The sequence below is a fragment of the Punica granatum genome, chromosome 6 (genome assembly GCF_007655135.1).
Source record: "Punica granatum isolate Tunisia-2019 chromosome 6, ASM765513v2, whole genome shotgun sequence".
NCBI lineage: Eukaryota > Viridiplantae > Streptophyta > Magnoliopsida > Myrtales > Lythraceae > Punica > Punica granatum.
In genome coordinates, this window is record NC_045132.1 from 2,719,550 (window position 1) to 2,839,362 (window position 119,813).

At 35.6% G+C, this 119,813-nt stretch overlaps 6 protein-coding genes across 11 annotated transcripts; 1 reads left to right on the forward strand and 5 right to left on the reverse strand.

Annotated features, from left to right (window-relative positions):
* The first annotated feature begins 12,461 nt into the window (after window positions 1-12,461).
* On the forward strand, window positions 12,462-14,245 carry LOC116211032 (GDSL esterase/lipase 4-like). The gene is made up of 4 exons (XM_031545223.1): window positions 12,462-12,611; window positions 12,891-13,127; window positions 13,262-13,517; window positions 13,814-14,245. The coding sequence occupies exons 1-4, from the start codon at window positions 12,462-12,464 to the stop codon at window positions 14,044-14,046; spliced, it is 876 nt and encodes a 291-aa protein (XP_031401083.1). The 3' UTR covers window positions 14,047-14,245.
* A 9,708-nt stretch (window positions 14,246-23,953) lies between these two features.
* LOC116210081 (GDSL esterase/lipase 1-like) lies at window positions 23,954-39,384 on the reverse strand. 2 transcript variants are annotated; one of them, XM_031543891.1, is made up of 5 exons: window positions 39,033-39,384; window positions 38,814-38,932; window positions 38,435-38,665; window positions 38,087-38,339; window positions 23,954-24,469 (listed from the first exon to the last, which is right to left on the reverse strand). In XM_031543891.1, exons 1-5 carry the CDS (start codon window positions 39,313-39,315, stop codon window positions 24,231-24,233), a joined length of 1,125 nt encoding a protein of 374 aa, XP_031399751.1. In that variant the 5' UTR covers window positions 39,316-39,384; the 3' UTR covers window positions 23,954-24,230. The 2 variants fall into 2 exon arrangements, with proteins under 2 accessions (XP_031399751.1, XP_031399750.1); XM_031543890.1 differs by lacking the exon at window positions 23,954-24,469 and adding an exon at window positions 37,328-37,666 and having other exon boundaries at window positions 39,033-39,379.
* A 3,635-nt stretch (window positions 39,385-43,019) lies between these two features.
* On the reverse strand, window positions 43,020-49,956 carry LOC116211035 (GDSL esterase/lipase 1-like). The gene is made up of 9 exons (XM_031545226.1): window positions 49,655-49,956; window positions 49,441-49,559; window positions 48,858-49,088; window positions 47,815-47,983; window positions 44,744-45,094; window positions 44,529-44,647; window positions 44,120-44,350; window positions 43,768-44,020; window positions 43,020-43,357 (listed from the first exon to the last, which is right to left on the reverse strand). The coding sequence occupies exons 1-9, from the start codon at window positions 49,926-49,928 to the stop codon at window positions 43,110-43,112; spliced, it is 1,995 nt and encodes a 664-aa protein (XP_031401086.1). The 5' UTR covers window positions 49,929-49,956; the 3' UTR covers window positions 43,020-43,109.
* A 12,271-nt stretch (window positions 49,957-62,227) lies between these two features.
* Window positions 62,228-64,761, reverse strand: LOC116210727 (ethylene-responsive transcription factor RAP2-12-like). Of its 3 annotated transcripts, none has more exons than XR_004157552.1 (3): window positions 64,315-64,761; window positions 62,618-63,566; window positions 62,228-62,481 (listed from the first exon to the last, which is right to left on the reverse strand). XR_004157552.1 is itself a non-coding variant. In XM_031544748.1 (2 exons), exons 1-2 carry the CDS (start codon window positions 64,598-64,600, stop codon window positions 62,668-62,670), a joined length of 1,185 nt encoding a protein of 394 aa, XP_031400608.1. In that variant the 5' UTR covers window positions 64,601-64,761; the 3' UTR covers window positions 62,507-62,667. The 3 variants fall into 3 exon arrangements, 1 of the variants encoding a protein (XP_031400608.1); XR_004157551.1 differs by having other exon boundaries at window positions 62,614-63,566; XM_031544748.1 differs by lacking the exon at window positions 62,228-62,481 and having other exon boundaries at window positions 62,507-63,566.
* Window positions 64,762-93,970: 29,209 nt separating this feature from the next.
* Window positions 93,971-97,289, reverse strand: LOC116210681 (subtilisin-like protease SBT1.5). Its single transcript, XM_031544658.1, has one exon. It carries the CDS (start codon window positions 97,083-97,085, stop codon window positions 94,749-94,751), a length of 2,337 nt encoding a protein of 778 aa, XP_031400518.1. The 5' UTR covers window positions 97,086-97,289; the 3' UTR covers window positions 93,971-94,748.
* Window positions 97,290-111,956: 14,667 nt separating this feature from the next.
* On the reverse strand, window positions 111,957-117,245 carry LOC116211466 (protoheme IX farnesyltransferase, mitochondrial). 3 transcript variants are annotated; one of them, XM_031545858.1, is made up of 9 exons: window positions 117,086-117,245; window positions 116,723-116,853; window positions 115,978-116,347; window positions 115,034-115,163; window positions 114,027-114,164; window positions 113,539-113,672; window positions 113,240-113,365; window positions 112,885-112,988; window positions 111,957-112,778 (listed from the first exon to the last, which is right to left on the reverse strand). In XM_031545858.1, exons 2-9 carry the CDS (start codon window positions 116,742-116,744, stop codon window positions 112,387-112,389), a joined length of 1,416 nt encoding a protein of 471 aa, XP_031401718.1. In that variant the 5' UTR covers window positions 116,745-116,853; window positions 117,086-117,245; the 3' UTR covers window positions 111,957-112,386. The 3 variants fall into 3 exon arrangements, with proteins under 3 accessions (XP_031401718.1, XP_031401720.1, XP_031401721.1); XM_031545860.1 differs by lacking the exon at window positions 117,086-117,245 and having other exon boundaries at window positions 115,978-116,420; XM_031545861.1 differs by lacking the exon at window positions 117,086-117,245 and having other exon boundaries at window positions 115,978-116,468.
* Between the last annotated feature and the right edge of the window lie 2,568 nt (window positions 117,246-119,813).

Below are 119,813 nucleotides of genomic sequence, written 5' to 3' on the forward strand. Positions count from 1 at the left end.
TACACTAGTATTCCATTACGCAGAAACGAGTAGATTGGCGGCATCTACCGCTAGGCCTTTGAATTGTCACGCAACCCCTCCTCTTTTAGCAGATGGCTCGGGGCTCTAGACAGGACTGTGGTCGAAAGAGATCATGAACTTTCCGTCAGGCTTCTTTGCAAACTTGGGCTTCGAAGACTGGATTGACTGAGCGTTCTAGCGGAAATGCTCGTAGTCAGTAACCCAGTTCTTAGAGAGCAGCTTTACTAAGTCAGCTCTAGAGATCTGTCAGGGGACATGGACACAACTGGGTGCGTTCATGGAGTCCACCGAGATGACGAGGGCCTCCTCGAACCCTGGGAGCGAAAGATCCAAAGCATAGTTCTAAACCCGTTAGGCTATTTGGTACTGGAGAGTGGCTTCCGCGGAATCCTGAACCTGAGGGCTTCCAATGATCTGGAGCTGGACCTTGAGAGTTGTTAGCAGTTGCGGATCTGCGAGAGCCATGTTGAAGCTTGGGAAAATGGTGACAAAGACTGCCACCGCGTTAGGAGTAGTCTCTATCATCCCTATACAGGCATGCTGGTACTCCAAGAACCTGGTATCCAGCAAAGCCATGGTTGCCACAACAACAAACCCTTCCTACCATGGTAACTGAGGGCAAGTCAGATTGCACCGAAGTGTAGATAAATGTACCTTTGAAAGATCCACTTGTGTGGAAACTATGAAGGGATCTGGAGAGTCACGAACTGCTCTGCCTTCTAGGCCTGAATTGGATGCTGGTCAAACCTCGTAGATTGAACATATTCCTTGACCCCATGAGGGGATTAATGGATAAGGTGTCGAATACTCTTGATAAGAGATAAAGTAGTTGGCTTGGAGAAGGCTATATATGGGTTTATGAGAGGGAGATCGGTGGAGGAAATCTTGTCGTCCTCATTGAGGTATGTAACCTCATAGAGAGCGTCAAGTTTACTTCGGAAAGACTTTTGAAAGGGAGTCTCGATGGAAAGAGTAACGTCAATATTCTGGGGAGTAGCAGCTGAGGTTGTACTCATGGTGATGGAACTCTGGGCATCGGGGTAAGAGTTTTTCAATACTTCAACAAAACCTGGCTCTAATACCAATTCTAGGTGAGGCTAGGGAAATGCAATAGAATTAACGACCCAAGGACCTCAGGAGTCGGAACCATATGACTTAGTGATCTTCAAAGCCTTCCCTCGGCAACATGCTCAAGCCTTCGCTTCCTTCCAACCCCTAAAAACCTAGACCATTAATAATTCTATTTTCCTAGGATTACCTCGGATCGTATATTTGAGCAACATTCTTTCTGTTGTGTAGGATCATTGTACGAGGCAAGCATGGAGTATACTTGAAGTCAGCTACTGGTATTGAAGAACTACATCGAACCCTAATCTCTTAGCCCAGAAAGAGAGAACTTAGAAGAACATGGAAAGAGTTTGTTGAAAGGATTTCTTATTCAACTTTCGTTGATCATTACAGAAGGAGAGCTGCCATTTATATAAGCGAAGCTCAATACAAACAAACAAACATATATTTTCTTATTGGCCGACACATACCTAATGGCTCGGCATGATATCCGACGCTAACTACACAGAGCAATAATTACACACTTTAATAATTACACATAATACGATTTCTTGAACGGCTAGTGGGAAGGCGACATATTAGGGTCATTGTCGCTGCTATTGTCGCTCCCAATTATCCTTTTCCGCACCCTCTTTTCTTGCCATCTTTCTATCTTGTACAGGGTCCCGTTAATGTCTTCTTTAGTCAAATCGCCCCACTATGCATCATCATTGGAGGGTGTCTACAGAACAGGTTGAGGCCAGTTGTCTGGATCTCGCAAGTTGACACTTGAACTAGGACCTACCTGGTCTTGTGCTGACGGCTGAGAGCTTGAGCCTGGTTGTGCTGTTGTATGGACTTTTGGATGGACTAGAGAGTCAGCTAACAGGTTGATGTCAAGTTGCATGAGAGTCTCTAGATCAAGAGAGTAAGGGTCTTGAGAGTTTATGGGAGGAATAGGATGTTCCGCGTTGTAGTCCTCCAGCGCCCTTTCAATGATCCGCTATGTAAGTAGATAGTCTCTTGGATAATCCCATGGTACCTGGACTAGGGCTGGTGGCCAAATGACTCTTGGAACCACACTAATCTTTTCACAGATTATCCTTTGAAATTCCCTGTATTCATGTTCATCTTTGAGGATATCTGTACTGAGTGTCTTCCATACCTCTGAGGAGTAAGTCCTTTGGAATTCTGAAGGTCCTCATTGTGCTCGGGGAATCCTTCCTCTTCTAGGACCTATGTACCACATCTCTTTGTACATGACAATCATATGTCTATCTAATTGAGGTAATGGTTGTACTCGCCAGGCTTCCCCGATAAAGATAGCTTCCCATTTTGGAAGTGGCCTAAATCACTCTAGGAACTGGATGAAGTGTGTATCCAAATTTCTATATTCAGTGGGGAAGCTGATCATATCTTTGATTGCAGAGTTATGCCTGAGAAATCTGAGGATTTGTTCCAGTTCAAACTGGATCCCAATAGTATAGCTATGGCATAAATAACAAAACAACCACTTCATGTCCTCGTGATAAGACGAGGCTCAGAGTGCCTGAACGGGTACTGAGGGTGCATCCCGAAGGGTAGGAGAGTGAGTCTTCTATGATATTGGAATATCCTCCACTAGTATTCCCAAATGAGGCTGTGTGCCTTGTCTAGGAACTTCTTTTCTCTCACCAGCTCTATAACTTCAGGGGGAATGTCTCCGCTGAGTCTTCTAGGGTTTCTCCAGTGTGCGCTTGTAGCTTGATTTTGAGCCCGCAAGGGAGTGAACATGCAAAGAACAGGCAAAACCTGCAGTTTTTGCCTAATTTGCGGTTGTTCCTTCATTTATAAGAAGTTTTCTAGGGTATTGTGCTTCCCTTTGATATGCTTAACCTCAAAGTCAAACTTAAAGAACCACTCGGCCCATCTAAGTAACTGAGGATGAGGCACTTGCTTTTGTTTGAACTAGATCATCTTGGGAAAGCTGGACATGTCCGTCTCCACGCTGAACTTGTGTCTAATGAGATGGAACTCAAACTTCTTGATCCCATTCATAATCGCCAAAATCTCCTTGAAAGTGGAGTGATAATGTTGTTCTGACGGTTTGAACTTGTGTTCCGGTATCCACAGATTTGGCATTTGTCGTGGATTTCTTCAATTAGGACTGCACCCCAGTACTTATCACTTACATCAGTTTGGAGTATCATTTTTCCTACATAGGGAATCTGGAGCGGAGGCAAGGACTACAATTGAGCATTCAACTCTTTGATCGCCTAGGTATGAGTTGACCCCCATGCAGAGGCGTCTTTCTTTAACATCTTCTCCATATGGCGAGTGAGCTTGGCTATCTTCGGAAGGAAATCCCTAAAATAGTTCTCCATACCAAGAAACTGTTGAATCTGTTTCTTAGTTAGCGACTCCTCAGGCTATTTGAGTAGCTCCTAGGCCACATGGGGCTCTGGTTGGTATTGGCCATTGGCGAGCTAAATGCCAAGGAAGTAGATTTCTCTTTGGCCAATTACCATCTTCCTTTCAGAGATCACAATCCCATAGGCTTTGACGATCTCAACACAATCATTACTTTTTTATTTTCTCCATTCACTTTATTATTACAACCCAATTATATATATATATATATATATAGTTGGAATGGAGTTGAGTTAAACTCAACTATATTTCCAAACAAGCCCTAAATAGTTCTTGTTGTACTCCTAAGCTTCTGCATATTTATCCACTCAAAAAAAAAGAACAAAAAAAATAAAAATAAAGAGTACTTATGGCCACTTCTAATAGCATTTTACGATTGCACGGGGGAAATTAGACTGTAAGATGTGTAAGGAAGGGGACATGAGGATGGTTTGATGTTATTTGAGAGATTTTGAGAAGAATAACACTGTTTAATAAAAAAAAAGTTATTTACATTAGATACTATGATTAATTTTTAATTTAATATTCCCCTGCTTGTGTAAGAAGAATTAGTTTTGAATGCTTATCGCGTCAAATTAATCAATGGGGTGCATATGTGTGTGCAACACTTTGAACCTGCATTGTGATACCATGTGAGATTTTGGGAGATGACTATGATAGTTCAGTTAATTCGGTTAAAAGGTCATATAACGCTAACGTGGCAGTTGAATAAAAAAAACTTTTCGAAAATTAGGGGAAAAAAAACCTCAGATGACAAAAGTTGCAAGAAGGCGGGAAGGGTTAGACTGACGGTAGGGCCTTTGCTGGTGGCCTCCATTGCCCCGGTGAGGTTTCCAATGACATCCTAGGTCGCCAACGACCTTGATTGTGTGGCGAGGTCATCCCCTCCCCCACACAATCGATAGATCTTAGTTTTGATTTAGGACCAAAACTAATCTTTTCCTGAGTTTTTGTTGATAAAATAGTCTTAAGTTCTTAACTCTTAATTGTCCATTTGGACTAGAATAGTTAAGTGGACACTTAAATAAATAAAATAAAAAGGTAACTACAGAAAGCCTCTTGCAATCATCTTAATTATGTGAGTTTGAGACTCTTTTATAGTATGTCCTTGTCTCAAGAGCGCCACACCGAATTCAAGCTCAGTGGTTTGGTGATCAAAGATGCATGCATTAATTAATAGTCACACATAAGGGATTATTATTATAATGAAACATCATGCCATATATTGAAACATCATATAGACCATCTGCCATCAAGATATTTATGGCCCACTTTCAATCCTGCATATTCATACCGATCAAGTTTTGAATTAGACAGCCATAAGAAAATCTTCCTGGAGGATATAATCGCAAAGCATTTGTTCTTTGCCTCAAAGAGAGAGGCTTTGAAACTTTTTTGTCGGATTATCAGGGTGAAAAAAAAAAAAGAAAAGAATTGTTTGCTTTGCAGAAGGGTGTCATGACTAGCTGGAAGGAGAGAGGAAGCAACGCTAACTAATTTTAGCGAGGAATTAAATTGACTAAACCAACTAGTGCTTGATCTGATCTCGGTTAAGACGACAATAATTGGATCAATTGAAAGTGATTCTCGCTCACTAGTTAAACCATTCGTGACAATTGAATGAATTGCTGCTCAAGTAAAATATCTAACATATAGCATCTCCCTTTGGAACCTGTGAGATTATATAAGGACTAGATTAGTTTTGAAGACTAGTGACATCAAACCTACGCCTTCATGTGAGATTTTAAGATGGCCACAACCGCATAATTTAAAAAATTAATCTATTAGATGCCACAATTCAGATAATATATTACTTATTACCAAAAAGAAAAAATAGATAATATTTATTCTTTTGTGGTTTCACTTTCCCACTACCGCCTATAATCCTATTAATAGTCTTTTCCCTTCCTCACAATATAAAAATAAACACCATGGATAAATGTTCAAATCACCATCATCGCGTAACAAGCACGCATCCTACTCAACATTTTATTCATGGGAAATGAGATTTAAATATGCTGTTAGTAAACTATGATTGAGTAGCTTCTTCTTAAACACGCACAAATATATAATATAATAATTACAAATATATTTACTAGATCAGATCTGCATCGAACATGTGATTCACGTGATCATAGGATACACGTTTTGCACTTCCAGTGTTTTGAGTCACATAATTGCCTCAACCATTGTTACAGTCCGAAAATTCTGGTCACGGATGTGTCCGATCTGCAAGCAAATCATGAACCACGAACCTCCCAAACTCTACACGAACAATATAGCGGATAATATTTTGCAATTATGGAAAATTATACTTGATTAGAAGTAGTCATGCTAGTATTTGAATGCCTCAATACTTAGAGACTGCCACGAGTTAGTATAGAAAGTATTTTCAGCCCTTTCGACAACCATCAATTAAATTCTTCGTCGGATTGTCCAATTTAATTCAAAATTTAGTAAATAAAATACTAGACTACATTAGTAGTGGAAGAGAATTGGTAGATCATTATACGAAAGTCCTTCCACTGTGATATCCTTGAATCCTAAAGGCAAGGATTCGGAGCACTTTAGCTCATTAGAGCTGAACTCAAGTGTTTTTTTCTCCTAAGATCTGTCAATACCATCTAATGCAGTTGATTATTTCAAATCACCATCATCTTGTAACACATCCCCAACCAAATAAATCTTCATTTTATAAACTATGAAAATCAAATAATTTTTTCAATTATTTGTAATGTGTCACTATAATAGAGGTAGAGCATGTAGAAAATAGTGGGGGCAACGATGTTGTCATAACTTCACTTTTTTTGATAAAATGTCATAACTTTACGTAGGAAATGATCGACTTGTAGTGGCAATTTTTTTTTTATGTATCTTTTGACTTAATCTTACATGATATCTCAAATACACACGAGACATTCTCCAAATTACGGGCCCTACCGTTGCTCCTAACTCCTCTTTGAGTGTATTCCTTTTTTATTTTTTTCCTTTCAAATTTCCAATTTATTTTCTAAAAGTATATTTTTTATTTTTTAAAATTAGATGTTACTTTTCCAATGGAAAAATTAACGGAAGATAGAAGTAGGTATAGTGATAATTTTTTTATAAATAATCTAAAAACAAGTTTGGAAATACGTATTTTAATTTATAATTAACATTCTTCATTTTCGGCTACATTTAGGAAAGAGAAGAGAGTATAGTTGAGATTTTTTCTAAAATTAATTCAAAAGTTAATCTTATATATAATGAGGACCAATTATCAGGCAGGGGTATAACTCAATCATTAACCTTCCTATATAGGCCCCCAAAAAAACTATTTTTTTCCTGATAAAAGAAGGCTACAAGCTGTTTTATTGATTTTATAAAATAGACCTAATCCACTCGGAATAGAACAGTTATGTAGAACGTGAAAATGATCGATCTTGTTTACCACGACCATCCTCGTCCTCACAAGCTGGAAAGGAAAAAGTCAAAAAGAAAAAAAAGAAAAAAAAAGGGTCTTTTCAGAAGTTTTAAATAATCATTCTTCGGAGATTTGGGATGATATTTTTCTTTTAATTTAATTGAAGTGGTAAATGCAATTTGGCCCCGAACTATGAATTGAAATTGAGTTTACTTCCAGAACTTAAAATTTTGACAGAGTACTCCCAACCTAACCCCGAAGTAAGCAAAGTGAATCTTAGACCATATTCCGGCTACATTTCCGGCCAAAACTTGTCACATGCTGCTCGCATGCATGCCAATTTGGAGAGGACAAAATTGTCAAAGGAATTGAAAAACATTAGGGCACCTTTGAACCATAAGTTCACTGAGATGACCAAAACAGAAAAACGAACAGAAAGGACAATTCTCAATCAGATCGTATCTCTTCCTTAGCCTCTTCTTCGCCATTTTCAGAGTTGCACCTACATATTTGAGTACGAACTAAAACAACAAGAAGTACATGGTATCATTCTAAGGCCATAAAGCTATGCTGAAGGTCTAACGGAATTTTTACCTCATTCGATTAGATTCCAGACGACAATGGCTTTAGCAAAAATTGAATGTCCGAGAAAGTCGCGCATTCATGGAATTAAATTGCCAAGCATTCCTTTCTCACTTGCTTCCATGATGATAAGTGCCCTAATTTTTGCAAAATTTCAATTTTTATTTATTTTTATAGATTCTTCCCTTACGATAATTTTGCCTCTTCAAATTGGCATGTGAGCGGCGTGCAACATGCTTAGAACGGGGTACTATGCAAAATTTTGATGGTCGGGGACATATTCAATTTCACCCCCATAGTTGAGGCGCAAAGTGCTTTCAACTCAACTCACAGTCTTTATCCATCTATACTATAGTAGTTAAATAGAAACGTGGAATGTAAAACAAAAAGAAAATCTCCTAAAGGAATAAAATAGACCATTATTATTTTTTTTTTGAGGAAAAAAAGACCATTATTGATGGATCTTGTCTACCGCAAAACATAAGTCAGAAAGCGTTCTTCCAAGATTCCCAAAGGAAATTAAATAAATGAGGAATCGGAAAAATAAAATAACCAAATATAAGTCACAAAAACCCTCAAATCCAGAAAAACATCTAGGAGAAGAAAAGGAGATTAAGTCGAGATATCAACACTTTGCTAGTTTTTCTTAAGTAACCTTACTTATCCAGATTGGAGAATTCTTGAAGGATATATTAATCCGAACACTCTTGCGATCTATCCATTGAAACGGGTCTTCAGTACAAAACTTACTTCCCGATAAATAGATACAAGACTCTTCCAATATATAAAAGATATCCTGAGAGCATCTACAATAGGGGAGGTCCCATTTCCCAGTTTCGGAGGCCCCCCTAGGCTCCACGGCAAAGAAACTGGGACAGGCAAAAAAATACTCTCTTTTTCAATGTTGATCCCAGGTGTAATCCCGCAAAATAATTGCTTGTGGATCGCACTCGTCTTCCAGTAGAGCCAACTTTTGCCTAATATTTAATCGGCCAATAAATGATAGACATCTCATAATCTCTCCGAAATATATATATATATATATATATATATATATATATAAAACATCCGGATCCAGAATAATAGCGTTCAGTGGCACTGGCCTAGGTTGAATTAGAGCACATGTAGACTTCAAATTTGGAGTGAGGAAAAATTCACAGGCCTACTTCGGACTTGTGCCCATTCATAACTCAAAAGCTTAAGCTAATGAATTGCTAGACCATTGTCTCTTATGAATCTATGGATTTCCTCTCAACTTTTTTCATATGAGACTATTTTCAACACCTACCCTCACCATTCTCCATATAAGAGAGAAATCGTCCCAACAATTCTCCTCATTCTCGATATGTGGAGAACTTCGAGCCGGGCTTCCACTTTCGGACTCAGATACCAATTGTTAGGTCCTTCACTAGCCACGAGTTCCACGCTCGGGCCTTGGTGTGGTGTGGGTTTCCATGCATAGCGTGTGCACTTCCCTAGGATCATTATCTTGGGCTCTAATACCATTTGTTAGGAAAAATTCACAGGTCTACTTCGGACTTGGGTCCATCCGCAACTCAAAAACTTAAGCCAATGAATTGCTAGACCATTGTCTCTTATAAACCTACGGATTTTCTCTCAACTTTTTCATGTGGGACTACCTTCAACACTTACACTCACCATTCTCCATATAGGAGAGCAACCGTCCCAATAGGAAGAGCAGCTATTATATATAAATAAGACACAAGATTCAGCTGCAAAGCCATAGTGTATATCATGGCAAGCTCAAACATCCCTTGCTGTGTTCAGTTTATATTTCTAGCCATCCTCGTATCAACAACATGCTGCTTCGGGGAATACCAACGAACAAATAACGAGCTTAGGCCACGATACGATTCTGGGGATTCAGCATCCAACGAACTTGCACTGCATCTGCATCAGATTTCGAGTGATTCTCCGAGTCAACAGGCACTTCCAGTGAGATCGACACCTTCCTTTTCCTCTTTCTATTTTCACTTAAAGGGAATTCAATCTTTTAACTGCATGCATGTATGCTGCACATGTATAATATGTACAGTTCAATCAACAGAGTTCTTGCGAAACAATGTTCTTACATGCTCAGAAACGTCTTCTGCCCCAAACTAACTGTTGCTGTAATTTGTTCACCTATTGAACATACGCATTAAGGATGAACGGAAAATCGTTTTCCAAATAAAAGTCAAACAATTAATCCCAGCTTATATGAATTTCGCATTTGGCTAGGGTGATTACTCGTGTGGAGGGAGGAGATGTGCATCTAAAGACGATGGTGCCAGTCACACTCTGCAGAACAGAGTTTTGAGTACAAGGAACAAACATAAAAGGAGAGACAACAATAACTACCCTCACGTATAGAATAACTGCAGAACTGCTATTGCACACCTGTCCTACAAACCTTAAAAATAGCTACTAAAAGTAACAGTAAAAGATAATGCAACCTAATAACTTAAATGCAGATAAGCACAACTGCTTAATAAAGCAGAACGACAAAAGATAAAATTAACACAGCAGCTTCTGAGACATATCAGCATTTAAAACCAACAAACTCCTCCTTAGATCAGATGCTGCTGCAAACTTCAATCTTTTTCAATCTAATCACCCTTGCTTTCTGTCCCAAGCAAGTCATCAACATAAAGAGATATGACCACCATGTTAACATCAGCCCCTTTAACATGGAGCGTGGATTCACTCAAGCCTTTTTCAAAGCCTAAGTTCAGCAAGTGTTCATCCATCTTGTTATACCAAACTATGGGAGTCTCGTTCAGTCCATAGATCTTCTCCTCATGTCTTGGTCTACAAGAGCCTTCTGGTTGCTTAACATAAACAACACCATTTAAGAAAACAGAATGCACCACTGGTCTGGCTTTGTTTACTGAGCCAGCAAGATCTAGTTTTGTCTTGGGCTCTATAATGGCCAACTCCTCTTTCATTTCATCCATCCTTCTTAGATTGGCTTTTTCTTCACATCCTGCAGATTCTAAAACAGCAACTTTGCAACTTTGACATTTGTTTGCAAGTGACCTTGTCCCTTTAACAAATTGATCATCCTCCACCTTAGACTTCATCTTCAATGGATCCAAAGAAAAAAACTTATTATTCATTGGAATTTCAAATAATTTCTGATCCTTTGAATCAGAAATCAAACACTTTTTCTCCTCAAACATCACCTTGTATCCTTTTTCTACAAGCTGACCAACACTCAACAAACTTTGGGCAATCTTAGGAACATACAAAACCATAGATATCAATTTTGTACCAACACAACTCTCTATTTGGACAGTTCTTTTACCCTTCACTGCCAAGTACTCTCCATTCTCAATTCTTACTCTTGCTGTTATCTATCAAGCTCCCTAAAGAGCTTCTCATCACTTGTCATGTGGTTAGTACAACCACTATTGACAAGCCAACAACCATCTGAAACACGTGAGCTAAAACAAGAAGCAACAAAGAGTTGTTCTACCTCTTCTTCAACTGCAGTTTGTGCCTCACCTTGCGGTCAAGTCTCCTCCTCCTTGCAAATGATCTCAGCATGCCCCAACTTTTGACACTTCCTGCATCTCATGTCAGGCTTCCTTCAACACTTATAGTGTAAATGATTTCTCTTTCCACAATGCTGACAAGGAGGATGATTTCCCCCTTTATTGCTGTTCTATCTTTCTACTGCAACAATCTCGGAAGCATTGCCATATTCTTTCAACTTCTTTCCTTTTCCACCAAAACTTTGATGCATTTTGGCTTGCAAAACTCCTTCAACCATCCCTTGTTCAACAATTCATTTTCGTCTCATAATACTTCTCTGCTCTTGAGCCTGCAAAGCACTAAGTACTTCAGCAAGTTTGATGTCAAAAAGTTTCTTAGTGTTCTCCAATGAAACAATAGTTGCCTCGAACCTTTCTAGTACAGAAACCAAAATCTTTTGCACCAGCCTGTCATCCTTGATATCAGTTCCTAACACTCTCATGTTGTTAGCAATCTCCACAAGCCTATCAGCAAACTCCTTCATAGTCTCTCTCTCTTCCATCTGAAGCCTTTCAAATTCTCTCAACAAATTTAACACTTTCATACCTCGAATCTTCTTATCTCCTTCATATTCTTCCTTCAAATAATCCTAGATAGCTTTTGCTGACTCAAGCTTCATGATTCTGGTGAAGATAGTGGGTGACACAGCAGCATAAAGACATGATTTTGCCTTTGCCTTCTTGGTCTTCTTCTCCTTGTGCAGCTTGATCTAAGCCATGGTTGGATTGTCAGGAAGGGGAGCCACCTCGTAGTCTTCTTCCACTGCTTCCCACAAATCACAACCTTCCATAAAAGCTATCATCTTCACAGCTCATGCTTGATAATTCTCCCCATCGAACACAGGTGGTGCCATGGCAGAGAATCCACTCCAACCTGCCTCCATCTTGCCTTGAACTTCTATGGATGCAGTCAAAACACTCGATCAACCTCACAAGTTTCTCACCCATACAGGTCCCTTAAGATCAAGGGAGCTCTGATACCACTGTTATTTATTTTATTGTTTCTGCAGCAAACTCATTCACACACTCACACAAGGATGGAGAGATAGAGAGAGAGGTGAAGGAATAAAGAAAATGTATAGTCACACTCTGCAGAACAGAGTTTTTGAGTACAAGGAACTAACATAAAAGGAGAGACAGCACAGAAACTGCCCTCACGTACAGAATAACTACAAAACTACTACTGCACACCTGTCCTACAAACCTTAAAAATAGCTACTAAAAGTAACAGTAAAAGATAATGCAACCTAATAACTTAAATGCAGATAAACACAACTGCTTAATAAAGCAGAACGACAAAAGATAAAATTAACACAACAGCTTCTGAGACATATTAGCATTTAACACCAACAGAAGCTCAGCTGATTATAACTTTTGAAAACTCTTCAAGTTATGAAAATCTCATACAACCACATTATACATAGACGCACGTGCACACAAAGGAGAAGTTTGAACTCATAAATATGTCAAAACACATTTTATTCGCAGCGGAATACGCAAATCTGCCTCTGATTCCACCGTCACTGCAACCAGAGGCAGACTTCTCTTATGGAGCCAACTTCGCCTCAGGAGGAGCAGGCGTTCTCAACTGGACTAATAGTAACTTCAATATGGTAAGCATCTCAATCCTTCTTTTTACTTACCAAAAAAAAGAAAAACCCTCTTTTTATTCGGGAAAATCTTTAAATGGGAGTTTCTTTCCGGTAAAATATGGCTTCCTACCTAACCAAAATATATATATATATATATATATATATGGCTTCCTAACACTCCTAACATTCTCAAATTAATCACGCTGCATATATATATAATTATATATAGAGCTCCTTGATTTCTTGCATTTTCAGAGATTTGATTTTTATTTTCTTTTATTTTCTTGTTTGCTATGCCAGATCAATTTTATGGAGCAAGTTGGCCAATTTAAAGATATGGCAAGGAGACTGAATGCAACATTAGGTCCCACTAAAACAAGGGAGATTTTGGGCCAAGCTGTCTACTTATTCAGCATCGGTGGCAATGACTACATCTACTATTTCATTGACTTTTACTCGGAAGGCCAAAGCTCCACTCAGTCGGACCAAGAACAGTTTGTCAAAGCGATAGTTGGCAACACGACAAATGGACTCATCGTGAGATACTCATTATTATCGAGATAGTAATAGTTTTAAATGAGTTCCAATAAATCTGATAACAAATAACTAAGATTATGTACGATATATTGGGATTTGATCCTGAACCAATATCGACTACCTTGTCTGTGCAGGAACTTTATGGATTGGGGGCAAGGAAAATCGCATTCCAGAACGTGGGGCCAATGGGATGCCTTCCCCTTTTCGAAATGGACTATCCTGAATATAACGGGAGTTGCATCCCGGTGCTACTCTCAATGCCCATTTTACATAACAAGGAGCTCTATGAAACACTCACGGATTTGGCTGAACGTTTAGAGGGATTCAAGTTCTCGGTTATGGATTACTTGCCTTCCCTTTATGATAGAATGATGAATCCTTCTAAGTACGGTAAGCATATCAACAAACCGTCTGTTTATATATAAGTTCTTTGGATCAATCATGTCATCAACATCTAATATAATTAAGGATGTGTCTTATGTAACGAATGCAATTGAATTCTAGCTTTTAATGTGGAAAAGTTCATTCTGTTCTGTGAAATTGTTGAAATGACATCAGAGCACTGCCAAATATAATCTGAAAACATCAACTTGTACACAGCAACCATGGTATTTCTTTGTCTCGTAGGCTGTATATATGTTCTTCATATTTTGTGACATTTTTCCAATTCTTCAAAATTATGATAGGTTTCGAGATCGGGAGAGCCCCATGCTACGGCAAAGATTGCAAAGATTACCAGGGACCTCGGGGATATGGCTCAGGAAATTATAACCTTTGTGAGTACCCGAGTGCGTATGTTTTCTTCGATGCCGCTCACACGACTCAAAGAGCCAATGAACAGTTGGCCAAGCTCTTATGGGACGGGGATCCTTCAGTTACAAGACCTTATACTGTGAAGCAACTTTTCGAGGAAGACTAAGGCTTTACTTATTCCAATGCAATGATAGACTATCACCGTCAAGGAACGAGGGAAAGAAAAAGGGGGATGAGGTAGTGGTTGATGTGAATCATACCCTACATCGTCATCGAATTCTCAAATAAATTGATTTTTATGTGATTAAAACCTGGGTTATGGCTTCTGGTGTCAGCTCCAGTGACTGATGGGAAGCTTTTGTGATTGAATTGGATTTCTTTCGTAATAATATAGATAGGTTGGAATCCCGTGCTAATAATACCTATCGTTGAAAACCAATTTAATTATTAGGGAACGCTGGAGCTTAAAGCATTTTTTCGTAGTAAGGAAGGTCTGTTTATTATGGTGGAATGGAATGGGTTTAATTGATCAATGAAATGTAACTAGTTGAATACCCTTGTATTGCACGGGAATCATACAGAAATCTCTTAACTATTTTGGTAGAGAAAAATATTATAAATAAATGCATGAATTAAAAACTCATAGAAAATCAATGAAAATAATAGAATTGAATTAAAATATATGAACAAATATATCAATCAAAAGAAAATGAAAAATTGTCGTACAAATGCGTGAAAAGATGAATTAAATGAAAATATGCGAGCAAATATATCATCATAGAAAGTAATAATTTCTCCAAATAACATCTCATAATAAAGTATGTGAAGAAAAAGCCGGATGAATCCTTTTTGAAACGATCAAATTGACATAGATCGATCAGTATTGGTAGTATATGAGCATGCAACAACATCTATATCTATATATTATGTAATTTAATATACTCTCATGAGACTCTCTCAGAACTTTCCTTTGAATTGGCCAGAGTCTTCCGTTTGAATCAATGATGAGTGCCACATCAGCGTCTTCAACTCCTTATGAAAAGTCTCTTCATGTTCCTATATTAAACATGCACATACATTTAACTAATGAAATATACGAAAAATTTGAAAAACCGTATTTCGTGATCTCCATCATTCTTTTTTTTGGTAAAACATGATTTCCATCATCAACAGTACTTTAAATCGTCATGCTATTGAAATTCTAAAATATATCTCACAAAAAAATTAAATAAAATGTATAAATGAAATTGCTCAAGCAACGCGCGCAGGTGCAGGAAGACTAGTATATATGAAAACGAAGCGTGAGCCGAATTCTCACTCAGTCACATTATTAAAAGTAAGATACGAAGCTCTCAGCCAAATTCTTATGCCGCCACATCATCTAAAATAAGAAACATAGCTCTCTCATTTTCACATCATCACTTATGTATTAAGAAAATTTTTTATCATTAATTATAGAATATTTCTCTTTGATATTCAATGGAATATACAATCTTACATTATAGGAATATGTAATTTTAATACAATGGAATATATAATGTAATTTTATATTGACAACTACATATATAATCGAAAAATGCACAAATCCGGCTGCTCATATATGTGGCAAGTAAATTAAAAAACAATGAAAGTGTTTTCATATGTGCTACTCATACCATTTTTATACTGACAAATACATATATGTGTAGCCATTTATGTATACTACAAGAATTATATCCATATTCATTAAGAATATATGTATATATAATAATCTGCGGCAAAAAGTGATCATATAAAAGAGGCAATAAGAAGAAATTATTTGATTCACGATATCGAACGTATATTTTAAATCACATTATTAAAAAGAGATAATATATTTAACAAAAAAAACTAAAAATCATTAAAAAGGTACATCTATATAAATATATATATTCTTCATTATAAAGATAATTACATATTTCATTTACAGAATCACCTACACAATGCACGGGGTACTCACCTAGTATACGTATAAAGTTCGCAAAAATACCAACATGTCTTTGCAAACAAAAATATCACTCCTTTATTCTCTTACCTTTCCCAATTTTCTCACCTTTCTCTTTCCTATTCTTTTGTTTCTTGCACTTTTTAACTTAACAGGGCAACAGCACATGCGTTGCACGTGCATTGGCTGCATATAGACTACTATTAAGGCACCAACGACATTTTTGTTAGTGATCTACTTGCCCCTTGTTGTGGTCCAAAATGAATACAGTGTTCTTCGACAATAAAAAAAGGTTTTTACTCATCCAATTATGATTAACGTGGATTAAAATGTAAAATTAAAAATGCAACACAACAAAATAACATTGCTTTGTATTATTCCGCTAGAGTCTTTTAAGATATCATGCATTATAACCAATATTATGACACGATTGACATCTAGAAAGTTGTATATTCCTGTCTTTTTATAATCAGACTTGTATAATTAAAATTTATGCTCTAGTTAGAAAGTATTTATATACTTATCTCAAAATTTATGCTCTAGATATAGGCTATGCATTACTTCCTGTCATTTGGCAAGTCACCTTATTTACATACCTATAAAAAAAAAAAAAAAAAAGGTCACCCAATGTGCATACCTTGAAAGTTGGACTAAATCGCACGTACTGGTGAAGCAAAAAATATTTTATTACAAGACACCTATAATAAGACTCTAGGAATTTTTTTAAGGCATATTACCATCATTTATTTTACCTCACTTTGGTATGAAATAACATAGCATGACCTCCCTTGCTATAAACATGCGAGGGTGGCCTACCGTTTCAAATGCAGAATTAAACGCATATAGTCCACTGTTATTAATAAAGCTTATTAATTCATATGTAACACTGTCTAAGATGTCACAATTTATATAGTAAAATCAATTCGTTTATTATATTATCTGCATTGTGCAATGAGGTACAACAAGGAGTAAGCAAAATGTTTTGCAACAGCTTGCCTTTCACATTAATAATATTTTGGCTTAATTAAATGAAACCTAAGAACCTATGATAATGATGAATCACAAATTCTGGTTGTCCAGACAAGGTACAACATTAAATATTAATAATGCACTACAATCGATCAAATCCAATCAAATGACGAGGTTTAGCCCACTCTTTCCTTGTGTTTCAATACTCGAGCCTCCATTACACAGCCTGCATCCTCAAGCCTGATCCATTAGAAAAGGGTGTGAAATTTCGATGAGGTAATAATCCACAATGCTACTTAGTGGAGATGTTCTTTAAAGTACATATATACACTTTTTAAGAAGCTTTTAACTTACTTTCCCTTGGTAAACACAATACGTTATTTTGAAATTCATAATGCTTCTATTAGCACTCAATGACCTGCCAACAAATTTTGATGTTCCAATCTCTCTTGTTAGCCATTAGAGTAATCTATAAGGAAAGAAAGGAAACAAGAAGATTAAATTGATACAAGAACAAGATTTCTACCTTCGTTTTACGTCGGCAATGGTCTCAAGTTGTGTTTGATTGTACTGAACAAGTTCTGAAAGCAAGAATGGAAATGCACTTAAGCTGACCTCTGTCCAGATGATAAGAAAGTTGTAATCAATATTGGGAAGGACATGACATAAACCTTCTCAATTAATTAGACAAAACTTATAAAAAAAAAATCGATTATTGAGACAGTACTATTAAGCCACAAGTGCAATATCTAAAAGAAGAAAAACATGTAACCCGAAAAAAGAAGAAGAAGAAAAACATCGAGCCAATCCAATCAGCATTGATTATCATTATTTAATAATTGGGTGGTTAATTTTCTATGAAAATTCATGATTTTTTCGATCAACTAAATTGCAAGCAACTCTTTAAGATGGTATAAACCACGAAAATAAAATGAATAAACTCTTTTGTAAAATAATCCAAATACGGCACGACAATCAAGACAATTCAGCAAGCAGTTCTTTGTATTCCAAACTCATTGAACTACAGTGATCCAAACAAAAATAATACGATACAGTCGGTACATCATCAAACGTCAATTAAAATTATATCCAACGAGCGAGATCTATTTAAGAGAGCTCTGTGAACTATCTTATTTGCAATCCAAAGGTATAGGATGATTTAATTCAGAAAATGAGCTCATGTACATGTAAAGAGAGAGGGAGGGGAAACTTCTACTGAGGGGCTTATTGAGGACATTGGAGTATTTCCTTATCTTCCCAACCTCCATTATTTCCGTTGCTGGCGAGGACTCTACTTTATGGCTGATGACTTATGCTATTCTCATCTCTTTATTGGTCTAATCTATACATGCGGGAGGCGACTGCGGGGCCAAAGAGATTGGTGGAAAGTGCTCAAAGTTAAGCCTTTGGAACGGACAGCAATAAAATAAATTTGCACAGCATGATAAAGAAATTCAGACAACTTATGGACATGTGTTTATCAACCAAATTCAATTCAGTTAATGAGGCTAAATCCATGGCCATCAGGCATCAGAAGATATGGGATATAGAAAATGCGTTTGAAATATATAAACTAACCATGTTAAGTCAGCAACCACCATTTTGATCTCTTTTCGCTTTTAAGAGACTTGGCATTTCCTTGAATCATATCTCATCCTAATCATCTTTAGGATATGAAATGAAGCCATTCTTTTTCAATACATATTCACCAAAATTGTTGCACGCTGGATAGAATTGCAGCAAGGAGCGGTATTTTATTTCTTTTTCTTTGTAAAAGACGTTTTTATCAACCTGTAGGGGGCGAGAACAAAGCATTGGAGGCGAAAGCTAACCTCTCTGGTCCAAAGCCGAAGCGCAAACGTGCTGCGCTATAGAGCAGAGAGCATGTTGCGCTATCGAGAACAGCAGGACTGTAAGATGCATTTCCTCAACAGGCTACGGGCGGCACATGGAAGCAGGAAAAAATTCGAGTAGCAAATTGGGAAGCCAGAGCAGAGAAAGGGAGATTGGTGGGGTCAATGTGCGTGGAGTTTATAAGAATCGCGGTTTGGGCAGAAAGGCAGGAAGAGACGCGACCGGTAGGGCGCGAAAAGGCATGAGCGGTTGTATGGGGCACAGAACTCGGGTGGGGAGAAGGAACTTAGGCTGTGGCCGAGGGGCAGGTGGGGCGCTACCTGCAGGCCGTGGGACAAGTGAGGTTCCATGGCAGCGGCCGCGACAGAGTCGGGCGCGAGAATGGCGACGAAGGCGGCTGGATACAGAGTGTTTGCGAGGGTCTCCCAAATAGCTAATAAAGTGGCACGAATAGTCCCACTAAATATCGAACCTGCAACCACTAAGTCAACGGACGATGGCGTACACCATTACGCTATATCCTCCTTTTAAAACTATTTTTTCCTTTTCTGTGCAAATATGTCCCCAAATCGTGAACAATTTTGCCCCAATTTGAGAAGAAATTATAAATTCTGAGGTGCCAATTTTGTCCCCTCTGCCAAGTCAAATTTTCTTTGCCACGTGGCAACGACACGTCATTAAATTGACGAAAAACTTGACGGAGTTAGCTACCACTGTAGATGTGAAATTCATCAATAAATTGTATGAATTTATGACGGAAAAAAATAAAGTTATGGTGGACCTAAGAATATGCGAAATTAAATTCATGATTATTCGTGTCATTTTGTAATAATGCAAGCTGTTGGAGCCGCATTGTGAGTGTTACGATGGCAGACAAGGCGTGCAAGAAGGTAGGGGATTTCAGCTTGGAACGACTCGGCCAATGGATTCTTCGAAGGCATCTGGTTAGGTTGGCAATCAAATAACCTCTCGCTTATGGTGGCTAAGAGACACGAGCAGTCTCTACACATCTTAGGGTCTCCATTTGGGAGAACACTATATAAAAAATGTGAAGCTCACTATTGTGTTTCTCCACATTTATTTTTTCAAAATACCTTTCGAATTTTAAAAAGTATGCATCTATATCTCTTCTTGTTTCACACTATTGCATTCCTCTAAAATATAACCGCACGTATTTTTCACCTAAATTAAGCCTTTTACACTAATCGCCTCATTCTAAATGCACAATTGCATCCATAAATCCTCTCTTCAAATGCAACAATAAATAAAAATATATTTTATAAATACTAAATTATATTTTATACCGAATATTACTTTGTTTCTCGATTTTTTCCTTTTATTTTATGTAAAATTCCACAACTACCCTCATCTTATGTATGAGAAAAGGTGCATGTCCATTCTCTTATACCCTTATATTTTCGTGCCCCTCAATTTATGTCCATAAACTATTCACCCCAATTTAATAGCCGTCAATTTTCTTTGATACGTCTTCCTTTCGCCCCATTATAATTCTATCGTATATATATATATATATATATATATATATATTACCTATTACTATCTATTATTTTATTTTATTTTATTTTACAAATATAAAAGTACGATGCCATGTTTCATAATTCTAGATTTACACTTTACAGTTATTCTAGACAAAATTTTAATTGAAATCATACCATTCCATGTACGAGGCACGACTTATGGTTTTAATGGTGTCTTTTCATGAGCGTAAGAAAAGAGGTGCCTTTCCACAATACCTTTCTTTTATTATTATAGCATACATGCCCCTACAACTATATGAATCACAAAACTTGATAAATCGATAACTCATGCCTTGGTGTCTTTTCATGAGCATAAGAAAAAGGGATATGCTTCCCTATAGTACTTTTTCTTTTCTTATGCATACATGTCCCTCCAACTCTATGTATCATAACTCTAGACAAATATTTTATCTATATATTATATCATACACTCTAAATATATATCTACTGTAGAAAGTATGAAACGCTCGTTTTTGTTTTTATAATTTTTTTTTAATTTCAAGTTACCCCTCCCAGTAAGTCTCTTTCCCATGTGTACCTTTTGACCCTTTCTCTATACCTATAAGAATCCCGAAATGGTCTTTCACTAGCTTTTGGCTTCAATGTATGCTCTCTTAAATTTAGAAAAATGTCCCAGCGATACCGAAGATCAACAATACTACGATTTTGTGATACAACATATTAGCATTGGAGCTTTTACTTCACAAAATGATTCCAAGCAATACTGGAGGAGACATAAAAGGATCTCAAAGGATAAGGAAGGCTTAAGAAGCTTTCACGCTTACGGTTATATGTCTAGACATAAGGGCTTGGATTTTGATATAGTAAATTAGGCAAAAATTAGGAGAGTGTCTTTTTTTTTCCATTTAATGTAGTTTTTTGATAGGTAATAGTTGACAGGGAATTAAATTTGCTTCTAGGTCTACTGAGTTTCCCATCTTCATTGAGCATCATAATTTTGCTTTAAAGTTCCTTACTTATATATGTTTTTCATTTCTTTTATGCACGAGTCAAGTACTATACTGGCTAGACAAGCAGTTGTTGAAGCAGTCTATGTTAATGAGCATAAATTTTTTATTAACAAATTTGTTTTGAAAAGTTTATATGAGTGTGACCTGATTGAAAAAGTGAACCTTATCTGTATGGTAACATGCATGTATAGGGGGAAGCCCATTATAGAGCATATATGTCTGTGACACCATCTCTTTTAATTAAGAATATATAGCGGGATCCCATGTATGTTTACTACTAATCTGTATGCAGGTACTATCGAATAATTGAAACTCCTAGAAGCACGGGTCCTAACTTCAAAAGGGCAATAGATATCACGTGCAATGCACATGCATTTCTACTAGTATATATATATATATATATATATATATATATATATATATATCTCTCGAAAGAACGTAGTAGCGTATTAAAAAGTGTTTTTTTTGTCCCCCTTTTTCTAGATTGTGTACAGTTGCATTTAACTTAACGGTACCAATTGAATTATTTTTGAAACAATATATAAAGTTGCCAACATTATTCTTCGCTATTAAAGTTCATAATCACATTTAGATTTAAATCTCGATTATTATTATTATTATTATTTTGGTTACAAAGACATCTATGAGTGACTAAAGAAAAACGAGAATTTAAATGGTACATGTAGCTTCTACTGCGAGAATCCAAATCTGAAATTTATTAGTCGATTCCTAATTGAGTACGCTTGTCATTAAGCAACATTTCTTTCTAAAATCTGGCATGATTTTAATCAATTGGATTAAAGCAGTCCAGCATGATCAAAATTAATTAATAAAAATATTACATGTTCCACCTAGAACTTTTGGAATATCATTTACCTTGTCCTTGTCTACCACTCATTAACATGATTTTCTTTCTTCACAGGGGAAAAAAAAAAACTTTGTACGATAGCGCGGATCCATCTGGTTTTCAATGGCAACTACCATACCGTTGCAGCGACTATCTTCAGGAGAGTTTTTTTTACTAAACTTTTTATCCACAATTTCGTCTTCAAGCATAAGTTTTTGGACTTGAGATCCCGGTCGATCATGGGGCTAGGTCCGCCAACCGATACCCCCATCCCCTCCTCCCCCTTCGATTGTTCTTTAGCGGAACTTCCCCTTTCTTTTTTCTCCTTTTCTTTTTTTTTTTCCTTTTTAAGACTTCGAAAATTTTAATTTTCTTTAAAAATTATTAAATCAATATTCTATGACACATGGCTTTCTCCTATTGGCTTTAGGATCCATGTCAACATTTTTTTAATGGAAAAGATGACTGTAGGACTAAAGTGGCAAAAACATAGAAGGTTAAGGATAAGAATAGGAAAAAAAAGTTTAGGACTAGAACGAAAAAAAGCGGCAAAGGTTAAGGACCATAAATTCTTTTTCTCGGGAAAAAGAAAAAAATATGGGAAATAATAATCTTATAATTGGACATATTTTTATTGCCTATGAGTTACCTACTACACGCTAAGTATTTGTATTCATATAGCTGGAACAAACAACGAATCTTCTGAATATTTATGTCTATTCTATTATATAGTTGAGGGACTTCCTTCTTCCCCAAGATCAAACCTATTGTAAATGCATATTATATTTTGTTTTCCAAAAAATTTTGACAATATCATTAAAAAAAAAGAAGAAGAAGGAAATCTCCCGCTATTTCTGACCATAAAATGGGGTCAGAATCAATTTTTCTGAATATTTTGTGCCTATATTGATTTCCTCATATATACCCGTGCTATATATGGGTGAAAGTGTTATTTCATAGGTTAGTTATTTCTTTGTTTACGAATGTCGAAATGAAGTTGAATTTGGCAATACTATGTCAAATTTGATTTGCCCTGACGAGATCATTGTTTATTACCTAAAGAAATATTTTATAAATTCATCCTTGATATACCTGAACTTCTTTTTTTTAGACAAAGTATTCAATAAACAAGGTTTCAGGTTCGAATCTTATGAAAAGAGAAAATTTAAACTGAGAGAACTTTACACCTTAATCTGTGGACCAGGCTCGAATAGTCGTGACCCATTGAGTTTTTCAATATCAGACTCCACACAAAAAAAAACTTATCTTTTATCAAATTCGCAATGCCGAGATCCATAGTCACTCTCGCCTGATATTTAAGAATTGGAATCAGGTTTTCATGAACTCCATTGGACAAATATTGATATTCTCTTCCTGTCCTTTGCTCTCTTTTAGTTCATGTCAGAGCAGAAAATTTACTTTCTTGTCTGCATTTTGAAGACTGATCCAATGGAAAAAGATTCAACACATCCAAAATGAAAACTTTCGGATGCGAAAACCCCGAAAAAAGTAAGATGATGCAAAAACTGCACTGTTGTACATTGACGCATGTAGGACTCACATAACCATCAGTACAATAGTCTAGTAGTTAAGCATCAAGCGCTTCACTTGAACATCACGAGTTCGAACCTCAGACGTAGAGCTCGCCACTATATGGGTTTATTATGAGATGACGGTAGCCGGCCCATAATGCTTGATCCAATGGGACTTAGACTTAATTCACTAGTGTGTTGGTGAGGCTGCGGTGACCAAGTTGAGCTAAAGTCTCAGCGAGTTATGGCGAAAGAAACATTCCGTGGAAGGTAGATTTCCTTAGTTGGGGCAGCCATAGCGGGCTAATAACCCGACCTAGTCTCTTTATTCAGCGAAAAAAAATGTAGGACTCACATAGATTATATGATTAATAGGGTTGGTATACAATCATAGAAATGGTTTTAGTTGCCATATGGAGTTGAATCGTGAACGATAGTTTGGACTATCTCATTCAATCCTGAACAATGCTGATCCTTTCAAACAAAGACTACATAAGAGATGGCGAATCCATCAACTAACAGATTGATCAAGCAACATTGATGTCTTTATTATTCCTAAAATGAAAAACTTGCCTAACCTCATCAAGATATGCCTTTCGACTTATTCCACTATTTAATTCATTGTAAGTCAGAGTAGGACTCTCGACTTGCCAAAATGAATACGTACTTCTTTTGTCTATGTACGCTTAAACAGCTTCTCCAAATTGTACGGCCCAGTTACCCTGGCGCTTCCTCTCCACATCAATTCAGCATATTGCTGGTTGGCCCTCTCTGGGGGATGACCGGAGTCGAAGAAGACATACTCAGAGGGATCAGCACACAGTTCATACTCCGTCTCTCCATTCTTCCCCCCGCAGCTTGACCTCCCTCTGTAGGGACCTGACCCACAGCATGCCTGCTTGCCTTCCTTGAAACCTTCACATTGAACACTTTTTGAAGATTTACCTAGTTGTGTTGCTCCTTTTCTGCTATACTAACTTTTGAGCAAAACTAATTGAATCATGTGAAAAGATTTGTCATTTCTGTAGAAAAATTTCATTGGAGTAGCCATGTTTATCTAGGATCAAACCCTCAAAGCAGGCAATATAACAAGTTAGCATGCAGAGAGACCCGCACAATAGGCTAGATAGTACTAGTCAAGACACTTACCGAATTTGGAAGGATTGTCGATATTTTCCATGAGAACATCAAAAATGTGAAAATTTGAGTACTTGAATTCGTCTAGCTCGCTCCCTATCTTCTGGAGAGCTTTCTTAAGAGCTCCATTGTGGCGCTTCACTAGCTTGTTAAGTTCCTTCGAGCAAGACCCTGCGGTTCCTGCTAGGGCTCTCACAAGGGGAAAGCAACCAAGTGGCCCTAAGTTAACGAATCCAAATTTTCTTCCTCCTTTGCTATATATACCCTATTGATCCGAAAAACAAAAATGGAAACTTCCTTATCCAGTTATCAGACAAAAGCAGCATTTACAGAAGACTGAATCTAAATTGAAAAGTATCGTTGAGATGGACATATTTACTTTGATCACTGACGTAAGATTCCCAATCACCATTGCCACGTACTGTTCGTGAGACTGGGAATGGAACAGAGTGGAATTCGCAAGGAAAGGGGAGATGTAATCATTGCTTCCGATGCTGATCAGATAAACTGCTCTCACTAATATTTTCTCAGTCATTTCTTGCCCAAAATTCTCCTTCAACTGCTTCTCCATTTGCTCGAATTGCCTTAGCTGCAACTTCAGGTCAACCACCTATAGGAGATATAAAAATACTCGAATATTAGAACATAGTCAAGATAACAGAAGGGCCGTTTGGTTTGTTATACAAAGGGATCGAACGAAACCGCGAGTTGAACTTTTTCTTCCACATGATTATTTACGATGACAGAAAACTGGATTGTGTTGCGACTGATGTACGATAGTAGAAGACAATATGAACGAAAAAGCAAAAATGACACGCGGAATTGATTACCCAGTTCGTCAGGAATTCTGAGCACGTCTGAGGGCGCCGCCAAGCTAGGTATATCCACTATTTTGAGTTAGGGTTACAAGAGATATAAACTGTTGTTTTAAAGGGAACAAACCCTAATTACATTCCCAATGGGCCGATCTCGATCCGAATTCATAGTACTTCAGGCTCCATAACTCAACAGATTGTTCTCTCTGCAATATCGGCACTAAACTCTGTGCAGAGGCATTCGCCATGTGATTGATTCTGTTGGAACAAAAGATGTGCAAAGACTTACAAATCCAGAATGAGTTTCATTGACAGCACCCGAACCAGCAGATGCAAAGTTTGCCCCTTCCATAAACTCGTACTTTCCGGGCTTCAGGTATGGAGGAATCAATGGAAGTCCTGCATGCTTAGCTACGGACCCAGAAAGAATGAAAAATTAATTAAAGCGCTCTTGCACCAAAATACAAATTTTTACATAAAAATCAAGTGTAGACATTTACCTATAAAATCAGGTATGATAAAGCCATCAGAAAATCTTCCAGTTGGATGGTGGAAGAAGCTCTCTCCGTAAGGATAGAAATTTGACCGGAACCGTGATGTAGTGTTGATGAAATTATTGTTTCCAGAATCAAACAGAGAGTCCCCGAAGATGAACAGCGCAGCCCCGTTCTCTGGCTACCAGATTGGGGCACTGCAGCTTGCATGACCAACAAGTACAGCCACGAGCATTGCAAGGAAATGTGTAGGAATTGACATGTTCTGGTCGCTCATCTGGTCGTATCAGACTATGTTTTCTTATAATGGAAAGTATGTTATCTTCTTAGTCTCTGGTGTCGATATATATAGTGTTTTCCTATTCTCAAAGTTCAAAACGGAAAATCATATTAATTTGAAGTATTCAGTCTTAAGAATTGAATAAGAAGTACAAATTACCATAAAGAAAAGGAGGAATAAGAAGTACGAGATGTAAGAGGGTATGTCATACAATTAAACAATTATACTTAATAAGACAAAATTTTGAAAATATTAAGTCCTGCCTCCAACATTGACTTTTCTATATAATTGACTGCTAATAACTCCTTTTTGTCTTTAAAAAAAAATTAGTCACACCAACGAAAACCAAATTCAATTTTTTTTGGTTTTGGAGCGAGGATAAGTGATGCAGCGTAAACGCGAACAAACTATCACAAACCCGTTGATTCCGCAGAATACCGGAACTACGATATTCAATCCCTATTGATACTTAAAATTCCTAGGAAATTGACATACAACTCCAATCAAATCCGAGAATGGCCAAAAAGCACAGTAAATCCAAACTTTATTGAATGATCAAAAAGACAACTGTTAAACCCTAGTGTTTTACATGCTTAAATAGAAATTAAAAAGCTTAAATTACATGAAAGACATAAACTTTTCCTAAAATTACAAAAACGCCCAAATAACATAAAAATGCTCGTTTGAGGGTCATAAACGATGGAATTCGGCCTAAATCTTATATTTTCACTGCCAAAGGCCGTGAGTTGTGCTCCGGAGGCCGTTTTCCTAGAAATATGGCCGTCATAACCTTTTTTTCTCGAGGTACCGATTTGTCACACCTTCTACTGCATCATTCTCCCATGAGTGGAGAGAATTCGCCCTCGAATCATCATCGTATGAGCTATCACATTGATCTTCATGAATAGAGAGATTAATATGTTTCTTCTGCTTTCTCATTTGTTACTTGAATGCCTTCGTCTCTTTGCGAACTCTTTCTCTTAATTCTTCGTACATAAAATTCCGCACACCTCTTAGCCAATAAACACTTTCACTGAATTTTTGCTTTCTTGATCGAGTCACGTGCATTTCGACCAATTTTGGCAACTGAATAACCTCCGAAATTGACACCGTAAGCATCCATGCATCTTTCTTTGCATTGGAAATTTCTTCATCTAGAATATCTTTAATCTGAGCACAATAATGAAATGGTTTATCACCTCTAATATCCTTTAATATGGATTTGTTGACAACGAACGTTGGTTTTCCTTGATCATCAAATACAAATTCTGTAACTTCTTCTTGATCTTCATCTGGATATATATCGAAAACTGGATTGGCTTTATCATATGATATGTCTTCGACGTGATATGCTGGCATGAAATTGAAACTTCTCATTGGCAGATGTTGATTCCGTCGGTTGACTTGACGCGTAAATCAATGCGCCAGCGAATATGATTCCTAACATGTCTCTAATATTAACTGACGCAACATAAACGCAAACAACATATCACAGACCCGTTGATTCCGTGGAATACCGGAACTACGACCTTCAATCAAGGTTGTTAGAATCGTGAATCGTGATTAGAATCGTGAATCATAAGATTCTACCTGTAATTAAAAAAACAGCATATATATATATGTGTGTGTGTAGCATACTTTCCTAAAAAAAATCAATCATTGCTCATTCAAAAAAAATCACAAACCAACAAACTAACAATAAGTCATAAAAACACAAGACATCGCTAGAAATTATCAAAATTCAAGGTTCAAATCATAATTCAAATTCTCAAAATAAACGAGTAAATAAAAAATAGCATAAAATGTCAAATCTCATCCAAATCTTCATCTTTACCAACAACATCATTGTACAAAACATCAAACTCATCTGAAAAAGAAAAATAAGATCCACCTTGACCTCTCTCCGCTAGAGCTGGAGAGAAAGAAAAACATAGAAAAAGTTCATTTAAGAAAAAGAAAAACCAAAAAGACTTATGGCCTCCGTCTCTCTCTCTCTCCCCCCTTCTCTCTCTTTTTCTATGTGTCTCAGTTCTTGCCCTTCCCCCCTTCTTCCTCTCAGCTCATCTCTCACCCAAAATCCTCAGTTCTGTCTCACTCCCCTCGTCGGAATCTCAATCGGGGCTTTAGAATTTGCTGTCAAAATCCGATCTTTCTGGTGTTCTCTGCTCGACCCCAGCTCAGTGTTGGTGCCGCCGCTTCTTCTGCCATCATCATCGCCACAGTCTCTGTTTGGGTCCTCTCAGCGCTCAAGATCGGTGATTTGCGGGGAATCGGGACGAATCAGGTGGATCTTGTTCTTCTCCAATTAGGGCTGAAGATCAGAATCATCAGATGAGTTGTTCTGTGAAGTTCTCGAGCATATCAGAGAAGGGGGAGGACCGAAATCCGACCCGACATGGTGAATGGGCCGGCTAATTTTGCGGGCTTTGGGCCGAATTGTGGAATCGTCTGGGTCGGACTGATTCCACGATTCACCGACCCGAATTGCGATTCCATTTCGATTCAGCTATTTCTGATCCACCCGTTGGAATCGGAATCGTAGCCCTGCCCTGGAATTGTAGAATCATATATGATTGTACGATTCGAATCATGATTCTAACAACTATGCATTCAATACCTATTGATTCTTCGAATTCCTAAGAAATTGGCATCCAACTTGAATAAAATCCGAGAATTGGCAAAGAGCACAGTAGCTCTAAACTTTATTGAATGATCAAAAAGACAACTGTTAAACCCTAGGATTTTACAATACTTAAATAGGAATTAAAACGCCTAAATTATACGAAAGACATAAACTTTTCCTAAAATTACAAAAACTTCCCAATAACATAAAAATACCCATTTGAGGCTATAAACGATGAAATTCGGCTTAAATCTCGTCTTTTCATGGCCATAGGCCGTGAGTTGTGCTCCGGAGGCCGTTTCTCTCTAAACATGGTCGTCAAAACCTATTTTGCTCAAAGTACCGATTTGCCACGTCTTCTGCCGCATCAATAAGTTCACAACAGGCCTTGTTTGGAAATGAAGTTGAGTTTCCAACTATATATATATATATATATATATATTTAATTGGATTGTAATAATAAGGTGGAGGGAGAAAATAAAAAAGTAATTATTATATTGAATTATGAGAAAAAGTGAAAAAAAACAATGAGTAGTTGAGAGAATTTAGTGTTAAAAATTGAATTAAATAGTAGTTAAGATAAAAAATTGAAAAAAAAAAGTAATAATTTTGTTGTTGAATTGAAAATAAGTTGAGTTTAAGTGGAGTATAATAAAAAAAAAACTCCAAAATCAAACATGGTCTAAGTATTTAGTAGTTATTCTTATTTATTATTTTTGTGTCTTAAAATATTTGGGAGGTAGCATTTATTGGGAATTTGACTTGGAAGTTATCTTGTTTTACAAGTTTGTATGCTGTTTTATATAAGGGCAACATGTCCGAATTTGATATTGCTTTTAGAAAATTACTTAAGTCTTAGTTGAGTCAAATACCACTTATTCATTCTTCTTCCGGTGCAGCTGTCCATCTACCCTCTTTAATGCTTCCAATTCTGCGTCTCAGGTCGGGTGGCTTCGCGGGCTTGGGCCGCCATTCAAATTGAACCCGGACTTATTCTTTGTTTTAATTTTCATGGGTTTGAGCCAAGATAGCTTGAGCTTCTCTTGGTCAAAGCTTTGTCGAGAAGTTAAACAAGATCCGTGTCATTATTTGTTCAAAGACTTTCTTACCACAAATTCCATAAAAAAATTTAAAAGCACATTTCAAAAATTCAAATTTTCGTCACACTTCTGGTAGTACGAGATTTATATAGTATCTCATATTAGACAATTTACGTACAGACAAATAACAACATATCTTTTATGTTCGAAATTTGAGATTTTCCATCAAAATTTGATGATTTACAACGCATTTTTCCTTTGCCTTAGAATTTAAAATGGAAGTTTCTTGAAGTGGAAGAAGCAGAGCGTTAGCTTGTGTCTATGCAACATGTAATCTCGGACTACATGTTGTCGACAGCCAACATTCAGAAAATTGGTCCTTTTTTTAACAAATTTATTGCCCCAGAAAGAATTATATATTCCTTTTGTCTCATAATTTACCACCTTAATTAGTTTTCAACTAAATATAATTGCAAATATATTTCCTAGATCGATTAGATGCGCACCTCGTAAGAGATATATGCACATGATCATGCAAATGCATTGATTATGATGTGAGTAGGTGTGCTTACTTCACATTTCACCTAACAAATTTTGTGAGGGAACAGGGAACGACAGTCTGTCGACTGATCTCTACATACCGTCATGAAATCAGGAGCTGCTCAACTATATTATAGAGAAGATAACGTCTCCACCAAAAAAAAAGAAAAAAATGAGAGAGAGAGAGAGAGAGAAGATTATGTCGCAGATATGCAGAACCATAGTGCATGTGATCATGGCAACTACAATCTCCGCAGTGTGCCATGTTCATTTCTTATTATATCTTGCCTTCCTGGAAGTTACGATCTGCTGCACCGGAGAGGGCCAACAAACTAACAATGAGCTTATCCCGCGACAAGATTGTGCCTCAGTCGATGAACCTGAACTGTGCCTCATTCAAACATCCCGTGATTCTCTGAGTCCACATGCACTTCTGGTGAGATCGGGATCGACACGTCATCTTCTTTTCTTCCTTTTTTTTTTTATTTTTTACTATTGGGATTTTGACTCTTCAGCTACATATATATATATATATATGGCAGCACGACAAGACTATACGGAATAAAAGCAAAGTTTTTTAGCAAATTAATTTGTTTGCTGCATTTTGTTTTCATAAGGGAAAATCGATCGCTTTTCCAATCAAGTAATTAAGCTAACACGAATCCATCTATTGGCAGGGCAATGACTCGTTTGCAGGGAGGAAGCATGCATCTAAGAACAATGCCACCGGCGTTACTGTCATGGGCAGGGGTGAACTATTGCTAGGGTCTAAGTGGTAAGCACTCGATTTTCGATCATTGCAGTTCTTTCCTTGATATGATCAGAACCACTTTAACAAGAAGCAACGTACAATTGAATAAAAATCAGAACATCTCTCAAACCATATGAGCTAGATACTGAGTTATAAAAAAAAAAAAAAAAAAAAAGACCGAAGAACTCGTCATCAGTTGAGTTATAATCTGTAGTTATCTTATGTGTTCACTCCGTAAAAACAGTGGAGAGGCAGATGACGAGCAAGGCGGAGTGTCATTCTAAGATTGTTGTTCGTCTTTGGGATTCTCTATTCAGTGCAGGTAACAATAAGTACATTGAAACAGATGATCCCGCATGCAAGTACCCATATGGGTTCACCTTCTTCCCTAATGTCACGGGAAGAATATGCAATGGACGGGTTGTCCCTGATTTCATTGGTAATTACCGTACCTTTCTATTTGTCCTTTCATATTCAAATATTTCGCAGACCAAATATTGAGCTGATGCTTGGAATTTAATCGATAATCTTAAGTAATTTAAAATTCAGAAGCCACTTTAACTTATGAAAGATATATATATATATATATATGTACAGACAAACACACTTAGAAGAGTTGGAACTTACAATTATAACTAAATTCATGTTTGCTGATGTAACCGAAAAAAATTCATGTTTGCAGCAGAATATGCCAATCACTGCAACCTGAGGTAGACTTCTCTTATGGAGCTAACTTCGCCTCTGTCGGAGCAAGTGTTCTCGACTCAGATAGTGAAACATACTTAAAATCAGTAAGCGTATATCACAAATAAAATTACTTGAATCCTCTTCTACTGTATGTAAGAGCACATTCATTTCTCGTCTTTCAGGTTTTCTCTCTCTCTCTCTCTTTTTTTCACTCTTTTGTTAGATCAATCTTAAGGAGCAAGTGAGCCAATTTAAGGAAATGGCGGGAAGACTGAATGCAACATTAGGTCCCGCTAGAGCACGGAGAGACTTTGGGCCAAGCTGTCTACCAATTCATCATCGGAGGCAACGACTATCTCCAATTACTATGAGTTTTATGTGACGGCCAAAACGCGAGTAACCGTCACAGACCCGTTGATTCGCGCACGAATACCGGAACTACGACCTTCTATACCTGTTGATTCTACGAATACCAGGAAATAGGCATCAAACTTGAATCGATCCGAGATTGGACAAAATAAGAAAACTCTGAATTTTATTGATAATCTGAAAAGACGACTCTCTACTGTTCAACCCTAGGGTTTACATCACTTAAGTAGAATTAAAAATGCCTAAATTGCACAAAAGACATAAACTTTTCCTAAAATTATAAAAACGCCTAAATAACATAAAAATGCCCGTTTGAGGCCCTAAACGACCGAGTTCGGCCAAAATCTCGTCTTTTCACAGCTAAAGACTGTGAGTTTTGCTCTGGAGGTCGTTTCCTTCGAGATAGGATCGTCAGAACCTATTTTTCTCCAAGTACCGACTTGCCAGGTCATCTGCCGCATCATTCTCTCATGGGTGGAGAGAATTCGCCCTCGAATTCGCCCTAGGAGTCTAGAGATAAAATCAACAGCATGATTTTCCCCATGCCCATCGAAGTCAAAATCAAGAATATATTCCATCATCTCAAACTGATAAATGACATTGCTATCAAAAGCTGAACGTGGTCCAGAGCGGGTGCAGTCAAGGTTCCCACTGTCAAGATTTGGTAAACATTCACCGAGATCCCGCAATTCCTTGATGGATTTAGTTATCATCACTGCTGCCCCAATCCCAATTCCTGTCACAGTCTCCTCCTCCTGGACGAACTTGGGCTCTCCATCGCCTCCCGCTACAAAAAATGCTTCATCGGATGGATCCTCTTCGGAAAACAAAGTCGCGTCCCCTTCAGAATTGGAATCATACTCGATTTCCTCTCGATCAGGGTTAGAATTCGGATTAGGGTTTCTCCGATTCTGATTCTCCAAAAGTGCAGTCATCTATTGTGTGAACTGCTCCATTATACGATCCATCCTCTACTCCATCCTCTGATCCAGCTGATCTAGCCTCTGCTCCAGATATCGCAGATTTTCACGGTCATGAACATCTTCCACACGATCCCTCCTCCTGGGCGGCATCGTTGATCCAAGAACGAACCTGGCTCTAATACCAACTGACGCAGCGTACAACGCGAGTAACCGTCACAGATCCGTTGATTCGCGTACGAATATCGGAATTACGACCTTATATACCTGTTGATTATACGAATACCAGGAAATATGTATCAAACTCGAATCGATCCGAGATTGGACAAAGTAAGAAAACTCTGAATTTTATTGATAATCTGAAAAGATGACTCTCTACTGTTCGACCCTAGGGTTTACATCACTTAAGTAGAATTAAAAATGCCTAAATTGCACAAAAGACATAAATTTTTCCTAAAATTATAAAAACGCCTAAATAACATAAAAATGCCCGTTTGAGGCCCTAAACGACCGAGTTCGGCCAAAATCTCGTCTTTTCACAGCCAAAGTCTATGAGTATTGCTCCGGATGCCGTTTCCTTCGAGATAGGGTCGTCAAAACCTATTTTTCTCCAAGTACCGACTTGCCAGGTCGTCTGCCGCATCATTCTCTCATGGGTGGAGAGAATTCACCCTCGAATTCGCCCTAGGAGTCTAGTGATAAAATCAACAGCATGATTTTCCCCATGCCCATCGAAGTCAAAATCAAGAATATATTCCATTATCTCAAACTGATAAACGACATTGCTATCAAAAGCTGAACGTGGTCCAGAGTGGGTGCAGTCAAGGTTCCCATTGTCAAGATTTGGCAAACATTCACCGAGATCTCCCAATTCCTTGATAGATTTAGTTATCGTCACTGCTGCCCCAATCCCAATTCCTGTCACAGTCTCCTCCTCCTCGTCGAACTTGGGCTCTCCATCGTCTCCCGCTACAAAAAATGCTTCATCGGATGGATCCTCTTCGGAAAACAAAGTCGCGTCCCCTTCAGAATTGGAATCATACTCGATTTCCTCTCGATCAGGGTCAGAATTCGAATTAGGGTTTCTCCGATTCTGATTCTCCAAAAGTGCAGCCATCTGCTGTGTGAACTGCTCCATCATACGATCCATCCTCTGATCCATCCTCTAATCCAGCTGATCTAGCCTCTGCTCTAGATATCGCAGATTTTCACGGTCATGAACATCTTCCACACGATCCCTCCTCCTGGGCGGCATCGTTGATCCAAGAACGAACCTGGCTCTGATACCAACTGACGCAGCGTACAACGCGAGTAACCGTCACAGACCCGTTGATTCGCGCACGAATACCGGAACTACGACCTTCTATACCTGTTGATTCTACGAATACCAGGAAATAGGCATCAAACTCGAATCGATCCGAGATTGGACAAAGCAAGAAAGCTCTGAATTTTATTGATAATCTGAAAAGACGACTCTCTACTGTTCAACCCTAGGGTTTACATCACTTAAATAGAATTAAAAATGCCTAAATTGCACAAAAGACATAAACTTTTGCTAAAATTATAAAAACGCCTAAATAACATAAAAATGCCCGTTTGAGGCCCTAAATGACCGAATTCGGCCAACATCTCGTCTTTTCACAGCCATAGGCTGTGAGTTTTGCTCTGGAGGCCGTTTCCTTCAAGATAGGGTCGTCAGAACTTATTTTTCTCCAAGTACCGACTTGCCAGGTCGTCTGCCGCATCAACTTCTTTTTGGGCACTCATGTTCTCCATTAAGCTCCTAATGGGGTCTTACCACTTCTATTAAGCAATATTTCAGGGGCCTTCATACTTTGTCTTGTTCCTATTTAATTGCTATTTAAGGCTTTTGCCCCGTTTCCACTTGGGAAAAAAAAAAAAACTCTTTGATTTCCTTATCAGAAAGTGGGAGGAACCCATCAATTTGAAACTAATCAATACATGTCGTTTTCGAACAAAAATGAAAGTACTTCAAACTATTGGTCATTTATTAAGTAGGCAATAGAAAAGGAAACTTTACCTACTGCAACGTCAAATACTTGAATCCTCTTGTCTATGTAGGATTCAACAATCCTTCCAGTATGCTGTTGTGACTTCCCCTATTTTGGTGGGTTCTGAATTCTTATCGAGGAGAACATCCAAGAAGTCGAAAATTCGAGTACTCGAACCACTCTAAGACAGTCTTGAACTTTCATGGTGCTACAGAATGAGCTCCATTGTCGAGCTTTTACTACCTTGTGTTAATCGCTCTCAAGCTTTCCGTAGGACTCTGTACGTATGGGGAAGGCCACTAGTTCATGTGGTTAAGACCTTGGTTATGGCTACTGGTGTAAACTCCGGTAACTTACGGCTTTGATGAGTTCCAATGTCATCTCTAGCTGCTCCCATGACGGGAGAATCCATACAAGAAAACCGATTTTTTGCGCAATTTGAGCATCTAATTGCTCTAATCACGCTCTAATCGGCGTGGGAGAATGTATAAAGAGAGTGAGAGAGAGTATTTTGTGGAAGAAAAATTTTATATATCAGGGGAAGGGAGGAAGCAGATAGGACTTTATATGTCGTGTCCTCGGTGCGAACTCATGAGAGTAGAAAATATAATTTGGCTGTATTGAATTAAGGATTATAATGGATGGACTTAGCCATTTACAGGCTAAGCGGTAAGGGGAAAAAGAATATAAAATCTAAGTAATACTCCAATTGGCATGATTCTAATATAAAATCAAATCTAAATCCCTAAAATTTACTAGACAATGTATCATGATCATTCATTATCAAATATGACATCTTTTAATAAAAAAATTTATGTCCAACAGGAGCTGAATTATTAAATTGAAAATTCAAATTATAGTTAGCGGGAAGAAATGATAGCTTTTATACTACATGATGTAATAATCTGTATAATCATTTAGGAAATCTAGATCATTTATTAACAATCGAGAATTCATAAGTTTTGCACGTAAGTAGTCTTATAATTACTTTTCAGTTGTTTACACAAATTAATATGCTAAATCAAAATATTGTCGAAAAAGTTTTTTTGGCTCGCAGTATTGCGCGGTTTGCAGTCTAGTTTATATCACGAAATGGATAATTTAGAACTTTTTTTTTTTAAGTGAATGAGAATTTCGAGCTTTTATTGAGTTGACAACTTTTACACGACATGCCAATCTTCTTAACACAGAACAATCTATACTGCCGAATTAACTGCGACACCATGTTGTTCGTGTGGAAAGCAATGCACGCAAAAAGGAGCTATTATATAAAAATGGCAATATTATGGAGGCAAGTCCAATTTTTGCATGATATTCTTCTTTTTTTTCTTTTTTTTTTTTGAGATAGGTATATGCGTGACTTTGATTTCTAAGCGTCTCCATAATTAATTTGTACTTGAGGCAACAAGAAAATTGCTTTAGAATTGGAGACTATATAAAAATAGATGGGAAACCGATGGGTATGGTACAGTAGTTAAACTGCACAACACCCTCGATAAAGACTCAAATTTAAAGAAAATGCTCCCAACTAGGGGTGGTTATGGTTGAATTCGGGTGGGGGTAAATTTTTGAAGAATAATCATTTTATGAGGAAAAAACCGAATAACAAATTTTTCGATTCAATTAAGTGGTTAACCAGATTTTCAAACAATTATATCAAAACCTACATTAGAATAAATCAATTCAGTTCAGCCGGATGCAATTTTCAAGAGTCGAAAAACAAATTAAAGAAATTTTAGTGGATTCTATTGTTTTATTTTTTTCAGTTTCTTTCAATTAAAAATTTTTAATTATTTTAGTGAATTTTATTTCATTTACTTCAGTATTTTTAATTTTTGGAATATTAATTTTAATTAAAGTGATTAAGTTTGGGTGAACCATATGTGGTTAACCGAATTGAAGATAGTAAGTCGTTAATTGAACTGCTTTTTGTACTGAATTAGACTGGTTCAATGAGGTTCTATCTTTTTGGTTCAATACAATGCCGCAGGATGGTTCGATTTAACTTTTTGTTTTTCGGTTCGATTATCAGTTCAGTGGGCTTGTGAGATATTCAGGTACGATAATTAGTTAAATGAATCTCATCAGTGGGCTTGGAAAGCAAATGAACCCGAATAATCGACTTTATCTTTTTATTAGAGGACTCCATAATCAATTTTACACATTTTTCAATACCTATCTCAGGAAAGTCCAGATATAATTTTGCTTGTGCAGGTTAAACAGTGCTCGTAAGTTATAAGGACCCGTTGTAGGGGGACGTCCACTCCACATCAACTCCGCGAATTGCCGATGAGTCCTCTCGGAGGGATGAAAGGCATCAAAGGTGACATACTCGGAGGGATCCTTACACAGTTCGTAGTCTGTCTCGCCTCTCTTCCCTCCGCAGCTGTAGTTCCCTCGATACAGACCTGACCCGCAACACGCCATCTTGCCTTCCTTGAAACCTTCATAAATACAACCGGCCGATAAATCATGGAATCAAAACTTCAGTGTTTAGCATATCAAGTATGTTACTACTTCTACTACCGATAAAGAGCGAGTATGTCGTCAAGTATGATAATATTAGTACGAGGGCCGTGTTCAGGTAAGTCGGTCACTCCTAACATGCCAGAGGAACATAGCCTAGATTAGTTTCGTCGCGCCCTATTAGCTAATCCAAATTATCGACTCTTGAGTTTCTACGTTGTATCTCTATTCATTCTGCCCGCACTGGAATGTGTTTATTCATAATAAATGGTTTCGGGGCTGAAGCCGATAAGCTTAAGCAAAGTAAATAAGTGCATCCCGCATGTACTCATTGACGGGTTTAACTTTTCAGATAAATCAGTAGTTGCCATCTTGATCTGTTTTCTGGGTTGACTTACCGAATTTGGAAGGGTTGTTAATCCTCTGCATGCCAGCATTGAAATGGTCGAAGATCGAGTACTTGAATCCATCTAGTTCGTCCGCCAGCTTCTCGAGGGCTTTCGGAAGAGCTCTGTTATGGAGCTTTAGTAGCTCATTGAGTTCACCGAAGCAAGCACCTGAACTTCCTGCTAGAGCTCTCGTATGTGGAACGCAGCCGAGCGGCCCCATGTTTACAAATCCGAATTTCTGTCCTCCTCTGCTATGTATATCCTGAAACACCGCATTACGGACCTTGTGAGCTGAGTTCAACCGATTGTCCGGCTCAGATAAAAGCCAAAAAGAATGAAGGAATGGAAAGAGTTTACCTTGACTACCGTGGTGACGTTTCCGATCACCATTCCTACGTATTCTTCGTGAGAGTGGGACTGAAACACAACTGAGTTGGCCGATGTAGAAAAGAGGTAATCGTTGCCTCCACTGCTGATCAGGTAAACAGCCTCCAATACAATTTTCCTGGCTTCCTCGTCCCCGAATTCCCTCTTCAGTTGCTTCTCGAGCTTCTTGAATTGCGTCATCTGAGTCTTGAGGTTCACCACCTAATGAAAAAGCATCAACATCACTTACCGATTCGTAACTCCAGTTTGTGAATGAAAATCAAAACTCGGTTGCAACTCTCTAAACCCATATCTCGTACCATAACTTGACGCGCATGATGTCCGATCTAAAAATGAATAGAGGACTTACTAATCCTTCATAAGTTTCAACCAGAGCCCCGCCACCACCAGACGCAAAGTTGGCCCCGCCATTAAACCGAAACTCGGGATGCAGATATGGAAGAATCAATGGCAGTCCTGCAAACTCAGCTGCCAACCGCAAAAGAAAAAATGCATTTGTATTATTCATAACTAGATAATTTCACAAAGGAAATAAAAAACAAAAATGAAGCCCGTGCTTTTGTATTACCGATGAAATCCGGGATCAGACGGCCGTTGGAGAATCTCCCAGTGGGATAGCTGAGGAAGCTCTTTCCATAGGGAAAGAAATTAGCCTGGAAATCTGTTGTGGTGTTGATGAAGTCATTGGTTCCGGCATCGAAGATAGAGTCCCCGAATATAAACAGAGCATTAGCCCGACTTCCGTGCCACGAGAACTGAGCATCGGTGCCGACTGCGATGACCAACAGACTGGAACATAATAATGTGAAGAGACAAATATGGGAAGACAGAGAAATCGACATTTTCATCATCTGTTGATGATCTTAATCCTCTCTTTTTCTAGATCTCTTATGTGTGATCGCTTACTTGTGTTGCTCACTTCTCCAAAGTTCGAATGGCATGAATCATAAGTCAGGTGTCCTTTTCAGTGTAATGCAAGTTGTTGGGCAGTCTCTATTGTCTGGTTAATGCACTAGAGATTGGGTTTAATTGTTTTTTTTAATGAGATTAGGAGTGGCTTTAGCTGGACTAATATTTGTACGGGCACATATTGGCGCAGACCGCATTATAAATGTTGAGAATTTGTTGTCCCATATGGGAATATTAATTAGAAATTCATAGTCTAAGAGTTTGCCCACCACCAAATATCAGCTCAAGTTTTTGCATTGAAAATGAACCCAACCATTTATAGAACCCAAAAACAGTAAATAGGCAATTTGGTCCTTGACTTTCGACGGTTACGTCAATTTAGTCTCTGACTTATTTTTTGCATCAATTTGATCCTTGTTACATCATTTAGGTCCTCCACATAACAAAATTGCATCAATTTGGGCTTTATTATATCAGTTGAGTCTCTCGCTTAAGAAACTTGCATCAATTTGATCTTCTGATTACGCCATTTTGGTCTTTTGTCACATCATTTAGGTCCCCATGGCATTCTGTTAACTATAAGTGCTAACGCCGTTAAATGAGGGGTTATTGTTACATCACTTTGATCTAACGTTATATTAAATAAGTCTTTATTATTTTTCTTTTTCTTTTTTCCTTTTTCCACCCAAAATTTAAAAAGAAAAAAAAGAAAAGAAAGAAAGAGAAGGAGAAGAAGAAGAAGAAGAACATTGGGAGAGGAACACCCCAATAAAGGTGAGGTCGCCGGAGGGTACTGGGAGCTCGGATGTGTTCCCCGGCCAGCAAACTCCCCCCAATGTGAGGTCGCCGTAGGGTTTAGGCAAGGTCGCAACGAGGGAGCCCTCTACCGGAGCTCCCCCACTGTTGTTGTTGTTCTCCTCCTTTTTTTTCTTTTAGATGGAAAAGGAAAAAAGAAAAAGAAAATGGAAAATGAATAATATACTGATTTAAGGGAGGGACCTATCTGATATAACACATACTCAAATGCCGAACAACATTACATCATATAAGCTGACACATCAAATTGGTTCCTCAAAACTTAATGACAGTTAGACACCATTAAGCCAACGCCGCTAACCTGAACTGGAGGGACCCGCTTGATGTTACTTTGACCTATTTGATGTACAATCTTATCTTTATGGACTGGATTGATGCAAAATGGGAAAGTGAGAGACCTAACTGATGCAATTTCAAAAAGTGAAGGATCCAATTGATGTAAAAAAAATAAGTCAAAAACTAAATTAACTGTTGAAAGTCATGGACCAAATTACCTATTTACTCAACCAAAAACTTTAGATGAAGTAAAATTTATGCACGTGAAGTAGAATTTGCTAAGTACATCATATGTCTTGAAATTCGATTTTAGTTTGACTAGTCATGTGACTCAAGCTAGGCTTCTTCTCTGAACTGTCGTTCAATATATGAGGGCGTCCAATAATTATTGTTCTCAAGCAACCGCAACATAATAACCGTAATTTATGCCCTAAAGATGTTCAAAGTTCTTCCCAATTTGACAGGTAGAGGATCCCAGTTGGCTCTTTTGTGATCTATGTTTTCGTGAAGTTCGTGGTTTAATAATAGCAATCCTCCTTAATGCTTTTTTTCCCCTATAAACATTAAATTAATAATTGGAGGTGGGTATTTGAAGAAAGTGGTTGTGTATTTAACTTGACATAAAGGGACCGTCAATCATGAGTTGGGGAGTCGTCGTACATGAGTTATGTGAGATGTGCTCTTACTTTAATTAACTACTTATAACAGATTATCATCATATCTACATAGTCTTTTAGTCACGAAATTGAGTTTGATTTAATTTGATTTAGTTTGATATGAGAAGATAAAGACAAAAGTAATCGGAAAAAGTATATAAAAGAATTTGATAAAAAAGATAAAAAAAAAAAGTAATGATTGTGTTATTGAATAAAAAAGAAGTGTTGAAATTGAGAAAAAATATTGAATAATTTGAGAAAATTTCGCAATTGGTACAAAACATTTTTGAAATATAATACTTTCATACAAAAATTAAAAATTGTAACGAAACAAAACGTTTATATTATGTTTCAATCTCCAACAATTCGTCAATTTATGCTGACGTGATTTCATAGTGTTTGTTGACGTGTCCAACAATGCTAACATAGCATGCCACATCGTTAATATAGCAATAAAAATAAAAAGTGGGAAAATACAATAAAATTTCATAAAAATAAAAATATTCTGGAACACACAATAAAATCTCAGAAAAATAACAAAAACTTTTCATAAAATACTAACATTGTTTTTTTAGAAAATCTTTAAAAACTCAATAAAATTTCATGAAAACTTTTTTAAAAGCGCCAATAAATTTCGAAAGATCAATAACATTTCAAGAAAATAGAAAAAAAATTTAAAAAGAAAATTAGATTATATTTTTTCATAAAACTTTTAACAGACAGCACTAAAACTGAAAAATACAATAAAAAATATAAGAAATATAAAAAAATGTAAAAGTACAATAACATTTCAGAAAAAATAACAAACTAAATTTGGAAAAATGAAAAAAATTCAGAATAATAACAAAATGTTTCAAAAAATATAATATTTTCCAAAATTTTTGAAAACACCACTTAGTCGTTTGTGTTTCAAATAATAATATTACTCAACTCAACCCTACTATATTCTTCCTTATATTCAACAATATAATTATTTATATTTTATCTTTTTCTGCTATTTAATAATAATTTCTCACTCATATTTTTTTCTAACTATTTTCATAATCAATTTTTAATAATAAATTTCTCATCTAATTTTACATTTAGATATACAAACATATATATATATATATATTCACACACATTAATATATTTGTCAACATTTTCAATCATTGCACAAAATCAAGTTAAGTTGAATCATTTATCCAACACAAAAACCAAACACAAGTTTATTATTTTTCAAGAATTTTCTGTAATTTTCTAAAATTTATTTTATCTTTTCAATTTTTTTAGTTATTTTTCTAAAAAAATTCATTGTATTTTTAAGATTATGTGGTCTTTTTAAAAAGTTATAGAAAAGATTTCTTTTTTTTTAGTATTTTTCTTAATAATTTTGTTATTTTACTGAAATTTTATGATATTTTTCTTTTTTTTGTTATTTGAAAAAAATTATTGTATTTTATGGATATAGTGGTGATTTAAATTTTCTTTAAAAAATATTTTCATTTACTATATTTGGGATTTTTCAATACTTTTACGAAGTATGATTGAATTTTTTATTTAGCGGTGTTTTTTGAAACTTTTCTGAAAAACTAATTTTAATATTTTTTTCAAAAAAAATTATATTTTTGAGATTTTATTGTATGTTTCAAAAATTTTATCATTTTCTCTACAATTTTATTGTATTTTCCCAATTTTTCCTTTTTATTGATATATTAATCACGTGGCGTAGCACGATTGGAAGTTCAAGTATACTTCCAGCACATCTTCTTCCCGAGAGAAGTCTCGGAATCGAATCTTACAAAATGAGATCATCCACGATTGAGAGAACTTAGTGGACCAACCTCACTCAAAGCGAAATTTGCCGAAACCATTGGGCTTACAAATATTGGTGGCGCATAAAAAAAAATGCTGGGAAGTCAGTGGGCAAATTAATTCAATGTTTGAATTAGAGGAGTTGACCCAAAATTTATTACATTTTCCAATACCCATATTAGAAATTCCACAAATTATTTTTCCTGCGCAAGTTTAAACAGTGATCGTAAGTTGTAAGGACCAGCTGTAGGGGAACTTCCATTCCACATCAACCCTGCTAATTGACGATAAGTCCTCTCGGAAGGATGAATCGAATCAAAGAAGACATATTCGGAGGGATCCCGACAGAGTTCGTACTCCGCCTCCCCTCTCTTCCCTCCACAACTAAAGTTCCCTCGATACAAACCCGAACCGCAGCATGCCTTCTTCCCTTCCTTGAAACCTTGATTTATATAAACGAAAAAATCATGGAAACAGAAGTACTTCAGTGTTTAGCATAGCATGCAAATATCTTTGATGAATTATTATTACACTAGCTATTACGTTGTTAGGTACAAATCTTCGAACATTAGTGCGTGCCATTTTCAGGTAAGTCGGCCTCTGACAAATTGACATGCTAGAGAAAGAGAGATCCATTAACATGGTCATGCATGCCATATTGCTCGCTATTCCAAATTAACGACTCTTTCACTCCGCCAGCACGTAAGGAGAAGGGCTAATCCATATTTAATATATAACGGTTACCGGCGCCCGATCATATTACCTCGAGCGTAGTTGACAAATACATTGCACATCTTTATTTACAGGTTTAAACTTTTTGGTTTAATTGATATGCTTTCAGAGTCAACTTACCAAATTCGGAAGCGTTGTTAATCCTCTGAATGCCAGCATTGAAGAAGTCGAAAATCGAGTACTTGAATCCATCTAGTTCGTTTGCCAGCTTATCGAGGGCTTTCGGAAGAGCTCTATTGTGGAGCTTTGCTAGCTCATTGAGTTCACTGAGGCAAGCACCTGAAGTGCCTGCTAGAGCTCTAGTTAGCGGAAAGCAACCGAGCGGCCCAAGGTTTACGAATCCGAAATTCTGTCCTCCTTTGCTATTTATTTTCTAAAACACCAAACGATTGACCTTGTGAGGTGGGTTCGATCAGTCGTCCAGACTCCGAATTCAGATAAAAATCAGGAGTAACGAATGAAAAATGTTCACCTTGACAACTGTGGTGAGGTTTCCAATCACCATTTCTACGTATTCTTCGTGAGAATGGGACTGAAATAGAGTTGAGTTCGAGCTTATAGGAAAGTAGTAGTCGTTGCCTCCAATGCTGATCATGTAAACGGCCTTGGATACAATTTTTCCAGCTTCTTCGTCTCCGAATTTACTCTTCAGTTTTTTCTCCAGCTTCTCGAATTGCATCATCTGAGTCTTGAGGGTCACCACCTAAAAGAAAAACATCAACATCCACTAATCTAATAATCTTCAAAAAATATGCTCGGAGGATTTTGCAACTCAAGTTGGTGATTGAAAATATATCGAATCTCGGATACAACTGTCTGAACTCGAATCTCCGTAGCTTAACAGACATGATGTCTGATCTGAAAATGAATAAAGGACTTACAAATCCTTCATTAGTTTCGACAAGGGCACCTGCCCCACCAGATGCAAAATTCGCACCGCCAATAAACCGAAACTTGGGGTGAAGATATGGAGGAATCAGTGGCAGTCCCGCAGATTTAGCTGCCAACGATTTCAAAAAATTAACTAGTATCATCCATTAGCTAAATAATTTCATAAACACAATCAAAACGAAAAAAGAAGCATGTTCAGTCTTACCGATGAAGTCCGTGATCAGACGGCCATCGCAGAATCTCCCAGTGGGATACTTGAAGAAGCTCTCCCCATAGGGAAAGAAATTAGCTTGGAGCGCTGTTGTGGTGTTAATGAAGTTATTTGTTCCGGCGTCAAATAATGAGTCCCCGAATATAAACAGAGCAGCCTGCCTTTCGGGCCATGAAGGCTGAGCATCGGTGCCTAGGATCAAGAGAATGGAAAGTAATGTGAAGAGGAGAATATGGGACGAGCGAGTAATCGACATTTCGAGCAAGCGAGGATGATCATCCCCTCTTCCAGATCTTATATATATATATATATATACATACATACACATGTGAAGCCAAATGTATTCTCATCATGGTTTATATGCCATTAATTGTTCTAAATTATCTTTGAGAAAAGAACTATTCGAAGTCGTCTGCCTTCTCCACTGCCGCAAGTCAGGTGTCGTTATCAGTGTGATGCAACTTAATATATATATATATATATATATATAGATTGCTGTAAATATTCAATAATTAATCTCGAATTGACCCAAAATTCTCCTCGATGATTACAGATAATAAATAATGTTTTATATATCAATTTTCCCCAAATTTTCTTATGTTATTGTTGATTACTTGATTGAATTACTAGGCATACTTTTTAATTGGATTAAGTATTTTTCCTTAACATTATCGATGGGATATCTTTCAATCAGTGGGAACTTTTAGACTAATTATTCTCGTAGGTGGGTTAAGTAATTCTCTTTTACATATTGATATCAATTTAATACCTTTCCTATAATTATATTAATTAATAAAAAGATTATTATTCACTCGAAATCGCATGAGAAAGAAAAATAATGTAAGGCAAGTTGTTGAAGTGAAAAATACTGAAAACATAAAAGTACTAAGATTAAAGTTTAATAATGATGTATTTCATCCGTACTATTTTCTGATTTCTAATTTCGAAATATTCTCCCAACCCTAGCAATTTTACATACGATAGCAAAATATTTTATTCTATATTCTATCAGTAAATATTTTCGTCATCAACCCACTATTTGATATATATATATATATATATAATAAATATTAAAACATTCTCTATTACCATGACATCTATAATTACTATAAAATTTGTAAATACAATTTTTTTATGAGTATAAAAATTTTTTTAATAGTATATAAAGTCTGAGACAATCGCTAGAGGCTTCCACCTATGCATATATGGCAAAATAGAACCTTCTCATGTATTTGTAACCGTCCACGTTGATTGGTATTATGTATTTAATATCTATTGTGAATTACATAATTTTAATAGCATAACTATTCAATGTTATAAAGCCTGGGGCAGTCGCCGGAGGCCACCGTCTATATATGTACATTTGGCAAAATAGAGCTTCTCATGCATTTGTAATCGTCCATGTTGATTAGTATTATGCATTTTGTATCTATTATGAATAACATAATTTTAATGGATTAAATATTCAAAATTATAATTAAAAAATTATTATTAAAAAGTTATGATTTTTTAAATAATTTAAAATCATATATGTGAAAATATATTCAATTTTAACTTAGTATATTAGAGCAAAATAGTTAAGTTAAAATCTACTATAAAACAAATTGCTCAATATTATAATTAAAAATAAACTAATTATTTGAAAAACGTAAATTTTGATATAATCTAGTATATTAGAGTTAGATATAATTAGCGAATTTAAGTTAAAACTCAAAATAAGTAAAAATATTCGATATAATAATAAAAATAAATTATTATTCAAAAATAATGATTTCAAATTAATTTAACATAATATACTTTACTCCTATGTATGTAAAAATATTTTGTATTTTAACTTATTATATTAGAGTAAAATGATTTACAAATTAAGTCAAAACTCAAAATAAACATGAATATTCTATATTATAATTGAAAAACCTAATTATTCAAAAATCATAAACTTTATATTACTTTAGTACTATCTTATGTATGTAAAAATATATCAAATTTACATTAGTATCTTAGAGTGAAATAATATTAAATTCAAGTTATACTAAAAAAAAACATAAATTTTTATGTGTAATTACAAAGATACTAATTATTCAAAAGCATGAATTTTGAAATTATTTAAATTTATATACTTTACTATCTTATGTAAAAATATATTGAGTTTTAAATTAGCAAATTTAAGTGAAATAATTTACAAATTTAAGTTAAAGCTCAAAATGAAATTTTCACAACTAATTCACTTGCTCGAAAATGCAAAAATATATTTAAAAAGTTATAACATATTTAATTTTCATATAAAACCAAATAAATTTTGAAATTAAATTATGTCATTTTGAGGTTTAAATTAGTATATTAAAGTGAAGTAATTTGCAAATTTAAGTTAAAGCTCAAAATGAATTTTTCACAACTAATTCACTTGCTCGAAAATGCAAAAAGATTTTTAAAAATTTATAACATATTTAATTTTCATATAAAATCAAATAAATTTTGAAATTAAATTGTGTCATTATAAAAAAATTAAATAATATTTCTAAGTTTAAAATCATTTGAGTTCAAAATTTTAAATTTTATGATTGATATTATTATTTAGAAGAAGTGAGATTGAGAAATCAAAGTGATATTTTAAAATTTTGATGTTAAAAAATTTAAATTTTTTTTTGAAATTACAAATATAATTATTTAACTTAATTTTAATTAAAATAAACTTATTAATCATATTATATTAATTTATGTAGAAATAAATAAATATTTTATATTAACTGTTAAATTGAAAGTTATGAAGAAATAAATTATAAACGTATTAAAATTTAATCAAATTAAATGATAAACTAAAATCTATTACAAATAACAATTTCGCACAGAGCATGTGCATTGACTAGTATTTACTAAGTCGTAATGAATTTTTTGAATGTAACTTGATATCGCAATCTTTATTTTATTAGGGGACACATAAATTTATTACATTGTCCTATACCCATCTCGCCTATAGGGCCACATATTATTTTGGTTATGCAAGCTTAAACAGTGATTCTAAGTTATAAGGACCAACTGTAGGGGGACTTCCACTCCACATCAACTCTGCGTATTGCCGATAAGTCCTCTCGGAGGGATGAACTGCGTCGAAGATGACATATTCGGAGGGATCTCGACAAAGTTCGTACACTGTCTCCCCTCTCTTCCCTCCACAGCTATAGTTCCCTCGATACAGACCCGACCCGCAACATGCCTTCTTCCCTTCCTTGAAACCTTCATATATACAACCGGATAAATCATGGAAACAAAAGTTTGGTGTTTAGCATAGCATCTTATAGGGTAGATAATTAAAAGTTATGTTACTGATCATAAATAGCAATATTAACTAGCATCTTTTAGATGTCTAGCTAGGAAAGTCGGCCGCTCCTAATATATTGCCACGGCAACTCCAGGGGCCATCGACTACACTGCTATGGTTGCCAGCCCCGGGTAGCGATTGCCCATCTTCATTTCTTTTTCTTTCTAATTTCTTTTTCCTTTTTTTATTTATTTTATGTTTGAATTTTTTAAAATATTAATATTAAGGTTATTGTGGTCGTTTCAATTTCATAATCTCAATCACAATCCTTATTATGTATCAAACAGCTAATTAATAAAATTAAGTGACTGTACTTAATTAATAAAATACTACACATAGACTCGGGACGCAAGATTTATTAAAAACTTAAGTGAAATTGTAATTTTCTTTTTCTTAAATTTATAATTTGGAAAATTTTAATTAAATTTAATTAAATTCTTTAATACATTAAAACACGTCCCGTCCCCAAACACCAGGAACCCATGGGTAGGTTTTATCTTTTTTTCCTTTTTCTTTCTCATTTTTAACTTAAAAATCATTGTCTTTGCTTTTTAATTCTGCATACGACAAATGACTTAATTGATGGAGACAAGTTTGTTCATTTGATTCTTCTCTTTTTTCTTTTTTCTTTTTTTTTTTTGCCAAATGTTAAACTCATATGTGAAAGTGCAAAGTTCATAACAAATTCATCCCGCGAGTCAGATAAATATCAAATGGAATAATTGATAGACACGTCGCAGGATCGGCTATTCATAAACACAAAGGACAGAATTTTCCAAGAACGTTCACCTTGATCACTGTTGTGAGGTTTCCGATTACCATTGCTACGTATTCTTCGTGAGAATGGGACTGAAATACAGTTGAGTTCAACCTTATAGGTAAGAGGTAATCGTTGCCTCCAATGCTGACCATGTAAACAGCCTTGGATACAATATTTCCGGCTTGTTCATCCCCAAAATTCTTCTTGAGTCTCTTCTTGAGCTCCTCGAATTGCATCATCTGAGTCTTGAGGTTCACCACCTAACAAGAAAAGCATGAATATCAGATCACTTATATATTTTTAGGGGTGAACTATGGCGTTCGAAAGCTCAATTGGACCCCGACTAATCCAATTGAATCGGGTCAACCTACTGAGAAGTAAAACTCTCACAGCGTGGATTTTCTCCATTCACAAGACTCGAATTTGAGATCTTGCTTAAGGGGAGCACGCGTCGAACTGCTCGAACCAACCCACGTTCAGTATTTGTTAATTCAAGTTAGTGATTGAAAATGGAAACTTCGGTTGCAACTGTCCAATCCGGAATCTCAATATAGCTTGATACATACACGTTACATGTGATGTCCGATCTAACATGGAATAGAAAGGACTTACAAATCCTTCATAAGTTTCGACCAGAGCACTGGCCCCGCCAGATGCAAAGTTTGCCCCGCTGATAAACCGAAACTCGGGATGTAGATATGGAAGAATTAGTGGCAGTCCTGCCAATTCAGCTGCCATCCCCGACAGAAAATTGAACTGGTGTTATCTATTAGCTAAAGAATCTCAACAAAGGAAACGGGAGAGAACAGAACATGTTCAATCTCACCGATGAAGTCCGGGATGAGACGACCGTCGGAGAACCTCCCGGTGGGATACTTGAAGAAGCTCTCCCCATAAGGAAAGAAATTCGCTTGGAAATCTGCTGTGGTGTTGATGAAGTTATTGGTTCCGGCATCAAATAAAGAGTCCCCGAATATGAACAGAGTGTTAGACCGACGTTCGTGCCACGATGGCCGAGCATCGGTGCCAATCGTGGTGATCAACAGACTGGAACATAATAACGTGAAGAGACAAATATGGGAAGATAGAGAAATCGACATTTTTTTTTATATCTTATGGGGATTGATGATCTTATCCTCTCTTCAAAATCTCATATATGTGTGTGTACATATATTGCTTAGCTACATGCATTTGTCACTTCCCCAAGTTCAAATGCCATAAATGATTAAAAACCGTTTGTCTTGTCGATTGCCAAATTAAGGTGTTCCTGTCGGTGTACTGCAAGTTGTGGGGCGGTCCCTCCTTTCGGCATTGATTACTAGAAATTCGGGTTATTTCTCATTCCAGTGAAATCAATCATAAGGTATGGCCGAATATTTAGATATCGTATTCATTCTGATTGCATTATAAAGTAAAGTTCGCCACATGAATACAATTTGCTAACTGCGCACTCTTTCTTGTGATTTGATTTATCGCTGTATTTAGTAAATTATGATTGCAAGAAGGAAATTCAGTGAAATGGCACGAATCAAGGTATCATATATAATTTAACATCAGTAGAATTCTCTTATCCTTTTATATCTTTCCTCCTATCTCCTATCTCCTGAGAGATCAATAGACCTTCATTATAGTCGAAGAAATCAATTATTGGCTGGCATGTTATATTCTAATATCATATTTTACTAATTATTCTAATTCATTTTAGATTAGCATAAGTATGATTGGGTCACATAATATATTACTCTTATTTCTAAAGTCGACTTGAATTTTTTTTTCTTTCCGACTAATCTAATACCCTTTTCTTTTCCTTTCCTTTTCCTTTTCCTTTTCCTTTTCCTTTTCCTTTTTGGTTAATAAAAGAACTAGTTGATGACCCGCGTATTGCGCGGATGCAATTGCATAATTTTTTATGCAACTAATTTAAATAATTTTACACGTTATGCATAAATAAACTATAGTTAAAACTGAATTAATTATGTTAATAATATCAATAAATTACCAAAAATCATTCACATTGACTAAGCAAAAACGATATATTTACTTCAACATTAATTGGATGATACTTTGATGGGAGTGTAATTATCTTAAAATTATTAATTGCGTATAAGCTTCTTCTCAAAATACGGCCTGAAACAAATCAATCTGAGACTTTCTTATACTTACATGCATCAATAAATCATAATTTTATTATAAACATTAAATTAGTACTAATTTATTTTTTATTAACAAAATAATATACTTAGTCAAACATGCAAAGTATACCTCTTTATCAAGGATAACCATATCAAAATTGATAATTTCATTACTTCTTCCTGTCTCAATTCTTTTAGTATATGATAAACCATTGTACCATCTCAAAATCTATCAAGGTATAGATTAAAAAATAAATGATATAGAGAAATTTCCGTGCAAATATAATATTTCTAAGCAAATAATCAACGCACTAAGTAAATTAAACTCCATAAAAAAAGATAACATCTAACCGAATTACTTTTATAAAAGAATAGATGAATTTGACGATCATGGATTTCGAAAAACCTGAAGAAGCTTAGTGAAATCTTGCGAATCGACCAAATTGGTGTAAGATGTTGGTGTTAGTATATAAAATAAACATGTACAATATATATAGTGCAAGGGTCATACATATTAATAAGGAAATTTCCTATTGAATATAAAAATTTCAATATAATGAAATTTTTTATCTCAGAAAATAATAGTAGTATGTCTCAATATATGATATCTACAAATATATATATTTTTAAAATGAAGATTGTATGTATATGTTCCAATATATATATGTTATTGGGGATATATATGCACACGTTGGTATATAAGCAAATGTTGTCTATTTTATCTTATGTATAATATATTTAAGTTGAATATAAACAGCAGTAAATTATTATATAATATATATTATCTCTTTTATAGTTAACTTTATTAGTTTGTAGATAATTTATATATTGCGTACTGTATATATAGTCTATTCATATTTTGTTTCCATATATATATTTTCTTGAACTATATACATATAATCTATATATTCTACTATATAATTAATGATAAAAGAAATAATAAAAGATTCATGTATAAGATTTTTAATCAGAACTCAATTATAAACAAAATTAATAATTTTAATAATAGTACATATCTTAAAAATTTGTCTTTTTGCAATGTACAGATGTCCTTTGCATATATATGCGTACATGCATATAAATTATATATATGCATATAGTTCTACAGATGCCGTTTGTATCATATATGCATACATGTATATAGATGTACAGATCTGCCATTTGTATTATATATGCAAATTTATGTATAAACCTCCTCCACAAAATAACGGTCTGATCAAATCTATATGAGATTTTCTTATGCTTAGGGATAGTCATCTAAAAAAGCACGATATTTGCACTTTTTTCTAAATATAGCACGACTTCTGAAAAATAACACAAAAAATATGACATTTATATTTTTTCTTAAATATAGCATGACATTTAAAGAGTAATACAGAAAGGTCCGACCGCTGCACTTTATTTTTAAATATAGCACAGTCTTTAAAAATAGCACAGAAAAGCATGATCTTCATGCACGATCTTCTTTATTAACGTGCTAGAATCGCAGTTAAACCCGAGGGTCATACCTTTCTGTAATATTTTTTAAATGTTGTGTTATATTTAGGAAAAAGTGCAATGTCTTTTTGTACTACTCTCCAAAGGTCGGGTTATATTTAGGAAAAAATATAAAAGTCGTGTCTTTTTGTGCTAATTTCTAAATATTGTATTATATTTAAAAAAAAGTGCAAAAGTCGTGCTTTTTTAGGTGATTAACCCTTGCATATATTAAAGAACCATGATTTCATTAGAAATAATAATAATTAAATAAACAATCAAGTTTTATATTTCAAAATATTATAATTAGTCAAAAATACCAAAACATACCTTTTTTATCAAGAAAAATCATGTCTAGACTAATGACTTCGTTAATCCTTGTGTTCACGGCATCTCACCATCTTGTCAATTTCATTCCAATTGTCCATGTCTTTCTCATAGCCCAATTTTTTATCATATGAACTATTATAGTGCCTCAAAATCTATAATATTATTTAAAAACATAAAAAAAAAAAAGTAAAAAAATTTAAGTATGTCACACGTGAACATGATTTTAGTATGAAGAATGAGTTCTCAATTCGCAAAAGAAAATAAAAAAAATTATTAGGCGAGTGCAAGTTCAAAGAAAAGGATTTTTATCTTTGTTTCTTCCTTTACTTGCCTGTTGACTGGCGCCCTCGCTCCTTCTCCCTTTGCAATATCATAAACAAATAATATTATATGAACCCAAATAATGCAAGTTAAGGTCTTTATATGGGAAAGGCCGCTGCAGCTTCCCTCTCCCTTTGCTATAAATCGGGAAAAAAATTTAACCCAACTCAGTAACTCCTCTTCTCATTTCTGATTTATTCTCTTTTCCATCGTAATTATCATAACCGTAATTTAATTGTGGTTAATATTATGAGAATATATTTGTCCATAATGCAAATGGCAACTCTATAAATATTATAAACCCTCGTTACTATTGATTTCCAACTCTATATTTTGCTTCAATATATATGAACGGCAATTCGATTGCTACAATACAAAATATTTTCTGAATAGTAGCTAATCTATACAGTCTCACATATTTTGCTCTCTTGTATATATTTTGTTAGGTTATATGCAAATAATATATATTCTACTGCATAATTAATGACAAAAAAAAATTCCTTAATGCATAAGTGATGACGTGGCAAAGCGAGAGAGCTCCGTTTCTTATTTTTGATGATGTGGCAGCGTGAGAATTCGACTCGTGCTTTATTTTCATATATATGTGTGTGTGTGAGAGAAAAGAATCGAATTTATCACTCGAGACATTTTAACTTTCGTTTACAGAAAGTCCTAGGGAAAAAAAAAACAACAGAATAAGTTTCACTTAACAAGAATACTAAAGGAGAACCTAACGACATGCTAAACATGATAACGACTCGATAGTTTGTATATTTCTCTTGAAAAAAAAATTAGTTCGTGCTAAATCTTAAAAAAAGTATAAAGAGTTTGTGCTTTTTTATGTAATTTTCTCAACTTAAAATGTCTTAATTTTGAGCAAGGTATGTATTATAGCACCACACTAATTTTTGAAATGAGACCACCTGAAAAAATTGAACATAATTTTGAGTGAAACATAGTGCAACATCAAATGGATACATCATACAGATTTCCAACATATTATAGGAAATTCCTTTTGCTGACATCCTTGTAGTTTGTGTGCTTTAGATGATTTTGAGAAAGTTGCAGATATCGAACCAGAACCGCGTAGATCATGTCGAATCTCTGTGTCCAAATATCATTACGTAAACGCAATCCGAGATTGCTGATTGTCAAACTTCTGATTGCTGCGAATCATGAACAGCTTCAGGAGACTTCGATTATTGTCCAATAATTATTGTTCCGTGAAGAGATAGTTAACAAGGAATTATGATGTTATGAATAGTATCATATCTTGGACCAGATAAAGGTTGATCTACAAGATGTTGATCGAATATTATTCTGTCTGTGATCTCAAGAAAATGTTGACTTTTCAATGGTAGAAATTCAAAGTGATAGACCTTGAAAGCGTTCAAAAATTATTAAATGACCATTCTTCACTATAATATCGTGATGAGTAAAACTAAAGGGCTTAGTTTAAACTAGAAACGCACAATTGACATCCACCGATCCCTTAGGTAAAATCATACCGTACAACACGGTTTGACAACTATCTTAAGAAGATGCACAAATGGAATCAATTTCACCATACAACACAAAAAAAAAACCAAAAAGAAAGGGAACTGAAAACTGGCATAGTGATTTAAAATAGTTTATATTATTAGAAATGCCCAGAAAATCTCATATTCATAAAAACAATTTTGGCGGTTTTGCACAGATGGGTAACTTTGAGAACTCAAAATAAAGTTAATAAAACAAAGAATAATGAAAAAAAAACAAAAAACAAAGGGCGCTTTTTGTTTTTTTTTTGGGGGGGGAGGGGGAGGGCACTCCCTTCTCGGGAATCCTAATCCAATTTTTTTTTTTCATTTAAGTTTTATTTTATTTTATTTATTTTATGTCATTTTTGCAAAACTCTCAAAAAAAAAGCTCCAAGTCAGCTTCCCATCCATATTTTGACGAAATATAAATGGTGTGTCGTATCGTGAAAAGGTTTTATTTTTTTGTGTTCTACAAATGAATTAATAAATTGATTTGATTAGTGTTGCAGCGTGAAAAAAATAAATAAATAAATTCACTAAAAAAGAAAAAGAGGTCAATAAACTATATTGTAGGGTGTAATTATCCCTACTCCCTTGATAATATCGTGTCTCTATCTTTGTCAGTGGAATCCTATCTTTTAATGACTTTAAGCATCGGTTGGAACGTAACATCATAAATCCCCTCTTTCTTTCTTTTTTTCTCTTTTTTATGGAAATGGGTCCGACTGAATTTCCATCTAAATGTATAATATTAGACTGTATAAAAGGGGGATGTACTAATGCCTGCAAACATCATGAAATAATAACAAATTCATCTCGGTGACAAGGTCTCCCTGTGTACAATGAAGCACAATCAAAAGATTTACTAGTTTTACAACCTTTTATATCTATGTATTAATGTTTTGCGCAATATATTTTTTAAATGAATTGTTGATAGCTTGCTGTAAATTCCTTTCTTTAGTAAAGGTGACTATTTGGATATTCGAGGAATATGAATTCGTTGTAGGAAGTTTGAGAAAATGTAAAATCATTAATTAGATAAACACATCAAATCTAACTGCATGTTAATAAGGGGACAAAGGGGCAATCAATCAGCTGTGAGATTGCTCGAGAAGGTTACGTGGAAGCTTCTCATTATATAAATGGAAGACTCCCCTTAGCGGAGTTCAAATTAATATATAAGTAGTCTTCTTGTCCGCGCGTGGCGCGAACCTTTATTTTTATATATTTTAATTAATATTTTGTGAATATATTTTAGAAATATAATCAATAGTTTTTCAGCTAATACTTGTTAAGTTATATTTATGAACTTACTACTAATGATGAAGAGTAAGTACTATGAGAGAAAATTAAGAGTATGTTTAAATTAGTACGGCGGATTATATGGCAGGCTTTACTTCTTTTCTGTTATATTTTATGTATAATTAATTAATTATAAATATATAATAGCACTATCACACTTATCAAATAACATAATATTATATGTTATAAAAAAAGTATTTAGAGATTTTTAAATAGTTGTATTGCTAACCTAAATTCATGAATATCTATCTAAGAGAGGTAAATCCCACATGCATCACATTTATTTCGAATATTATATATATTGATTATTTGAATCTTTGCATATCTCTATATGTAATCGTACTAATGATGAAAATATGAATAGATTATCATAACGTGAAGATTTATAAAGGCGTAAATTTTGTATATGTTCTTATTAGTTTACTTTAAAGTATTGTCTCAAAAGACCCGTGTATGCGTATAATTTATATATTTATATTTTATTAAATTTCACTTGTTTATGCTTATATATTTCTCTCAATTAAAGACATCGTCACCGAAAAAATTGTGTTTGTCACCAAAAAAATTATTAATTGAATGATGACATGCTTTCTCGTTGCAAGTAGGGACAGATCGAGGGGGCTGAGGGTGACAATCATCCACTAAAATTTTGATGTTATATGGAAAATGGCATATTTTCTTCCATTTTTAGAAAAATTACTTATATTTGCCCCCCTCCCAACAAAGTCGATTTCCCATTTGTCCCCCCTAAAGGCTTGCCTCCCTCGACCAAAATCTTGGGTCCGTCCCTATTTGCAAGAGGCTAAACTAATATATGTAGTGAGAGATGGATTGTGGAGATTTTAATAAGATTGTTTGATTTTCAATAAATTTGATAAAATTTTATATAGGCATTCAAAAAGGAGAATAAAAGAGACAATCAATCATGGAGCTATAATTTACCCAAGACGTTTATGTGGCATGCTCTTATTAAACGAATGAAAGTCTCTCATCGCACGATGCTTAGGAGTCTAAATTAAAGTATCCATAATAGTTATTGAAGATAGATATATAGTATTAGATTGTCACTGCTGGATTGGATCCAGAGTAGTCTACCCTGTCACAGTTCAGGTTCCAAAGGAGATGGACCACCGATCCAACTAAAAGCCGCCCAAGAGTCCAATTGGATCAAGGATTCACTTTGTAGGCCTGGCTTGGGCTGTCAAATATTCAATAACTCTATATATATATTATCGATTACAAATAGGCCGTGGGACGAAATAAAAATCGTAATAACTAGTTAAAAAGTACACGCAATCTCAACATAATAATCGAATTTGGAACTTCGTATTACCAGACCAAGATAAGTGTATATATCTATATGATTACTCTATAAAGAGTGAACTTGGTATCTCCCTAGTCCCTACAATTACAATATTTATAAAAGGTCCATTACACCCCTACTTTTAACCCATGAATAAGATAATTGTATAAAAGTCATTGAAATTACAAGGATACAATCGTTTATGTAATTTCTTCTCACCTCTCTCATCCACCACCAATGAAGGCCACGTTTTCTTGAGTTTCTGTTTTCCTTTCTTTTTTTTTCGCTCTCATGTATTTAGGGTTTACTTTCTTTTTCCAAATCAATTAAACTGTACATAATTAAAAAAGAAACCATCTTACCAAAATAAATAAATGTTGTCGCGGCCATTTACAAATGATGAGTTTAGATACATGACGACTTAAAAAAACTTACCAAAAAAAGACTATTACATGAATATTGTGCACGTGTAATTGTGTGTCTATATAGTTTAATTTCGCACGTAATACGAATACACAATTTAGTATTAAATAATCATTGGACAAAGTATGGAAATTATAAGATTCTTTTTTATTATCGTGTTCAAAAGAATTAAAAGAAATTTTACCCAAAAAAAATTAAAGGAAAGGACTAAGAGGTAATTGAAAATGGAATAGTTAATAGGGAAATTTACTTATGCCTTTTGGAGTAAAAATTCCGATTGTACTCTCCAGAGCATAACACATGACTAATTTAATGTCACTTCCCTGATCCTACATCAGCTATGTAATGGAGAGATTGTGGTTATACTCGCTAACCCGAGTGACTCCAGTGTACATTTACTTAGCGTTTCGGGGTGACGAATCTGTATCGTCTACCGACATCCGTTTTTGCTGCCAAAGTTTGGCAAGACAGTCCCTCAAGGCGGCCACCAGATGATGCAAAAACATCAGCACTGATTAGAGTGGAGTCGGTGCGAGAGTCTTGGCATCGATCAATATCCGAAGGTCTCAGTTCCTTTGTAGAGTGTTTCTAGACCCTGCCCTTATTAAGCTCAGAAAGATCTCAGTTCCATTATAATACAAGATTCTTAATTGGTATCGATCAATATTCAAGGTGGGACAGCACCAGTCTACGATTGGTTGAGATTGGATAGGTAGGACCGTACCGATTAACGACCAAGGTGGGTCCATATGTACTTCGCAATTGGATGAAATCTTCAACGATGTGTTTGGTTGAACGTATCATGCCTCAGTTTCCTGGAGGAATTTTTCCGTCGAGATCAGTTGAGTTTTGAATGCCAAACTTATATATAAAGACTAATGTAGAGGAGTTAGCAAGTTCAATGCATCAAAAATATCCCTGGTCAAAATAAAAAATAAAATAAAATAAAGCATGAAAAATCTACGACTAAAATATGGAAAAAGAAGTCCATGAAAATATGGAAAAAGAAAATGAAAACACTTGTGATTGACTGCATCTAATCGAGACTGCTTCCTGCAACGCCTAGAACGTGCCATACGATGACTTGTATTAGAAGATTATCACCATTTAATTTTGACAGTTCAAGTTAAAGGAAAATTGAATGATCAAATTCATAAGTCATCTCTCGCTCAATCTTATAGGAATATCCGATGCGCCTGGTTTGTTGTTAGATTACTAACCGACCCGATAACGGAAAGAACTAGTCGGGTCAAATCCATGTCAGACTTACCAAATCAATTAACTGGATTATAATGCCAAGCAATTGAAGCAGGACGCCTTCTTTGAGACCAGGATCCTCTCCTATTGCAATGCCTTTTTGCACATATGCTGGATGTTGCGTTTGATAGACAGGATTTGACATGATATAGGATCGGGATGGAATTGGAACGGAATATGCTATCCCTGAGTTTGCAATATTCCTATTAATTATTTAGTACATTACAAAGATTGAGATTAGGACATAAAGCTGAAAAGATTTTAGTACACATAAAACAAATATTTTGTAAAATTAAAAACAATTGTCAAATAAAAATAAAGGACACTGAAAAAGATTTGAGGAGAGGGGCCGAGGCCCAGTAGGGCTAGACACCGACCACCACCACTCCGACGAGGTCAACGGTGAATTAAAAAATTATTGGTGATTCGCCCCCTGCAGTCATTTTGTTCTTCTGAAGAGTGAGTGTGGGGTAATGGGAACACAAACGCTGACCACCACAATCTCAATCGAGGTCGCACGTGACCTCTATGACCAAGGGCAAATTCAATTTTTGTTGCATCCGGCCATCGCAAGCCCAATCTCAATCCCCCCCCTCTCTGAGTAGAGAGATGGACGAATTTGGGATGGTGGTGACTGGAGTTGGGTTACTCCAACCCCCTCTTCTCTTCACCTATTACGATGGTAACTTTCATAACTTCAATGTAGTTACAGGGATATTATTGTCCTTTTGAATAAAATACTATTATAATGTTCTAAGCCCATTCCCCGAGCAGAGATTAACTCATCAATAAAATCCCAGTCCCATCGCCTCCAAATATTAGATTAGGATTTTCAAAATCCTATTTTTCTCTCAAATCCATCCCACTAAATTTATACAGATAGTGATTCTAACTCCCATTTGAACCTTTGGTAGCGAACGGGTCATTTCACCCACTCGCAACACTCTTTTCAGATTTTAATTTTTTAAGCTTTTTATTTAAATAAAAAAAATTAGTTCATTCCAATGAGACATTAATTTAAATAATCTCTTTCTATTCGTGTCATTAGAAATGTTTTAATTTTATTCTCAGTGAAATGTAGTCTCTTTCTATTAGTGCCATTAGAAATATCCTAATCTTGTTCTCGGTGAAACGTAATGTTACGCCAACAAATTAATTTAAACTAATCTCTACTTAAACCTTGATCTTGGCTATGACCACTTAATGCTCATGGGCCATAAGTAAAGTTCATACACACTGCGTCCATTTATTTATTAATTTTAAATTAATATTTTTAATAGTTTCTTTATTTATTTGTGTAAGTCATTAATTTAAATAGCCTTTTTTTTATTTATCATACTAGAAATGTCCTCATTTTTTTAGGTGAAATGCAATATTAGATCATCTTATAGATAGAGACTAATCTCCCACTCGAACTTTGATTTGACTGCGATCATGAAATGAATTGAATGCCTATATACAAGTAAAGTTCATTCACTTAAATTTGGTGAGATCATTTAAGGCTTATTATACTTTTGATCGTGATTTTGAAAATAGAAATATTGATGCAACTCTCAAAGCCCCAGCGACGCACAAGTGACACAGCTTAGTATGGCCTTATTATTTAATCATCTAGCTTAGAATCAAATTGTTATCTAGCTTAGTATGGCTTTATTATTTAATCATCTTGCTTAGAATCAAATCGTTACCATTTTTCCCATCAGCAGTATTACTTTCAAACCGAGCCTAACAAACCCTAACCCGATGCTTTTACGCGCAACCTCCATGCCCTGGACAAAGGATTGCTCTCGCTCTCTCCCTTACTCTCTTCCTAGAGCGATCTACCGGTTATTAAGTATAATGGCACGGTACCTTAAGAACACCATAGCATCTATTACTATATTATAGGTATTTAAAGTAAGCTCATCGAGCCTGTGCGATGAGAAGCCTCTGTTCGTATGATGTAAGTCTGTCGCATAGGATTTTTGAGTAATTTTTTAACTCCCGGTTGAGTGTCTTTTCATTCATCTTCTTTAATTTAATAACCCATCGAAAGTAGTTAATAAAAAAAATAAAAAATGTGAAAGATGAGTATAAATTTATTAGTATTGTAGTGATTGAAACATGATTAGTTAGATCAATTTTCTTGTATTCAAAAACTTTCCATCCAATTTTTCTTATTTTTACGATGCTTTTTACTATGCTTTTTCTCATATTTTATTTTTGAAAAAAGACATTTTTAATGTGGACTTGACAACGTTAATTTTGCATACGTGGTAATTTATCAGTGGTTGTAAATAAAAATTATTTAAAATGTAGAAGAAAAATGAGAAATTAAAATAAAATTAATTAATTAATTAAACCTTGAAAAAATAACGCTGAGGGACTAGATGATCGCCGAGAGGGAGACCGGATCAGGAGCTCCCCCTTCTAAGCTCTTGTAAAGTGATAAATATATTGTGTCTAATATGTTATTAAGAGTATGGAACTTTTATGATAAGAATTGCAAATATATAACTCATATTATTACAAAATGTACAAATTATCATATTTGTATAATATCAATACGCGAAATATGTATTATTTAATATAACTATTCATATGTTAAGTATTAGATTTAACATTATGCCGCATATTGTTTTTGAATAAATTTCTATGACAAATAAATAAAATCATCTATACAAATATATTAAAAATAAATTTTAAAGTTTCAATTAAAAGAATAACACATAATAATAAAAAATCTATATTCTCAATCAATATTACATCTACTAATATATAAATTATAAACACAATAAATCATAGAAAAATTTTATTTATTAATAAAAAAATCACAACCGCCCGAGCATTGTCTAGTTTTCAAGGAAATCGTATCCTCTACAATACGTGGACCAACAATGCACGTTCTCTGCTTGCTCATATACGTACGTTCTCTGCTTCCTTGGCTCACCTTCCTAAGCGAAATCCCGTTGTTCCCAACGCAGCTCGCCAAACGATGAAATCTCAAAGATGGGCCCCACCTGCCCCCTATTCTTCAATTTCATTATTTTTGCTCAATTACAATTTACACTCATTCCCCCTACCTAACCCCAAATTAGGCCAGCCAACCACCACAAACAATCAAACATTGCCTCCTCCCCTTTGATTCAAGAAGAAAACCCTTTTTGACTACATGCCGATTTTCGAGTAGGCTAGGTTTAGGTTCGGAAACGGATTCGGAATAGCATTTCTTCGTACCAAACATGACACGTGAATTGAGCGAATGCCGTCTTCCCCAGGGATCAAAAGCAATTCTAAAGGGTTGTGAATAGACAGAGTTGTAGGGCCCTAGAGCATGGCAGGAGCAGACCAAGAGATCAAGTAATCAGCAATTACATCACACACAAATCATCATCAATACAAGGAGAAGTTTTCCTTTTTGTTCAAAATCTTATATATCTTATGTCTCGCAGCTTGTAATGAAACCTAAACAGGTACCAAAGGCTACTTGCAATTGCATTGCTCGTAGCATTTCCGACAGGAAAAAAAAAACAAACACGCTCCATCATCCCAAAGGCTTAAACATGTTCAATCGTTTGATGCCTTCCCCATGAAAGTCCTCACATCATCCCTGAAACCGATTGAAGTATTAGGAATTCTGGGAACAAATCTCTCTTTTCATATCCCACGGTAATGCAGAACAACTCAAAGCATTATTATTAGGAACGCATACTAAAAGTAGGCAGACAGAGATAGAACTTACTAACATGTAGCCTTATTTACATAAAACGAGCGAGCACAAAGAGTCCGGGAGAGCTCAGAAGACACCCCCCACCATCGAAGGCAGGTCGTCGAAGGTCCAGAGGTCCACAGCATTCCCGCCATCTTGAGTCGTGTCCCCGTTAAATAAGGTTTCAATCGGAGCATCCCAGCCTCCCTCAAGGTAAGGCATCTGGAAGTACTTAATCTGAGAATCAAATGCCGAGAGCTCGTCAGACAAAGTCTTTGCAGCGCTTTCCTGGTCCAGGACAACCTCCTCAGAGCTGGGCTTGAGCTTTTTCTTTGGGTTGGATTCCTCATACTGAGACTCATCTACTTCCAAAGTAGCTGAAAGGATGGAGGATACATCGGGAGTTTTGGAACCATTTTCTCCCCACCCAAAGTCGGAGCAGTCAAAGGAGTTGCTACCCTGATCAGAATTGAAGTACAGTGGAGCATTTTCAGAGGGAGCAAAGGATTTAAGCTCATCAGCCCCACCAGAGTTGAAGGAGTCCATATACGCAAACTGATTCACTGGGGGCTTTTCCTCCAAGAAACCCGCAGAGTTGTAGTAATCATCATCTGAACTGTTCAGAAGACCGTTGAAACTCTGGTTCATATTCGGCTGAACATTGTCCAGATTCATTTTGGGCATCGGCTTCGGTGGGTTTGACTTAGCTGTACGCTTTGACGAGGAGTTAGGAGCATCCTCGGGGAAATTCACCTTAGCTTTCTTGCCACGAATCCTTCGAGCTTCAGCATCATAAGCTCTGGCTGCTTCTTCAGCAGTGTTAAAGGTTCCGAGCCAGACCCGGACACCTTTTCTCGGATCACGTATTTCAGCAGCCCATTTACCCCACGGACGCTGCCTAATCCCCCTATACTGGTTCTTCCTCTTCCTCTTGGCAGATTTCTCAGCTTGGCCATTGAATTCCACAGATTTGGGCTTCACAGAGCCTGCAATGATTGGAAAATGGAAATAATAATCAGACACATCACAAAGAAACAATTTATGAAAACTCAAATTCAATACAGAATTATCAACCCGTGTTTCCAGCAATTCCCCATGTCAAAAAATAGAAAAGGTATTCACCGAAACAAAAGTGCATATTAACAAAGAAGAAAAAAGGGAGACTAAAATTGCCAAGCCACGGGAAAAAAAATATCGACCTGGAACCGGTGGATCAAATCACTGACAAAGCAAGAACAGACCTTTCCTGCAAATACAATATCCTGATTTGGCGCTGGAAAGGGAATATTCTTCTCTAAACTTGAACGATGACTCAATCGGCCTAGAGATCTAAAACTTTTTGGTAAGGAAGTCGCAAACTTAGGTTCAAAGGGGATCTTCTCCCGAAATCACAATCACATCTCCACAACTAATACTAATTACTTGTTAATTTACAATTAACCGATATCATATCAACAATCTCCATCCACCCAAAAGTTTTGCCCAATTAAAAGGACAGAAATTTACCAAGAACAACCCATCAACATGCTACAACTTTTCAGCCCAAGCCCCAACCATCAAAGAAGAGCTAAAACACAACATCAGCAGGAAAAACTCCCATCACAAACTCAACAATGCCACAAACGACGAGCAGGATCAACAATTTATCCAAAATGATCATCACAACAACCCCTGCCATTTCAATTTGAGACACCGATCAGCTCAGAAGCAAGACCCTAGAATATAAGAGATTACCGGTAGAGGGGCGAGACTTGGGGGCGGCGAAGAAAGCGAAGGGCTTGACATCGACTTCGTCCCCGAAATCGAAATCCTCGTCGAAATCGGAGTCGCCCTTGAACTCCTGGAAGTCGGCCTCGATGTCATCGTCGAGGTCGATGACGTCGGACCTCCGGGGGTGCCTGGGCTTGCCTGAGCCGGACGACTTCTTGTTCTTCCTCAGATCGGGCCACCGGAAGTCCGACGTCGGCCGGCGGGACCTTGCGGTGGGGATGAAGTCGGAGATGATGGCTCCTCCACACATTGCGAGCGCTCAATCAGGATGGATTTCGCCGAAAGATTTTGCAGAGATTCGGAACGATTGATTGATTGATTGATCTGTTCGGAGGGTTTGCGGACAAAATGTTAATCTTGAGGTTTTTCTTCTTCCTTTCTCCCAATTTAATGGTCTCGTCTGGTGGGTGGAGTGTTGTCATTTGTATTTTAACTGCAAATGGGAGTGACCTGAATTACTTAGATGCCCCTGCCCTCGGGTGGTAATTACGGGTTTAACTTTCTGCGGTACGATGATGCCCCTGGTGGTGCGTGGGTTTTACGGGGGATTGGGATCCGATGGGGCCCGCCTGGCGCCTTCGAGGCTGCAGGTCGGCATGGGGTACACGTGTGGGCCCACACTTCTTTGACATCATTCTGGCACTGCTTTCTCTTTTTAACATTTTTTATTTCTTTTTTCTTTTTTGGGAAGGAAATATAATTGTTAGATTTTTATTTCCTCTTTTCTTTTTTCTCATTTGGACCAAGAAAGGGAAGACATTGAAGATGGGAATCTGTTCAAGTTGCATACGCAATTGCAATTGGACGGCCATGGAACATTCGGGGGACATTTCATGTGACATGGAAATACCTAAATTAGGAGAATTATAGGAAAGTTATTTAAGTTGATAATATTTTCCATCAATATATAATTTCATTAATAATGTGATAATGATAACTTTATGCGCAAAAAATATATATAAAAAAATTCGTAGTGATTATTCAATTGCCGAATTTAGCCTTTAGATTATTGCACTTTAATATTTGAAAATGTTGAATTCTTCTAAAAGTTGTATCATATAAATAGTCTCACATAATAGATAATAATCTTTTTATATTGATGAAATTACAACTCATGCTCCCAAAAGCTATTATGAGAATATTCAAGATGATAGCTAAGCCAGAGGCAATCTTTCGTAGTATGCTTTCCAAACACTTGGCTTGTATTTGATTTTTTAGTTGAAAATTGATTTCGATTCAATTCAACTCTACTCTACTTTAAGGAATAAAAATAATAATTATTATAAGTTTTGATAAATATATAGATTGATGAATATATATATTTATGTGTGTGAAAGTCGACAGAGAATTTATTTTTAAAAAATTGATTATAAAAATGGTTATGAAGAGGTATGAATGAGATAATATTATTAAATTAAGATAAAGAGACAAAATAGTAATGATTGTAATATTGAATTTGAAGAAGAATATAGTTGAGTTTGGCATAATAAACTTTTGATTCAAAAACGAAACAAAGCCTTAACTGCTTGTGGCTCACAGTATGACAATCAAGATCATTCATTTGGAGGATTTAGCCAAGCCATTTAATTTTTTTTTCTCTTTTACCAATCTCTATGATAGAATTTAATATATATATATATATATATATATATAAAGGATAACTAGCCTATGAGCCCATACATTGTATAGGATTTGTTTTTTGTTTTGCTTGAGTAAATTTTCATTTGATAATCTCATGGAATGTTATCAAATATTGTCCAGTTTATGTTTTGATTTTATAGAAATTAAATTTTTATTTAAAATCTAATAGTGATTATAAAGTTGTTATTTAGATTGACAAATGGGTTCTTTTACGAATTAATGCATATTATATACAAATAAATCAAGACCAATGATTTAAATTAAATATAACAAAGTTCCCAATCTAGTTAAAAAGTAATGATTGTTATACTAAATAGATTGATGAATTACTTATGTATCTTTACATTTTTAATTAAGATTATATATCTTAACACGTTGAAGAAAAAGAAAATCCTATCAATTAGTTTCATATAAAATTTTTAATAAAAATAATTGTCTCCCAAAAGAAACTTTTTTTTTTGGTAAAGTAGAAATAGTATATTTATAAAGTATACATTAATAATATATCAAATATTTGTAAGTAATGAGTAAGAAATTTTGTTAATCACATATAGATAAATTATAAAACTACTAATAGAATATGTGTGTATATATCATAATGTACAAATGAAATTTTTTCCTGTTGATAGTTATGTATTTATATATTATCTCTTAATATCCACTATCAGTTCAATACATCATGTACGTTATTTTATTAAGAAAATAAATAATTGTTTGGTATTCTTTTAATTTTCAGGGTGATATTATTTTTCCTAGGGTAAGAATTGATATATTTATATTCTTTACTTATATTTAATTGTTTGAGTAGTTCATATTTTTTATTTATGGGTCATTTTCTAATTAAATTGTAACTTAATACTAAAACTGTGATATGAGAACCCAATGATAGCACATGACAAAATGCAGTGAGGTGTTCCGATAAAATATATATATATATATATATATATATATAAAAATATATATAGATTATACCTATAAGTTATAATAAGTATTATTAGCGCTTAGATTATCGATATTGGTGATTTAAAGATAACTAATAGTATTTAAAGATTATTATTATTATTATTATTATTATTATAAATTATTGGAAATATTTTAAGCTTTTGTTTACTATATTAAAAAATATAAGGAATAAAAGGAGTTAATAAAAACTTACAAATTAGCATATCAACTTATTTAAAAACTTACTACGACATAATGAGGTAGAAATTGCATAATTGGATTGATATATTTATTGGAATTAAAAGTATTAGATATTCTTATTATTAATTTTACGTATCGATGTATGTTTTATAAATAATGAAAATGATGAAATATATGTGAAATATCAACATATTGCCTGAAAAACATTTTTACATCTTGTATTAAAAAATGAAATTCGTACATTGTATGTGTCACTAAACTAGTTTTAACGGTGCAACTTAAACCTTGCAAAGTTTAACATACTGGTCACTTGTAATATAATTTCTTTTTTTATTTTCATTATTGATTACATTTCATCGGGCAGTTTTTATGCTAAGTGCATAGTGGAGATACATTAAACATCAAATTTCGAGGTGTAGCAAGTATGACAAAAGAAAAGGGCCGAGGATCATAAATAGAGTCAAGACCCTATTTGGATACTTTTCAGTTGTATGAGCAGACGGATCGGATTCATATGGAATGGTTTAATGTTAGTTTATTTTGCCTATCATTCGACGACCTCGAAGCGTGCGCACCCTGCAGTAATACATAGCTATTTTTTTTTCCCTTTCTGGATGCATACCTAGCCAGTTATTATTTACAAACTTATCAAAAGAAATAGTTATATTAGCAAATAAATAAATAAATAAATACATAGATAACTGAAGACCAGTAGTAATTACTCATCAAAAAAAGAAAGTAGTAATTAATGTAGATAAGCTTAGTGGAAGGTTAAAGAAAGGTCTCGAATTTATAATTCTTATTAATTAATTACAGTAAGGCTAGAGTTCCTTCTAGGGACAGGTTACCAAATCACGTAAGGAGCTTAATCGGACTTGACTGGTGGTGCTGAGTCACCTATCTTTTTCTCGAATATGGTAATCACACCATAATTAATTTTCTGGTGAAAATTAGTCTATTGAAGCTGGCGTTGTTCCTAATCAGTAGCTATCTATCTTCATCGTTGTCCTTAATTATCTTCTCCCTGTGCTGATTATAACAATGATGATGATGAAGGTGGGTGATAATTTTAGAATACTCATCAGAGTTTTTTTTTTTAGTCTAGAACTAGTCTTTATCATCCGTGTATCATGCGGACATTGGCTTATTTGAAGTTAATTTTGTCATCCCAAATTCCAAATTAATTATGCAAAGAGGTGATCTAAAATTTATATCTAACGCCCGATAGTTTCACTACCAAGTATCACTTTTGAGTGTGCGATATCGCGTCGACCTTGCACATTATCATGCAGAATTGGAGGTAGGTTGTATCCATCTACAAGCCGGAATCCCTATGTAAGGTGCAATAATCTAATTAAGAACTTTGTTATTAAATCTTTTGTCAATGTTTGATAAGTTTATACGGGAAAAAAAGAATGTTGTAAAATAATTAGAATAAATTTCACCATTTGTAATTTATGAAATGGTAAGTGACACATCTCCTTTTAAAAATTAGCCACACATCATTTCTCCTTTTGCAGACATGGTATCGAGAGAATATTTTTTTTGCCACTTGAATCTATGTTAAGGAATTGTACAAATCGATTCGTGACCTGATTTCTGATTCAATTTAAGAAAAAAGACAATAAAAATCAGTGAAAAGAAGAGTAGCGCGTGGCTAATTTTGAAAGGAATCATTCATAAATTATAGAGTGTGTAATCGAAATTTATCCAAATAATTAAGCAGCAAAGCAACTGCAAATCACAAGACTACCCGATCCGAAGCTGCAAAGGATAAAAACAACTAACATCTCTCAGACTACACCACAACAACTAAAGAAGTTGCAGCAAGCAGCATATATATTAATCTTACTTACTGGTTTGACATAATTTAATTTTTCAAAAAAAAATTCGTATTCCTTTATTTTGTTTAGTATAATTTTTCTTATTCCTACTTTGCCTAGGTTTTCTACTGTTCCTTTTTTATTATTTATATATATTTGGTACAACCTTTCTTTTTTTATTTTGGGAAAGATCATAATATATCAGCTCATAATTTGTTTCAAATTGGCTACTTCAAATTTTTCTTTTCCTTATTTTTGCTAATGTAGCTGTAATTGTTATTGTTAGGAATTCCCAGAACTCTTTTTTTGATTTTTTTTTTTAGAATTGAATTCCTAGAACTCTACGTATATATTAATTGAGAAAAAATTTTGTGATCTTATTTCGACTGGTGGTGTAAATAAACACCCATAAAATCATGTCAAATGAATAAATAAGATTATAAACACTTGGGTACTAGGCCTTGAATTTGTATAATGAAATAATTTTATTGATTTTCCACGTTAAGTCACTGTGGAACTCTTTTTTTTCACTGTGGGTACTGTGGAACTCTTTTTCCCCTATTGAAAAGTGTAAGTGTGATGTGTATAAATGTAAATGTATGGGACAGGAGCAACTATACAAAGTAGTCGCATTTTTTATTATTGATTCCATTCTATTGATTTCTATTCGTATCTACCAAATATGGTGTTATCGTGTGAAATCTTTAATTAGTGGGTCGGGAATTTTTCTTAATGGGTAAATAATCATTTTTCTTTGTCCATAAATGTATTCGGCGGGAAGGACTATAAAATGTTGCATTTAACACGAAGTTCATGTTTTGTTGAAAGGCTATGCCTTTGCGAGTAACGAAGCATAGACTTTTGACAATAACATGGTGTTGTTGGCCATATGAAGACTCTGACCAGAGAAAGTTGGCAAAGTTTACGGCACGTTTAACTTTTGTAATGGTCAAGAAGTTTTTTTGATTAAAACGAAGGCTAATGAGGCGTTTGGTTTCAGAGTTAAAGTAACTTTGATTTTGATTGTGGAAAATGACAAATGTTGTATAGTGTGTTGAGTTAAAGTTAAAGTTGACTTGAGAAATGTGTATTTTTGTTATGTAGTGGGTTGAGTTAAAGTTAAAGTTAAAGTTTTTGTGATTGTAATCCTGAAAACAAATGGGCCGTAAAAGTCTCATGCGGTCAGAAATTATCACTAAATTCAAGAACATGTGTCATTTTATTACCTCCTTTTTCTAGCGAGACGTGTGTAACAATTGCGGCATGTGTCATTAAATCAAAGAACTTGATAAAAAAATTATTTTGTAAATAATATTATGTCATAAATTTATAATCACTTGTCCTGATGTGTTTAATATCAATTGATTTATGATATATGGTATTTGATATACCCATAAAATTTTATTTAACGTGAAAACTACAATAATAAATAAATAAATAAATAAAATCTTTGTTTAGCTAAACAGGGCAAAAATTGCAAAATCTATTATAAAAGCATAAAAGTACTTCCGAAACAATTCCATTTGGAAACCCTCAATTAGTGATTATTTGTCTCTTCACATACATTATATCAATTCATTTCCGTCAACTAAATTCCTTTTCACGTATATTATATTCCCGCCACCATTTATAAACTCTCAGCTCGTGATTGAGTGATTTTTCAATTACTCCATCATAATTATTATAATTAATTAATGTATTAAAAAATAATGCAAACTTTTTTATTTTTGAATAGATATTAAATATTTCTTGAAAATTTTTAATTTTTTAAAGTTGAATAAATTAAAACATTTGTCCCTAAAATTCAAATATCATAAAAAAATCTGAAGAAAATATATCTAAATAAATTAAAATATTTTTCATAAAAATTGAATAAGCTCAATTTTATTTTATTTTTTATTTTTTTGCACGGCCGCCAGGGCACGGGTCTGAACTTAGTTTCCGTGGCGTTAAGTCAACGGTGGAACTATCTGAGAATGGTCGGAGCCGTTGAATACATCTGGGACCAGCGTGGATGGCAGAATGGTAAATAACTGTAAAGGATAAGGACAATATAAGGAGAGGGCCACGTGAAAAATCTAATGAGGTGGAAGGAAGCGTTTAATAAATAAATATATAAAAACTCGGAAAAGGGTCAGAAAGAAAACAAACAAAAGGGAGTGGAGAGGGAGAGGTTCATGCACCGGAACCCACCGTGAATTAGGAAATTGGGGAGAGAGATAAGGAACACGACAAGACCATATAATGATTTATAAAAAAATATATATATATATATCAAAAAAAGACAAGAGCATATAATGATAAATAATAATTAAATATTTTTTACAAGATCTAGTCCAACTAAATAGAACTCCTAAAAATTAATGTTGATCCAAATGGAATTCTTATATCCCGTTTGATTTCGCAATTAAATTTTAAAATTTTAACTATATTCGCTACACAATAAAAATTAACAATTTAAAATAAAAAAGGTGGGTCCATACATAAATTCACATACAACTCTATTATACTCAATTCAATTTTTAATATTAAAATCTCTCAACTATTCATTACTTTTTCACATTTTTTCTCATAATTCAACAATACAATCATTACAATCCAATTAAAATCAAAATTTAACTCAATTCAACTCTAAAACCAAACACACTATTAATATCTAATAAAAAATGTACGAGTAATTTTATTAAATATTTAATCTAAAATATTTTAATTATCAGGCGCGAGTGTGCGTGGCTAAGATACGTTATCTTTTCGTAATAAGTTAAATAAATTAATAAATTGAGACAAACCAAAATTTGAAAGGGGCCCACTTGATAGCTGTACGATTGAAGGATAAATATTAAGAGGAAAGGATTTGCCTTCGCTCTTTTTCTTTATTATATTATTATTACTATTTTAACGAAAATATTTGGGTTTCAACTTATTAATTTCACGATATACCAAGACATTCTACAGAGGTCAGGGTTCAGGGACAGGTGAGTCCGCTACATAGATCATGAAAATGGCGTGAGAGGGGATATGTCTTCTCTATTGCTTCACGAAAGAGCCGAACATGGGACTTTAGTAAGGGAGTTTCGATATTCCATCACCAAGCCAAATCCATCGGATGTGAAAAAACTAGATTGGTATCGATGTGAGGATATTAGGAGACTGAGATTACAAAAACTTAATAGATTGATCAATATTTTCTTGCTAATTTCAGCTATGAATCATTAAATTTTGCAAGAGGAAATAAGATCTATACGTTATTATTTTATAATTATTCCTACTTGTGTGTGCTCCTTTCACTTTTCAATTATAATGGGCTGATAAATTTAGCATATAAAAGTGAAAAAGTTAATAAAATAGTATGAATAGTGCCATCACGAAATTAGAATGTAAAATTTTTAAGTTGTCAGGTGAAAATATATATTACTATATAAAATCTATGTGCTCCTTTTTTATATGGATTTTTTAGCCTTTGTTTTTCGTAATGTAATTTGCATTTTAGAATCCCGTCAATATCCCTTATCCTTGTAATTTTTCGCTAAGGACCTTGTATCCATTTTAGGTACTTGAAAATCGTAATTCTATTTATTAGAAAAGATAAATTTCATAAAACACGGATAAATATAAATCTTGTTTTAATCTTATAGAAGTTGTATAAATAATTTAACTTCAAACCAGAATCATTACCGTGAGAATTTGCGTTCACCATAAGATAGGCTTTTCTATTTTCTGGCAATACGAGCCTTTCTTGATATTTATATTGTCATATTGTTTATGTTGCTAACAAAAAGATGAGTACTTTAAAAAGAAATTGAATTTAGTAAAACTAAGCAACAACAAAATTACAGGACCGATAACAAACTCAAAGCTCAGTTGCTACTTCGGTGTGAACTCCGGTTTTGGAAGCCAAGCCGTCACGCAACTAATTCCATTTGAATCGAATTGATCTAGAGAGTAAAATTTTATTGATTTTTTTTCATTTATAAGACTCGAATATAATATCTTATTCATGGTAAATAAATACTGAATCACTTGATCTCTTTTTTTTTTTTTTGGTAATATAAGGTTTGGAAAAACGAGTTTTTCTGCAGTGCCTCAAATTGGTCCGAGGAGGTCGGTTTCCTCATTAAGTTTTTGTTTATTTTATGTTTTCCCTCCCTTTGGGTACCTTCTTGAGTTTGATCCCATTCTTCAAGATCAACACGTCTTTCTCTCTCTCTTCAACTCCATCTCTTTTGACGTGCAATTTTTTTTAGTTGGAAATTTGTGGTTTTTTAATTAATTTTTGGGCCAAGTTACATGTTTCAAATTCAATAATTACCCAACTTGTTCCAATATAATTGAATGGCCACTACCGGTAATATTTCTGTGAAATTATTATTGGAAGAATATATATGCTTTAACCGGACAAGAAGGAACTAATTTTTAACTCAAACAAATATGTATTAATTTAAATGATTTGAGGTTTGATTCTCTTAAGTATTCTTAAATAAAATATCATGTTTGATTATTTAAATGAATAAAATATATAATTGGAACAAGTTTTACTCTTAAATAGATTAATCATATTCGAATTGGATTTGAAACTCGTTAAATTTTCGAATATTAGAGATATTTTTTTAAAAGAAATTTTAGCAGGAAAAATAGCCTCCACAGGCTGTTGCAACCATCTTGAATCCTCGAATCTTCATTCCTATATTCTCATGCAATCTTACTGGCATTTGCTTTACTTAATCAAGTAATATAATCTACAAAATAATTAGTAGACCTCGTGACCGAAAGTCGATAATATCAATGAAACGTTTCTTCTATGTCGGTTATAACCATGTTGAAAATGACCATGGAAGAGACAAGATCCTGGGGCGGGCACTTCGTGCTAAAGTGGCTTACTTTACCAGAAAATCAATGCATTAGTAAGGTCCATAAAAATATAAGTCACCCTTATGGTTCAAACCTTGTAAATTTTGGGCTTTCTCCTAGTTGAATTTCCATCAATCAAATCATGATGAAGCACTTGGCCGTTCTTAGCTATTTCCCACTAAAATGTTTCGCTGTGGAATTGGTCTGCAAAATCAACTTCATCAACCAAGACAAAAATTAAGAGCCCTAATTGATGGTACAATATAATAATTTCTTTTGGCGGTACTATGAGGACTAACAATTCCTTTTAGTACATGGAAACCAACTAACGCATATATTTTCTACATATGTTCTAAATTTATATTATAAACATTTTTTTTAGGTAATAGCTATTATAAACAAATTGGCTTCGCAAAGTCTGCAGGATAGGTACATGCCGCTTCTTTAGCATATAAATACAAACGGGAGGAGTTGAACCAAAGTTTTTAAGGATAGAGATTAACGTATTGATTACTTCAGTCGTTGTGAGATAAAATAAATTAAATTTGCCGTTTGACACTTCGAAGGGATGGTATGAGAAAACTAACAATGGTATCGTGGTATTGGACTTCGGGCCAGTGTTGCTTTCATGCTAGGCCATTATCGAAAAATAATCATCTATAGCTAGGAATCACTTTAAGATATTATCCACTTGGTTCTTTTCCATTGAACTAGTAACATACACTCAGCCTTGGGCAAGTTGCCAAATTGTTCAATGTTTCCATCCCCACATATCCTATTCTTTTTAATATATAATCACTTGCTTACTAAATTATATATCCATTCTTAAAGACTATTGCTTATGCTATGTGATAAGCTCGTATCTTGTTCCAATGACCCATTGACGATTTCTCAGGAGCTTCGGTTGGACGTTGATCCACTCCTGCAGTGGCCTAAAATCACAAAGAGAAGCCAAATTGGGCGGTAATCGCCCCGATTTTGCCTCTCCATTGCCTAAGATAGGTCTTGAGACTAGCATATATATGTTTTTCAGATATTTCAAAAACTTGTTGGGATGAGGATGATACCTGGGATTGGAATATATAATCTATATATGATTCGATATTTATGTGAATCCTCGAGTATATATTTAACACTGTGCATTACTCATCATCCTGCACACGTTTGATTGTAATTTACCTGATCAATGCTAGGATATAGTCGAATCTTTAGCATAATCTATCCGCCAGTCCTATTTAAGAAACGGGGTCTCTGACATTACCTTTAACTAGTCCAGTGCGTGGAAGCTTGCATTTTAATTTTTAATTTTTTTTTACAAATTAATTATGTCTCGGAATATGTCTTTTCTCTAGAAATACTCTCTTGAACCAAGGAGAGTGTATCGATGAAAGACTATTCTAATTATTGCAATTACATAGGACTAATTCATGACTGAAAAAGAGAGACTCGAAGGGACAATGATGAGAAGTTGCGGAATGGCTCTAGATGCTTATGCGAAGAGCTCCCGCTGACAGGAGTCAAAATTAATAAACTTACATATAAATATAAATAGATATTTCATATATTAGTCTTGGCAATATCTATACATATCACTATGTTCTCCTGAACTATAGATGGATAGAGTTGGACAAATTTAAAAATATAGATTTTTGACAAAAAAAAAAGAAATAAATTAATAATTAGTGGGGGGCCAGCCTTGTCGAGCCTTCTGGGCTAACCAATCTGATGGCTATGCTTGATCTGATCTTGATGAACGAGAGGACTCAGAGCAAGTGGGCTCGATTTCATTGGTCTCACACTACTTGTGTTTATCCGCTGCAAGTCATTAAATCGAGAAATTTTTCGGTCATCCTTCCATATATGTGGCATGAGGAAAGTATTTATATTGGCACGGGCCATGGCAAAGTATTTATTTTAGTGTTTGAGTAATTTGATTTTAATTAGCCATAAATATATTCGATATGATTAAACTTTTAGATTATTGGTAGGATGATCATTTCAAAATTTGTTGCCTTTGGATTTAACTTTGGAAGATTATTCATCGGGCCCCTTATTATCTGGCCTAACATTCATGTAGACCAATGAATTAGTTTTACTTTTCCTAGTTTCTCACGATTGACATTGAGATCATCGGCATACCAAAGAAAATATTACATGATTGATATCACACTATGGTATCTTCCAATAAGGTTAGGCATATTGTTCTGCAAAACCCATATTTTACATTTTATTACTTGATATTTGATTGAAAATTACTCATGCTACTTTCTTGTGTTTTATCCATCTAATATTTTCTCGGCATGCCCCTCACTCACATTGATTTATCCATGAATCTATTATGAGATACAGATACATAAAAAGCTTGACAATCTCCTTGAGTTAGGAAAGATGTTGATTGAGATATACATTGTCATGCTATTTATTTATTTATTTTATTTTTGCTGAATTACATTTTCATGCTATGCTATATCGCAAATCGATATCTATGATACCTGAAAGATCACCCTTATCTTTCTCGACTTACTGCAAGCCGTAATTTTTTTTTTTTCATCTCTTATAATTCATTATTCAGCAATGAAATCAGACATAGTACATGGTTAAAATTAATCATAAAAAAAAAATCACATGCAAGTGCACTATAATTTTTATTCTTTCCCAATGGGATTTCAAACGAAAGTCTATCCAAAACTTCTTTTGGAAAAAAATATGTACATATTTTTCTCATAAAAATATTTATTGGAATAAATATCTAGTTATTTGAAAATATCTAAAATGAGAGTTAAAAATAAAAAAATGGTTCATTTAAAATGTAAAAAATGTGACAAAAGTATAATAAATAGGTGGCGGAAATTGTAAATTTAGACAAATAAGGAGCCTTGTTATAATTGGATTGGCCACTATTATTATTTTAAAATGGATGTCACGGGCTCGAATCTCTTTGATCTTTAATATATGTAAAAAAAATTTGTATACCGTAGTCTTAAGCTCAGACAAGGACACGTGTCCTTTTTCCAAGTTCACCCGCAAATTAATTTTGATTCTTTTTCGTTTTGTTTTTGTACCTTATTTTTATTTCTTCTTATATTCTCTAAAAAATTTCAAATTAACATGTCTTCACTGATTATGTATTAATTAACTTGTGCGAACCCGAATTTCGTCTTGTCGGGGTCCGCATGCGTGCGTTATAGCACGAATTGAGAGTGTCCACCTTCCCGTGAGGACGCGTGACAAACACGGGTGAGAAGAAGTCGCCACTTGCCATTTTACGACCTAAAAATCGAGGGCCGACAAGTTACCCAGGCCTTAGGGGTATGGGATACACCTAGTTGCTAAGGCATTGGTATTGCGAAACCGAAAATTTCAAATCCGGGGGTTCTATTATATGCGGGCTTATATCCCGCACGCCATTTCAGTACTCTATTTGTCTAGAGTTTGCCGCTTTATTTCATTTACCGCGTGAATTATGTTGCACTTATGTCGCTCGTTTTGACACCGTAGATTCGTAGAAGCAATCGGTTCGATTTAAGAGGCTGAGAGAAAAGCGAATTCACAAGTTAAGGGACCGGTCCACCGTCCTTGCATCTTGGCTAACTAGATCGTGATGGCTGGTTCACCGTGTGGACCGGGCCCGTGACTCGTGTGGTCTCGCTCGTCTAGGGGACTCGTAAACCGAGTTGATCGATTCCGACTCTTAGACTCCACGCTCGCCGACTGGGATCATTACATAAATATAAAAATAAATACCTCACAATATACTCTCAAATAAATACAAATTACAACAAATGAATTCCAATCGACTCACGTTCGGCCAATATTTCGCTCGTGCTCACCGTGTGGTTTAAATGACCGAAACAGAAATTAAAGCGACGCGGGCTCAAAAGAGCCGGAGATCGGGTCCGACCGACCTGACGGGTTTCAAAAGGACAGGATGGTCCTCGAGATAGCCGTGGGACTGGTCGAGCTCCCGAGTAATTGTCTAACCTCGTTTCACATGTCCTAACCCAAGTTATCCTCCACGTGGATACTAAACGGGTCGAGACAATGACTCAAGGCGAGATCTCATATCGCACTCGGATCGCGCGCGCTCGGTGTGTGGGGGCGTTGGCCCGTGATCGACAATGGAGGGGCATTAGACCCCATGTGCATCGTGTCCTATGAGCTCAGACTCGAACCGTGATAAAATAGATACAAAAAATTATAAAAACTGATAAAGAAAACAAATGAATATAGACAAATTGTGCATTAAGCGCCGAGTTTACGTGATTAAACCGATTCGTGCAAGATTTTAATTAAAAATGCATTAAAACATTCCAAAGCACATGAATATAATAAAAAAAGATCACACTAAAATTTAATTTGTCGGTTTTACGTCCGAGTGATTAATTAAGTCGATTTCAGTGCGTTTAATCGATTTTATTCTTTTAAAACCGAGTGAGCATGAAATTAATTCGTGTGAGTTCATTCTCCCTTCAAACAAACAATTTTTAGCCCAATTCTTAAAAAAAAACATCAAGTTCATGCTCATATCAAGTTTTTTATTACACATTCCAGTCTTTAAATATTGAGCTTGTATTAATGCTGGTTCATGTTTGTTTTATTTATTTATTTTTAAATCAAAACAACAACTTCACAATATCATCACGATTGTCGAATTAATCAACAAGTGGAGCCCTAAACGTCTCACTAAGTTCGGAATTTTATACCTCTCCCGAGTTAATTTCGAGGAAATTACGTGAGCTTCGGGAAATCTCTCGAAACAGGGTTGTCCAGAGCTTCATTAGAGCTGTAAGGGACTGCATTGAAAAGAAAATGCTACAAGTGAACCAAAGAAAAGCAACGTGACACAACAAAACAAAAGAGAAAAGAAAAAAAAAAGTCGAGAGAAAGAGTAGGAAAATAACAAAGCAGTTGAAGGCTTAGCTTTGGGACTCGGGAAGAGCAGTTGCTGAGGTCGTCAAGGCTCATAACCAACAAGCAGCAATGGCAAGAACCTGCAGGAGGGGCAGTACAACAGTTGGTCAATCAACCAGGAGCTTCGGAGCTTGAGGAGAAGCTCAGCCACAGCTCATATAACAGTTGTAGGGGAGCTCAAGGAGCTCGAGAGGTAGCGGCAGTGGGTTTAGGTGGTGCAAAGGGGCAATGGCTGCGACTAAGAAACTTCGGGAACTTGGAGGTGGACAGTTAAACGACACGGGGAAGCAGAAGGTCGGGCTGGGGTGATGAAAACGACGAAGTAGCTGTCTCTGCAGAAGAAGCTTAGGACTGAGGAGGAGAGGGCAAGGCCCGTAGCCTTCAGGACGCTCAGGAGGCTGCAATACTTCAGTGATATCGGTTTTAAAGGGTGAAGAGAAGCGCTGCTGCTGTTCAAGTGCAGAAGGTCCTGACAAGTGGGAGCTCGAAGCTGGGTTGCCATGGGTTTGGAGTTGTGCTCGAGCTGTGCTGTTCAGGAGCTTAGGAACCTACAAGGAAAAGGAAGAAAGCAGCAGAACAGAGACGAGCAAAGACAGACAGAACAGATCAGAAAAGGGACGAAGAAACTTAGCTTGGAGTTCGTCTACGAGCGGAGGGAGGCGGGGAAATGTTGCCACTGTGATGATCGACAGGGCATGGGGACCATGCTGAAGATCCCACTGGTTGGGGCCGAGAGAGGGCATTAGGGGGGAGATAGAAATCCCGTGAAGAAGCAGCAGAAACTATAAAATAAAATAAAAATGAAGGGCGTCTAGTGGTAATGGCATGGCAGCAGCAGAGCAGAGCTTAGGAGCTCGGATGGTGGTAGCAACGCTTAGCTCAGGGAGCTTTGGGGGGAGCAGCAGCAATGGCTGAGGAGGCCCAAGAAGCTAGAGCACCTTCGGTTGTTTCGGTTCGAAAGGAGGCGGAGAAGAGCAATATGGCAGTAGCATAGAGGAAAGGAAGAGGGAAGGAAGGAGAGTGACTGTGAGCTGGCGGTCCCTCGGTTGAGCTGTGGGAGAGGTTTGTATTAAATTTTCATTAGGCTTAAACGAGCTTGGATCCATTTCCACTTAAAAGCTCAAGCTGATAAGTAATGATACTCAAGTCATTTATTAACCCATGGATTTTCCTTTTCTTTTCCGATGTGAGATTTATCACATTTTACTCCTCAACATCCGCTATCACGTGCAACGTGTGGTCTATTTCTGCCTACACATTTGTCACGTGCCCTTAAACACCCGTCCTCAATAATTGACTTCGAGCCGGGCTCATCTTCCATGCTCGGGCAAGGGGGGACACTAACACGAGGCGTACTCTTGGCTGCACTCGACATACTGGGCCCGGCATGGTGTGGGTGCGCACACGCGCGTAGGCACTCATACGCGTAACCTAAGCTCTGATACCATATTAAATTTTTATTGAGCTTATACGGGCTCGGGCCCATATCCACTTAAAAGCTCAAGCTGATAGGTTGTGGTACACAATCTCTTCTAAACTTGTGGAATTCCTTTTATATTTTCGATGTGGGACTTAACTCTCAACATCCGCCCTCACGTGACAACGTGTGACTTTGACACTTCACCTACACATGCCACGTGAACTTGAACACCCGCCCTCAAGAACTAATTACGAGCTGGGACTGGAGATGCGCCCAATCACTTATAGGCCCGATGGATATTTTACATGATATCAAAGCGAGTTATGCTTCCGCGCGTATGTTTGTGGGTTTTACATCACGCCATTTAAAAGTCTCTTTGTTGATAGGCAACCGAAGTGCGCCCGTGTTTGGTCAGAGTGTGAAACTCGTGGTCTCTTTGAATCTGAGTGCGGAGAAAAAAAAAACCCGCCTCACATTGGTCTGGCCCAAGCGTGGCCTCATTGTCAATTGTCGTCTCCTCCTTCTCCCGAGCACGGAAGTCCAGTCCCGGCTTGTAGTTAGTTCTTAAGGGCGGGTTGTTCTAGTCCATGTGGCATGTGTAGGTGAATGTCAAAGCCACACGTTGCCACGTGAGGGCGGGTGTTAAGAGTAAAAAATCCCACATAGAAAAATTAAGAAGAATCTAATGGGTTTATAAGAGATTATGTACCACAATCTATTAGCTCGAGCTTTTGGGTTGGAGATGGGCTTAATCGCTTATAGGCCCGATGGATATTTTATATGGTATCAGAGCGGGTTACGCTTCCGCATGCTTAAGCGCGTATGCGCATTGACTCACACCACGCCAGGCCCAGTATGTTCGAGTGTAGCCAAGAGTGCGCCTCGTGTTAGTGTCCCCCCTCGCCCGAGCACGGAAGATGAGCCCGGCTCGAGGTCAATTGATGAGGGCGGGTGTTTAAGGGCACGTGACAACGTGTAGGCAGAAATAGACCACACGTTGCACGTGAGACGGGTGTTGAGAAGTAAAATGGGATAAATCCCACATCGAAAAAGAAAAGGAAAATACATGGGTTAATATATGGCTTGGGTACCACCACTTATAAGCTTGAGCTTTTAAGTGGATATGGGCTCGAGTCCGTATAAGCCCAATGGAAATTTAATAGTTTGTGAGCTGGAGTTTTTCGTGTGTCCGAGAAAACAAACAGAAGAAGGCAGGGAACCCGCGTGATGAGTGGCGGAAGAAAGGAAGAAAAAGAAGGGAAAGGAGAAGAGGTTCTAGAGAAGTGAGGGTTACTTCTGGAGATGGGGTAGCAGAACGTGGTGATGATGACAAGCTGCTGGCGTGTGGAAGGAGGGGAAGGGAGGAAAACGTTTCTTGCACTCCACCTTGCTCAGCAGAAAAGAGTGCAGGGTTGTGACCAGCAGTTCATGAGCTGACTATGAACATTCGAATTTTCTTTGAATTTCTCATGAATATTTAGATCTATGTAATATTTTTCCTTGATCCCTACATGAGTTAGGCACATCCTTGTAAAATTTGAAGATTTTTCGACATCGGGAAGTACCCGAAATAATTTTTCTCCAACAGATGGCCAAAACTGGTATATTTGGTTCTGATTTGTGGGGAAATCTCCAATTCTGTACCAATCTAGTCCAAAACGCATCCCGTTTTACTTGATTTTCTGAATCTTCAGTGAATTGGGAATCCATTGACGTTGGCCATGCTTGAAAATACGAAGAATTGAATTTTTTTTATGGATTTTCCCCCTCGACCGGCAGAGTCTGTCCCGGTTTAACAGTTTCGGGCATGGTGCGCTCAAAAATTCATAATTCTCTCTCTGTATTGAACCTTGAAATGAATGACCCGTCAAATTGAACCTAACTCGATTTCCTAGGTCAATCATATGAAATTCACCCTTTTAGGTTCAGGATTGATCGTGATATGATGTGTCGAATCCCACGCTCGAGCTACTGTTTTCACTGTTTGGGCACTCTAGCTCCCACGAATTTTATCTCTTTGGTCGAATGGGCTCTCGACGTGATTTTTATGTTGAAATGTCTCAGACTCACCAAACCTTGCTCTAAAAATACCAAACTCGACTCTAGGATCCATGAAAATAGTCTTCTCACCGAAAAAAATGATACAGAGACGTGATTTCCTCTTTGTCCACTGCCTTCGGTTCAAATATTAATAATTTGTGTTTTACTCTTCGGGATCAATTGTGTGTGCTGTAAAATTCCATTTGTTGCCCTCGCCATTTTTTGTTAGAGTTATGGAATCTTAGTCGGGAGCCTTGCTAATGTCCTATCCTAGAGCCGGTGGACCAAAATGTGATGCTTACATAATTAAACATATCATATTCTTAAAAAGTGGAGTAGAGCATCATTTTGACACTCACGCTCATTTTTTTCTCAAGATAATACCACACGTAACTTTGATTGGAGTGTTAGATTATTTCTCCATTATGTTGTCTCAGGTTCTAACCGATCATTCAATTCTTCCGTCTATCTAATTTTTTTGTTTAAGTAAAATATTATTATTATTATTATTAGTAAATCATCTTTCTATATATATTTACAATAACATCATAACTCATAATTAATAAATTTATAAGATCTCAACTAATCGATGTTAGAAAATTTATAAATATACGATATAATAAAATGACTTAATTTTTCTTTTGGGAACTTTAAAAGGAATTAATTTCATCAAATTTATTTATAAACTCAGCATCCACATATATTTTAAATAATTGTGCCAAATTTTCTTTGTAGATCATATTCGGTAATTTATATGACAATATAGGTGTTTAGTAAGAACATTACAGAGTATTATTGTAATGTAAGAGATAACGACATAAAAATATAAAGATTATACTTAATATAAGCATATAAATATTATGCTTAATAAAATTAAGTATATTTACTACTAGAAGAATTGTAAAATTGTAATATCACTGCTATATAATAATGTTAAAAGAAATACAGGTACTTAATTTCCTTTATTCTATTCTATCCTCTTTTTAGCTTCATATCTGTATTTTAGTTGTTCTTGCACTTCTTTTATAGATACATTCCACACTTTTTCTCTCCATTTCATGTAAAAACTATTTAATTATTCTTTCTAATTTGTCATATAAATTTTTGTGTTTTCATACTTATCTTATAATATCATTGAATTACGTTTCTAATTTATTTTTCCCCACGTTCATGTATGTTCACAAAATTAAAACAATTTCGAAATTAAAGTGATCAATTTTTTTTCATGATAAGTCATGCAATATAATTTGTTAATATATTTTTCAATATTACTAATATTCTTTCTCATATTTTGATTTTATGAAAATATTAATTGTTGACAAAAAGAGTTTTGAGACTTGCGGCGTAACGCAGGCTCCTTCCTAGTGCAAAATTAATTGTGTTGGGTGGGTCAGGTTGGGTTAGTGGTTTGATCGATTTGGATCGACCAGTGCCAAGTCCCACCAAAAGAATGATTTTTTAAGACTTAATTATAGAGTCAATTTATATTTTATATATAAGGAAGTAAAAGCAGGTCTCAAAACAAGACCAGCTGGTGAGTGGGGAGTCTTTCCCAACTCGCAGCTACTTTTTTTTTATTAAGGGAGTTTCAATATTCCATCACCTAGCCAAGTCCATGGGATGTGAAAAAACTAGATTGGTATCTATGCTAGGATATTAGGAGACTGAGATTACAAAAACTAATTAGAATGATAAATTATTTCTTACTAGTTTCAGCTAGGGATCATTAAATTTTGCAGGACGGAGTAAGGTCGAGACATTATTATCTTATAATTATTCCTATATTTGTGTGCTCCTTTCTAGCGGGATGATAAATCTAACATATGAAAATTAAAAAAGTTAATAAAATGGTATGTCTACCACCACGAAATTAGAATCTGAAACCTTTAAGTTGTCGGGTGAAAATGAATATTACTATATTAAAATCTATGTACTCCTTTTCTATATGGAAGCTTTACCATTTGTTTTGCGTAACGTGATTTGCATTTTAAAATCCCGTCAATATCCCTTATCCTTGTAATTTTTCACTAAGGACCTTTTATCCATTTTAGGTACTTGAAAATCACAATTCTATTTATTAGAAAAGATAAATTTCATAAAACATGAATAAATATAAATCTTATTTTAATCTTATAGAAGATGTATATATAATTTATCTTCAAACCATAATCATTACTTGACAATATAGGTGTTTAGTAAGAACATTAGAGTAGTATTGTAATGTAAGAGGTAACGACATAAAAATATAAAGATTATAGTTAATATAAGCATATAAATATTATGCTTAATAAAAACAAGTATATTTACTACTAGAAGAATTGTAAAATTGTAATAGCAATATTATATAATAATGTTAAAAGAAATATAGGTACATAATTTCCTTTATTCTATTCTATCCCCCTTTTAGCTTCATTTCTGTATTTTAATTGTTCTTGCACTTCTTTTACAGATACATTCTGCACTTTTTCCCTCCCTTTCATGTAAAAACTATTTAATTATTATTTTTAATTTTTCATATAAACTTTTGCATTTTCATACTTAACTTATAATATCATTGAATTAAGTTTCTAATTTATTTTTTCCCACGTTCATGTATGTTCACAAAATTAAGACAATTTCGAAATTAAAGTGATCAATTTGTTTTTATGATAAGTCACGCGATATAATTTGTTAATATATTTTTCAATATTACTAATATCCTTTCTCATATTTTGATTGTATGAAAATATTAATCGTTGACAAATAGAGTTTTAAGAGATCTGCGGCATAGTGCAGGCTCTTTCCTAATGCAAAATTAGTTGCGTTGGGTGGGTCGAGTTGGGTTAGTGGTTTGACCGATTTGGAGCGATAGTGCCAACTCCCACCAAAAGAATGATTTTTAAGACTTAATTATAGAGTCAATTTTATATTTTATATTTTATATTTTATATATAAGGAAGTAAAAACAGGTCCCGAAAATGGGACCTGCTGGCGAGTGGGGAGTCTTTCCCCACTCGCAGCTTCCTTTTTTTTTATTTTTTTATTTTTCCTTTGTTATTATTATTAAATTCAATATTAAAATATTATAGGTAATTTTGTTGATCCATCGGGATCCATTTCCATTTTTAACCCCTTTGTTATATTATAAATCTAACCCAAATAATGTTGCAAGATATCCGATCGGCCCATCGGAATAAACAATCCGGTCATTATAATTGTATCAATTATTTCGATTTTTGTCTAAAAAGTCATAAGAAATTTCCTATGAGAAATACTTTGAGTACTCTCGCGGTTACTTTATTTTTAAAAAAAATCACAATTTTAACTCATTTGTTAGTATTTTTAATCCGACCAACATAAGGTAGCAGGTTATTGGATCAATCCATTATGATAAATAATCTTCTCATTATGGTCATATCAATTATTTTAAAATAATATACTTCTTCACCCAAATTGTGTATGGATAAATAAGAAGAAATTTCATATCCAAAATATTAGATATACAAATTAGGATATATGTATTTTTTTATTTAGATTTCCAATGTGAAATATTTTTTCACTTTTGAGATTTTATTATTCACGGACTCATGAACGTTTCAAACACATCATTTTAAGATCTTATTATTATTAATAAATAAACATCTTCCCCACTCGCAGTTTTTAATTTTTAATTTTGATTTTTAAAATTCATTTTTCTTTATATATTATAGAATCTTATCCAAAAAAGGTAGTAGGTAATCCAGTCCCCATCGAGACAAATTAACATTTGGTCCTATTTTTAACCCATTTCTTAGGATTTTAAATCCGGCCTGAATAATGTAACATATCATCTGATTTATCCGTTGGAATAAATGATCTGATCATTATGGTCTAATCAATTATTTTCAAAAAGAATAATTTTCACCCAACTTATGTCTAGAAAAGTCAAAAAAAGATTCATATAAAAAAAGACATTGAATACTCTCGCTGCTACTTTACTTTTTAAAATTTTCATTTCTAAATTTTCATATTTTTTAACTGCTTTGTTAGTAATTTGACCCGAATAAGGTAGCAGGTGATCATGTCCACCCAACAGGATAAGCGATCTGATCATTATGATTGGATCAATTATTTAAAAAAAAAAAAAGAAATATGTTTCCACGCAACTTTTGCATAGATTAATTAGTAGAAATTTCATATCGAAAATAATAGATATACAAATTTAGATAAATGTTTAAAAAATTAGGTTGCCAATGGGAAACCTTCTCTCACTCTTGGGAGTTTATCCTTCACTGGCCATGAACACTCCAAACACATCATTTTAAGATCTTATCATCAATAATAATTAACGGATATAAATAATAATATTTCTTGATATTAGTATATGTAACAAATTATTTGAGACCCTTTTTAAACCCACGGCGAAGCGGGGCTCGTGTCTAGTGAAAATAATATTGAATCGACTACATATCCTTCTAAAAGTTTATTGAGTCAATTATACGGGTTACTTTTACTTATTTTTTAGAGTTAATTTTTTTTATCTCGAGTTGTAGTAATTAGAAGCAAATAAATACTTATCTCGGATTCGTATGTAAAGATTTACTAAGATGGCATCAACAGGAGCAATCAATTAATCTGTTTATATATATATATATATTTAGCGACAAATTGACTGATTAACTAGTTGGGGAGATAGAAGTGGTGAAATCTATCCTTTGGATCAAGGGCGGCAACATCTCAATAGCTCATTTGTGTCGTAGTGTAATTAATAACTAATTATCAATCAAAAATTTTAATTTCTTATTTTGGTAATTTCTTTTATAGTGGAAGTGTATATGACCTGTGAAGAGGATAGGATAAGGAAAGCTGAGTTACAAAAGCATAAGGAGTATGATCATAATCAACCTTAAAATGTCTTCATTTCACATCGATGAATGTCTTCATTTCACATCGATGATAAGTGTCACTTAAACATTCTTTCTCCTCGGTAATAAAACTTTACTTTGACCTAATTAAACCTCATTGCTTACGTAAGGGTCAACCATTAGCTAAATCTCCCATATTACTGGCTGACCCACCTTCTATTTCAAGTAATCATTCAACCACCACTATATAAATATAGATATATATATATATATTTATGAATGATTATCTATATATATTTCTAATTTTAATAAATTGACTATTGTTGACTCATAAAGGGAAAAGCTAGCTAAGCTTATTTGCTTCACAAATGTTCAGAAATTATTCGTTGCCCTTGTGACAAACTAATTATCTTTTCTTTTTTTTTTCACCAAGGACTCCTTTCTGACAAAAATAAATAAACAAGAAGTGTCGATAAATTTTTACCGACATCAAGACAATAATTTTGACTTCTTGTGTGAAGAATCTGACATGGTAATATGAACCGTCTCTTCTAAATTTTTGAAGTTGACCATTGGCTGCTACATATATACTTATCCATAACATTTATTAAGTTGGCATAAAAAGAATTTGTTAGCCCAAAATCTATATATATATAAAGTTGTAACCAAACCATTAGATAATGGTAGAAAAGAAAATGTGAAAATAATATAGAGGTAAAGTGGTAAAATCATTACTAATTCATATATCAATCACTTATTTATCATATCATTAACAACTAAAAATAGGGGTTTTTACCTAAAATGGTTCATGGTTTACCCGTTTTGTCAAATATATCATATGCTTTTTTTTTGTCAAATCTATCACATGGTTTACTTTTTGCATCAAATTTATCCCGGCATTATCTTTTCCGTCGACATCTAACGGTCGTGCTGACGTGGCATGTGGAGAGATAGTGGGCCACACTTGCCACGTGAGCGCCACGTCAGCACGGTCGTTAGATGTCGACGGAAAAGATAAAGCCAGGATAGATTTGATGCAAAAAGTAAACCATTGGATAAATTTGACAAAAAAAAGCATAAGATAGATTTGACAAAACGGGTAAACCATGGGCCATTTTAGGTGAATTCCCTCTAAAAATATATTCATCATTACAAGAAAATAACTAATGCATTAAATATGGAATGGAAAAGAAAATATCAAAATCTATATATATATATATATTTATAAAGTTGTAATTAAAGCATTAAATAGTGGTAGAAAAGAAAATGTGAAAATAATATAGAGGTAAAGCGATAAAATCCTTTACTAATTCATATTTCAATCACTTATTTATCATACCATTAACAAATAAAAATATATTCATCATTTTAAGAAGATAACTAATGCACTAAATAAGGGAAAGAAAAGAAATGTCAAAAATAATATAGAGATAAAGTGGTAAAATCCTTACTAATTCATATGTTAATATACTATATATATTATAAAGAAAATATTAAAAAAATGTATATAAATATTTTAATAATTTATTATCATATAGTTGACAAATAAATATATTCATCATTTGAAGAAAATAAATAATCATTTATACTTATATAAACTTAAATTAATTTTAAAAAATTTAAGCATTGTAGCTAATTTTATAAAAGCTTAATTAATTAAAACTCTCATCCAAGTGGCTGGGTCTTTTTATCTAATAGAGTTTAAATTTATAAAACTTAATGTATGGAATATCAGTTATAATAAATGCACACAAGCAAATAATGAAGTTAAAAAGTTTTGACAACTCTAAGATTATTGTTCTTTCATAAAATAAAATTAACGATCTTATCTAAAAGTATTCAAAATTTAGATTAATCTTTCTTAGAAATTAGTTTGATAATTGCAATGATATATATATTACATGAATTCTTTACTTAAGAATTGTTGACATATATTTAATATATATTCTTCTATTACAAGTTTTAATTTACTGCATAACATTTTACATGCTAATATAAAGTATATATTCAAATCAATTATTGTTTTCATATTTAAACTTTTATAATATTTTTTTTATAAAATCTGTACAATGCACGGGATCCAATAAACTAGTATAAATATAAAATTAAATATCATGCAATAATTAATTCTTTGATGATATCACCCATTTTGATGGTTGAGAAAACAATCTCCTTTTATTAGGATTACCCCTTATACTGGGCCCTGGCATGAAGGCCCATCAAGACCAATTGCTCGTTTTTAAAATCTACACCGCCCGCATTTATTATTAAAAGCCCTATTATTATTCTGCAGATAATGTAGATATACAGAAGCAAATATGTGTCTATAGATATTTTGGTCGAACAGATAATGTAGATATAGATATCCTCTGCCAAAGATGGACATCTTTCTAATAATTTGATGCTTAGAATTTAATCGTCTGTTCTGAATTTGTCTGGAATAATAAGGTGCATTAACTTCTTTTGCTTGTATTTCGTTTCGAACCGTTACCAGGATTGATATGTCAAATGAAGATTAGGATTTTAGCTTGGGGTCGAATAAACACAATCCGGCATAAGTTACCCAATCTTCTGTAAGTGTTAAATTACTTTTAAGGAAAAAAGTCACTATTTAAAAACAATCACCGGGGAAAAAAAACTGAAATTTATGGAACATTAATGAAATTGAATATGAATGATTCATCATATTTGGAAGATAGTATAAACAGAAATAATGTTCATATTCTACAATCAATTTTATAAAGAAACTCGCATTCACAACCATCAAAATTGAAGCCCTAATATCGTCCACTTATATAGTATAATTCTGCTTTAAGAAAATGGTGAAAGAAATGAATGTTGCGTTTGGATTTAAAGTAACATTTTAAAATCAGATTTTAATTTTGAAAAAAAGTTGTATAAATGGTTATGTATGGGGCTCACCGTTTGATTTTGTATAATTTATTTTGTTTTATTGTAGAAAAAAAAGTGGTATAAATGAGACTCATCCTTTGACTTTGTATGAGTTATTTTGTTTTGTTGTGGATAGAATTAAGTTAAAGTTAGATTTTAAAATCACACTGGGAAACCAAACGAGCCAAAAACTTCCCGCCACTCACCCATGCAGCCGTGGTGTCGATTGCTGAAGAAACATATCGATTTACCAAAAAAAAAGAAAAGAAAATAAACATATCAAAATGCGAGTAATTAACTATTACCAATGACTGAATATATGGATAATGTTCAAAAATCTGCACATACGATTTTGAGAATATCATTTAAAGAGATAGCTAGACTAATTTCCATAATACTTAAAATCTGTATACAAGAGCGAAACTTTATGCTGCATTTGGTTTCAATGAAACCAAATAAGCCATTAATATCTGGAGTGAATTCCATTAGTAACGAAATTAATTAATGAAACAGTACCAAAAAAAAGTAACCAAAGGGGAATGATTTATGTATTCACTCAGCAATTCTTATGGGAAAATCGCAATCCACACAACATCTAATTCGAGAGAAAGGAAGATGAGAGTTCAGAGAAGAAGGGGATGAGAAATACAAGAGAGCTAAGGAGATGAGAGTGAGAGAACAATACCACTCAACAGAATAGTCTGCCCTCGCCTCCATTCACATTCCTTATTATAACAACTCACCCTCCGCATTACTTGCCAGCGCACACCTCTCTAACTAATGTGGGTCCCAAATGAAATCATCAAACCTTTGAGAAGCTATCCTCTAACGCGAGCTCCTCCTCCTTGTATTTTGTTGAACGTCACCGTCATCCATGCTAGCAGCTGCTCCCTCATTCACAACAATACCCCTATCCTGAGATTGAACCTTGTCCACAACGTTCTAATAAGGAAAGTTCTGCAATATGGAGGACTTGTTTTCCCAAGTAGCAGTCTCAGCATAATGGAGTGAACTACTGATCCGGAGTTCCCATACATTTCTTGAGCAATGAGACATGAAACATAGAGCGGATACGGGCTGCCTCTGATAAAGCCAACTTATAAGCCACCTCACCTGCTCGTTTTAGCACTTGAAAGGGGCCCGAAATATCGTCTTCCAATCTTGTGATAACATTGTAAACGAACTGAGGAATGTCGGTAATGTTTCACTTTCACGTAAACCCAGTCACCCTCTCGAAATTGCACCTTGCGCCCCTTTCGATGAAGGTGGCCTATTGTTTAGTGGCAATTTATGTAAATGCCAATTAATGATGATATTTGACTTCACATGGTGATTCTATGCTGCAATTTATCAAATGCATCAAAATATACTAAAGTGATATATCCTAAATAAATTGTGAAATCTAAGTAATTTATTAAGACTTTCCAATTTTTTTCTTATTATAAACATCTACAATTATATAGAACTCTAAAAAAAGGAAAGAAAAACCAATAGGAATTGGTTCAAGCTGTTCGATACTTGTTTCTCTTAAATAAGGTCTCCGGTTCGAGTTTTGTAAATGAGAAAATCCATACTGTGAGAATTTTACCATTTAGTGGGCCAACCAGACTCGAATTGAGTTAGTTATGATCCGTTGGGCTTTCAAATACCAGGTACACATAGAAAAAAATTAAAGGAAGAAAGTAAAAAACTATATATTGAAGGTCCTTCTGTTATATTTCTTCATACTCAAGCTCTTAACAAAAGAAGAGTTGAGCAAGAATGCTGAAAAATCAGAAGCCTTTCGCACCCTCACACCCATCAAATGTGGTTTTATGAGGGATTCGTTCCCCCACTAAACGTTTCTCGGCAGAGGGAAACGAGTTCGGGGGAAGGACCATAGAGAGCAAGAAAACGTCCTTATCAGTCTTATGGTCATTTTTCATTTCTCTTTTCTATATTTATTTTTGCTAAGCAGAACACAACCCCCTATTATGTGCGTGTATATGTATATACACTTTTGATAAGTGATGAATTCTATTTACTAGAGAATGTATATAGTACACTTATTAAAAAAAAGAATAAAGACTATTTAAATCAAAATTAAAATTTTAGCAGCTAATTAATGAAAATCTTAAGTTTAGACTAAAGATTTGGAATAGATCGAACTCTAAACTGTACAAGACTTGTAATCTACTGTAAAAGAGAGGAGACAAAACTGCATTTCTGCTGAAAAACACGAGCATTTCTTTCCTGTCATATACTTGAACTATTTTGTCAAATTTGAGGAGAAGGTTCCCATTTTATTTGATTAACTAGGGTTTCTTCCAGTTTGGTTTTACAATTCTTTTTTAACTCTACTTTACTTAATTTCACATATCTTCAATTCAACAACATAATTATTATTTTTCTTTTTTTCTTTAATTTTTTTAACCATTCAATTCAATTTTTAATACTAAATTCTCTCAACTATTTATTATTCATTACTTTTTCACACTTTTTCTCATAATTCAACACAATCATTACAAACTAAATAAAATCAAAACTAAACTCTACACAACTCTAAAACCAAACACAAAATAACTATTTATCCTTTTCCATAACTAACTAGCAATAGACAATCTCCGTAGCAAAAATTAAGAACGATGATGACTATGAAACGATGATTTTATTGATTGATACAGTGAAGTGATATATCCAGACTATCCAGTACCGGTTTCTAATTCTGATATGGAGCATGTCATTTTTACATATCGCTGCATTCCTTACATATTGTAAGTGCATAACTGAGAACTCATTTCAAACTCTGAAAAAGAAAGAAGTGAAGTTTTGCGATATTATCATTTCTATATTATTCAGTTTCATTCCCTTATAGTCCCATTGAACCGTACACAACAAACCCTGCTAATGCCGAATGCCGAGCTAGCGCCTAGCAGCTCTCGGTTAGGCCGAATTGAGTTTTGGCCGGACATCTATATTATAGATTAGGGACTGCAATCCCTTTCATGAACCTAACATCAAAATGCGATCAGAATTGCCCAAATTGGGCTTAGTACATACACATCAAAGCCCATTTGGAGTATTCACCCAAAAAAGATGCCCATTTGAATTAAAGCCTGCAAATCCAATTCAAGGTTCATCAATGGCCTCGTAGAAGCATCGAGCCGGTTAACGCTGGTCCCGCAGCCGAACCACTGCCATTGTGACCAATGTTGATGCATTCACTTTTTCTCTCTCTATGTTGCGTCACTGCTGCTTGCTCGATCCGTAGTTCTCGGTCACGTGGCATCCCGAATTTGAGGTAACAAGCATGGTCTTATCCGAGTGAAGTGCATAGAATACAATCTAAAAGACTGTTGTTCTACCTTAGAAACGGGTGGGAAAGAACAGTCCTGCAGTAGAACGAGGTTAGTCCATTTCGGAAGGAATCAAATTGAATACTTTCGTGGTTCGAGCGAAAGCGACGATAGTGTAATGAGAGCGAAGAAGGAACACCATCATTTCTATTTCCGTCTAAACCGAAAGAAAGGCCTATTGCCAGCTAAAAAGTAACATCATGGCACCTCATATTTGTCAACCAATATTGCAGTCATTCTCTTGTTAGCTACCTTCTAACGGATATTCAATATTCGACCATATGATCTTGTATAATCATGACTGCTAATTCTAAGATAATCAACTTCATAGAAAGTCGATCAGTAATCTTATACGCACATGAGTGTATCGATAGTCTTTTGCTATAGAACTAGGACAAAAGACTAGGAATATCAGAGAGGGTATAGTATGATTACGCACGTCATTTATTAAAATCTCTTAATTTGAATTCGATTCTCTTTTAAGTGGACTGTGTGTTCCGATGATGATGGTACCTCTTAGTGCATAATGAGCAAGAAGCTTCCGAGTTCATCAATAATAGCTCTCTCTCGTGAGACCCACAGCATCTTTGTTCTTTTCCGTGCCTCCCTCTTGTCTTTCCGACAAAACATTATTCAATTGGTTTATCACTCCACACGTGAATTTTGTCCACATAAGAAGCCATTATTCCTTTATGTCGTTTCTGGCTAATTAATTAAGCAGGGACACGAAATGCAATATTGACGAACAGCACAAGTCTTTCCCGATACCTTGTCATTATAAGTCACGATGTTTAGGAAGCCTCGGTTGATGTCGATATCGAAATAACCCGAACAGATGTCGTAATACTCCAGCTGCAAGCTACTCGGTTCCGTCATTAACCTTCTTAAGTCTAGATCCATGTCTTTCGGCAGCTTCATATACACTTTCGCTTCATCGTACTTCACATGGGCTCAAAGTCAGGCCGTAACTGTGACAAGTCTCAACCACAGCCAACACACACGGCAACGATCCTGCCTGTTCAGAGCTGATGAATCTTGAGAGCGGAAAAGCCAAGCGGTGACTCGAAGCTCAACAGGTGCGTTGGACTCGAAGCTCAACAGGCACAGACTAACACACGACTTCGATATTGAAAGACTGAATCTAGCTAGCATAGATCTTTTCTTCCCATGGCTAAGATGGAACAGAGTTTCCCATGTGTTACTTTCCATGCACTTCCTTTCTACAAACATATTCCCCTGTTTTTTCTCTTTTCCCCCCTTTTCTTTCATCATCTTACAGTAAAAACACACAACCCCGGAACTTTGCTTGCATTACAAACTCGCCGCCAAACTTTCTTTTCATTACAAACTCGCCCCCGAACTCTGCCAGCTTTCTGAAGTAGAAAGCTCCCCCCCCCCCCCGAACCATACAAAGCATTCTCAATTTTACAAAGTACACATATTGACATTAACCTTAACTTATATATCCATAGATGACACCAAACGTCTAATTCACCTACAGCCTCAAAAACAGCAGCCCTCATTACAGGGGCTGCTGCATCGTCACTACGAGGGGACTAGTCACGGTGTGCTTCCCGTCCGACCAAATTATCGACCCGGTCCTCATGCTCGAGCTCCCTGGCGAGAGTTTCACCTCATGCGATTGCACCCTCACTAGGAAGTTCAACCTCTGCCCCACTCTCCGGAACACGAGCTTCTCAGGCTCCACCATGACTTTTACTCCGCTCGGTGGCCTTACTGAGACTTTGTACACGGAGTTGGCTTCCCCGACGTTGGTCACGGTCCGGATGAAGTGGGACGAGAGCTTGTGCTTAATGCCGTATTGCTGGAACGTCACCGAGAGGGATGGGTAGTTGAGGTTCCCTGTGTGTCCTGCCCGTTTTGCCCCGCTGCAGTCTGCTTTCTTCCGGGTGACAACACGAATGTTGTTAGTCGTGTAATTCGAGTTGCAGAGGAAGTCAATGTAGTCGTAGGTCGTTAGGTCATAGATCAATCCTGGGTCAATGGCCTTCTGAGGATGTACGTGGCCCGCTCCATAGTCCATTACAGTCGAGGTGTTCCCTGAGGACTCGTCCAGCATGTTCTCACCCCGGTTATCGACCGTGTAGGCTGTGGTCATTAGAGCGGACCTAATCGCTGCTGGGCTCCATTCCGGATGAGCCGCCTTGAGAAGGGCAGCCAAACCCGAGACATGTGGGCAGGCCATGGATGTCCCTGATAGGATGTTGAACTCAGTCTTCCGCTTGTCCGAGGGGATGCCTGAAGGCCCCACATTGTCGGGCCAGGCAGCGAGGATGTTCAGTCCGGGGGCAATCACGTCGGGCTTGATGATTTCCGGAGACACTGGATTCGGGCCCCGGGCAGAGAAAGAGGCCACGACTGGGGCAGGCCTCACCCCAACTCGGGTCCCCTTGAAGATGATCGTGGCAGTTGGCAGGGACTTGGACTTTCGAGCCGCCTCAATGTACTTCCGAATCTCATCCCCTCCCACGGCCCCGACAGAAGCCGCAGGCAAGACATGGCAATCTGCCACCAGTCCTTCCCCGTCGAAGACTCCGTTGGCCAAGATCATCCCGATTCCACCCGCTTTCTTCACCACCTCTCCTTTTGCAGCACGAGAATTGATCCCTCGATCACAAACAACGATCTTGCCCTTCACAAGGCTCGGGTCCAGCGACCCATCTAAGCACAGCGACGCCGAGTACCCATCCCCACCCTCACTTCCTGCATAGATCAGTGGGTACATGCGACCCGGAGTAAGCCCCGGCCCGCCATAGATGCTCACCCCTGATACAATTCTCCCTTTCCCGAGCTTGACATCCGCTGGGAAATCCCGGTCAATCGTGCCCGCACCAACAGTGGTGACCCACGGGGCGATATTCGTGACGGTGAGCCCCCCCGGCCCACCATTTCCGGCTGAGGCAGAGACGAAGACACCCGATTCGACCGCCCCATAGGCCCCAATCGCAATCGAGTCCAGGTAATAGGGCGTCACGACGCCCCCAACGGAGAGGGAGATCACGTCCACGCCGTCGGCAACGGCAGCATCGAAGGCTGCAAGGATGTCAGAGTCGTAGCAGCCGGAGTTCCAGCAGACCTTGTAGGCGGCGAGCCGGGCCTTTGGGGCCATCCCAGATGCCACGCCGCGGGCGTAACCAAGGGTGGAAGCAGGGAACACGTAGCGGCCCGCGGCAATGGAGGCGGTATGGGTGCCGTGGCCGTCGGAGTCCCGAGGGGACCGGAACTCGGTGGACTGGTTCATCCTGCCGTTGGTGGCCTCGTAGCCGGCGCAGAAGAACCGAGCGCCGATCAGCTTCCGGTTGCATGACGTGGAGGGGAAGTTGTCTCCGGCGACGCATTCGCCCTTCCACTTGGGGGGTACAGGGCCGATCTCCTTGTCGTTGAAGCTCTGGCGCTCCGGCCAGATCCCGGTGTCGATGACCCCGATGACGAGGTCCGACCCGAAGTCGGACTCCTTGAGGAGGCCGGCGCTGTCGGTGCTCTTCAGGCCGAGGAACTCCGGGGAGCGCGTGGTGTGCACGTGGCGGACCTGCTCGGGGATGAGGGCGGCGACGTGGGGGAGGGCGCGGAGGGAGTCGGCCTCGGAGGGGGAAAGCCGGGCGGAGAAGCCGCGGAAGACGGTGGAGTAAGTGTGGAGGATGCGGTCGGCGGCGGAGGAGGAGGAGAGGGAGGAAGCGTACCAGTGGGCCTGGGTGGGGAAGACGGAGGGCTTGACGGCGTCGGGGTGGACCTGCACGATGAAGGTCTTAACGGTCGGGTCTGAGACAGAAGAAGCAGAGGAGACCCAGAGAGCTGAAGATAGGAAGAAGAGGAAGAAGAAGAGGGAAGATAGAGCCATTGGAGGGAGAGAATGCGATGAGAGAAAGAGAGAGCGAATAGGGTCAATGGCGGTTCATTGATATAAGAAGGGGGGGAGGGGAGAGAGGGTGTGAAGGTTTGGGCTTCATTCAGCCATGGATGGAGGGAGGAGGAGGAGGAGAGTGGGTGTGTGGATGACAGTGAACAGTAGCAGTAGGAGTGTAGTGTAGTGTAGTGTAGTGTGACTGCCGACTGAGGAAACAGACGAGACAGATGAAGGAGGACAAAGTTGGGCAAGTACTACTGGCAATATGGAAGGAAATGGTAAAAAAATTTTAAAAAAAGGATAAAATAAAATCTTAGATATATATATATATATAACTTTTTAAATTTATTTACTATTCTACCGAAAATTTACTTACTGTAATCCTGGCCCTTTTTACCTTGATTTTTCAATTTTCTCAATAATGAACGAAATGGGGTAGAAATGGCAATACAAATTACAAAGGTACAAGAGAAAGGTCATATAACGCAATGGCGTCCCCTGTTAATCCAAAAGTTCTAAGTTCGATATTCAATAAGATATGTGTTTATTTAGATATTAAGGATTTTTATTTTATTGTATTATGTTCATGGACCTTTCTTCTAATCGAAAAAAAAGTTCACTGCAATGACAAGTTTTGAGTCGGTCGACGAAGTCGATCGGGGGGTCAAGTGGCGACAGGGACTCCCCCACCCTTCTCTGATCACCAAGCTTTTTTTAAGAAAAAATTATTATTATTATTATTATTATTATTTAATATTTTTAATCTGCCAAATGACCTTTTACTCCCTTACAAATATCATGTGCATGGCACTTGACTTATTTTGGTCGAAATATTGATGAGAGGGTGTTAAGTGCCTATTTTCTTTATAAGTCATGGAGTAAAGTGTAGCTTTTTAATGGTCAGAGGCTAAGTGTTACATGCCCCAAAAAGTCAGGGGGCAAACTATTTTTCCTATAAAATTAAATCTATAAATTTATTTACTATTATCTGGCCCTTTTTTAGTTGTTTTTCAATAATAAAGGAAATAACGTAGAAATGGCAATACAAATTACAAAGCTAAAAGAGAAAGGGACTAAAGGGCAAAAGAGCAAGCCCTCACATGGTAATTAAGTAGTTACATGTTCAATTTTCATTGTGATTACTCCCTTATAACCAAAAAAGAAAAAGAGAGTGTAGTGTAGTGGCACTCACTTTCGTTCAATAATCAAGAAGTTTCAATGTCGATTCTTCTTGTGGATTTACCCGTGCTTCATTATTAGCCAGAGATACAACAATTTCAGATAAAGAGATTCAATACATAGTAACATGGAATAGGAAGAGTCATACCCAAGGTTGTCAGAATCGTGATTCTACCTAGAATCGGTCGAGGGTCATGGAATCGTGAATCGTAGAATCGAATCTTGAATCGTAAGATTCTACCTGTAATTAAAAAAAATAGCACACATATATATATATACACACTAAATCTCATGTCAAAAATAATTGAAGTAAATATCAAATGATAAATCCTACTGCCTCCTACTTCGTTCATCAAAATCAGATGGTGCTTAGTTTTCACAAGAGAGCGCTTCCAGTATAATAATCTTCAATGAAAATTGATATAGTACCGTGGTCACGAATTTTGTAGGCAAAGCTGTTTTCCTACCTAACTTCTTCTTGGTCTGTCCCTTCTTGGAATCATCTACACCTAAAAAAGTCGAAAAAAAATTCCAGCCTAAATCATCTCAAACCAGACGGCAATCAAGAAACGGCCGGAACCCAATTCAAAGCATTTCCAAAAACTTTCTAGGTCCTTATCACTTATAGCCAAGAGGCAAGTTTCAAACTTTTCATAAAATAAAAGAACCAATGAGTAATACTGTCGCACAATGAGAGAGATGATGAGGGAGTGGGAGGAGGCATACGGCTTTGGGTTAAAATCAGAATCATAGAATCCGATTCTACGATTCTGTGATTCGAATCGCGATTCAGCCACGATTCTACCATCTCGATTCATGCCATAGAATCGGAATTGCTAGCTACCCCTTAAATCGTAGAATCGTAAGATTCTACGATTCGAAACGCGATTCTAACAACCATGGTCATACCACATTAGTAAGCCATTGGCATCCATTTTCTTGAGCATATGACAAGAGCGTGCCTGTCGATAACACATCAAGAAGCCTCATGGTGGCTGGAGGCAAGGTTGAAATATGGTAAATCAGAAATATCGGGATTACTAGAGACAAGTGCGAAACGGTCCATGAATTTGTTGAGATGGCTTCTTGTGTATCATTATTTTGCCATCCTTAGCACATGCTTTTTTGGTCTTTCTTATTGAAAACGTGATGGCTTTTAGATCCTTGTAAGTCGAGGATCATGTGAGAAGAAATGATTTTTCACCCTTTCTACGGGCTTCAGTTTTGAGTATTATTAAGAGTGTCATGATTGTATGAAAATTCAATCATTTGGTCTTTTTTCCTCTATTATTGTTGGAAATATGAGATTATTAGGGTGTGTTTGGATTGAGAGTTGAGTTGAGTTGAGTTTTGATTTTAATTGGTTTGTAATGATTATATTGTTGAATTATGAGAAAAAGTGTGAAAAAATAATAAATAATTGAGAGAAAATAATGATTAAGTAATGATTGTGTTGTTGAATTGTGAAAAAGTAATGAATAATTGAGAGAATTTAATATTAAAAATTGAATTGAATGGTTAAAAATATTTAAAAAATAAAAAAGTAATGATTGTGATGTTGAATTGAAAATAAGTGAAATTGAGTTGAGTTGAGTTGAAAAATATTGTGAATCCAAACATACTCTTATATTTTTAGTAGGCTATGTGATTGTTATATCTAATAAGTATATTGAAACCCCAAAACCCTATATTATTATAATAATTTCTCCAAAAAAAAGTGTGGTTCATATATGTTTATAAGTATATTGAAATTACCAATAATATGATAATACAAATGCTTTCAACCACTTATCCGAAATCTTTTTCCAACAAATAGACATTCCCTTATTCATTTCCTAAAATGTAACAAAGTGATAAATATATACAAATCAAATAAATTTCAAGGTAATACTACCAGCAAGCTTCAATTTCATAAAATACTATTGACATCTTCACTTCTTCTTTTTTTTTTATGTGAATCTTGGTATTTGAAAACTCAATTGAGCACTGACTAATCCAATCGAGCTGAGTCGACTCACTAAAGGGTAAAACTCTTCCAGCGTGGATTTTATATATTTACAAGGACATGTTCACTTTTTAAAATAAGTCACTTATCGCCCCGATCTCGTTGACGTAGCAATCCTTGCGTAAGAGCCACCATGGCCCTCCTCTATGTATCTTTGTATTTTTCTTTTAAATATTACATTTTTTTGTATTTCCTTTAGTGAAATATATATATATATATTAAGTGCCACATCAACATATAATGCACAAAACAGGTGAAATGTCTGCAAAAATATGAATGATAATTTTACTATTTTGAGAAAACAAATAATGCCTTTACGTTTTACGAAATTATAGATGTGCAGGTGATATTACTTTAAAATTTTACTTGAATTAAATATAATACGTAAGAATTTTCTTAATTTTTACCCCAAAAAAATGAAATTCTCTCGTCTAATCGTATCAATGATGATATATATGTGTACATATGTAGAGTAAAGTGGTGTAACATTTTGTATTTTCTTTAAGATATATTGGGAAATTATGTTGAGATAAAATCTTCATTGAAAAAGTGAGAAACCTAAGGGAAATTTTAGAATGCGATTACCATAAGTGGTGATGCGGTACATTGAAGTATTTCAATGAAATTTCTCACTTTTTAATTTATTAATAACGTAAGTACAAAATTTTTGAAATTCATGTATTTACTTTAAATGTAAGTAATCTAATAAAAAATTTAAATCATTTAATTAAATTAAGTTTTTAAAATAATTTTAATTTACTCAAAATTAAGTCAACCTTACCATCATTTTAACTAATTTATTTACATGCATAGTGTAACTATTATAAAATGAGTGCACCATTTTTTTGCTCAATATAAAATGAGGGGTAAATCACACCATATATCATGGTTTCTAAAATAATTTCATCACACATCATATTTTTTAAAATTTTCAAGAAACATCACGGAATATTTTTAAATTTTCACCGCATATTATAACGTTACTTTTTTTTATCCAAAATTGGATTGAATGCTAATGCCACGACATTTTCATGGACAATTTTATACAAAAGAAAATTTGAGGGATTTAAACGGAATTAAATGAAAAATGAAAAAAAAAGGGAAATGAAGGGGTTGATTAGGAGGGGAGGTTGGGGGACCCTGCCGACAATCGACCCCGCAATGGTGAGCCGAGGTTGGCTACCCCAATTGGGGGCTTAACGGCAGGTGGGGGTGCCCTCGACCCCCCAATTTAGGGGATCCTAGTGGCGGGATCCCCCAAATTGGGTGGGGGTCGGGGGCGCCCTCGCCGCCAATCGACCCCCCCAACTAGGGTGGTTGAGGGAGTTGGGTGGCCCACGGGCTCCCTTGACCTCCCCTCCCAATCATCCCTCCTCTTTTTTTTTTTTCATTGTATTTAGTTTTAAATCTCTTTAGGTTTTTTTTTGTGTAAAATTGTCCTTGAAAATGTCATAATATTATTATTTAATTCAATTTTTTACGGAAAAGTAACAATATGATGTGCGGTAAAAAATTAAAAAAATTTGATGATGTTTCGTACAAAATTTTAAAAATATAATGTGTGGTGAAATTATTGCGAAACCATAATATATGATGCGTTTCCTAAAATGAGTGCACCTCAGATTATGCCGAATCCTGCCCCTTTCATTACCCCCTTTTCGGAATTGCGTGGGGTATGCCTGTTAAGAAGAGGAGGGCGGGACTTATTTAATTCGGGGTATTGTGTTGTGTTCGAAAATGATTGGTGCCAGTTCTATTTGTGTCGGTTGTTTAGATTGAGGATTTTGTTGTTGTTCTTTTTCCAATCAAAATCCATTTTGCATGGCATCTTAGGATGTCTAAATAAAGTGTTTTTTTTTTATGAAGAAGGCTTTGTTTAGGATATTCTAACTATAAATAATTATATTTATTCAGGGTACAAAAATTGTATTATTGAAGTATGAGAAAAAATAAAAAAAAAAATGAATAGTTAAGAGAAAGTAATGATTGTATTGTTGAATTATGAAAAAAGTAATAAATAGTCGAGAGAATTCAATATTAAAAATTGAAGTGAATGATAGTTAACATAAAAAAAATTGAAAAAATGAAAAAAAAAGTAATAATTGTATTGTTGAATTGAAGGCAAGTGAAGTTAAAATGGAATAGAGTAATGAATATTACTTCAAAACCAAACACACCCTAAAATTATGGAAGACATTAGTTTTACAATTTCAAGGAACTGAACATTAAAAATCATTCTCCTCTCTAATAAGTGCACTTTCCGAAGATCGAATTTGTGTTCTCATTCTTATGGGGTTGAAACTGCTTACCACTCAATCAACATTTTATTCCTTAAATAACGATGAATTTGATATTGGCAAGTTTTAGTAAGTATATATAATAATTTGACATTGTCATTGATATTGTCTCTTTTTTTTGTGTACCCTAGTATTCAGAAACCCAACGAACTTTGACTAATCCAAGTCCAGTGGGGTCGGCCCACTATAGGTTAAAAATCTCTCAATTAAGGATTTTTTTCATTCACAAGTTCGAACTCGAGACCTTATTTAAGGGAATAAGTCTCGAACTGTTTCAACCAATCTTTATTGGTAATCTCTTTCTTTCTTCTATTTATGTTGCTCTTCTTAATTTCCAATTAAAGGTGATTATAATAAGATTGGTTCAAGCGGTTCGGTATTTATTCCTCTTAAGTAAGGTCTATGATTCAAGTCTTGTGAATGAAGAAAATCTACATTAAAAGAGTTTTATCCTTTAGTGGGTCGATCTGTCTCGACTAGATTAGTTGGAGTCCATTGGACTTTCATATACCATTATTCACACCGAAAAAGGTGATTATAGTAATTAGAACAAATTAATTAAACTTTTTACCTAAAATATTGATTTGATTAAAATTAATTTGATTTTGGACCACGTTGCGCGTGGTTTTGAATGTCTTCATGTATTTGTATTTGGTGTCGACGTTTTACTTTTGTACTTATTTCTACTTAAAAATTTATGTTTATTCATTTTTATTTTTTATATGTAGGTGAACGTTTACCATATGCTTATGCATCTTTTCTTGTTTTACGATGCTAAAAGGTCGAAGAAAAAAGATACCTTAGAATTATATACACATATAATTATAAAAGCTAAAGCAATATACTGGATGATGCCATGTTGGACATAAATGGTTTATGATTGAATGACTTTTAAAATTTTCACTAATCATAAAATAACAAATGACATGTTATAATTTCGCCACATCACTAATAGAATTTCAAAATTTCTTCAGTTACAAAAGTTGAAAAGTTTTTGTTATATATATTTATATCAAAGAAAAACTCGTCTATTATGAATATACGTTCTCATTATCTTCACAATGACACTATTATACCTATGATCTATATAATCAAGCTAAAGGAGAGTAACAATGGAGCTTTCCCAAGCCATCAAGATAATTCTATATAGTACATTAACCCCATTAAATTATATTTTAATTCAATTATAAAAATATTATATATATCATGTTAACCCACCCCTCCTTATTCTCATATACTATATACTTACATAAGTTTCATATCAATCAATTAACAAATTGTACCCAAATGTGATACAATTCCATGGGTTGAATACCTCTTTCCTCATATTCCATTTCTCCCACGATTTCCATTTTATCAACTACTAATCGATTTAGTTATTTAGTTATTTATTTTGATGAGATACGAAGCGATCGAAATGTTTATTTTTCACAATAGAAACTAATGCATTAATACCCTCTCTCATGAATGTAAACTAATGAATAAATTTCTCTATTTTATCTCTTAAAATTACTTTGTTGAGAAAGCAGCCATGCATGAGCTTAACTTTTCTTTTATTGTTAAATTTGTCATAAACTCCATGACATAATTAGTGTACGTATTAATGATTAATCAATTTTTAATCCCCAATATACAATATTAGGTAGAAAAAACTAATTGTATATTCAGAACTAACTTCTATAAATTGATTACATGAATTTGTATCTCATATTGTAATATATAATTACCATGTGATTGTATAATTCTCGTGCATCTCACGGGTTATATTCACTAGTATCCTATAAACTGGGGATCTCCTATTATTATAAAATTACAAAAATAGATATGTAACACAATATCAATTTCTGTAAACAGTCTCGACCTCCCAAGATAAACAGAGAAACTTTACTAAAATTGCAAATGAAGAAAAAATAAAACTAACTTCTTCATGGACAAGCTTAGTTGCAAATAAACTTGTGTTACCGTCTTTTTTTTTGTAAGGTCTAAATAGTCTACCTCGCTAGACGCGGCCTTTCATCTAGTCCATTTTAATATGTAAAACCGATGATGGATAGTCAAGGCTTTGTTTCCCATTTTCTCGTTATCAAATCTCAAAACCAACTGATATAGATTTTCTTTCCATTTTATATTTATTGTCATTTTGTCCATTCTAAGATGAAACCAAAGAGAGGTAAGAAAACACAGTGCAAAGTAAAAGAAAATTTGCATTTTTTTCTCCTTGTTTAAAAGAACAGAACGGATTCAAGCAATTCGACTTATTCTCTTTAATAAAGGTTTCGAATTTGAATCTTGTGAATAAAAAAAATTTATGATGTGAGGATTTTATCCCTTAGTGAGCCGACTCGGATTGGACTATGAATTAATCAGAGTCCATTGACTTCTCGATATCGAAATGCACACCGACAAAGAAAAAAAAGAAGAAGAAGAACCGAATGGAACATGGAAGATGAGGTAATTACAATCCTAACCTCTGCTCTTTTTTCTTTTTCCCCATTTTTAGGTAATTCTTCAACTTTCTTTCACAATATTTGCATTATTTTAGAGCTCGTTTGATAGTGTGGTGGGAGGTCGTATAAGCACTTTTCCATTGTATTTCAGGCAGAAATAATGTTTAGTGAAAAATTTACAAACCATGGTTTTTGATTGTTGAAAAACATTATTTTCTCCATTTGATTAACATGTACTAATAAAAATCACTTCTACTTATTCTATATTTCAACTACTAATTAATAATCAATTTTACTTTCGTTTCAACTGTTTTAAATGAGTATCTCCAAACACTTTAAATTATATTGAAATCAGCAATTATACTTCTATAATTATGTTTAATCATTTTGTTTTATCAACAGTAGCACTCCCAGGCGTTTGAAGAGAATTGGATCGCAGGATTTAAAGAAAAAGTTCTTACTTTAAATCCCTTTATGTTAAATTCAGAATCCTTAGCATGACAATAAAAAATAACTAAATATTTATATCTGTTAATCCTCTCTTCCTTTACATCACTCCATTCAAACAAAGCCGCTCTCTGAAATTGAATGTCACTATAGGCCCTCCACAATTAACATTCTAATAGAATTTGTACAATTGTTTGTTACTTTGATATCGTGCTTGCTCTTATCGATGAAAACAAGATTACTTGACGAGAAGGGAACCTTTGAAACATTATTTTGGAAGGGACAACTTATTTGCCATGAATATACATTTTGTCTGCATTAATACATGGGATGCAACTCTTCCTTCGTGTACAGAATAGATCATAAATTCGCTTTCTAACTAGTGGGTCATTGATATTATGGTATTACGTGGTTACGGAAATATGATCTTTGATGCAGAAAATGACTTGTTCAGTTTGATAGAAAATATACGACATAGAGCGATCAATGAAGACTAGCATGACATAGTTAATCTTCCTAGCTTCTATCATTTGAAGAAAAATGATCATATATATTCGCTTGTTTAGAACATATATGATTTCTTATTTTCTTTCAACAAAAAATGTAACCACGATGCACCAATAATAATAATACCGACAAATTGACAATTGCTTCCTTCTTCCTTTTTTTTTTTTCCTTCTTTATTTTCCCCTGCTGAAATTCTGAAACTGTTCTTACTTAATATGGATGTAGAAGAGCGAGATTGGCGGTCAGTGGCCCATCTATTGAATTGACTGATCTAGCTAGCAAATTATTTATTAGCACAGAACATCAGTCAGACACTCAATTTATTAGTGTGAAAAAGTTGGAACTGACCCTTTTTCTTGTTAGTAATTTCGATTTTTACCCCTCTAATTTATGGGATGCATCTTGAACTGCTTCATTTGTTCGTCCGTCCCAGAATGCACCCTATGGTTTGTAAAAACTATCACAACTCGTCATATATAATATATATACATATTTATGGTCATTGAATATTTCTCAGTGGAGCTTACCGATCATCTGCAGTCCTGTGACAATGCAGAAAGAGAACATTTCGAGACCTCAAGTCTATTTCCCATACGCTTCATACATATGCCACGTATCAATACGAAAAAATACCAAGCAGTACTAAGATTAATAATAATAATGTTATTTGGATTTATACTAGCTATAGTCACGTGATGAGTAGGACAGAAACACTAATTTACTTGCCTGTTCCTTCAATATATGAGTGAAGGTGTCATGGCAGATATCTATTCGAGACAACGATGACAAAAGCGGCTCAAATTAAATGGAACTATCTTCGGATATTTTTTTATGAGTCCTATGTTTGTTTGTTGAGAGGGGGCAATTTGAGACCATATACTACTATGCAGGGCATATTGAAATTAATCTAATGCCGTCGTGGCTGTTCAGTGTTCTTCACACCGCAAAGCGAACTTTATTGAAAGGGGTGGCAGATATATGTTCCTTTATTTAAATTTTTAATTTTTTGTATTAAATTCATGAACTCTCGTTTATAACTATTACGAAAGAATCTGAATAGCAAACAATTGTATAGGAGGGAGCTGAGATCTTTAGTTGAGAGAGAGGAAGGGCCTGAAGTTGGGACAAAATCCATGTTGCTACTGCGCATGTCCAAAGACAGTTGTCCATCATCATCGTTTTGCTTACTCCCATCATCATACCTCTTTGGTTCCTCAATGGTGGTGGGGACCGAGGCCAATCCAATTTTCAATCTCCCTTTGGGAATTTCTGGCACTGATATCGCGGTTTTACGTTCCAAAAACACTTGCAACATCCTACTTTGAGTGTGAAAGATAGAGGTTAACAAAACATGTCACAGAAATTGTTCATGGATTTTTACATGAAAAGATCGTAAGAGTTTCGAATCTTGCTATGCTTTTAAAGCTGAATATATTCACATAACACTTGCCTATTGATGGCACGGTTCTTTTTTTTTAAAGCAAGCTCGAGTTTTATGGGCAAAAGCAACTCGTGCATATAAGATTATGGAAGCTCCACTATATGATGCATTGGCTTTACTCCCTTTCGAACTGGACTCGTGATGATGATGACAATGATCATGGACTTGTGTGGTAGAGTACGTAGGTCCCTTTCCTCTCTTCAGTTCAATATTGAAGCCAATTTCAACCAGACATGGAGGTGGGGGCCCCTTGCAGAAGGACAGCCCTGCCTCAGCATCTGTCCCCACTTGAATTAATAATCTATATATACATATACTCACTTTCATTTTGGTCAATATGTGTTGAGATTTGCTCTAATGGGTATGGAGTCTTTGAATGATCTCTCTTTTCTTCTTTCTTTGTTTATCTCGATCGAGGCTCTACGTACTCTTTTAGGGCACAAACCCGATATATGTTGGACGGTTGTCGGAGCAATGCAATGTTTATGCAAGATATCCTATTTATAAAAGCCTCGTCACAATATATATTTGTACTATCTCCTCTTTTTCTCTCCATTTCCCTCTCTTAAATATAAGATTAATGGAATTATTGTATGGTGATTTATTGATGTCGGCTTTGTTTTGGTTATTTCACATCGGATCCAGTTAATGCGAAAAGACACAGTGAAAAGGGAAGATCAAGTAAATGACTTTCTTGATCTTCTAGGTGGAAAAAGAGTCATCAAGGGGCACTTGTAAAGAGGTAGTGTGCTAAAGGAAGATTAATTTGATTGAAAAATGGGAAAAGGTGGTGGATGGATAAGAATTTGAAATTGGGAGGGAAAGCCAATGACTGCATGAGATGGAAAGCATACATACAAAGGAGTAGGACTGCTGATGACTTATGAGTGTGGGGGTGGGTACAGTTCATATGCAATTATTGCACATGTCTTGTGTTTTATTTTGTATTAAAAGGGCTGAAAGAGAGGTGTTTAGGTCCACCCCCGTTTTAATTAGCTCTTCAATTAAGGGAAGCATAGCTTTATCAGACCATTGGTGATTTGTCCAATAGTACTAAGAAAAGATCAGTCGTTCATACATCCATCTCGAATTTGAATCTCGCCAGGAACATATACATAGGGGCAAAATTATTAGAATTTGAACGTCTAAAATATGATAACAAGCATTCGAAGATGTCTGAAGCATTGAAGATTAATACACAGAATTTGCGGAGTAAGCTCTCGTTTAATTTATCCTCCTGACCGAAAAAAATAAAAGAAAGAAAGTAAGCTAACTCTATAATATATGTTTGGGGCACCCTTTTTCTTTTTGCCCTTGATCTTCTCAATTGAGCTTCAAAAGTGAAATTTTAATATCAATGTGAGTTGGTTCAAATGATTCAACATGTCTTCTTATTAAGTAAGAACTCGGATATCAATTCTTATGAAGATTCAAAATTTAGATAGTGAACATTTTACCTTCTAGTGGTTGGATGGATTCGAATTTAAATTAGTCTAGTACTATTTAATTTTCGAATATCAAAGTGATGCACTTCGAAAGAAAAAGTGAAGTTTTCATCAAACCTTGAAGTTCGAAGCTCTTTAACTAAAAGAATTTATTATAGATTAAGGAATTACGCGGTTCATAAAGAGAACTCTTTATTGCACATATAAACAGCTTTCAAGAAAACATAACTACTTTATGGAAATATATATCATATAGATGCATCTTTTTTGCTCCATTTATTATTATTATTATTATTATTATTATTAAACCAGGAAATGCTTATGAGACGCTTCTTTGATTCTATTAAACCACTCTTACTCCATTAATGCCTCTTTAATTCTTCTTAGTAGAAAAGCCTTTGCACATTAAAGAGTTAATGTTCATATTGGGATAATTAATTTTTACCAAAACAGGACTCGTCGGACCAAATTCATTTAGACCGTTAACATTTTTAGTATTATTATGACTAAGGGGAAATCTATCCATAAACAAATTGTTGACATCCCTCTAACATGACCATGATTATATATGTTTTGTATTACATACACGCTCACAGGTAGGAACGCATATAAAGACTGCTGAGTAGTAGGAATTGTTGCGACAATATTATATAGCGTTACCTCATAATAATTTGGTGATAAAATTGATAGTTGTAACTTATAATAATATCTGTGAGAATTAGTCTTGTGCTTTATACCCATTCATTTATTATTTGCAATCTAGCATATACTTTATGAGTAGGATCTCTGAAGAATATGTTGTCTGTAGAAGACATTTTAGGCTATGCTTTTATTTTTGGGCCAAACATTTACGCTATATTTGGATTGAAGGTTTTGGAGGTATACTGAGATTTCTATAGTAGTAGGGGTTTGGAAGTAACTCCTTATTTAAATAATCCCAGCTTTATCTACCGAAAAAAAAAATCCCAGCTTTCGTAAAATAGAATGATTTTGCAGGTGTTCTGAACACCTTCGCGAGTCAATTTTCTAATTTTCCAATTTTAAAAGGGTTAAAAGCATTCTTTTATCATAAAAACTCCAAAATGCCCAGAAGCCTTTATAAATATAATCCAAACAAAATTCTTATATAATAAAAAAATTTATAAAAACCTCCAACCTCTTTAATGAAGTCTAACCAAATAAAATTATTAAACAATTTTAAACGCCTCCAAATTCTTTCCCTCCTCAAACCTCCTTAGATTTCTGAACCCTCCTTCTAAACTCCTTATTTAAAACTATCCAAACGTAGTTTTACAACATTAATTCTTGATTATAATTGAAAGGAAAAAAACAATAGCAGATTCTTATTCAACTAGGAGAAAGGAAATGAAATTTTATCTGGTAAAAAAACGTGAAAATATACTAATAAAATTATGAAAAATTTGTAAGTGAATCACTCAATCAATTATTATAATTGTCACTTATTATAGCAATATTAATAGTTCTTTCTCGTTGTAGTGCCCTAACTATGATTATCTAAGAATATCTCAACTTATAAAAAAAAAAGAGTTAAATTAATTTCACTTTGCTCCGCAACTTATGAGGTTAGTTTGAGTTTGCCCCTCACCTTCAAATTTTTGTTGAGCACCCACTGATCTTATCATAAAATAAGCAAGGTGCCCATTTAATCAAATTCCAGCCATGCCACTCACTTGCCAATCAATGAAGGACAAAAATGTCACACTTTAATTGGGAACAAAAAAAAATTATTCGGGCACGAATGTAATATGCAATTTTTTCTTCCCCATTGTACAGCATTGTAGACTCAATGCAAACCAGGGTAAACCACCCTACCTTCCCGATCACACTCTGACGACCACCTCTCTGGAAACGATTAGGAGTAGATCGGGTAATTTTGTGGTAACAAGCCACAATGTTTTCTTTTGAATGAGATTTCTCATATATATATATATATATGTGTGTGTATGATATTTCGTATATAACTTCACCAGGCCTTAAAATATATATAAGTCCTTAAACACCCATCTTTACATAAAATAAAAAGTGGTTCTTGTTTGTTCTTTACCGAAATGATTAAAATTACGTATGCAAACTTTCTCATCGAGATTATTGCCAGTTAATTATGCAGAATATTCATTGTTTGAAGATCATTCTTGGAACATTAATCTCATTCGGAACAAATAATATTTCGAGCAAACTCAGGAGAAGTTAGCTATATAAGCACGCACGTGTGTGTATAGATATATACTTATAGATAGAAAGAAGATTGCCTAAGCAAGAAAATCGCTTGCATAATTTGGAATTAGTGGCTCACAAATTTTTTCTAGTTCCAGGTATTTTGAGTATTGCAGTTTGACATTTTTGCCCTTCATCGATTGGCATGTGGTGGAATGTGTCCCCTTTTGGCTGGAATTTTGGCCTGAATTCGATTGATAGGACACCTTACTTATTTTACGGCAAGGTTGGGTGGTATTCATTGCAGATGAGGAGGCAAATTCAAACTCACTCAATAGGTCATGAGGATAAGTGCATTTAACTCAAAAAAAAATCTAAGAATATCTCAGGTGACACAATATGTCCCGTTTTACTATCATCAATAATAATAATTATTATTATTAATAAATAGGAACAATTCTTTTATAATAACAAGCGAAGGTCAAAAAGTCAATTTGACTTGTGTGGTTGCATGGGTAAGTCAAAGAAATGAACAGCACGTGTTCCCAAATGTTCTGCTCTGAGCTCGACGACAAACAACAGGCAGGTACACGTAAAAATTTATGCCTCCACTTTCTCTGGACTATTTTGCCCTTATCCCATTTTCCTTTTTCCGCCCAATGCCCTTCTGGCAGTGATCTAAGTAAGGTTTTTACATAGATGATCATGAGAGTTCTAATGCTCATGGGGCCATTAAGCATGCCTCTAAATCTAACAGAGTACCGGTTCTTTCACATTTAGATTTTCAGGCATAATTTGATCATTTTGAATTGATGTCGGGTTTTCGCCTTTTCGGTTCGGTGTGGTCTTCTATTATAACAGAAGCAAACCAGGGGAATCGATTTGATGCGGTCTTTGATAATAACAGAGGCAAAACAGGGAATACTGCCACAATATCATCAATGGCAAGTTCTATCAAATTCACTCTCGGCATGAGTAGCAGTGGATTATGAACTCAAAACATTATTGAGCTGATGGTGATGACCATAAATAGTTTCTGGCACATGGTGAGGCGGTAGCATCGACAACTTAATTTATTGGCCTCAAATGCCTTGGTCACGCACACGATGCATGTTCATCCAAAGCAGTCCTGCAAATGTCACTTAAATGCACAATCTGTCACATGAGACGCTCCCAGATCTCCAGTAGCGCTTATTTAGACGGGCATAATGATCCGAATCCATTTGCCTCCATAACTGAAAACAAAACCGGAAGCCGAGTACAGCTATGCTCAAGGAATCTGAACATTCCACAGCATGCTCTTGAAAAAATGAAGAAAGCGCCCAGTCAACACAAAGATGAGAGGCTCGAGGTCACTGGGGTGCTATGTAAGATGGAGCTGGTAAGAACGGAAACGGAGCGTAAGAGGCATATGCTACAGGTGGCCGGGCTCGAGATCCGCCTGCAATCTGCCTCGTTTGGTTCTTTCCTTCACTGCCATTGCCATTTTCCTCCGATGCCATTCTCGAGGGAGACAGGAGCTCAGGGAACCTCTCGGAGTTGTTCTCAGCTAGATGCTGCTGATCATCTGAGAGACGGTGGAACAGGATCCCAGACATGAATACAGGAAGATACAAAAGGCTTGCATGAAACATTCTCCGCGCTTTTTGCATTGTTCGGTCTCGATAAAAGGAGAAAGCTGTGGCGCTTATCGCAAGTGTGAGAAGTGAAGATTCCACACAGAACCAACCAGAAGCCAGACCCCCTGCATACAAAAATCCGGTATTCACAACAATTACTTCACAAGCAACCAAAAAAAGGACAACTATTTATCTGTTTGTACAATCCTTTTTAATGATAAGAAATCTTACAATCATAAGCAAAGAACCCCAAAGGAATAAGGTACAGGCAGTTCCTCAAGGCAATGAGGGACGTCCTCCGACCCGACGCATCGAGAAGAGAGACCATTTTATATCTGATTATGCGAAACATAATGTGTCGAGTCAAACTAGTGAAAGTGAGAGATATAACCAGTAAAATGTCAATTCAAGAGGTGTATGACTACATTAGCAAGGCTCGTGAAATATATGCTTGGTACATATAATGAAATTGTGATTTACATAGGACAAATCTCAATAATTCGAGATCAATTAAATAATTATTTCGGGCAACCCTGAGTTTAGAGGGAGCACTATTGAAAAGAAGTAGAAAGGCAGCAGAGCATACCCTCCAGCAGCATAATCGTCGCGGCAGAGGTAAGCAAGAGCCATAAAATGTGGTATCTGCCAGAAGTAGAGAGCAGCAGGAAGAATCATTGAATTGAGAGAAATCTCACCCGAAGCAGCAACCCATCTAAAATGCAGAATGAAGTCGTTACCAACCATGGAGGAAACACAACTTAACAACACACTCTCCTGTACTCTTTACATGACGATAGGGTTAACAACAGCATCCAAATTCATCGAAAATCTAATCATTGTAACAAGCAAATATACAGAGACCAGTTTTATGTAAAAAGAGATTACCCGAGCAGCGGTGGAATAGCACCCACAATGGCCCCAACCCATGTATTTACAGGGTGAATCTGCTTCAGTGGAGTATACGCAAATGCATAAAGGACAAGATTTGACGCTGCAAGCCCAGCTGCCAACATATTAGCCTGCAACAACCTTGTACAAGAGTTCCCAAATTAGATCCTATGAGACAGCAATGATAACCACATACCTTATGGGAAAATCAGCTTGGCGAAGAAGTTTCATCTTAAGTTTGTATTACTTCTCTCCTCTAATCTGTTTTCCTTTCTCCATATATACATATTAAAAGAAAAGGGGCAACAAATTTACATGCTAAATTATCTGATTATATTCTATTAATTCATATTCTACAGGAGAATTATATATATCCACAAAGTGATTTCTCTGTAATCAGTTTGAAAAGTCCAACACACTGAATTTTATTTAAACCTAGTACAAAATGAAAGATTTCTGAAGTAAACAGGTCGTAATTTGTTCACCTTGCATGCCAACAAAGCAGTGCCAGCTATACCGACAGAGGATGCCCACGTAATTGCATGAGGTGCAGAAATCCTCCCTGAAGGGAGTGGTCTTTGCCTTGTTCTCTTCATTTTGGCATCATTATTTATCTCAAACACCTACATTGCAACCGATGCGAAAGTAAGTTTCTACAAATAGCTCATGCTTGTTGTACTTTTTCTACTGATTCTGATACCAAAGGAGGATATCTGGATGAGAGAATGATTCTTATTGCATCAGTGACCTCTCTATCCAGTTTCCATTTCATTAATCGGAAATAACATACAGTAAGGTACTGGAGGCTATCTAAAGCAGTCACTGGACATGGAATGGAATATTGGACCCATGCATCAACGATGCTGAATATGTCCCATACGTTTGAGAGATTGATGAACTTTCTAAGTTGAAAATACATAAAGTTTATTATGTAGAAAAAATCAACCTCGCCAATTTACAAAACATGATTCACCAAAACTTTAAACTACAAATGGATGTCTTTATCAATATCAGTGCCTGATCACCGACTACAATGACCCCTTCCATATATCTCTTTTCTAGTAACTTTTGAAATTGATACCAAATGCTTTAATAGCAACAATCAAAGTGCAACATATATTGTGGCTTCAGAAAGCTAAAGCACCAACTTCAAAGATAAGACATTGAGAAGATCCATCTATTAATATTGCAAAATATTGCCTGTGGAATAGACAAACAATTCGTGGCCAAATATAATAATTAAAAAAAAGGAAAAAAAAAAGAAGAACAATAGAAAAACGATTCAAGCCTACACCCAATTCCGGCCACCAACAAACCCTCCATTGGGGTTGTGTAAATTAGATGCTAAACCAACAGATGGAACTAATCTAGTTCAAGCTCACAATGAAAACAGACTAATAACATTCCCCAACTAAACAACAGGAGGAAAGAGTTTCTGTTAAACCATGATATCAGCTTTGAAGTGGTTCAAAGTTATGATTAAACAACAAACCTGATTTAAGGAGTTTGCAGCAGCTGCAACCATCATAGTTCCACCACAAGTATAACAAAGTCCTGCAATATCGACAACAGTCCCACTGCCAAGGATAAATCCAGTTCCAGATGTAGCAACCACTAGCATGCTTGAAAAGAGTGAAAATTTTATCAATTACATATTTATGTAATGGAAAAAAAGGGAACTTAAACACAATTCTAGCACCACTCAACTGAAAGAAATAAGAAATGAACATTGATCTATACTACAAACAGAGAATTATATTCTATGGATAACTTCCTATAGGTCTCTTTGAGATAATAGTTGTTTAACTTACTATTTTTCCCATTCAAATATGCCATTCATGCTTCACCTCAAAAACGATATCATATGTCCACAGAAAGACATAGCTCATAATGTATCCCCAACACGAAAACTGTATTTTACAAAACCAACTTCTGCTCAAAGTGTGAACTTAATGAGCATAAAACCACTCAAGTAGATTATGATTCTTGCACTTAACACTTTTAATCCATCCTGCAACAAAGCGGCAACTGCAGAGCCGAAAGCACTAAAATGGAAAAGAAACAGCACCCAAACCGTCTGGCAAGAAAATAGAAAGCACGACTGAGCTAAAAGTGGAAGGAATTGCGAGAGCAATCGAAGCATAAGTCTTGAATTCCCAATATATTGACCTCAACCGACCCGTAAAAGCCCAAAAAGTTTATCCATTTGTAAGCGTGAAATAAATTGCCTGCCCACAGATAAGAAACTTGCAGACACCGTACAAAAAAAAAAGGGCCCCCAAATTGGTGGTATTCCCAGCGATTAATGCTCATTTATGAAGTCAATCAATCACAATTATCAAAACCCACAAAGAAATGACGATCAAAGTACGAAACAAGTCTCTCACTCAGGATTGAAATTGGACCAGCAAAATGAGTTTGAGTGAGAATTCCTACCTGAGACGAGCTTTCGATAACTCCCAATAACAACGTCCGTAGTGACGAGCCAAGTCCACAGCATCTCTAGCTTTTGAAGATGTGAGAGAAGAGAGATCAAAGGCAGTAGCAGATGAGGAGGCGAAAGCCCTAACTCCATCGGATTTGCCACCCAGTCCTAATCCCAACTTCAGTGGATCCAAAGCAGAAGTTGGTGGCTGTGATGTTGGGATCGAACTCGATGGGGATGCCGTAGATAAGAACTGAAAGCAGGAAAGCAGCGGCCGTATGACTTCATCTGCTCTGGGATAGGCTGATGATGAGAATGATGGCGGGAAAAGCTTCTTAGAGGAGGATGTAATTGAGGACCTCCACATTGTTGAGATGGCGGCTGCAGCAGTTGTTGCGGGACAAATTAAGACTCCAAGAGAAAGGTAAATGCTTGAAATGGAGAACCCAAAAGGCTGCCAAAGAAGAAACTCGATATAAGGCTTCCCATGAAGAAACTCCACCTGCCGGAAAGAACTTTTCTTATGACATGGTTATTCAACCCAACCCCACCGAAACCATCGGTTACAGAAAAAGCCATTACTGGTTCTAACCTCAGTACTTGAAAAAGAAGATTGCTTAAAAATATAGAACATCATCGTACTCTTTAATTTCTGAACGGATTTCTTTGCAATCACCCCCCCAGCAAGAGAACAACCATGTCAATACAGGGCCGAATTCAGTCAAAAGGCAATTAAAATTCAAGACTCAGACTTACTGGTAGAGAAAGCTCTGGTCATGGATCCCAACCGCAAGAGAGGAATGCCTCGATCTCTCTCATCATGGAAGCAATCTACTCACTCACCCTCTCGATCACAACCCCGGCGGCACTACAATCTCTGTGTTCTTCTGAAAATTACAAAAGAAAACGAAGAAAATTTGAAACTTTGAGCAAATGGAGGCAGTTGATCCCACTGACATGCGAGAGCTGCTTAGAAGTCATTGACCCAACTGAGCTCCCAACTAGATTTGAACAAACAGCTCGGAAGTGTCTGTCTCCAGCTAGGAGCTTGGATCAATCAATCTCCTACCTAGTAAATGGCAAGAATCAACAACCAAACCCAGAAATGAAAATCATCACCTCTTTCACTTCAGCTGCGGGGGAAGTCGCGGTCCCCGATCAGAGATCGCCGAGGCAGAATGACCGAGGAGTCGGAAGAAGACGACAGAATACCGGGATAAGCAGAGCCGCCGAGCGACATGAAGACCAGCAGACCTGACAGCCAGACAGACAGACAAGAAAGCTGGCTGATATATTGGGCTGGGCCATGAATGAGAATGTGGGAGATGGGGATAAGAAATAAGATAGGCCCGCCCATGACAAAATGGGCTGTCTCGGTTTAGTTATCTCCTCGGTTTTTTTTCCTTTTTTTTTTTTGGGTTTTACAAGAAAATGCATAATGAAATAATTACTTTATATAATCTAATCTAATCTAATGCTTGCTGTTATTCAAAAGAAAAGAGAAAGCTGTAACTGTTTCCGAAATGTGGTTAAACTAATGCTCCTCCCATGTTTATATAGAAGCCTCAACTGCTTCTTCACCTACCCAGCGGGCGTGTAGAGCCGACACTTCCGTGACCGAAAAAGCGATCGCTGTGGCCCCCAAAATTCCAAGCCCATTAGAAGGGAAAATGGTATATCTTATTACAAAGAATTAATATTCAACTTTCTTAGAATTATTATAAAAGGGAAAATCTTTTATATAAATTTCAATCTATGGTTTTTTTTTTTCGACAACTCTTGGTCGGCTCACAGTAGAGTGGATGAATCATGTGTCTCAAGATGTACAGAGAGTAGGTCATGGACCGAGGGGAAGGGAAGCCGAAGGGGCCCTAAAATTAGACACTAAAGTGGAATTTACGAGATATCCACGAAGAGAAGTTCGGTTCAGGATGAATGCTCGATTTGATACTCTGTTAAATATGTGATTAGAAGGAAACTTTTATCATGTCTCAAGTTCAAATTCCTTTGAGCTTCAGTATTACTTCTCCAATTCATGCCTTTGTTAAGTGCTGCTTGGCAAAGATTTGTACGTATCTTAACATTAGTCTGAAATCCAAGAATATAAATAAAATAAAATAAACAAAATTTTAAAAACAAATACATGGAGAATATCATGAATCAAAATATATATTGTTATAATTATCTCGAGAAAAAACACGTGTCTAGTTGCTCCATACAATGCTTCACAAATTTGCTACCAATCGGGTATTTTGTATCTTCTAAAAGAAATGCTTCTCTCTCTCTCTCTCTCTCTATATATATATATATATATTAACACTATTATAATAAGTTTGTCTTTATGAATATATTTGTTTTATGTATCCTTTCTCCACTAAGGTTTCAAATTTAGGAGAATCTAACTAGTAGAGGAATTCCAAAGTGGATTTTTCTTTCCAGCTATATTGATTAGAAAAAGGAATAAATTCAGTGGCACTACCAGAAAATATTTTACTTTTATTTTCTTTTATTTTCTTTCCTTTTTGCCTTGGGCGTACCTTACTTGATTTTCCTTTCCTATTATGCTAATTGCTAATTGTCAATTGCCAAAAGCACTTGGACTTATCACTATTATGGGTGATACTACAGCGGTTGACACCCAAAAACAACTATTACGGTTATTTTATTCATGATCGTCAGATCTTCTTATTTAAAATACTGACCGTACATGTGTTTTAAATTCTTTTGATTTAAGATTCACCTCTCATAGTTTAATTATTCATATTTTCGGCTATATATCTTCCCATTGATACTTGATCTCGTCTGTGAGCGAGCCAAATCCAGTTAGATATTAAATCGAACTAAATTGCAACGGTTCAACCAAATAAAAACTAATTTAATTACTTTAAAAAACAATAACGAAACAGTGGAACTTCGTCTTATACATCATCATCTCCAATCAAATAAAAGACAATTGAACAGTAGAATCTGGGTTCGGGTGGATTTAATGTTGGACCTGTAGGCTACTGGCAGAGTCATGCCTGCTCGATAACCCAAGATTCATCAATTAAAGACCAAGAACAATCTTTTACGCTCTTTTTGTTTTCTTTTTTCTTTTTCGTTTTTTCTTCTCTTGTTTACCAAGAGATGTCTTTCAAGATTTAACCCCAATCTGTAATTTGCCTTATCAATGTAGATCTCTTGCTAATGACTTGTATCGTCTTTAACTTCATTCAAACGGTGCTGGGACATTCTCACTGGATCAAGCATTATGGGCCGCCACCGTCATCCCACAATATACCTACATAGTGGCAAGCTCTACGTCCTCAGTGAGTTTCGAACTCGTGATGTCCAAGTGGAGCGCTTAATACTTAATCATTAGACCACCGTGCTTATTGTTGAGATATGTTGTCCCACATCGAAAAATTGAGAAAGAAACCACAAGCTTATATGAGACTTGGGTCCAGTAACCTATCAGCTTAAGCTTTTGGGTTGCAGATGGGCTTAAGTCCGTGTAGGCCCAAGTGGGTATTTTACATGGTATCAGAGCGGGTTATGCTTCCGCGCGCTCATGTGGGCTCACACCACGCCAGATTCAATTTCGAGGTAGCCAAGAGTGCGCCTTATGTTAATCAGGCCCAAGAGTGGTCCGGTCCAGTTCCGAGGTAGCTAAAGGTGCACCTCTAGTTAGGCCCGAGTGTGGAGCTCGAGGCTAGTTTGGTATTTGTCCCCCCTTGCCCGAGCACGGAAGAGGATGCCCGGCTCGGGTCAGTTGTTAAGGGCGGGTGTTTAAAGCACGTGGCACGTGTTGGACCACACGTTGCCACGTGAGGGCGGGTGTTGAGATATGTTGTCCCACATCGAAAAA

Excerpts from the sequence above, each read along its gene's own strand:
- LOC116211466 (XM_031545858.1), bottom strand. The coding sequence starts at position 116,744 with ATGACCAGAGCTTTCTCTACCA. Across the intron at positions 116,348-116,722 it reads GACCAGAGCTTTCTCTACCA|CCGCCATCTCAACAATGTGG; the intron begins GTAAGTCTGAGT and ends CAACTGCTGCAG. Across the intron at positions 112,989-113,239 it reads GACGATTATGCTGCTGGAGG|ATATAAAATGGTCTCTCTTC; the intron begins GTATGCTCTGCT and ends TCGCATAATCAG.
- LOC116210727 (XM_031544748.1), bottom strand. The coding sequence starts at position 64,600 with ATGTGTGGAGGAGCCATCATCTCCGACTTCATCCCCACCGCAAGGTCC. Across the intron at positions 63,567-64,314 it reads CAAGTCTCGCCCCTCTACCG|GCTCTGTGAAGCCCAAATCT; the intron begins GTAATCTCTTAT and ends CAATCATTGCAG.
- LOC116211032 (XM_031545223.1), top strand. The coding sequence starts at position 12,462 with ATGTCAAAACACATTTTATTCGCAGCGGAATACGCAAATCTGCCTCTG. Across the intron at positions 12,612-12,890 it reads CTAATAGTAACTTCAATATG|ATCAATTTTATGGAGCAAGT; the intron begins GTAAGCATCTCA and ends TTGCTATGCCAG. Across the intron at positions 13,518-13,813 it reads GATGAATCCTTCTAAGTACG|GTTTCGAGATCGGGAGAGCC; the intron begins GTAAGCATATCA and ends AAATTATGATAG.
- LOC116211035 (XM_031545226.1), bottom strand. The coding sequence starts at position 49,928 with ATGTCGATTTCTCTATCTTCCCATATTTGTCTCTTCACGTTATTATGT. Across the intron at positions 49,560-49,654 it reads TCTCATCCCGGACTTCATCG|CTGAATTGGCAGGACTGCCA; the intron begins GTGAGATTGAAC and ends CGGGGATGGCAG. Across the intron at positions 44,648-44,743 it reads TCTGATCACGGACTTCATCG|CTAAATCTGCGGGACTGCCA; the intron begins GTAAGACTGAAC and ends AATCGTTGGCAG.
- LOC116210681 (XM_031544658.1), bottom strand. The coding sequence starts at position 97,085 with ATGGCTCTATCTTCCCTCTTCTTCTTCCTCTTCTTCCTATCTTCAGCT.
- LOC116210081 (XM_031543890.1), bottom strand. The coding sequence starts at position 39,315 with ATGATGAAAATGTCGATTTCTCTGTCTTCCCATATTTGTCTCTTCACA. Across the intron at positions 38,340-38,434 it reads ACGTCACCACGGTAGTCAAG|GATATACATAGCAGAGGAGG; the intron begins GTAAACTCTTTC and ends GCGGTGTTTCAG. Across the intron at positions 37,667-38,086 it reads TAACAACCCTTCCAAATTCG|GTTTCAAGGAAGGCAAGATG; the intron begins GTAAGTCAACCC and ends GTATTTATGAAG.